Below are 144,179 nucleotides of genomic sequence, written 5' to 3' on the forward strand. Positions count from 1 at the left end.
AATATTCAGTCTTTTTCTTTAAATTGAAACTCTATTGTAGATGCTGTCAAAAATCATAACCACTTTCATTGACCATCGTGTAGACCTGTTATATCATGAAGATCCAATCATGAACACCTTTTTGACGAAGTTTGAAATGTTGGTCATACTGTAGAAATTGAGAATTGCCTTGCTCGAACAAACCGGATTACTGCTGACAAGTACATGTTGACAGTTAAGAATTGTTATCGTTTATTACATATTTTCTTGACGCTACAATCGATTGCAATTTAATGATGCTGTAGATTTTTTAGAAAATTATTAGCGTTTTTAAAGTGTTCAAATAGTTCAAAAACAGGTGGCTTATTATTTTAGTGCTTATTAAAAGAGATGAGTATACATGTATATAATACCGTAAACAATATACCCTGCTCAAAATCCTACTTCCACCTCCCCGCGGTGAGCAGGGGGCAACGGACAATGTCCGGCAAACGGAAGAGGTTGCAAAATACTTTATGAGGACAAACCTGCACTCTATTTTTACAGAAATCTAAGATGCAGATGCAAGTGCACCTTAGATACAGTATCGTGTTTTTAAATTGGCCTAAGCTCATTTTAATTCGCTTTAAATCACTTTAATTCTTTTTATTAATTTGAAAATATGTCATCAGACGCAGACTTTCAAAAGTATCAGATATATCATTTAATAAAATCGGTCTTAAGTCATTTTAACACGATTTAAATCAGTTTTAATTTTTACAAATTATAATAATACGTCTTAACTTGCCGATTTTAACGCATTTAGAAGCACAGTTTATATCGCCAAAATTTTGAGTCTATCTTGGCATTACAATGAGTTTAGCTTCGATCGAATACTGCAGGGACTTTTTTTTCATGAATAGCGGTAAACAAATAATTTAAAAATGAAATGTTTCCACAAAATTGCATTCAAGACGAGCAAATGCTAAATCGTAATCTGTAAAAAGTGAAGAAGTTTTTCCAGATCTGTGGAGGACCCTTAAATGGCATGGTCACGATTTCGGTCAAATGCTATTTTTATAATTAGCAATGCTTTAGAAATGTATTTCTAATAATCAAATGAGATTTGAGAGTCAGTGGTAGAGTTGCGACCCACAAGACTGAGATTTAAATCTGTCTGGTGAAGTGTTGACTCGTTTTAATGAGTTTGGAAACATTGACAATCCTTTTATTCATCCAATGATTTAGAAAAAAGATGTCATCAGACGTAGAATTGCAAGCGCTACTTAGATATCATGTTTTAAATTAGTCTGAGGCCATTTTAAAACAAATGAATTTGAAATTTTAAAAAAATTGAATTTTTTTCAATGAATTCGAGATGGAGTGACGGCGGACATTTTCTTTATCGTAGTGCACCAGAAAAACTAGATCTTTAAATAAAATGGAGAGAAAGATATACAGAGAAAAAACAAATCTTGGCTCCGGCGAGAATAGAACACACATCCTTTGCAGGTGTCATAACAGTAATCAGAATTTCCCTTTGAATTTAAGGCCTTTCTGCTCGGGACAGGAGCTGGATTTTTGTATGAGATGAAAAACAACGTGTAAGATGTCTGACTACGCAGCAATGTTAAGGCGTCCCGATGCTAAAATACATCTGGAAAACGATATTGTTTGAATCATCGCAAAAATACTTTGACCGGGAGTATTTCTTAAAATGTATGTTACATTCATTGACACCGATGTTAAATATTATATTTGATGCATTTTTGTGACGTCATATGTTGTTTGTAAGCACATGACGGGCGAATCCTAATATTGCAAATGATCTATTTAAATCGCATCGGCGCAGGTGATTAATGACATTACATCATACATATTTTGAAGAAAAATCCTTTGTTAATTCATATGCTCTGAAGTTCTTGCTTGGGAAAGAAATAGATATTTCGTGTATGGAAGATATTGTTAAAACATTCCACAAAATCATCAAAATAATGCACATTTTCACTAATCAAAAGCGATTTACAAAAGATTGGGTTAAATTCGTATGTTTCCCAAGCACGATTCACATTTGTACTTATATTTTCAACCAATTCTACGTAAAAGATTCTAAAATTGTGTTGATCTTTCACCTGCGCCAAGCTGGTTTTACATGCATTAAAATTTCTTTTTATACCCCCGCTCCGAAGGAGAGGGGGTATACTGTTTTACCCTTGTGTGTCTGTCTGTCTGTCTGTCCGTCCGTCCGTCTGTCCGTGTGTCTGTCCGTCGGTAACAAAAAATTCTGTCGCATTTATCTCGGCAACTATTTATCGCAGATGCTTGAAATTTTAACACAGTGTTTGTTAAGGCATGCCATAACGTGGGCTATATTTTTGTACCAATCGGACGTCAACTTCCTGTTAAATGACGACTTTGCTTATTTTTTAACCAAAATTTTCAAACAAATTTTCGTCAAAGATTTCTCAGCAACTGTTTATCGCAGATGCTTAAAATTTTTACACAGTATTTGTATAGGAATGCCATATCGTGGGATATATTTTTGTACCAATCAGACGTCAACTTCCTGTTAAATGACGACTTTGTTTATTTTTAGCCAAAATTTTCAAACAAATTTTCGTCAAAGAATTCTCAGCAACTGTTTATTGCAGATGCTTGAAATTTTTACACAGTATTTGTATAGGCATGCTATATCGTGGGATGTATTTTTGTACCAATCGGGTGTCAACTTCCTGTTAAATGACGACTTTGTTTATTTTTTGCCGAAATTTTCAAACAAATTTCCGTCAAAGAATTCTCAGCAACTATTTATCGCAGATGCTTGAAATTTTAACACACTATTTGTTTAGGCATGCCATATTGTGGGATATATTTCTGTTTCAATTGGATGTCAACTTCCTGTTAGATGACGACTTTGCTTATTTTTTAACCAAAATTTTCAAACAAATTTTTGTCAAAGATTTCTCAGCAACTATTTATCGCAGATGCTTGAAATTTTTACACAATATTTGTATAGGCATGCCATATCAAGGGATATATTTCTGTACCAATCGGGTGTCAACTTCCTGTTAAATGACGACTTTGTTTATTTTTAGCCAAAATTTTCAAACAAATTTTCGTCAAAGATTTCTCAGCAACTGTTTATCACAAATGCTTGAAATTTTAACACACTATTTGTTTTGGCATGCCATATTGTGGGATATATTTTTGTATCAATCGAACGTCAACTTCCTGTTAAATAATGACTTTGTTTATTTTTTGCCAAAAATTTCAAACAAATTTTCGTCAAAGATTTCTCAGCAGCTATTTATCGGAGATGCTTGAAATTTTTACACAGTGTATGATAAGGCATGCCATAGTGTGGGATATATTTTCTTACCAATCGGACGTCATCTTCCTGTTAAATGAGTACTTTGTTTATTTTTTGCCAAAATTTTCAAACAAATTTTCGTCAAAGATTTATCAGCAGCTATTTATCGGAGATGCTTGAAATTTTTACACAGTGTATGATAAGGCATGCCATAATCTGGGATATATTTTTGTACCAATCGGACGTCATCTTCCTGTTAAATGAGTACTTTGTTTATTTGAGCCAAAATTTTCAAACAAATTTTTCTCAGCAGCTATTTATCGCAGATGCTTGAAATTTTAACACACTATTTGTTTAGACATGCCATATTGTGGGATATATTTCTGTACCAATCGGATGCCAGCTTTCTGTTAAATGTCGACTTTGCTTATTTTGCATATTCACATCAGAGCGGGGGTATCACTAGTGAGCATTGGCTCACAGATATCTTGTTTCAGTTGTTTACACGTAGCAGGGAGAGTCTCAAAACCACTAGTTTATAAATAGTCTTTTACTGAAAACGAAGCTTTAAAACTGCCGATTATTTGATACTTGTTTTAATATAAATGAATTCTGTACGTCTAGCATTAACGGCAGCATCTATGTAAAGGAAACGTGCGGTTTTATACTGGTTTGATATAATTCACTTTTAACGTTAAGATAAATTTTCTGAGAACTATCGACAGGAATGCAGATCGTGACGTCATATCGTATGAAGTACAGACAAGTGACTTTCTTCATACCGCTGTAAAATCCATCGGGAAGCCTTAACATGCCCGCGTTTTCAGGTTTGGTAACAGTGCGAGGTCATTTGAAATACTGTTGCATGTTTGTGTCTGGAGGGGATGAAAAGGCCCCCAGCTTGATTTTCGTCCTGAATAAATCGAAAGAAGAATTTTGACTTGTGGATCTCCGATTCGGTTAACGACAATTAGGGAAAGTTCTAAAACAATGACTGATGCATTTTATACGTGTATTTCATTGTTGAGATTTTTTTTCATACCGTTTACTATTATGTTTGACTGTTTTAATTCAACAGAATTGATAAAATCTTTATAAATGTAGAAATAACGAAAGCAGTATCACGTAAATTTATTCGGTAAAAATTTGATGACAGTAATTTCCATAGTTCTAACATTCATAGCTAGTTCACACGCTATCGTAGATACAGACTAAACGAAAAACAAGAAATATACATACAACAGAAATATTACGCGGTTGCTAACATCCCTTGTACTGTGTAACTTTTAAGTCCCCGTACAGGCTATACTCGCCGCTTGATCTCAGGAATTTCTTCTTAATTGTTCAATACGCTGCATATTTGACAGACAATAAGAATGCGGTCCGAGGTACATTTACACAAAATTTCATTAGGATTGAGTGAAGAGTTTGGGAGTTAGAATTTTTTTCTACAGTACATGTCAAGCAAGCCAATTGAAACTCAAATGCCAAATAATTCATAAATCTGTCAATAATGAACGAATTGGTCTGATAATTAGTATAGTAATCTAGAATGGTAAAGTTTTTAAATTAATGGTCCAAGATCAAAGATCAAGTAAAATCGGGCCAGAAAAACTAAATGATTTTATGAATGGGAGGGGGGGGGGATCTTTTTGACTTCTATATTAAACGTAGAATATTAAATTCTAAATATCACATATTACACAATTTCTAAATAAAATACATACGTTAGAACAATGTATGAGCGTTGTTTTAAAGATGTAACTATTGATTTTTTGTCAACATGTTAACTTTATTTCAGTATGAATACATAGCTATGGATTTCAATACACAAATACGAGGAAAAGCGCTATTGATGTAACTTCTTTTACAAAATTAAAACGGAAAATGTTAGAATCCATCATTTTGAAGATAAAAAATCAGATCTAAGCACAAAAGGAGGGAAAAAGATTTTCGGCACTCGGGGCTTGAACCCGGGTCGCCTGGGCCATGTCCACGACTCTATCGACTGAGCTACTCGGACTCTCGCTTCAGAAATTTGACGCTTAATTTCTCGAGAATGCCTTTATCGAGTTTAAAACAAATTACATATTCTGAATCAGTAAAAGGGTCACTATGAGGTGTAAAAATTTCAAAGAAAAATATTAAAAAATAAAAAAGTCGAAAAATTCAATTTTTCAAATTTCCTTCCGGTGACGACCGGAAGTAACGGCGGAAATTTTCTTGAGTGTGTTGCACCAGAAAAACGGTAGATCTATTATCTCTGAAAAGTTCAGCCCTATATCTTTACTCGTTTTTCAGAAACGTCGCAGACAAAATTCGCTTTTAAAAATCGTTTATTGACGATAACTTTCGACCGGAAGTGAATTTTTAAAAATTGAGAAAAACCTATAAACTTCACATACGAACGCGTTAGTGTTGAAAATTTGATTGAAATCGATCCAGCCATCTCCGAGAAATCGTCTGCACAAAATCGGTAAGAAAAAAAAGAATAATAACAATAAGACTAGAGCAAAGCTCGTTGCAAAGCAACGAGTGGGTCTTCCGTTAATGTCAACAGTAAAGCTTGATGTTCCTGCAAGAAGCGAAAGCAACTTAAACTAAAATATAAAAAAAAAGATACGAATGATACTATGTACGAATTAACAAAAACCTTAACGATTCTAAGAACGACTTAACAAAAAAATAATTCCAAAGGTGTCAAAGTACTTAACAAAAATCGAATTATTTTTGGTACGAGTTTGAACTTTACGCTATTTTTGAAACCAAAAACGCAGAATCAAAATTTCCGAAAAATCAATTTTTAAACCCTGATATCTGTTATGCATCGTCTGATTTAAAAACGGATTTTAGTTTTGTACTCATAATGAAATATACCGTAGGTTACATATGTTTAATTTTTAATATTGAAAAACAATGAAAAACTAAAACAAGAGGCAAATGGGCCACATCGCTCACCTGAGGAACAATAGGTATGATAAAATCAGCTTAATGGAGTCACAATGCAAACTATCTGGACAATGTACAATAATACATGTAGATCCTGTATAAATAAAATCCACTTTCCCCATAAATATTCTTATGTTTATAATCATTAGTTCCTTTTCTAAAAGGATGATTTTATATTGATTTTATAGTCATATCGCATGTTGAGTATTGCAGTTCTCAAAAAGATCCTTAACAAAAGTTTATATATGGGATATAAACCTACATCAAACTCTGAACCTTCTTGTGAGGCCAAAGAACTGTCCTGGGGCCAAAGTCTTAACAATTATAAAGAATCATCTGTCTGATTAGTTTCTGATAAGAAGATTTTAAAATATTTACTCTATATATTCCTATGTTAAACTTTGACCCCCCCCCCACCCACTGTGGCCCAAACCTACCCCTGGGGTCATGATTTTCACAACTTTGTATCTACACTACCTGAAGATGCTTCCACATAAGTTTCAGCTTTCCTGGCTGATTAGTTTCTGAGAAAAAGATTTTTAAAGATTTTCTCTATATATTCCTATGTAAAAATCCATTCCCCTCTTGTGGCCCCACCATACCACCTGGGACTATGATTTGAACAAACTTGAATCTACACTACCTGAGGATGCTTCCACTTTACATATGTAATTTGAGCTTATCTGGCCTAATAGTTTTTGAGAAGAAGATTTTCAAAGATTTTCTCTATATATTCCTATGTAAAACTTGATCCCCCTCTTGTGGCCCCTCCCTACCCCCGGGGACCATGATTTGAACAAACTTGAATCTACACCACATGAGGATGCCTCCACACAAGTTTAAGCTTTTCAGCCCGAATAGTTTATGAGAAGAAGATTTTTGAAAAATACCAACAAATTTTCAATAATTCTCAATTATCTCCCCTTTAAAGAGGGCGTGGCACTTCATTTGAACAAACTTGAATCCCCTTCACCTAGTGGTGCTTATTGCCAAATTTGGTTGAAATCCGCCCAAGATGAAAATATGAAAAGTTTACAACAACGACAACGACAAATTGTGATCAGAAAAGCTCACTTGAGCCTTTGGCTCAGGTGAGCTAAAAACAAAATAAAGGAAACATAATTGCATACTTTTATTGAAAAACAAATTTTCACAGCTAACAATTGTAAATTACTTTAAACAGCCATAATTTTGTTTGTTGTAATTTCTTATCAAACACAAACCACAACAAGGCATGATGCTTTCTTAAAGTTCCATTACAGTAACTGTTCATGAATTATCCGATTTAATTTGAATTACTGGTAAATAGTCTGTAGAACACATTAAAGAATATGCATGTGGGTAGAGGTGACAGGTTAACCTCAAGAGCTGAAAAGAATCAACAGGTAAAAACCATGTGGCCACCAATATCTGAAATTTAAAAAATCAATAAGCTGTGTTAATACATGTACCGGTATTATATGCATAGTATTTCTGAAAAAAAAATACACTGACCATGCAGTGTAATTAGTGTGACATATCCCGATACATGACATTAGATGGCACAGGACAGTTTTTTTTATACATTTCATTGTAGCCTGGGGACGTGTGTCTTCGGAACCCTGTAACTAGAATTTCCTCAGTTCCCATTCAGCACAAATATCTTTAATTCACTCTTTATAAGGCCAATCACCAATTTCTGAATAAAATTACTAGTCAAAACCTGTAAAATTTTCTACATACTGGTTTTTATGAGATTTTGACCCTTCCATATTTTGCTATAATTTTTCATGATTTTTCAGCCTTTTTAGACCTCCCTCAGCCAATTCCCTGCAAAGGGTTGACCTTCCGTACCATGTGCATGTTGCACCATCACATGTCAGAAACTTACCGGTGTATAGTTTATAATGCCCCATCCACCTAATTTTCGTGTTATTTACCTTCCCGTCTGTAACTTGCATTTTCACTGTCTAAAGTCAACACAACAGTCATAGCCACAGGTTTTGCATTTTACTTTTGAATCTCATGTACCTAACATATGGGGCCTACATATTGAATATCAATTTCAACAAAAGATATCCCTCTAACTAATGATAATCATTAAAAATCATTTCATGAATTTTAGCAACACTCATAAGCCTTCAAGTACAGCAACTCTCAATTTTACAAAAATATTGATGGGTACTTTATCCGAAACTGTCCCTTGCTACCTTTAACTTACACTAACATTCTCTGAAAAGTCATCTTGTCTTAAACTTACAAAGCTTATGCTATTCTGAGAAAAAGTATACCTCATTTTGCCAATTCCATTAAGGATTAAGAAAAATATGGCCATTTAAGTGAACCCAGCATTTCCACTTTCCTCTATTTAACACAGATTCATAGGGCTCTCCATAAATAAAGCATCTTTAGAGGTCAACTGTTGTTCAACCTCCCTAAATAAGAAACCTTATTCAAAACTACATACATATACATGATATTATCATGACAAAAGCATCACATCACTTAGAAATACCCTTACATGTATACCCTCCCCCTATTTTTTGATTTTCCTAAGAAGCATTAGTTTGAACACTTTAACCTAATATTATGAAACTTGTGGCAATTCTCTTGAGTCATTTCTCACACATATTTGAAAACAACCATCACTGATATTGAAAATTGATCTTTTCTTGATAAATGGATGAAATGTAACATTTTTTTTCACAAAAAGACATGCCGCCATACATGTGATTTCTTGTTTTCATGAAACAGTAAGCTTATAATCATATTTAGTGAATATCTTATTTATTCTGGTTTTTAGTCTCCTTTAAACTTTACTAAAATAGTAAGACCTACAAGTGTGATGTCTGCTCTTAATTAAAATGAAATTCAAACACAACCGGGTACCTGGGGACGGATGAGAATTCCATGATAAATGTTCAAATTTTACATGTTTTCCTACATTTTTGATGCATATATACAATAAAAGGGTAAAAATATGTTGTTTCTTGATCATTTCGAGAGTAATTATTATAGCAGATGTTATTTCAAGGTCAAATGTACATTTACATGTCCAACATGTAATGGTAATGGAGGCAATTGGAAAGAGGGGGTGGCTTTTTGAATTCTGTAAATATATATATCTAAAATATCACTTTTGGATAGGAAGGAGCAAAAACTTGAGTTTTTTTACTCAAGTTGATAACTGCATTTGTCTACATGTTAATTTTATTTGAAAGAAAAATATGCTGTTTTAAAAAAATTGAGTTATATAAGTCAGGTTGCTTAATGTTACATGTATTTCATGAAATCAGACAGCAAAATTGCTGCAAATTTATAATTTAAATAATTCAATTGATCAAAACTCTTTTACAGTATTAATTCTTATCTCGGTAATTAACTTAAGCCTATTAATTGTCATCAGGATAGGAAATACCTACTTTCTATGCCAATTTACTCTAGTGGTGGTCATTCTACACATTGATTTACCGTTACTTCCCTTGTATATTATAGCTAATAAATCATGTAATGACATATATAACCAACAAAATCATCCATTTTCCCAAAATAGACAACTTTTGGTACAAAATCCACTCAAAATTACAGTTAAATGAGAAATCTGAAATACCATGTAGTCTTGAAACTTACTCTAACATTCTCTGAAAAGTCATCTTGTCTTAAACTTACAAAGCTTATGCTATTCTGAGAAAAAGTATACCTCATTCTGCCAATTCCATTAAGGATTAAGAAATATATGGCCATCTAAGTGAACCCAGCATTTCCACTTTCCTCTATTTAACACAGATTCATAGGGCTCTCCATAAATAAAGCATCTTAACCTAATCTTTTAGAGGTCATTTGTTGTTCAACCTCCCTAAATAAGAAACCTTATTCAAAACTACATACATATACATGATATTATCATGACAAAAGCATCACATCACTTAGAAATACCCTTACATGTATACCCTCCCCCTATTTTTTGATTTTCCTAAGAAGCATTTAAGTTTGAACACTTTAAACAAATATTATGAAATTTAAATGCTTCTATTCTGATCAATTGAATTTTTAAGCAACATGAAATTAAAACCATCGCAATTGATACTTTAGTAAAAATCATGAAATTTTAACACGGTGGAATTAAAACGACTTACAGTATTTCATCCGAACAGCCTCAACGTATAATTTTCTGCTACACCATTTTTTATTAAATGAATTCTACTGGGGTTTTTTTTTTTTTAGCGAGGATTTTTTTCTCTTTTCTTATAAATGACAGGTTTTAAAAAGAATATTGTGTTTAGTATGTATAAAATTCCATAAACAATTTTACAAAGCTTTGGATTTTAGTTGCACGATGAAAAAATGAGGGACTGCACGATAATACATGCTCATTTTGAAATTTAAAGCATTGTTGATTTCTTTTACTATAGAGATATGCACAAAATGATGTTGATCTGTGATGCTTTGCCAAGATTAAAAGCATGAGAGAGAGAGAGGGAGAGAGAGAGAGAGAAAGAGATCTGAGGCACATGTAGTAAAAATTATTACATACATTTGTCTTACTGTAAAAATTGTTTACAATGTAGATGTGTTCTGCATGTAAAGTTTACCTAAAATGAATCAATAAAATTCAATATATATAAATGATAAACTAATCTCAAAGAATTTACAATGGTTCTGTGAAATAATCAAATCTTGAGAAGAATGTTTTATAGATATCAGGGAACATTATAACCTAAAATCTGAACTTAAAGTTCTTTTCATATTGCACTTTGTTTTACATGCTCTTTCGCAGGCGATAATCATATATAACGGCAAAAGTTCTAATTTTAATTAGACTGAATATATATCATGTCAAATATATTTATTTAATTAAGCACAAGCCTGTCTGAGTTCTTTATATATAATTCATAAATTAAGTGGAGGTGATATGGTAAAGATCTGCTATATTCAAATATTTAAGGTAAAGTTATCATCATGCAAACATGCACTCTAATTACAACATTCTACTCTTGTGTGCCTTTGGACCCCACCCCTTTTAATTGCACTGTTTTACAGTGTGTGGTGTGTTGTTCAATACAAAATAAGACAAACATAATAATAAATAGAAATTCAAAAGAGTAGTGTGCAAAACATACACGTGAAAATACATTGGACAGATAATATCCCGAGATTTCTCAGACTCAAATGCCCGCTTTTATATTGTTACGCACGTCAAAAGCGGAGGTTAGAGTCAGAGGAATGTCGGATTAGATTGAAAAGTGCACAAACACTTTGAAAAGAAAAAGTCAATACGACATATCCTGTATTGAAACATACCTTTATAATCTGTCATACGTTAGTTGAGCTGAAATTTCCACTATCGCGGTCTTGCAGGCCATTCTTCTGACACACCGCTATCAGCTGTTGTTCGCGGTCAAAACATGGCGACTTGACATGGGGAATCGTACGATAATTATTTCGATTAAAACTAGTAAGACTAATAAAAACTAACAACGTAATTATCGATCGAAGTAAGGAAATCGTTTCGATAAACACTCTGATTAAATATATAAAAAACGAGTTCGGTTTTATGACCTGTACGAAATCTTTTCAGCGGGAGTTACTTTCAGTGGGAAGTTTGCACTATTTTTTAAACCAATAACGAGGAATCAACATTTCCGGAAAAATCAATATTTAAACCCCGATATCTCTGCAATGCAGTATCCGATTTTAAAACGAATTTAAGTTTTGTATTTAGCTTTGCAAACTATACAATATGCATATAATTTTATGTTTTTTTATAAAGTTTTATGATCAGTACGAATTGTTACAGTAGAAGTTACTTTCAGTGTGAATTTTGCACTATTTTTGAAACCAAGAACGCGGCATCAAAATTTCCGGGAAAATCAGTTTTTAAACCCCGATATCTCTGTAATGCATCCTCCGAATTTTAAACGGTTTTCAGCATAAGATTCAGCCTAAAAAGCTCTACAAAATACGTATACGTTTTTTGTTTGAGCAAAAAATCCAATTTTTTAAAAAATTTGATTCGCTTCCGGTTTCGACAGGAAGTGACGGATTTTTATTATAAAGCCTCATTACAGAGGTAAATCGACCAAATCATAACCATTGAAAATTTCAAGCCTCTACCTTAAAGTGTTTTTGAGAAAAGTCCCGGACAAAATGACTTTTTTAAAATTTTAAAAATGACGTAACGTCAAAACGGAAGTGACGTTGTCTTTAAAACTTTAACATCTTTGAGGGACGATAACTTGCTAAAATCTCTGGAAGTTTCATTAAAATCGGTTGAAAATATTTTGAGTTATGAAGCAAAAAAGGAGTCAGAAAAAAAAGAAAAAGTATAATAATAATAAAAAGAAACCGAAGAAAAACAAAAGGGTCTTCCGTTGGAAAACGGAAGACCCTAAAAAGTGAAAAAGAAACAATAGAATAATAGAAGGGTCTTCCGCTGAAGACGGAAGACCCTAACTAGAGCAAAGCTCGTTGCAAAGCAACGAGTGGGTCTTCCGTTAATGTCGGAAGTAAAGCTGGAAGTTCCTGTTAGAAGCAGAGCTCTTAAACCAACAACAAAAGTAACGCATATAAAAAGATGAAAAAATCGAATTATTCCTGGTACGACTTAACAAAATACGAATGATTTTAAGTACGACTTAACAAAAACATTTCCGATTTCAAGAACGACTTAACAAAAAAAATCCGAATGTGTTCAAGTACGACTTAACAATTATTTTTGGTACGAGTTAATTTTACTTTGAACATTACGCTATTTTTTAAACCAAGGAAGCGGAATGAAAATTTCCGGAAAAAACAATTTTTAAACCCCGATATCTCTGTTATGCATTGTCCGATTTTAAAACGGATTTCAGTGTTAGATTCAGCTCAATAAGTTCTACAAAACGCATATTCGTTTTTGATTTGATCAGAAAATTCATTTTTTCGAAAAATTTGTTTCACTTCCGGTTTCGACCAGAAGTGACAGATTTTCATTTCGAGCCTTATAACAGAGGTAAATCGACAAAATCATTACCATTGAAAATTTCAAGCCTCTATCTTAAAGCGTTTTTGAGAAACGCCGCGGACAAAATGACTTTTTGAAAATTTTAAAAATGACGTAACGTAAAAACGGAAGTGACGTTGTCAAGAAAACTTTAACATCTTTGAGGGATAATAGTTTCACATAATCTCTGAGAATTTCATCAAAATCGGTTGGAAACTTTTTGAGTTATAAAGCCGAGAAGGAGTCAGAAAAAAAAAGAAAAAGTATAATAATAATAACTAGAGCAAAGCTCGTTGCAAAGCAACGAGTGGGTCTTCCGTTAATGTCAAGAGTAAAGCTTGATGTTCCTGCAGGAAGCAGAGTGTTTAAATCAATAACAAGAGCAACTTAAACTAAAACATTAAAAATATCGAATAATTCTTGGTACGACTTAACAAAATACGAATGATACTTTGTACGAATTTACAAAAACCTTAACCATTCTAAGAACGACTTAACAAAAAAAATTCCGAGAGTATCAAAGTACTTAACAAAAATCGAATTATTTTTGGCACGAGTTATTTAACTTTGAACTTTACGCTATTTTTGAAACCAAAAACGCAGAATCAAAATTTCCGAAAAATAAATTTTTAAACCACGATATCTGTTATGCATCGTCCGATTTAAAAACGGATTTTAGTTTTGTACTCATCATAAAAATTACCAAAAGTTACATATGTTTAATTTTTACTATTGAAAAACATGAAAAACTAAAACAAGAGGCAAATGGGCCACATCGCCTACCTGAGGAACAATAGGTATGATAAAATTAGCTTAATGGAGTCCCAATACAAACTATCTGGACAATGTACAATAATACATGTAGATCCTGTATAAATAAAATCCATTTCCCCCTGGATACTCTTATGTTTATAATCATTTGTCCCTTTTGGATGATTTTATAGTCATATCACATGTTGAGTATTGCAGTTCTCAAAAAGATCCTTAACAATAGTTTATATATGGGATATAAACCTACATCAAACTCTTAACCTTCTTGTGAGAACAAAGAACTTAACAATTATAAAGAATCATCTGGCTAATTAGTTTCTGAGAAGAAGATTTTTAAATATTTACTCTATATATTCCTATGATAAACTTTGACCCCCCCCACCCATTGTGGCTCAAACCTACCCCCGGTATCATGATTTTCACAACTTTGTATCTACACTACCTGAGGATGCTTCCACATAAGTTTCAGCTTTCCTGGCTGATTAGTTTCTGAGAAAAAGATTTTTAAAGATTTTCTCTATATATTCCTATGTAAAAATCCATTCCCCCATTGTGACCCCACCATACCACCTGGGACTATGATTTGAACAAACTTGAATCAACACTACCTGAGGATGCCTCCACACAAGTTTAAGCTTTTCAGGCCGAATAGTTTTTTAGAAGAAGATTTTTGAAAAATGCCAACAAGTTTTCAATAATTCTCAATTATCTCCCCTTTAAAGAGGGCGTGGCCCTTCATTTCAACAAACTTGAATCCCCTTCACCTAGTGGTGCTTAGTGCCAAATTTGGTTGAAATCTGCCCAGTGGTTCTTGAGAAGAAGATGAAAATATGAAAAGTTTACAACAACGACAACGACAAATTGTGATCAGAAAAGCTCACTTAAGCCTTTGGCTCAGGTGAGCTAAAAACAAAATGAAGGAAACATAATTGCATACTTTTATTGAAAAACAATTTTTCATAGCTAACAATTGTAAATTACTTTAAACAGCCATAATTTTGTTTGTTATAATTTCTTATCAAACACAAACCACAACAAGGCATGATGCTTTCTTAAAGTTCCATTACAGTAACTGTTCATGAATTATCCGATTAATAATTTGAATTACTGGTAAATAGTCTGTAGAACACATTAAGGAATATGCATGTGGGTAGAGGTGACAGGTTAACCTCAAGAGCTCAAAAGAATCAACAGGTAAAAACCACGTGGCCACCAATAGCTGAAATTAAAAAAATCAATAAGCTGTTTTAATACATGTACCGGTACTAATAATAGCTGTGTTTACATTAACATATGCATAGTATTTCTGAAAAAAAAAATACACTGACCATGCAGTGTAATTAGTATGACATATCCCGATACGTGACATTAGATGGCACAGGACAGTTTTTTTTATACATTCCATTGTAGCCTGGGGACGTGTGTCTTCGGAACCCTGTAACTAGAATTTCCTCAGTTCCCATTCAGCACAAATACCTTTAATTCACTCTTTATAAGGCCAATCCCCAATTTCGGAAGAAAATTACTAGTCAAAACCTGTAAAATTTTCTACATATTGGTTTTTATGAGATTTTGACCCTTCCATATTTTGCTAATTTTCCATGATTTTTCAGCTTTTTATACCTCCCCCAGCCAATTCCCTGGAAAGGGTTGATCTTCCGTACCATGTGCATGTTGCTCCATCACATGTCAGAAACTTACCGGTGTATAGTTTATAATGCCCCATCCACCTACTTTTCGTGTTATTTACCCTCCCGTCTGTAACTTGCATTTTCACTGTCTAAAGTCAACACAACAGTCATAGCCGCAGGTTTCGCATTTTACTTCTGAATCTCATGTACCTAACATATAGGGCCTACATATTGAATATCAATTTCAACAAGAGACATCCCTCTAACTAATGATAATCATTAATCAAAGTACTGAAGAACTGACGGGAGTTGATTTTGTCGATGTTTATTTATATTAAAATCAATGATATGTTATTTTGCATGACAAGTACATGTATACGTAGTGTCTAATTTGAATTACGCATATTTTTATAATATGAATTTTTGAACTTTTTCGACTAGAATGTCGAGAAACCTCCACATGAATCATGTTAAATAATATTTGAAGATAAAATTAATTCAATCAAACTATGTATCACTGGTAAAAATATTTCTCGAAAATTGTATGGATCCAAGCAATATTGAACTCTAGTCTCGTTCAACCAAACGCTCGACTGACACCGTAAATCTCCGACAAGGGTTTACGGAGACAGCCGAGCGTCGAGTTGAACGAGACTATATTGAACTCTGGCGTAGGAATACATACGACTACAAATTTTTTTTTAATTGTTCGTACCATTTAAAATCTGACTATTTTTAAGGTATTTGTAAATAAGTTTCCTTGAAAAACAATGCTTTAGCATACATTACATCGAATTCATCAATTATTTTCAAGAACTAAGTCTTGTCCGGAGCAATGATTTGTGCTGAGGTCCAAACACTGTTTCACTTTCGGTTTGTCCGAGTGACTGCATAGGAGAGTTGATTAAAAATCAACTCCCAAAAATCATTTCATGAATTTTAGCAACACTCAATAAGCCTAATAGTACAGCAACTCTCAATTTTACAAAAATATTGACGGGTACTTTATCCGAAACTGTCCCTTGCTACCTTTTACTTACACTAACATTCTTTGAAAAGTCATCTTGTTTTAAACTTACAAAGCTTATGCTATTCCGAGAAAAAGTATACCTCATTTTGCCAATTCCATTAAGGATTAAGAAAAATATGGCCATTTAAGTGAACCCAGCATTTCCACTTTCCTCTATTTAACACAGATTCATAGGGCTCTCCATAAATAAAGTATCTTTACCTAATCTTATAGAGGTCAACTGTTGTTCAACCTCCCTAAATAAGAAACCTTATTAAAAACTACATACATATACATGATATTATCATGACAAAAGCATCACATCACTTAGAAATACCCTTACATGTATATACCCTCCTCCTATTTTTTGATTTTCCTAAGAAGCATTAGTTTGAACACTTTAACCAAATATTATGAAACTAATGGCAATTCCCTTGAGTCATTTCTCACAAATATTTGAAAACAACCATCACTGATATTGAAAATTGATCTTTTCTTGATAAATGGATGAAATGTAACATTTTTTTTCACAAAAAGACATGCTGCCATACATGTGATTTCTTGTTTTCATGAAACAGTAAGCTTATAATCATATTTAGTGAATTTCTTATTTATTCTGGTTTCTAGTCTCCTTTTAACTTCGCTAAAATAGTAACACCTACAAGAGTGATGTCTGCTCTTAATTAAAATGAAATTCAAACACAACCGGGTACCTGGGGACGGATGAGAATTCCATGATAAATGTTCAAATTTTACATGTTTTCCAACATTTTTGATGCATATATACAATAAAAGGGTAAAAATATGTTGTTTCTTGATCATTTCGAGAGTAATTATTATAGGAGATGTTATTTCAAGGTCAAATGTACATTTACATATCAAACATGTAATGGTAATGGAGACAATTTATTGGAAAGAGGGGGTGGCTTTTTGAATTCTGTAAATTAATATATCTAAAATATCACTTTTGGATAGGAAGGAGCAAAAACTTGAGTTTTTTGACATATTGTATATTTTGATAACTGTATTTGTCTACGTGTGAATTTTATTTGAAAGAAAAATATGCTGTTTTAAAAAAATTGAGTTATATAAGTAAAATTGCTTAATGTTATTTCATGAAATCAGACAGCAAAATTGCTGCAAATTTATAATTTAAATAATTCAATTGATCAAAACTCTTTTACAGTATTAATTCTTATCTCGGTAATTAACTTAAGCCTATTAATTGTCATCAGGGTATGAAATGCCTACTCTCTAAGCCAATTTACTCTAGTGGTGGTCATTCTACACATTTAAAAGGGAGTTACTTCCCTTGTATATTATAGCTAAAAAATCATGTAATAACATATATTACCAACAAAATCATCCATTTTCCAAAAAAAAAAACTACTTTTGGTGCAAAATCCACTAAAATTTACAGTTAAATGAGAAATCTGAAAATACCATGTAGTCTTGAAACTTACACTAACATTCTCTGAAAAGTCATCTTGTCTTAAACTTACAAAGCTTATGCTATTCCGAGAAAAAGTATACCTCATTTTGTCAAATCCATTAAGGATTAAGAAAAATATGGCCATTTAAGTGAACCCAGCATTTCCACTTTCCTCTATTTAACACAGATTCATAGGGCTCTCCATAAATAAAGCATCTTTACCTAATCTTTTAGAGGTCAACTGTTGTTCAACCTTCCTAAATAAGAAACCTTATTCAAAACTACATACATATACATGATATTATCATGACAAAAGCATCACATCACTTAGAAATACCCTTACATGTATACCATCCCCCAATTTTTTGATTTTCCTAAGAAGCATTAGTTTGAACACTTTAACCAAATATTATGAAATTTAAATGCTTCTATTCTGATCAATTGAATTTTTAAGCAGCGTGAAATTAAAACCATCGCAATTGGTATTTTAGTAAAAATTATGAAATTTTAACACAGTGGAATTAAAACGACTTACAGTATTTCATCCGAACAGCCTCAAAGTATAATTTTCTGCTATACCATTTTTTATTAAATGAATTCTACTGGGGTTTTTTTGCAAAGAAATTTAGCGAGGATTTTTTTCTCTTTTCTTATTAATGACAGGTTCTAAAAACAATATTATGTTTAGCATGTATAAAATTCCATAAACAATTTTACAAAGCTTTGGATTTTAGTTGCACAATGAAAAAATGAGGGATTGCACGATAATACATGCTCATTTTGAAATTTAAAGCATTGTTGATTTCTTTTACTAGATAGAGATATGCACAAAATGATGTTGCTCTGTGATGCTTTGCAAAGATTAAAAGCATGAGAGAGAGAGAGAGAGAGAGAGAGAGAGAGAGAGAGAGAGAGATCTGAGGCACATGTAGTAAACATTATTACATACATTTGTCTTACTGTAAAAATTGTTTACAATGTAGATGTGTTCTGCATGTAAAGTTTACCTAAAATGAATCGATAAAATTCAATATATATAAAAGATAAACTAATCTCAAAGAATTTACAATGGTTCTGCGAAATAATCAAATCTTGAGAAGAATGTTTTATAGATATCAGGGAACATTAACCTAAAATCTGAACTTAAAGTTCTTTTCCTCTTGCACTCTGTTTTACATCCTCTTTCACAGGCGATAATCATATATAACGGCGAGCCAGACAAAAGTTCTAATTTTAATTAGACTGAATATTTACCATGTCAAATATATTTATTTAATCAAGCACAAGCCTGTCTGAGTTCTTTAATTCATTAATTAAGTGGAGGTGATATGGTAAAGATCTGCTATATTCAAATATTTAGGGTAAAGTTATCATCATGCAAACATGCACTCTAATTACAACATTCTACTCTTGTGTGCCTTTGGACCCCCACCCTTTTTAATTGCACTGTTTTACAGTGTGTGGTGTGTTGTTCAATACAAAATAAGACATACATATACATAATATATAAATAGAAATTCAAAAGAGTGGTGAGCAAAACATACACATGAAAATACATTGGACAGATAATATCCCGAGATTTCTCTGACTCAAATACCCGCTTTTATATTGTTACGCACGCCAAAAGCGGAGGTTAGAGTCAGAGGAATGTCGGATTAGATTGAAAAGTGCACAAACACTTTGAAAAGAAAAAGTCAATACGACATATATCCTGTATTGAAACATACCTTTATAATCTGTCATACGTTAGTTGAGCTGAAATTTCCACTATCGCCGTCTTGCAGGCCTTTCTTCTAACAAACCGCTATCAGCTGTTGTTCGCAGTCAAAACATGGCGAGTTGACATGGTGAATCGTACGATAATTATTTCGATTAAAGCTAATAAGACTAATAAAAAACTAACAACGTAATTATCGACCGAATTAACGAAATTATTTCAATAAACACTCTGATTAACTATATAAAAAAGGAGTTCGGTTTTATGACCTGTACGAAATCTTTTCAGCAGGAGTTACTTTAAGTGTGAATTTTACACTATTTTTTAAACCAATAACGAGGAATCAACATTTCCGGAAAAATCAATATTTAAACCCCGATATCTCTGCAATGCAGTATCCAATTTAAAAACCAATTTAAGTTTTGTATTTAGCTTTGCAAACTATACACTATGCATATAATTTGATGTTTTTTAATAAAGTTTTATGATCAGTACGAATTGTTACAGTAGAAGTTACTTTCAGTGTGAATTTTGCACTATTTTTGAAGTCAAGAACGCGGCATCCAAATTTCCGGGAAAATTAGTTTTTAAACCCCGATATCTCTGTAATACATCCTCCGAATTTTAAACGGTTTTCAGCATTAGATTCAGCTTAAAAAGCTCTACAAAATACGTATACGTTTTTTGTTTGATCAAAAAATTCAATTTTTCGAAAAATTTGATTCGCTTCCAGTTTCGACCGGAAGTGACGGATTTTTATTATATAGCCTCATTACAGAGGTAAATCGACCAAATCATAACCATTGAAAATTTCAAGCCTCTATCTTAAAGAATTTTTGAGAAAACTCCCGGACAAAATGACTTTTTTAAAAATTAAAAAATGACGTAACGTCAAAACGGAAGTGACGTTGTCTTTAAAACTTTAACATCTTGGAGGGACGATAACTTGCTAAAATCTTCGGAAGTTTCATTGAAATCGGTTGAAAACTTTTTGAGTTATGAAGCAAAAAAGGAGTCAGAAAAAAAAGAAAAAGTATAATAACTAGACACGATCTCGTTGCGAGCAACGAGGAGGTCTTCCGTCTGATTTTTAGAAGGAAATATGACACCATCGACTTTGATTTTTGACAACAAAACATGATATGGAAAAAGGAGTGAAGTACTAATGCTTTAATGTATCGCTTTTTATAAGTTCTCTTACATTGCTGTTTTAAATACTTGCATTTCTTCCAATTAAGATGAAAAAGATTAATCATGTTTACCTCTGGTACCTAAAAACCCTAATTGGGTAACACAAGAGGAAATCATTATATTGTTAGGATATATAAACGTATTATACCTAATCTAGCTTTAATAACCATTCACAAAATGGCTCTCATTAAAGGGCTATAGATAAAAGATTTTAGAGCCCTTTGATCCCCTAAATTAAGGGGCCAGCCCCTTTTTCTTGATATCAAATGAAAGGTCATTTAATTCTGAACACATTTTGTAAACAGTGTTTAAAAATTTGTTACCGTTCTAGAGATATATGAGAAAGAAGGTTTTAGGGGCGGATCCCTTATCTCCTTACAGGGGCCGTTTGACGAAAATTTGAAGGTTACATAGTGTTAAAAACATCATTTTGTACAATCATCATCGGTAATGCATTTCAAAATATTTTTCCTTTCTGAGATATGGGTAATTAAATTTTTGGACTTTTGGCCCCTAAAAACCCTTAATTACGAATAAATGATAAAACCATTACATTGCTTAGATACATAACTGTGAGATAAACATATTTGCTTCTATAACCTTTCAAAAATTATCCCTCAGTAAAGGGCTACAAATTAAAGATTTTAGAGCCCTTTGGTCCCCTAATTTGAGGGGCCAGCCCTTTTTTCTTGATATTAAATGAAAGGTCATTTAAATCTGAACACATTTTATTCAACAAATATTTTGAAATTCGTTACCGTTCTGGAGATATGACAAAAGAAGGTTTTAGGGGCCGATCTCTTATCCCCTTTAAGGGGCCGTTTATCAAACGTTTAAAGGTTGCATATTGTTAAGAACATCATTTCAAACAACTTTTGTTCTGTACTGCATTTCAATTTTTTTTTCGGAGATATGGGAAATCAACATTTTAGACTTTTGGCCCCTAAAAACCCCTAATTACAAACACATGATAAAATCATTACATTGCTTGAATACATAACTATAAGATAAACACATTTGCTTCTATAACATTTCACAAAATATCTCTCAGTAAAGGGCTACAGATTAAAGACTTTAGAGCCCTTTGGTCCCCTTATTTAAGGGACCAGCCCCTTTTTCTTGATATAAAATGAAAGGCCATTTAATTCTAAACAAATGTTGTTCAACAAGTGTTTAGAAATTCGTCACCGTTCTAGAGATATATGGGAAAGAACATTTTAGGGGCGGATCCCTTAACTCCTTATAGGGGCTGTTAAACGAAATTTTGAAAATTGCATATGATTTAATACATCATTCTGAGCATTTTTTCTTATATACTGCATTTGAAAATATTTTTTCGTTCGGAGATAAATGTGATCAAAATTTTGGATTTTTGGCCCCTAAAAACCCCTAATTACGTAACACATGATAAAATCATTACATTGCTTGGATACATAACTGTAAAATCAACATATTTGCTTCTATAACTGTTCACAAAATATCCCTCAGGAAAGGGTTACAGATGAAAGACTTTAGAGCCCTTTGGTCCCCTAATTTGAGGGGCCAGCCCCTTTTTCTTGTTATCAAATTAAAGGTCATTTAACTCCAAACCCATTTTGTTCAACAATTGTTTAGAAATTCGTTACCGTTCTTGAGATATATGGGAAAGAACATTTTAGGGGCCGATCCCTTAACTCCTTATAGGGGCCGTTAAACAAAATTTTGAAAATTGCATATGATTTAATACATCATTCTGAGCATCTTTTCTTCTATACTGCATTTCAAAATATTTTTCCTTTCGGAGATAAATGTGATCAAAATTCGGGACTTTTGGCCCCTAAAAACCCCTAATTACGTAACACATGATAAAATCATTACATTGCTTGGATACATAACTATAAGATAAACATATTTGCTTCTATAACCGTTCACAAAATATCCCTCAGGAAAGGGCTACAGATGAAAGACTTTAGAGCCCTTTGGTCCCCTACTTTGAGGGGCCAGCCCCTTTTTCTTGATATCAAATGAAAGGTCTTGTAAATATAAACTTTTTTTGCATTACATGTGTTAACAAAATATTTTTCAGAAAAAAGATAAACTAAGAAAACCATGAAAAATTACGACGTTTTTTTAGTCTCAGTTTTCGGGACCAGGCGAGCTTTAATGCCGTTTGAGCATGACAAATATGAATGCCAAATAGCACATCTATAATTTCTTGTCTACAATCCCTGAAAGTTTGAAGTCAATATCTTTTACCGTTTAGGAGGAGATCCCTGGACAAGCCGACCCTCTGAAAATCGCTAAAACGTCATTATCTAAAGAACGGAAGTGATGTCATCAAAATAAAAAAATATATTTTTAGTTCAAATAAATATCTATCGGATCTGAAAGTTTCATGAAAATCGATTGAGCCATCTCCGAGAAATCGCCTGCACAAAAATGCGTAAGAAAAAAAAACAAGAATAACTAGAGCAAAGCTCGTTGCAAAGCAACGAGTGGGTCTTCCTTTAATGCCGGAAGTAAAGCTGGATGTTCCTGTAAGAAGCAGAGCTCTTAAACCAATGACAAGAGTAACCTAAATAAAAAGATGAAAAAAATTGAATTATTCCTGGTACGACTTAACAAAATACGAATGATTTTAAGTACGACTTACCAAAAACCTTTCCGAGTTCAAAAACGACTAAACAAAAAAAATCCGAATGTTTTCAAGTACGACTTAGCAATTATTTTTGGTACGAGTTAATTTTTACTTTGAACATAACGCTATTTTCTTAACCAAGAACGTGGAATCAAAATTTCCGGAAAACTCAATTTTTAAATCCCAATATTATTGTAATGCATCGTCCGATTTTAAAAAGGATTTCAGTTTAAAATTAAGCATAAAAAAAGCTTCTTTATTGCTTTATGATTAATATCAAATCATTGGTGAGAAAAGAGTTATTATAAAAAGACTAATAAGCCCTTCTGGCCCCTAATTTGAGGGGTCAGCCCGTTTTTCTTGATATCAATTAAAAGGTCCCGCTAATCTAAACATATTTCGTTCTACAAGTGTTCACAAATTGTAAAACGTTATCGAGATATCTAAACAACTGTGTTTTAGGGGCTGACCCTTTAACCCCTTATCGGGGTCACTAACAACAACATTTTTGGTATCATTTTGTTAAGAACATTATTTTAAACAACTTTTGTTCTACGTTGCTTTTCAAAATATGTCTCCTTTTTCAGATATTAATGATCAAAGTTTTCAACTTCTGGCCCCTTGAAACCTCTAATTACGTTACATATGACTTAGGTATGATACTGTATAGATAAACAGCTGTACAATGGGCATTTTTGCCTCTATAAATAATAACAAAATATTTTTCAGAAAAGAGTTATTATAAAAAGACTTTAGAGCCTCCTTGGCCCCTAAGATGAGAGGCCAGCCCCTTTTTCTTGATATCAAATTAAAGGTCTTGCAAATATAAACATATTTTGTTCAACAAGTGGTAACGAATTGTTAACCTTTCTCAAGATATCTGTAAAAATGTATTTTAGGGGCCGACCCTTAAACTCCTTACCGGGCCGGGGGCCACCAACAACAAAATTTTAGTTTTCGTATTGTTGAGAACATTATTTTAAACAACTTTTGTTCTACATTGCTTTTCAAAATATCTCTCCTTTTTCAGATATTATTGATCAAAATTTTCAACCTCTGGCCCCTTAAAACCCCTAATTACGTAACAGATGACTAAGGTATTTTACTGAATAGATAAACAGCTGTACAGTGAACATTTTTGCTTCTATAATTAATAACAAAATATTGTTCAGTAAAGAGTTATTGTAAGAAGACTTTAGAGCCATCTTGGCCCCTAATTTGAGGGGCCAGCCCCTTTTTCTTGATATCAAATTAAAGGTCTTGCAAAATTAAACAACTTTTGTATTACATGTGTTTACAAAATATTTATACATCAAAAGATATTACAGAAAATGTGCGAAAATTTAGTGAAAAAATTTGGTGCTAATTTTCAGGTTCATGCGAGCTTCGAGGCCTTTAGCAATTTTCATAATTGGAAGCATGGGGGTACATCTACATACATTCATCTACATTCCCTGAAAATTTCAAGCTTCTATCTTGATTACTTTCGGAGAAGATGCGTGGACAAAATGACCCTTAAAAATTTACAAAATCGTCAATATCTGAAACCGGAAGTGACGTCATCATTTAAAAATTTTATAATATGTAGCGCCGAGCATGCTTTATCTGTCCTGCAAATTTTGTGCGAATCGGTTGGATAGTTTTTGAGAAAAAGCGCTCCAAAAAAGTCAGAAAAAGAAAAAAAAGAATAACTAGAGCAAAGCTCGTTGCAAAGCAACGAGTGGGTCTTCCGTTAATGTCGGAAGTAAAGCTGGAAGTTCATGTAAGAAGCAGAGCTCTTAAACCAATAACAAGAGTAACTAAAATAAAAAGATGAAAAAAATCGAATTATTCCTGGTACGACTTAACAAAATCCGAATGATTTTAAGTACGACTTAACAAAAATCTTACTAATTTCAAGTACGACTTAACAAGTTTTTTTTGTACAAGTTAATTTTACTTTGAACATTACGCTATTTTTTAAACCAAGGACGCGGAATCAAAATTTCTGGAAATATCAATTTTTAAACCCCAATATCTCTAATGCATCGTCCGATTTTAAAACGGCTTTCAGTGTTAGATTAAGCTGAATAAGCTCTACAAAACAGATATTCATTTTTGACTTGATCAAAAAATCATCAATTTTTCGAAAAATTTGATTCACTTCCGGTTTTGACCGGAAGTGACAGATTTTCATTTTGAGCCTTATTACAGAGGTAAAACGACAAAATCATAACCATTGAAAATTTCAAGCCTCTATCTTAAAGCGTTTTTAGAAACGCTGCGGACAAAATGACTTTCTAAAATTTTTTGTTTAAATGACGTAACGTAAAAACGGAAAGGTCGTTTTCAAAGAAACTTTAGGATCTTAGAGGCATAATAGTTGCACATAATCTCTCAAAGTTTCATCTCAATCGGTTATAAACTTTTTGAGTTATAAAGCCGAAAAGGAGTCAGATACAAAAGATGTCACCTTTGACCTTCCAAACTGTGCTTGTTGCACCATCAAATGTCAGAAACTTAGCAATGTAAAGTTTATTATATTTCTGTTAATATTTCCTATGTAAAATTACAATGAATAAACATGCTATTCCATCTAACTGTGAAATAGTTTCTATGCTATCTGTCCATAGTGAATAGTCAACGAAAGTATTCACCAGCAGCATACAATTTCCCTTTTTTAAACTCGGAACACCTCTGGTATAATCCGATCACAGCATTAAATTCAAAGTCCGATAATTCTAATTTGTTTATCATCAAGAAATTCTGCATCGCCAACAAATAAAGTTTTCTTCAGGATAATAATTAAGATATCTATAGCTATTTACTGACAGAAAGACAGACTAAGACTGTTGTGTTGTGTGAGGATGACAGACAGTTTATTGTCCCCCTCAACAGCAACTATTTCACTTGGCTTCGCCCCATGAAATAGTGGCTGTCTTGGAGGACAATAAACTTGCTATCATCCTCATACCCAGTGAATAGGTATATAATGTTCCATCCACATAAATTTCGAGTTATATAACCTCCCATTTGTAACCTGCAATTTCACAGTGTAAAGTCAACACAACAGTCTTAGCCGCAAGTTTCACCATTCAATTCGCATGTACTTATTAAACATTAGGGGTTTTCATATTGCATACCAATTCCAACAAGGGAGATCCCTCTAATGATGATCATTAAAATTCATTTTATGAATCTTAGCAACACTCATAAGCCTTCAATTGTGCAGCATCTCTTAAGGTGGCTCAAAACACTTTGAAATATTTTCTCAAATCAGCAGAAAATTACTTGATTATGATAGATATCATAATTGATAAGAAGTGTTTAAGTCAAATAGGCAAAAAATATGCAAATTTGGATGAACAATTACATTTTCAAAAATTTAATTCAATAAACAGTAACAAAAGCTCCAGGCGGACTAAAACTCAAACGCTTTAGAAACCCAATACTTTAACCATTAAGCTATGACGGTATACAACCCAATCAAACGATATTAAGAGTTCAACAAAACATTTAAATCGCCATCTTGTGAAGTAGTGTCTTAAAAAGTATAAGTCTAGGTGTAGTGATGTACCTTAATTTTACAAAAATATTAACGGGTACTTTATCCGAATGGTCCCTTGCTACCTTTAACTTAGTACATTTTATGAACAGATGTCTTTGTCTTAGAATAAGAAAGCTAATGCAATTCTGAGAAAAAAGTATACCACATATTGACAATTCCATTGAGGTTTAATAAACATATGGCCATTTAAGTGAACCCACCATTTCCAATTTCTTTTACTCAACACAGATTTACAGGGTTCTCCTTAGTAAAACATCTTTACCTGACCTTTTAGAGGTCAATTGTTGTTCAACCACCTTTAATAAGAAACCTTATTCAATACAACATACATCTACATGATATAATCTTGATAAAAGCATCACATAACTTAGAAATGCCCTTACATGTATACCCACCCCCTATCTTTTGATTTTCATAAAAAGTCATGGTTTGAAATCTTTCACCTAATTTTCTGAAACTTGTGGCAATTTCTATGAGTCATTTCTCACACATATTTGAAAACAATCATCAATGATACTAAAATTTGATCTTTTTATGTTTCTTGAATGATTTGTAGCATTTTAATAATTAAATAGACAAGTATTCCTGCATGTGATTTCTTTTTTCCATGAAAAAAAGTAAGTTAACAATCATATTTATTAAATATCTAATCTATTCTGGTTTCTAGTCTCTTTTTAACCATGATAAAACAGTAAGATCAACAAGTTCAACATCTGCCTTATATAAAATTAAATTCAAACACACCCGGGTAGCTGGAGGCGGCGGAGAATTCCATTAAAAATGTTCAAATTTGACATGTTTTTTTCTACTTTTTTTATGCATATATACCTTAAAAGGATGAAAATAGATTGTTTCTTGCTCATTTCAAAAGTAATTATCATTGCTGGTGTTATTCAAAAGTCAAATGTACATTTACATATCCTACATGTAATCTTATGGAGAAAATTGGAAAGAGTTTGGGTGATTTTTCAACTATGTAAACACATCTAAATATCTTTATAAAATAAAAAATGAAGGAAACATAATTGCATACTTTTATTGAAAAACAAATTTTCACAACAATTATATTTCTTTAAACAGCCTTAATTTTGTTTTTCATAATTTCTTATCAAACATGAACAAACCACAATAGGACATGATGCTTTCTTAAAGTTCCATTATTGTTCATGCATTATCCGATTTAATTTGAATTACCGGTAGATAGTCTGTAGAACACAAGGAATATGCATGTGGGTAGAGGTGACAGGTTAACCTCAAGAGCTGAAACCACAAGAATCAACAGGTAAAAGCCATGTGGTAACAAGAGTCTGCTTTAAGCTGAAATAAAAAAAAAATAAATTAGCTGTGTTAACATACATGTACTTGTAATAGCTGTGTTTACATTAACATATACATAATATTTTTGGAAAAAATACACTGACCATGCAGTGTTATAAGTATGACATATCCAAATATATGACATTAACATTTAGCCAGTACAAAAACAAAAATGTGCATATCAAGTCATAATATCATAACATTAAAATAATTTCTTGGGTATAGACATATCAGATTGAGAGAGAGCGAGAGCAGGAGTGAGCGAGAGAGTTTGTTTTACTTGAAAAGCGACAGCAATATTTCAATTCATAAACTACAAAGGAATATTACCAATCCAAACAGTGTCAAAGTATAAGCTTCTGCTACGTGTATACCATGTTTTGTCAATTCTACTGGGGTTTATTGCGAATAAAATTTAGCGAGGGTTTTTTTTTCTTACGAATTACATGTTTTAAAAACAATACTATGTATAATGCGCATAAAAATGAGGGATTAATAATACATGCTCATTTTAAAATTCAATGCACTTTGGATTTCTTTTACAAGATCGAGATATTTTTGTCATAAAATTAAGATGCCCTCTGACAGTTTCATGAGTCTTTGCCAAGATTAAAAGAGAGAGACAGAGAGAGACAGAGAGAGATCTGAGGCACATGCAGTAAAAATTATTTACATACTATGTAGATGTGATATGCATGTAAAGCTTACCTAAAATGAATCAATATGTATAAAAGATAATCTAATCTCTCAAATTACAATGATTCTGTGAAATACTTATATCTTGAGAAGACTGTTTAATAGATATCATGGAACATTGACCTAAATTCTGAGCTTGATATAATATGAAATTTGAGACTTTTCATCTCGCACTCTGTTTTACATGCCTGTTACACAAGCAATAACCATATAGAGAGCGAGACAAAAGGTCTAATTTTAATTAGATTGAATATTTACTTTGTCAAATATATTTATTTAATTAAACACAAGCCTGAGTTTTTTAATTTATAAAATTCAGTGAAGGCGATATTGTAAAGATCTGCTATATTTAAATATTTGGGTAAAGTTATCATCATGCATACATGCACTCTAATTACAACATTCTATTCTTGTGTACCTTAGGACTCCCACCGCTTTTAATTTTAAATTCTTCATGCAATTTACTACTGATATCCTTTCTTCACTTGCCTCGGATAGTCTTTTAAACACCATCACCAGTCCCGTAAATTCATGTGGTCCACTTTGTTTACATGTAAAAATGGCGACTCTCGATCTCGATGTAAATTCAACATACTTGATTTCCCGAGGTCGGTAGCGTGTTTCGGAGAAAGTCTGAGGCAAATAAAGAGGCGATATCAGTAGTAAATTGCATGAAGAATTTAATGGTACTAATTGTTTTCACAGAATTTGCGTATAAATAAGGTAAATCAGTCCAAAACTAGCGCACGTTTTTCTGCGCAATAAATATACATGTACAATTTTTTCAATGGGTGGCCCTGTAGTAATCTCAGCGAGATTCGTCGAGACTGAAAATTTTTTGACGGACGTCTCTTCCGAATCTCAGACCAGTGCCACACAAAGTGATTCGGGAAAATTTGCACCAACTTCGGCCGGTTGTTATGTTAGAAATACGCTGAATTAAATCATCTGCTCGCTTCAACTTTTTACTTTGAACATCCCTTTAACTCCCTATCAACATAAAATGTTAGGTTCCTACCGTTAAAAGATTTATATCCCACAAAATATGAACTTGTTTATTTTTCAATCCATTTCCACACTCATTCACATCTCCAATGCTGAAGAGTTCCAGTCAAGGTCACAAATAGCCTGTTTCAGAATATGTCGTACTCAAAGGTTTCAACCTTATCATTTTATGAATATTTCATTATAAAATTAAAAGGTTTAGTTATAAATACCGGATATTTCCTTTTTATATATTATAAAATCCATATTTTATTTTTTTGGCAAATAACTTGACATCTAAATGCATTTATAAAGTTTTTGTTTGCCCTTTTATAGTTTTCTATGTAAAACTACGAATACGACATATTTTGAAACAGTCTATTTGTGACCTTGACTGGAACTCTTCAGCATTGGAGATGTGAATGAGTGTGGAAATGAATTGAAAAATAAACAAGTTCATATTTTGTGGGATATAAATCTTTTAACGGTAGGAACCTAACATTTTATGTTGATAGGGAGTTAAAGGGATGTTCAAAGTAAAAAGTTGAAGCGAGCAGATGATTTAATTCAGCGTATTTCTAACATAACAACCGGCCGAAGTTGGTGCAAATTTTCCCGAATCACTTTGTGTGGCACTGGTCTGAGATTCGGAAGAGACGTCCGTCAAAAAATTTTCAGTCTCGACGAATCTCGCTGAGATTAGCCCTGTAGCTCTCCGGTCTGTCATTATTTTTTCCCGGAGAGCTACAGTTCTGCAGCTACCGTGAAAATACACTGGACAGATAATATTCCGAGATTCCGCTGACTCTAACGCCCGCTTTTATATTGTGACGTACTTCAAAAGCGGAGGTTAGAGTCAGAGGAATCTCGGATTAGATTGAAAAGACTAAGTGCAAATACTCTGAAAAGAAAAAGTAAATACGACATATCCTGTATTGAAACATACCTTTATAATCTGTCATACGTTAGTTGAGCTGAAATTTCCACTATCGACGTCTTGCAGGCCTTGCTTTTTTTTAAAATGTAGACACACCGCTATCAGCTGTTTGTTCGCAGTCAAAACATGGCGAGTTGAAATGGGGAATCGTACGATGATTATTTCGATTAAAACTAATAAGACTAATAAAAACTAACAACGTAATTATCGATCGAAATAACTAAATTGTATCGATAAACACTTTAATTAACTATTAAAAAACAGAGTCCGGTTTTATGACCTGCACGAATTATTTTCAGCAGGAGTTACTTTCAGTGTGAATTTTACACTATTTTTTAAACCAAGAACACGGAATCAAAATTTCCGGAAAAATCAATATTTAAACCCCGATATCTCTGCAATGCATCATCCGATTTGAAAAAGAATTTCAGTTTTGTATTAAGCTTTGCAAACTCTACAATATGCATATAATTTTGTGTTTTATATATAGTTTAATTATCAGTACGAATTGTTTTCAGTAGAAATTACTTTCAGTGTGAAATATGCACTATTTTTAAAACCAAAAACACGGAATCAAAATTTCCGGAAAGATCAATTTTTAAACCCCGATATCTCTGAAATGCATCATCCGATTTGAAAACGAATTTTAGTTTTGCATTTAGCTTTGCAAACTCTACAACATGCATATAATTTTATTATTCGCTCAAAAAAAATGAAAATTCCGAAAAATTAGAATCACTTCCGGTTTCGACCGGAAGTTACAAAATATTTTTTTTTGTAAATTTGCCATAAGTAAATCCGCAGATTTACAATCACAGAGAATTTCAAGTCTTTATAAACAACCGTTTACGAGAAAAGTCCTGGACAAAATCACTTTTTGAAATTTTTAAAAATGACGTAACTAGAAAACGGAAGTGACTTAATGACTGAAAGTTTAAAATCTTCAAGGGACAACTATTTAACATAATCTCTGAAAATTTCTTGCAAATCGGTTGAATAGTTTTTGAGATATACAGCAAAAAAGAAGTCAGAAGGAAAAACAAGAAGAATAATAATAATAAAAAAAAACAATAGAATAACAAGAGGGTCTTCCGTTGAAAACGGAAGACCCTAATAATAGGGAAAAAGAAACAAAGCAATAACAATAAGGTCTTCCGTTGGAAACGGAAGACCTTAAATAAACAATAGAATAACAAGAGGGTCTTCCGTTGAAAACGGAAGACCCTAACTAGACACGATCTCGTTGCGAGCAACGAGGAGGTCTTCCGTCCGATTTTTAGAACGGAATATGACATCATCGGCTTTGATTTTCGACAACAAAATATGTTATGGAAAAAGGATTGAAGTACTAAGACTTTATTGTATCGCTGTTTATAAGTTCTCTGACATTGTTTTTTTAAAAATATTTGCATTTCTTCCAATTAAGATAGAAAAGATTAAACTTGTTTACCTCTGGTCCCCAAAAACCTTAATTGGGTAACGCAAGAGAAATCATTATATTGTTTAGATATATAAACGTATTATACCAAATCTAGCTTTATTAACCTTTCACAAAATGGCTCTCATTAAAGGGCTATAGATAGAAGATTTTATAGCTTTGATCCCCTAATTTAAGGGGCCAGTCCCTCTTTCTTGGAATCAAATGAAAGGACATTTAATTCTGAATACATTTTGTCAACAAGTGTTTAGAAATTCGTTACCGTTCTGGAGATATATGAGAAAGAAGGTTTTAGGGGCCGATCCCTTATCTCCTTATAGGGGCCGTTTGACGAAATTTTGAAGGTTGCATACTGTTAAGAACATAATTTTGAACAACTTTTCTTCTGTACTGCATTTCAAAATATTTTTCCTTTCTGAGATATAGGTGATCAAAATTTTGGACTTTTGGCCCCTAAAAACCCCTAATTACAAATCACATGATAAAATCATTACATTGCTTGAATACATAACTGTAAGATAAACACATTTGCTTCTATAACCTTTCACAAAATATCTCTCGGTAAAGGGCTACAAATAAAAGACTTTGGAGCCCTTTTGTCCCCTTATTTGAGGGGTCAGCCCCTTTTTCTTGATATCAAATGAAAGGTCATTTAATTCTGAACACATTTTGTCCAACAAGTTTTTAGAAATTTCTTACCGTTCTGGAGATATATGAGAAAGAAGGTTTTAGGGGCCGATCCCTTATCTCCTTATAGGGGCCGTTTGACGAAATTTTGAAGGTTGCATACTGTTAAGAACATAATTTTGAACAACTTTTCTTCTGTACTGCATTTCAAAGTATTTTTCCTTTCTGAGATATGTGATCAAAATTTTGGACTTTTGGCCCCTAAAAACCCCTAATAACAAAACACATGAAAAAATCATTACATTGCTTGAATACATAACTGTAAGATAAACACATTTGCTTCTATAACCTTCACAAAATATCTCTCGGTAAAGGGCTACAGATGAAAGACTTTGGAGCCCTTTGGTCCCCTTACTTGAGGGGCCAGCCCCTTTTTCGTGATATCAAATGAAAGGTCATTTAATTCTGAACACATTTTGTTCAACAAGTTTTTAGAAATTTCTTACCGTTCTGGAGATATATGAGAGAGAAGGTTTTAAAGGCCAATCCCTTATCTCCTTATAGGGGCCGTTTGGCGAAATTTTGAAGGTTGCATATTGTTAAGAACATAATTTTAAACATCTTTTTTTCTGTACTGCATTACAAAATATTTCTCCTTTCTGAGATATTGGTGATCAAAATTTTGGACTTTTGGCCCCTATAAACCCTTAATTACGTAACACATTATAAAATAATTACATTGCTTAGATATTTAACTGTGAGATAAACATATTTGCTTCGATAACATTTCACAAAATATCTCCCAGTAAACGGCTACAGATGAAAGACTTTAGGGCCCTTTTGTCCCCCAATTTGAGAAACCAGCCCCTTTTTCTTGATATCAAATGAAAGGTCTTTTAAATATAATTTTTTTTTACCTTACATGTTTTAACAAAATATTTTTCAGAAGAGAGATAAACAAAGAAAACCATGAAAAATTATGACTTTTTTTAGTCTCAATTTTCGGGACCAGGCGAGCTTTAACGCCTTTTGAGCAAGACAAATATGAATGCCAAATGGCACATCTACAATCTATTGTCTACAATCCCTGAAAGTTTGAACTTAATATCTTTTACCGTTTAGGAGGAGGTCCCGGGACAAGCCAACCCTCTAAAAATCGCTAAAACGTCAATATCTTAAGAACGGAAATGACGTCATCAGAATAAAAAAATGTATATTAAGTTTTAATCAATATCTATTAGATCTGAAAGTTTCATGAAAATCGGCCGAGCCGTTTTTGAGAAATCGCGGGCACAAAATTTGTAAGAAAAAAAAAGAAAAATAATAATAATAGGGAAAAAGAAACCGTACGAAAACAATAAGGTCTTCCGTTGGAAAACGGAAGACCTTAATAATAAAAAGAAACCGAAGAAAAACAAAAGGGTCTTCCGTTGGAAAACGGAAGACCCTAAAAAGAAACCGAAGAATAACAAGAGGGTCTTCCGTTGAAAACGGAAGACCCTAATAAAAAGAAACCGAAGAATAACAAGAGGGTCTTCCGTTGGAAACGGAAGACCCTAATAACTAGAGCAAAGCTCGTTGCAAAGCAACGAGTGGGTCTTCCGTTAATGTCCAAAGTAAAGCTAGAAGTACCGGTTAAAAGCAGAGTTCTTAAACCAATAACAAGAGTAACTAAATATGAGAAAAAAATTCGAATAATTCTTGGTACGACTTAGCAAAATCCGAATGATTTTAAGTACGACTTAATTAAAACCTTTTCGATTTCAAGAACGTCTCAACAAAAAAATCCGAATGTGTTCAAGTATGGCTTAACAATTATTTGTGGTACAAGTTAATTTTACATTTGACTTTGTGCTATTTTTTAAACCAAGAACGCGAAATCAAAATTTTCTCGAAAAATCAAATTTTAAACCCCAATTTCTCTGTAGTGTATCGTCCGATTTTAAAACGAATTTCTACGTTAGATTAAGCTTATAAAGTTCTTTGTTATTTGCTAAATGATTAATATCAAATTATCGCTTACAAAGAATTATTATAAAAAGACTTAGAAGCCCTTTTAGCTCCTAATTTGAAGGGCCAGCCCTTTTTTTTCTTGATATCAAATAAAAGGTCTTGCTAATATAAACATATTTTGTTCTTCAAGTGTTCACGAATTGTAAACTGTTCTCGAGATATCTAAACAACTGTGTTTTAGGGGCCGACCCTTTAACCCCTTACCGGGGCCACTAACAACAAAATTTTTGGTATCATTTTGTTAAGAACATTATTTTGAACAATTTTTGTTCTAAATTGCTTATCAAAATAGTTCTCCTTTTTTAGATATAAATGATAAAAGGTTTTAACTTCTGGCCCCTTGAAACCCCTAATTACGTAACATATGACGTAGGTATGGTACTGTAAAGATAAACAGCTGTACAGTAAACATTTTTGCTTCTATGATTAATAACAAAATATTGTTCAGTGAAGAGTTATTGTAAGAAGACTTTACAGCCTTCTTGGTCCCAAATTTGAGGGGCCAGCCCCTTTTTCTGATAATCAAATTAAAGGTCTTGCAAATATAAACATATTTTGTTCAACAAGTGTTTACAAAGTGTTAACCGTTCTCGAGATATCTGTACAAATGTGTTTTAGGGGCCGACCCTTTAACTCCTAAATGGGACCATCAACAAAAAAAATTAAGGTGGCATATTGTACAGAACATCATTTTGAGCAACTTTTGTTTTACATTGCTTTTCAAAATATTTCTCCTTTTTCCAATATAAATGATCAAAGTTTCGAACTTCTGGCCCCTTGAAACCCCTAATTACGTAACACATAACTTAGGTATGGTACTGTATAGATAAACAGCTCTACAATGAACATTTTTGCTTCTATAATTGATAACAAACTATTGTTCAGTAAAGAGGTATTATAAGAAGTCTTAAGAGCCCTCTTGGCCCCTAATTTGAGGAAACAGCCCCTTTTTCTTGATATCAAGTTATAGGTCTTGCAAATATAAACATCTTTTGCATTACATGTTTTAACAAAATATGTATACATAAAAAGTTAATACAAAAATGTTCTAAAATTTTGTGGAAAATTTTAGTGCTAATTTTCAGGTTCGGGCGAGCTTCAAGGTCTTAAGCAATTTTCATTAACGGAAGCAAGGGGGTACATCTACAAACATTCATCTACAATCCCTGTAAATTTCAAGCTTCTGTCTTAATTAGTTTTGGAGGAGATGCGTGGACAATATGACCCTTAAAAATTTATAAAATCGTCAATATCTTAAACCGGAAGTGACGTCATCAGTTAAAATATAATAATATGTAGCGCCGTTGATGCTCTATAAGTCCTGAACATTTCGTGGAAATCGGTTGAATAGTTTATGAGATATAAGCCACCAAAAAAGTCAGAGGAAGAATAATAATAATGAAAAAGAATCCGAAGAAAAACAATAGGGTCTTCCGTTGGAAACGGAAGACCCTAAAAAGAAACCGAAGAATAACAAGAGGGTCTTCCGTTGAAAACGGAAGACCCTAAAAAGAAACAATAGAATAACAAGAGGGTCTTCCGTTTCCAACGGAAGAAACCGAAAAAAAACAAGAGGGTCTTCCGTTGAAAACGGAAGACCCTAATTACTTACTGTTTTTTCCATTTTAAAAAGCATGTTAGCAATATTTCTTAAAGATTGTATTTTCTTAACTATTTTTCACCTACAGATCTTGAGAAAATAAGATAAAATAGCCACATCAAAAATTTGAAATGTACGCCAAATTTGAGTCACCAGCTTCAAAAAATGCATGAAAATGGTTTTCCTCTTGTATCATATACAGCTATAAATGCCAAGTAAATAGTATAGGTAAATGATATTGAAGGTACTGATTAAAAAAACCACTTCAAATGACATCACATTTACAATATTGTCTTACTTTAAATGTGTCTCTTTCAATGGAAACCAAGGTAGTGAAAGTAAATTTGATTATTAGTAATGATAAACTTAACTATCTGTCACTTGCGAAAATTTCCTAAAAATCAGAGGTGCATTAACTCCACTGTAATATTTTGGTTTTTTAACAGTTAATTGATGTCAAAAGCCAAAGAATGATCCTTATCGCAAAAAAAATGACTCGGTTTTAGACAATTACGTGTTCTTTATAAAGAAACAAGACCAAATAAGACTTATGCACTTACGCTCTGTCTTATTATACATTTACGAATGCAACGCTTGATTTTATTGCGGAAACACCACAGGCAGATTATAAGAGATACTATTAGAAATATCCTTTGCTGTGCTCTAGTGATGACAAAACAAGTTCCGTATTCAGTAAGGTTTTCATTTGATTGTTTGTTTTCAGAAGTTTTTATGCCGTAGGTTGTTGTTGCGATGTTGGGCGGTTTATGGGCTAAATATATACTTCTAAATTAAAGAATTAAAAAACAATGTTAAACAACTGTGTGTGTTTAGCTCAAATATTTCTATTTCAAAATATATCTAAGCATTACACAAACAATGCAGTTACATTCTAACAAACGTAATTTCATTCAAAATAAGAATTTACATTTTCAGTTATTTAATCATTATCAAATATAAGCTATGCAATAAACCTTGTCACACGGTTCCATTCTATAGACCAGGTTTAACAAAACATTAAAATTGCCATCTTGTGACGTAGTGTTTTAAAAAGTACAAGTCTCGTTGAAGTGAAGTACCTTAAGAGCACTTTTGAGGCAAAATAAATATACTGCAATTTTTTAGGCTGAATTTAAAGCTATACCCGCTTTCCCGTGGATCTACAGTTCTGCAGCTACTAGTACTAAATTTAAATGACTGTTCTTGTAAATATCTGTATATTGTACACAATAATCGCTCACTAAAAGAATACAAAAAAAATTCTGCCCTGAACATGCGGTCCAGGCCCCCTATAAATGTTGCGAGTTGTCGTAAAAACAAGGCACTTTTCAGAGATAATGATGTTTAGATTGTTTAAAGAACTTAAAATCAATGTATTTTGTTTATATTTACCAGGATCATCACATGCGTGGTTTGCAAACTCCTTCATGTCTCGAAAAAGGCGGTGACATGTATCACATTCACAGAGCGTGGCTCTGTTTTGCGCATTTGTCGCCATGTTGAATTCTGACTGCACTACCTCTCGCACGTGGACATAGAGAGAACAGTTCGAGAACAGTGTATTTTTGCACTCCTTTGACTTTGCACATGTGCGGGGTGTTCCGAACAGTCAATGGAGCGCAGCCAATGTTCACATTGAATATTAGTGGTAAACTTTGGCTTTGTATCATGTTACTTCCAAATGTGTGTAACTCATCTGTGTATGGAGGCGTTTTTGATCAAATCTCATAGCATACCATAGCATAGCAAGCATACACTATCAATAAGCCCTTAATCAATTTCTCATAGCATAGCATACAAATCTCATAGCATAGCATTGCATTGAAATCTCATAGCATATCATTAAAATCGCATACCATAGCATAACATTGAAAAGATATGCATGAAATGACTGTAGTGTTTGTCTTTGGTTGCTGAAGCTTTAGACCGATCGATAAACTGATTAGAACTGGATTGTGTACTAGATTTTATCTTTTCAGCTTCGATCTATAGAGCTGTGAGTTACAATCAATTCCCGTAAGAAATATAGGGAGTCATAATTGGATGTAAATATTGAATTTAAGGTGAAAAAATAATTTGTATACATGTAATTGGAGAGACAGATCTGTGCATTAGTTGTTGAATCATTTAATATTAAATGTTCAATTCAGTTAATGGTTGTTGAGTGGATCTTTTATTTGTACAAATAATCTGGACAGTACTGATTTAGATAAAAAGTAGAACTTGAACTCATGATATAGCATGATATAGCATAGAGCATGACATGTTTAAGAGTCCCTAGGTGATTTATATATCTCATTAGCATGTACTTTAGCATCAGAGGAAAATATAAAGTTTAGAGAATATTATAAGTAATATATAGATAATATTAATTATTATATTAATTTGATTAAGATTGGTGATTTAATGTTTTTCATTTAATGATAAGTTGAACATTACTCTAGTGTTACTTTTCGGGATACGCACTTTTAAATTATTCAACGAGTATTTGACAGTGACTTGACTTAAAACTCCGATACCTCGAAGGTTATCCATATGAATAATAAGCATTCTTATGTTCAACTGCTGACTAGGTATTATCAATAAGATATTAATACTCTACAAGATTAAACTTTAATTATGGATCTTAATAACGCTGTGGGAAATTGATTCCTATTATATGCAAACAACTAATTGGCATTTTTTTTTGACTGCGAAGCCAATACAATTTTTACAAAACAAATTAAACATAATTCAATAATAATGAAAAAGTGCACAATTGTAAAAATGGTAAGATTGAAAACAAACGGTTTCATTTTTCACTAGATTACATTCATATGGTTTTGCTTTTAAGTTTTTGTCCTCATTGGTTAAAGATAATTTGGTTAAATAAAAAGAGGCAATGTCTATAAATAGTCACTCATAATGGATATTCAAACAATAAAAAGCTTTTTTGGCTACTTATGTTGGTATGAACGAGGCTATCATCTCAGAAAAGAACTTATTATCGCGGGATATAGAATGTTTTTGCTAACAATAAATACTTTTATAGCTCAATTAGAATATTAAAAAAAAATGATTATATTTACATCCATATCTGAATTATTCAATTAATACTTATTTAAAGGTGAATACAAGTATATGTTATCATTTTTGCCGCTTAGACAGATGAAATAGCAAATTCCATACATATGAAGGTTAATTTTTGATCGATCAGTAACAATCCAAATGAAGTTAACATCGGAAGTATGAAAAAGACAATAATGAATTATGTTAACATTACCTATCAGGGCTATTTAAATTAGAATTAGAATATAGTAAGCTCAACAATGAATTCGAAAGTTAAAGGAGTGAATTTATTTATTCGCAAATTTAGACAAAAATCATCATAATTTATCATAAAGATATTTCAATGATATATACATGTTATTTCAATAAAGTATACTTTCAATGAAATATACCGTAAACCAACTTTTATTCGCGAGCGTGAAATATTCGCGAGAATCGCTACAGCCTCCTCGTCGCAAGTGTATCTTGCCATGAACTAGTCTTTGTCGTATGGGTTTCATATACAGTAAAGCGTGTTCGAAAAAAAATAGCCGTGAATCTTTTTATCTTCGGTAAATGGCAGAATAAAGTTGTTGCGAATAATAGTTGGTTTAATTTAACACCATTGTTCATTTCGCATGCGTTTATGACGTGACAAAAAAGGGTCATTTCCGCTGTTTCCTAAAACATGTAAAATCATTTAAGGTCAGACGACACGTTCCTCGAGAATCTTTTTTGTATCTCCTCGTAATAAAGAGTTGCAATAAAAAATATAAGTTTTATAATTACTTTAAAAATTATCAAAATTTACGTGGATTTGATTAATGTCTACATGGTCGAGTGGTTAGAACCGTGGCCGCTTACTGCCAGTAGCGTAAAGGTTTTAGAGGTCGTGAGTGCAAAGCCCCGCCCCGGTGGAGATTTAGTTCTAATATAGTGAATTTCGCTGTGCTGTAATGTATTTTTTTTTATATCAGCAATTCAAGTGTATTTTCAAGAAGAGGATATATAAGAAATTGCATACTCTAGTATTTTGCAGAAATGCCTGGTAAGGTACCCTAAATTTTGCAAGAAAGCTTGTCACAGTAGTAGTAAACCATTAACAAATTCCTGGAAAAGTTATCTAAAATTGAGGAACGTGTCGTCTGACCTTAAATCTCTTTTCAGATTCAACAGAAGGAAGTATAGTGCGATATATTATTCAATAACCTGTTTCACATAAATAAAAGTCCATATTGTCATGCAGTAAAAATTTAAAATCGATACATGTATATTTTCAGATAATTTCTATATACTTGTATAATTAACCTGCATGATGCAAACAAATTTCATTAATCAAAACTTTCGGGAAAGATATAGAACAAAATATGCAATATCAATATACATCAATGAACTTATGCAAAATATTCTACAATTGTTTATGGATAAAAAAGTTGATAAGATGTAGAATATTAATTCAAATACATAAATGACGGTTGTTAGAAAAGTTAGCTGACAAAGTAAATTACGGAAAAAATACTGTGTTGTTTGACTGATGACATATTTTTTATTAAAAGACTATCGATTAAAATGAAGTATGCAAAAATATCACACGATTTTAAGAACTTTTAAGAATAAACAGCGATTTTTACTTTGCATGAATTAGGTTTACGGAGCACCATTTTATATATTTCATTACGTCAGGTGACGTCAAACAACTGAAAGGCAAACCCGCACTCTTTTACAAAGTCAATACCTTTTAGTTCCACACGCTATTCATGTCATTAAACCCATTTATGAAATGCATTTTTAAGTTTTTGTATAATGTCTTGTTGCATAACATAGTCAAATCTCTGTTTCAGCAGTTTTGAGTTTAGAGGAAATAAAACGAAATCCATAGGTGCAAAATTCGAGTTTGGGTTCTCAAGAAATCAGTTCCTTCACCTTTAAACCTCTGATTCCAATTGTGAACCTTTGGTTTTACAAAAATAAACACATGTTGGTCATCTCCGGTAGCATCTAAAAACCTGTTGGTCACCATCAGAGATTTTCCTGCTTGCACACAACATTTTATGATTGCTCAGCGCTCCAAGATGACAATCGACATTAATGTTTTTGACTCAATTTTCAAGCGTTGGTTGTTCATATTCGGCAAAAAAAAACCCAGTAAAAAATGTCTTCAATTGAATTGAAAATTTCACAAACCGACTTTCACGAGTTATTTTGACGTCATATGAAATATCGTGCATTTTTTGGGCTTAAACGGTACCTTTTTAATAAGGAAAAATGCGTACGATTTTTTTAAAAAAGTCAAAAACTGACATGCTTCGTGGAACATATCTTATAACAATGATTAAGCTGTATATTTTTATGGTGCATTTAACAACTAAATCTTTACTTTTTTTTTAAAAAAATACGTCTAGTTAAATTCTTAAAAGTTTCGCTGAAATCATGCAAATATTCTGCTTACAGTTAGACTTGTCCGCAAACTTTTCTAACAACCCTAATAGATATTTTAATACATCACTTAAAAAAAATTTTTATTGTTAAAAAGTCAAAAACCTGATAAAGCATGCACAAATCATAAAATCATGACATTAACAATACAAAATAAAAAAAAATTAAAACAAAAAAGCAAAACGATTTCATATATCAAATGGATAATTATGATTCTTATGTACACGATAAAGATAATAACAGATAGAGGGGCTCTCACATAGTCCTGGACTTAGACTTAACAAACAAAAATACTCATTTTATTCCAATTAATTTGATGGGGTTTCTTTATAACGCATATTTTACGTAAATGTAAAGCGTTTTGTTGCATAGCTAATCACACACTGTTGTTATAAATAAAATTCAGTAAACCTGGCGATGACGCTACACTACTATAAAGTCGTACAATGTTACTGCAGTAAGCAGTATACTCAGATTACCATTCAGTAGTAACACTTCTTCCTGTTGTCTCGAACCGTTGAAAAACCACTCCTTATAATTATCAAAATCCGAACAAAAGCCTCTTATATGTCATGAAAAAGATATAAAATTGAAAAAAATAAATAAATCGTATATCAGAGAGCGCTGTTCTAATTTTCACGTTATGGACAGCATGTTCATTCGCGCTTTACTTTCGTTGTAAATAATGATCTTTTTTCTTATTAACAATTTTAAGCTATCGCATAAATCGAGATTAGTACAAGTTAATGATATACTGTTTTTGTAAAGAGTTTCTTCCAGTCTTTCCTAAATCTAAGAAAAATTTTAAATACCGCGCTGCTAAAGATAACAGCCTGTCCTAACATCATTGTTCGCATACAATGCTTAATATGAAAAAAACGAACAAAAACAAAAACCAATGAACCTAATGGGATGACCTAAAAATTTGCAGCCAAATATAAGTATAAATACTACATTACTTGTCTGTGGTTTTGGAAATTTTTTTATGGATACAATGTTAGTTTCGTAAATGTAACTATAAACAGAATATATGCATGTAAGATGCAACACCGCGCCGACATAAGATGTTTAAATATAGTCAATAAAAATTTATGATGATATTTGAATTTGATAATTATCGAAGCCACAGTTGTAAGTTTTGTCTATCTATTTGCAGACCATATTCTATTGAAGTAGCAATGTGTATCTATGTAAAGTCCTTGGATTTTATTGTATTCCTCAGGACTATATAATTTCCTAGTGACCAAAATAACATCACAATGTTGAAAAAAAATCTAAGATAAAAATTAACTTGTGACAAAACATGGACACAGATAAAATGTTTAAAAATTTACAAATTTCAAAATATAATACGCAAATTTTATCGTTATTAACAAGCGCATTTGTTGTTGCAAAACCTCATGTTGCTCCAAGTCTCGAGATACGTCAGTTTTTGTAGAGGAACAAGAGCACCATTGCACCGAGTGTTGATATCAGCCAAGTATTGATACTTAATTGTTGGCGCGGTGAGTTGGAAGGTTTATGTACCGAAGCAACTAGATCATCTGCAATTTACACGTTTAAAAGAATTACAAAATTAAAATACTTTCTGGTTGAAATTTCAAAATATGAAATAATTACCTTAATTATTACAGAACATCGAAATATTAATAAATTCTATGAACTTAATATTCATAATAATTCAGCCAAAAAACAGGTCTCTTCTAATATAGCCAATATTGGAATTTCGATAACAAGTATTAGTCTACTTTAATGTTTTATTGGAAATATTACAATAAGCGAGACATGTACATTCATCTAGTTTTTCAATATAACAATAACAATATCCTCCCCATAAAATGAAAAATTTCATAATTTCTCCTTTAAAACACCCCTCCGTCTTGTCTGGTTGACACGGCTAAACTTAAAAGCATTTTATATGACAATAAAGTGACCGGATACAGAATAGAAAAATACCCTAAGACGTTCTGAGCGATTTCCGTGCAAGAATTTCCCATAAGAAGTTTCTGAATGAAATTACGAGTAGTTATCTTTCTTGTGATTTTTTTTCTAGATAAAAAAGAGATAGTGTGGAAAGAGAAAATTTTTATCTCTTTCCTTTCCATCGAATTATGTTGATGTGTGATATATATATATATATATATATATATATATATATATATATATATATATATATATATATATATATATATATATATATATATAAAACCTTTTGATTGCAGACAGCTGATAAAAACATCCTTTCCTGAGGAACATTTAGAGTAATGTTCCCATGTGCATTCCTTAAATCTTCTTTCAGATACATCACAATTCAGAATTTCCTCCGTGTAAAAACGTTTCCTGTCCACAGCCTTAGATGAATTCCTGAAATAATGGAAACGCAGCAAAAGTCGATTTAATATTTTTTTCCGAATCATTATTTTCACCGTACTTTGCAACAGATCATTTATATCTTAGGTATTTCACAAAAAAGTTAACGTCACAAAAGTTCACAATGTTTACTTATACAGGTAATAACTTATGTCGTTGAATTGGTAACAATATTAAATGCTACCATTCAGTGAACTGAATTTTAACTGAAATGGTTGGACAAGTGATTTAATGGCTACGTTTATTCAGTTATGTTTTATTTCCTTTTTAGTCACCTTTTAGTTGGCTGAATAAAAGAGTTTATTCTTTGGATGTCACTTGTGTTGACCAACATTTGTGCGTTGGACATGCAATTACAACTAAACCTCGAGTACAAATCACAAAAAGGGACACACATTACGAATAAACACAAAATTGGAATCTAAGCAATGGATCTGACATTTTCAAGGTATACATATACGGTGTCTGATTTCCAGTAAACCTGTTTTCTTAGAATCAATTCATCATCTTTGAAGGAATTAAAACTGTGTTATTACATATAAACCGACTTGTTAGATGAAATACAAATGATATTTACTGTCAGTTTAAAACATAACTTAATAATAAAAAAAAACCTTACCAAAGCAGACCTAATGATTGACACACGGTATCATAGAATGGAATAATCCGATCATCAAAACACACTGTTCCCCATCTTTCCAATTTGTAAACCAACAACCGACCTTCATAATCTGACGCCTCTCCAACAAGTCGGAAATCGTATTCTTTATATTAAGTAAATAAACATTACTGTTAAATCTAAACAAGTGTTAAGTGAAAACGTGAGTTTAGCTAACAATAATGATTCACGGAACATTATCAGAATAGTTTGTAGGGAATTGTTGATATCTAAGGTCCTTATAATAATAACTAGCGTCACTAGCGGTTTTCTTTTAATTACTCATGTTAAAAACCATGACTAGGAATTCTGGGAAATATTCATAAGTGCTCTTTCCAATTCATATAGTTGTCATGTTACTATGTATGCTTATTATTCAAGCTTTATTCAACCCATTCTACGCATAAAAATAAAATTTAGCCAACTTTTTATTTGGGCATCAGACTAGAATGTAGCAATTAATGTGACTACAGCGCACCTAACGATTGATGCAGTGACAACTTTTTGTACGTGTACTTTTCCAACAGAGCTCGGAATTCATTTTCTTGAATTGTGACCCAAGAAATCGCATGTAGTGATTACCTTTTTTATCTCGTTGACTACAACATGGTGGCATATGTTTTGTTGATTGCGTTTGAATGAAAAATATAAAAAATGTTTTATATAAAGACATTTGGTTTTGGTCCTTTGCAAAAAATGTAAACTTTATCGTTCCTCATTTTATATAGACTTAAAAGACCAAACATACATGTAGACAGACATCTAAGTTAAAGATTTTTAACCATTTTAAAAAATAATTTGGTAAAATCGTTTCTTTCATTTTACCTTGTTGTGATATATTGACGTGTTTTCAGATAGCTTAGAAACATTCAGACAAAAAGTAGTGAAGGATATATAATAAATGTATGAGCTTTTGACCTGTTGAAAGTATAAGTTTGTGTAAATGCACTTTGATCCGAAATAACACATCACCATAAATTCCTTATATTTCGCGAGTACTTTATTCTGCGATCCAGCTGTATTGTATCAAATCGCGAGAATATAAAATCGTGAATTTTGAATTCTTCTCTTTATTTCTGATTGTTTTCAACTTTCAGAAAATAATGGCGAGATTTAAAAATCCACGAAGGATCCTTCTGGGGATTATAAGTGGATATTAATTCCTCGCGTTTAATTAGGAATTTACAGTCATACCATTAAGCGGTTTTTGATTGTTTCAGGAAGTCAGATTGAGTCATTAGTACTCATCTTGCTGACAGTGCTAATCACAGTTCTCATGAAAAACATTCATATGTGGTATAAATGTTTTTGGGGTTTTTTTTCTTTTTTTTTTTTTTTTTTTTACACTTTTTAATAATCTTATTGTAAGGAGAAACTATTACTTTTGAAAAGTAAATGCAGTAAAAGAAAATCACATTTTTGAGTTTAATAGTATGGTTTTCAGGAAAACTAAAAATTTGTTACGAGTACAGAAAAGGTCTTCTGTTATACTTCATCTTGTTCGGAATGAAAAGTTTTAATGCATTGCTCCTTATACAAGCTCAAACCACCATAAAAACCAAACATAAGAGAAAAAAAATTAAATATGTTTTTCTTCAGACCGGAACATATAACAGTAAACCATTTCAAAACAGTGCTAACCGACTTTTGGTGTTATCCTATTCATAAAAACTCAGATTTCATTTCCTTAACGTCAAAGCAATTTATAATGGCTCTTGCAAATTTAAAGTGGGAACAATCGAAAAATAAAACCCTTTCCCCTCTCTGAGATTTCCTGGTATATTCCTACAAAGTTCACGTAGTTTTAACGGCATAAACCTGTCGATTTTTAGCAGCCCTAATTACTGAAGATACTTAAGATATCAAGAACATTAACATTGCTCTTGTTTATGTAATGGAAGTACCATTCCACCATCGTTCAACTTTGTGAATGCATCTTTTTGGTATAACAAACAAAAAATGTGAATAACATATTAATCAAAGTACACGACTGATAATGTTCATATTCTAAAATGTCATTATACAAGCTCTACGCAATACAGTGTATGTATAATATGGAATACGTTTGTCTCAAAACAATAAACAATGTCAGAAAAAATGGGAATGCAGGCTTTTACCTTCAGGTGGCAAACAGAAGATAAAAACTTCTGATTGACAAATGTATCGTTGTTTCTTGCATTTGTCAACGCTTCTCTCAGACCCATTGCATAGTATACGCAATTTATACGCTCCATCAATGAATGGTTCATTCGCAAAAACCATTGATGTATTCCTAAATATTTCAAAACAAAGAGTATCATAATGAAAATCGGCTGGGTTTTCTAATCCAATTTTTAATTGATAAGACTTAAAAAAATATATATAAAATTGTACTTTGTTGTTATATTACAAATGTCGCTTTTGTTTTTCATTAAACCTCACCAAGGTAGGTCAAGAGATCGACACACCACGGCAGATAGTTTATCATCCAACTCATTAAAACACACTGATCTCCATCTTCCAAATTTGTACACCTGTAAACGACCTTCATTGTCAGTCACTCCTCCAATTAGTTGGACTGCGTTTTCTGAATAAACAGTGATTAACAAGATGCATTTAAGACTGTTGTTAAATCTAATCCATTCAGTGTTTATAAAATAAAACTAAGAGTTGGTAACTATAAAGTATTTATCACGAACTCTTTCCAGTGTGTAACGGCTATGGACGGATGACATCTAATATTGTTATAAATAATGACAATAAAAAACCCCAATCTATATAACTTTAAGTTTAGAAAAACATACTATATTTGTTTGAATGAATGAACAGTCCCACAATAAACTCAGCGTAGTTAACCGCGTATAGGTTTAGTGCTTAAGTGGCACTTTAGGTAACAGCCACAAAATGCCTTGTTGTTGCCGGAGATAAAACGTGTAGAAATAGATCGGACATATATTTAAGACTCCAAAGTCCGATGGTCACGCCAAAGTCCGATGGTTTCCCAAAGTCCGATGGTTTCGCCAAAGTCCGATGGTCTGCGCCAAAGTCCGATGGGTTGTTGGAGATAGGGACGCCAAAGCCCGATGGTTACGCTAGGGCCCGACGGTCTATCTCCTATAGACACGTCACGCCAAAGTCCGACAGTCGAACACGCCAAAGTCCGATGTTCCGCCGTTTGTTTACGCGCAACGCTACTCCGATGTTGCGCGAAAAAAAGATTACGTCTATAACGTCACGTCAGGAGAACGTTATTGGTAACGTCGATAATAAACAATTCAAATCCAAGAATCCTAAGATGGATGCGGCAGGCCTTCGAGATGAGGGATATTTTTTGAGAAAGTGAGGAAAAAAGCGAGAGACAAATGTTATTTTCATATTTTGTTTAGTCTGTTGTAAGTTCATACTACAAGGACCCGTACGAACGAAGATTTCAAAGTCCACCAGACACGCACAACAAAAGACGGTACTCGAACTCCTTATGGGAAATGAAAGAGGTAGGATCAATACTCGTATACTTTTTCGTTGGAATTCGATAATAACAAAGATGGAAACGTTCTTTCAGTGCATTAACTCTGGTTAATTTTTTATCTAAAGGGGCATGGTCACGATTTTGGTCAAATTCTATTTTCATGGCTTTATTATTTACAATGCTTTAGAAATGCATTTCTAATAATCAAATAAAATTTGAGAGTCATTCGTAGAGTTATAAGCAAGATACTGGGCTTACATAATTTTGTCATGTAAACAAGACTCGTGGCCTTGTTTTTGTTTACATAGGTTCAATATACCAGTAAAAATCTTTATCCAGCTTATTTGTCTATCTTTTTATTTATTTTAAGCATAAATAAACAGTTCCTAAAGTTTAACACATTCGTTTTAGGTTTAAAACTGAAATTGTTACTTCAATGTTCAAAATGTAAACAAACGCTTATTTTACATAATGTAGATTTTCATGCTCTGTAACTCTCTTATAACTCAACAAATAACACTCACATTTCGGTTGACTTTTTAAAATGCCTTTCTGAAGCATTGTAAATGTTCCAAGAAACCGGCTCCGTTAAGGACACTGGAAAAATTCGACCCGAGCGTGGGCGACTTTGTTGATTTTAAACAAAATTCTGCCATTTCCGCCGGAACAAATGTGTTTCTGTCTGGTTACTGGAGAAAGGGACGGATGATGAAAATTGACACAGATGATTCCAAGGGGAAGGTCTCTACGGTGGAAGATTGTGAAAACGGAAAAGTGCACCGTCTCTCGAAATATATTTTGCGCCCCAATTTGCTTTGAAACGGGGGGCGGAAAGTAAACTATATAAATAATGACTATGGCCTCAGTGTTTTTGTTTTTAATTTCTAATTCGGTTTAATTTCGAACTTACGTAAGTCGTTTCGTTTAAACATTGATTGTATAAAAGCGGATCGTGAAAAGTTTCGCGCTTTTTTGTGAACCATTGGACTTTGGCGTGACACACCATCGGACTTTGGGGAATGACGTCAAGCATCGGACTTTGGAGTGACACACCATCGGACATTGGCGAATGACGTCAACCGTCGGACTTTGGCGAGTCACACCATTGGACTTTGGCGTAGACCATCGGACTTTGGCGTGACCGTCGGACTTTGGAGTGCCAACACAGTTTGGAGTCCTACATATATATTAATTGGAGTACAGGTAGTGTTATGCGGCTATGTTGCTGCAATTTCTAAATACCGATCTCGATCTATAATACTAACCTTTATCCAAAAACCGCCATCTTAGTCGATTTTAAGGAGTCTCGGGGGAGAATGTTTCAAACATACGATTTTTTAATTTTTTTTTTACAGTGAAATGTCAACTTATGAGTAAACTATGTGCAAAATATAAAGTAAATTGACCAAATAGTTTATCTGTTTGTCGCGCTCAAATTTTGGTCGTATGTCCGATTCATCACCGACATTTTATATAGGATTATACAGGTATATGAGGGTTTTAAAATTTTCAATTTCATATTTAAAAAATTAAAAACATACGATTTTCTTTCAATTTTCAGCGATGGAAGGTTAACGTATAAGTAAACTTTTTACCAAATTAAAACGAAATTGACCGGATGGTTTTTAGGCTATCCGTTCTCATATTTTGCTCCAATAAACGTGCCGTGCCAGCCATTTTACATTATAGAATTGTATAAAACAAAAGGATGTTTACGAATCAAATTTAATTTTATTTGTATTAGAAGAAAAAATATATTCCCACTCACACAGAACGTAGAAGGGTCGCGTATATGATTTTATTTTGCAAATTATAGTTTTGATTTTAATTATTGATGCAGTAATAGAAAACGCACGACGTTAATTTTGGTCAATTGTTACATCAGAGTCTCAACTGACGTCATCCTAAGACGTTGACCCCGACGACAAGAACGTCGATTTTGAAGAAGCGGCGAAAAAAATAAAATACTTCTGACATTATTCTAACGATTCATTTCACTTAAAATAATTTTTTGATAAGTCATTTTTCTGAAATAAAAACGTTACATGATAACCTGTATCATTGAACATTTTAATTTAAATTTGTGTTTTACAACAGTAATGCGCAATACCCCGCGCAGAGGGTGCAAAACTTTAAACCCGCTACCGACCTTAAATGATACATTATGTGCAGTTTTTTTCAATAATGTTTTCTATAATAACAATAAGTTAAAAATATGTTTTAGAGTTATGAAATAACTAACCTTCGCAACGTTTTAATTTTACGGAACTTTTTTGAAAATATGTATCTTATTAATTTTATACCAAAAATACGCCCAATGTGATCCTTAAAAGGCCGGAGTAATTCTATTTTCGATTGATTAGGGTTTTTTAAGGGGTAAATTATATCAATATTTCAGAGAATTCTGAACATAAAATAAAATACAAGTGGTTAAATTCTCTTTAAGACATAACACGCTATTATCTTAATATTCATAGAAGTAAAAAATAACAAATACCATAGCAAAATCTTTTGAACAAATATTAGGAATATTGAACTGCGTTTCGCTTTTCTTTACAACAAAAAAGAATGATGAATCTGATCTTATTGTTACTTTAATGTTGTCTAAAAAATCTGTTCATGACGTCATATATATTTTATCAAATTTATGTTCAGTAAAATTTATGAGTAATAAATTTCGTTCAAGCGTTTAAAAAAAAAGTTCGTTTGCCCGACTGCTAGGGAGCAACTAATCGAAATATCTGCAGTAGTGTACTACAGCAGCAGTAGAAGTTTCTATCTGGTGGAGAGAAATGTATGGGACAAGAAGGAAGACGATAACAGCAGCAATACTGAGAAATGAAGAAGTCTGCTACCCCAGAGAGGGGATGATCCCAGTTTTTAAATTCAACGCCTGCATCAGCAAAGATAAGCAGAAAAATAAAAACGAAAATTAATCTATTTTTTTTTTTCGCATTTAAGACTGAAAACCATTCATTTTACGCTGGGTTTTTTTAAAATCTCTAAAAATCTGACTAGAAGCATTACGAAATTAATTATTAAAACGAACCGTCGAAAACCGAGTTTGATCATTTTCTTTTTTTTGTAGAAAATTATTGGTTTCTCTTTTTTATGTTCCAGGCATTTTTTGTGATCGTTGCAATAAGAATAAATAATTTTCTCACCGTCAGGTGGCAAGCAGTTAATAGATACGTCCTTGCTATGGTCACAGTCGTGTGATCCCCAACCATTGTGTTTGCACTCCGTAATACTTGTCTCAGATCCAAAACAGTTTACATTATCCAACCAGATGGGACCTGACCCTTCTCCATATACAGCATTTCCATAAGCCTCAGATGTTTTCCTTAAAATTTAAAATCCATGACCATTATAATCATTTGTTCATGATAATTTGTGTGCAAAGATATAGTTTAATATTTAAAAAAAAGTTATTTGATCTTAAGATTTTTTTGTGTAATTGAGACATTTATCGCCTCATGTTATTAAAATGGCTTTTTCTATTACGCAAAGCAATCATTTGAAAAGTTCATGGATTTTGAAACATAAATTACATTTGTAGACAAGGCTGGGAAATTTAAAAAAAAATGTAAATCTAATCATTGAACTAAATTTTTTAAAAGACGATGCCATAGTCATTGCAAATTGTCGACTACAAACACGCAATAAAAAATTTGTGTGTAGTACATCTCTCTAAAAAACAAGGATTTTAAGACAATATATTGGTTATCATTTTACCAGGGTAAACCTAGAGATCGACACACCACGACAGAAAGATTGTTATTCAAATCATCGTCACAGACCGTCCCCCATCTTCCAAATTTGTACACCTCTAATCGGCCTTCATATTGAGTCGGTTCTCCAACAAGTCGAACAAGAATCTCTAGATATACAAAAAATATAATAATAAATGGCTTGACTGCTTGGTTTTTTTTTTTGTCATAGTACAGTTGTGTTTGTTAAATACACATTAAAAGTAAATTGTTGTAAACTTTATTGTTATAAATAATATTTTTACATTATTGTGCACGCATAGAATTGCTTCGTATTGTTGTTCAAAATTACTGAGCTTTTTAAATACACAATAACGGTAACTTGCTGTAAACCCCATTGTTATAAATAAAACCAATTTTGTTCACACAGATCTAGAATTGCTTTGTATTGTCTTTCAAAATTAATGAGCTTTTTAATCTGATTTTTTAGAAATTGATAATATGGTAGTCTAATCAAGACCAATCATTCATGAACATCGGAGGCTTTTTTGAAGTTCTAGTTTTTATTAAATTATTAAAACAAAACGTCGAAACGTCGAGTTTTATTATTTCTATTTTTATGGAAATTTATTGGTTTTCTTTTTTATGTTCCAGACATTTTTTGTCATCGTTGAAATCAGAACGAATAATTTTCTCACCGTTAGATGGCAAGCAGTTGATAGATACGTCCTTGCTATGCCGACAGTAGCGTAATCCCCAACCCATGTGTTTGCACTCCTTAATACTTGTCTCAGATCCAGAACAGATCACATTATTCAACCAGATGGGACCTGACCCTTCTCCGTATGCAGCATTTCCATAAGCCTCAGATGTTTTCCTTAAAATTTAAAATCCATGACCATTATAATCATTTGTTCATAATAATTTGTGTGCAAAGATATAGTTTAATATTTAAAAAAAAGTTATTTGATCTTAAGATTTTTTTGTGTAATTGGGGCATTTATCGCCTCATGTTATTAGAATGGCTTTTTCTATTACGCAAAGCAATCATTTGAAAAGTTCATGGATTTTGAAACATAAAGAACAAGGGACGTTATTGGCCGAAATTTGCCGTGTTTCAAATATGCACAGCACCAAACATTTTAAAAAGCCTTGAATTTATCAAATCCAATGGTATATAACTTATATATGTGACTTTAACATATATATCATGAAATTTATATTGAAAACTGTTCAATTTTTAGCAAGACGTCGAAATTTTAAACGCGACGCCATGCATATTTACGGGAGAAGTAACTCTACCTGTGTTGTAAAACATACCGGTATCTGTGCATGAGTTTCGGGCTTGTGAACCGCAAATAACAAGTTTAAATTTGCATGCGTTTCATTTCAATTTCATCGAACTTTTGAAATTATAAGTGTTTAAATACAAAATTGTATATATTTTCGCCTATATGACTTACATGTATATACTGCTGATGCATTATGCAACATTGCATCTTTTCTAATCAAGAAAATTTCTGTTGATTTGAGACACTATTTCAAGGTGTAGTGAGTCAGTTACACTACACTGTAAATACAAGTACCTTACGGCTTCCATTGGTTATTCACTAAAGTACAGAAATCAAAAACTGTCATTATATTTCTGATAACAAGTCTTGATTTTAAATGCATGAACAATGAACTCGAAGAAGGTAGGGGGAAAAGGGGAGGGGGGGGGGTCTTCGACTCTCTGAAAGTTTGATCTGCTTTGTTGGATTCTATTACAATGTGCATTACTTTAAACGATAACATATTAGTGAATTACAAATGAAATATTCTCTCTCTCTCTCTCTCTCTCTCTCTCTCTCTCTCTCTCTCTCTCTCTCTCTCTCTCAGTTTCTTGAATTAAATGATGTTTGAACAAAATATTTAAAGTGTCCGTTAGAGATAAAGTCAAAAATTTTAAGACAAGATCACGGAAGAAACTTTATTTAAATGTTTAAATTGTCTGATAAAATGAAGTGGAAATTTTTAAGACAAGATCATGGAAGTAGCTCTATGTAAGTGTTTAAAAAGTCTGATAAACCTTAAGACTAGATCATGGAAGGAACTTTATTTAAACCTTTAAAGTGTCTTATAAAGATTAAGTCAAAAACTTTAAGACAAAATCACGGAAGGAACTTTATATACCGATCCACTGATTCTACGATTCCTTCTATAAAAACTAATATACCACATGCACAGTGTAGGAAACGAAGTGTACAGTTATGGGCAGCGCTGTTTGTCGAGGCAAATAAACAAATAGAAGAGGTAGCTTTGCGAACAGTCGAAGATTTTAATCAAACGAATTGATAAAGGGATCTAAAAAAAAAACTTCCTTAACAATACGTTATGGTAATAAACTTGCACAAATATAAACAGTTGTATTCATTTCATTCATTCACATGATTTTTAATGAACATTTTGACAATCAATATCCAAGGTCACATTCCAAAATTGAAATGATTATTTTGTAGAAAATACAATCATTAATATATTACGACTGAATAGGGGACATGTGGAGGTAGATGTATACTTTAAGAGAATAATCTTATAATTTGATACCATTGCACATAAAATTAGAAAAAATCCTCAGAATATCATGAGTTGTCATTATTTCATACTGTACGGCGTAACGCAATTTTAAGCATATATTTAGAATTTTACTGTATGCGTAGTTCTATAATTAAGCATTGGTTTGTAATGGTAAGTAAACTCAAGAATGACCATTGTATGAATGAACTCACCACTTCAAAAAATTTCAATGATGAAAACAAATATTTTTGCTGCAGTATTTCGTAATTAATAGTTTTTTAATCGACATTGCACATCTTTTTACAGAGCTACCATATGTACACGAGTGCTATTTTGAAAACAACTTTATATGTTTTGGATTAATAAGATTTAAAAACGGAGTCCTAGCACAAGTATTTGGATTCAAGTGTTTATATTGACAAGTGGAACTAGAAACTTTATCTATAACATAGGCGTCGGAACCGGGGGGGGGGGGTGGGCTAGGGGGGGCTTAGCCCCTCCCCCTCTTTTTTTGCAAAGTTATATGCAACCATTAGTTTCATAGCATCATAGAGGGTTCAACCCCCCCCCCCCCCCCACTTTTTCTGGCAGGGAAGGTAATTGTTCCTAAATTTACCTTGAAAGATTGAGAAGTTGGAGTCATAGGCATATTACCCCCCCCCCCCCCCCCCCCACGGATTAGGAATTCCATGATTTGGGGAAACAAATTTTTGGTAGGTAAGTTAAGTTTTAGTATACTCCCCCCCCCCCCCCCCACGGATTAGGATTTTCATGATTTTGAGAATGTTTTTTTTTTCAATAATTCTGAGGATTAGTCTAGCCCCCCCCCCCACTTTTAATTTGCTTCCGACGCCAGTGTATAATATACATACAGTATACGCAATTGATAAACCTTTAATATATAAACTAGACTTAGACCCGTGCACGGGTTGACATTGCATGTGATATCGGATATTAACGTATTGTTGGCATGTACATAACCAAGCTTAAAGCCTACAATAATACTATTAATTTCAAACACTCTACCTAGTAAGAATAATCTAACTGTGTCTCGGGAGAGGCCATCACCACAGTTAAAACGCCTCCCATCTACCTGTAATGTAGCAACAAATTGCAGAATCGCTCCAAAACGATTTTTTGAGAAAATTAATGAAGCTGCATTAAAAATTACAGTCAAATTATTCATAACGAACCATTTTGAGGCTGTAAATACCTTTCATCTAAAACTGTATTTATATTAATGAAGAATTCAACACTTTTTCACAAACGTATTTTGCTTGCTTTGAATCTCTACACCATGTTGACACTCGGACCTCTCGGGATTTTTCATATTAAATGCACTGAGTTAGAATTATCTCCCGTATTTCCTTTGATGAACAGAATACTATGAATTCCTAATGAAACGCGACGAATTAATATCAGCATAAGATCGCGAGAAACTCGTCTCGCGAATTCTAAAATCTCGCTTTTAATATTCCGACAGAAATATGTAAACTACATGAAACTATGATAACATTTAGGCATTCACTATTTTATGTTCTCGCAATTTGATGGAGAATCGTTGAATCGCGGAATTAAGTACTTGCGTTAAATAAGGAATCTACATATAAAAAAGCTTCAATGAAAATTTACACGTATCTGTAATATCGTTTGAGTTTCTCCATGCAAATGTGATATTGTGGAAAATAAAGTAAAGAGCCTCCCATGATTTAGCATGAATGTAATGCGCATGCGCAAGATTGTAAAATCCAAAAAAATCCAGACGATTTCCGGGTTTTTAAAAGGACTTTTCGTTGATTATTAATTAGCGAAACTTGATTGGAAAGATATAAAAACAAATTGGTAAACTTCAAGTACCAATGATGTTTAAAATATATTAAACAAAAGACAATTCTCTTCCGAATTCTCGGTATTAAGCCCAAAAACTCGAGTCTCTTATTTTAATATAGTAGTATAGATAACTAGATGACATCCCACGCAAGCGCGGGAATTAATAATACAAATTAATGGGCTTTGTGTTTTTGTATACATTTGTGTCCGATTTTTTTCTTAATTGTTTCTTTACCCTTTTTAAAAAAAAAACGAGTCTTACAAAACGTAATTTCAGTCAACAAAAATAATATAGCTCATTGTAATGTTCGAAGCTACGCATACAGATGTATATCTGCAAATCAGACCTACCCGTACATACTTATAAGAGCTACGCGTATAGTGAGCAAAATCGAGGCATGGTAAACCCCCCCCCCCCCCCCCCGAAAAACCTTCAAATTTAAAGAATGCATGGCTTCCTTCATATATGTAGGTTTTTTTCTGAAAGATATCGCATTGGGGAAATATTTTCAAAACAAGAAACAACATGTTTTGTGAAAGAAATGAGAAACACTTCTCTTGAAATTTTGATTCGATTTCTTATTGAATGTTTGCACTGTTTTGATCCAATAAAAATATTTTCCGAAGATATATTTTAAGATTGAAATGACGAGCATAAAGATTAACTTTTTCTAGTTAACAATTAACCATATAAAAATCGCGATACTGTCCCTCCAGATATTAGTTATTTCCCGTCTATAATGTACATTGTACGATCAAAATATTGTTCGCAGCGCTATTTGTTCTCTCGCTTCGACAAACATCACTACCTAAAATTGTACACTTATGTTCCTACAATGTGACATGTGAATGTACATCACAAACATGCATTATAGAAAAAAAACAATAACAGAAAATATAAAACTACGTTTTTCTCTTTGAGAAAGTACAATTGTTTTCATCCGCCCTTTGAGTTGATTTCGTTGAAAAGAGTTCGTGAGAAAATATTACGGGAGACAATATATGTTCTACCGTTATAATTCTACGCGCTATTTAAATTGATCAGACTACTGCGTATACGATCTTATAGTTACAAAGTGACTTAAACATGATTCAAAAAAGAAATTATTAGTGTTTTGATTAAGCCTTTCAATATGTCGGCGATATCCACCGGAACAATTGTAAGAGGGTCAATCAAAAAATGCGAAGACAATGTGGCTGTCTATCATATATTTTTTATGAAAGTCATACTTAATAGTCTACTAAATTTAGTATTGATATGACGTTAAGTAACATAGCTATGACAAAAGTCTTCGTATTCTTTGATTGACCCTCGTATAGCTTTAAGCGTTGTTTGTCTTGTAATTTGCTGTTGTTGTTGTTTTCTATTTTTTCCCCTTTAGTTTCTCTTTAATTAGTAAATTAATACATAGTCAAGTTTGTGAAAAAGAACTACATGTAAATAAAACCAAAAAATATTGTTCTTGAGTCCTCCATATTTTTTTTTACATATATATGTACACACTGGGTGTCACACATCTTTGAGCCGTGTCTCACCGTCCGTGTTCGTAAGCTGTACTGTGTGCATGATTTAAGAATCAGTGGAACAATATTTAGGGCTAAAAAGTAACTTGTCAATTTTAAATGCATTCTACTAATCAGCTTCTCACTCAGCGTCGATAGCGTTGTTGACGTCGATAACAATAGATAAAAATGTTATTGGCATCAGTAAGATATCATTTTTTGTATTCATTTTCTTAAAAATTCATATTGTTCACACGTACCAACCAACACCATTTTAAGTGTAAGAATAAATGATGAAATCATGAACCGGCACGTAAACTATAAAAGTGGTTGTCGCATGTGAAAGTGTCTAATTTTAACGAAAACTACTCATAAAACATCAAATTGTACCGCATTTAAACGAGCATTCCATGTTTAGCGCACATTAGTGACGTCATAATGAAAAATGACGTCATTTTAGTGCCTGTAGGATTTCGCTAATAACATAAATAGTACAATGCACAACTTCAATAACGCAGACAAAGACGTTGAAAGAATCGTAAATTTTGCGGCCAAATAATGCCAATACTGTATCTTGTTCTTACATTTGTAGACAAGGCTGGGAAATTTAAAAAAAAATGTAAATCTAATCATTGAATTAATTTTTTTAAAGACGTTGCCATAGTCATTGCAAATTGTCGACTACAAACACGCAAAAAAAATTTGTTTGTAGTACATCTCTCTAAAAAACAAGGATTTTAAGACAATATATTGGTTATCATTTTACCAGGGTAAACCTAGAGAACGACACACCACGACAGAAAGATTGTTATTCAAATCATCGTCACAGACCGTCCCCCATCTTCCAAATTTGTACACGACCATTATAATAATTCGTTCATAATAATTTGTGTGCGAAGAAATAGTTTATTATTTCAAATAACTATTTGATCTTAAAAGTTTTGTGTAATTGACTTTTTTTTGTAGGAACATTGGTGAAATTTCAAAATGAAAGTAAAAAAAAAAAGGAATGGAAGGAACGTGTATTACTGCTTACTCTGAATTCTATTGATAAAATTATTTTGGATTTATGATGCAAATTCGGATGATTATATAACAGATATATTTTGTCTGTAAAATGGGTAGCTCTCTACTCTATGAAACTTATGTCATCATAGCATCCCTCGTGTTGATACATTAATCGCTTTTTGGTTATTAGAATGGCATTTTCTATTATTCAAATCCATCATTTAAAAAAATCATGGATTTTAAAACATATATTACATTTGTAGAGAAGGCTTGGAATTTTCTTTTTAAAAATATGAATCTAATCATTGAATTAAATTTTTTAAAAGATGTTGTTGTAATCATTGTAAATCGTATTACATGCAAAAACGCATTTTTAAGTTTGTTTGCAATACATCTCTCTATAAACAACGATTTTAAGCATACAAATTGGTTGTAATCTTACCAGGGTAAACCTAAAGAACGACACACCACAACAGAAAGACTGTTATTCAAAATATCGTCACAGACCGTCCCCCATCTTCCAAATTTGTACACCTCTAATCGACCTTCATATTGAGTCGGTCCTCCAACAAGTCGAACAAGACCTTCTAGATATACAAAAAATATAATAATGAATGGCTTGACTGTTGTTTTATTATAGTACAATTGTGTTTGTTAAATACACATTAAAGGCAAATTGTTGTGAACTTTATTGTTACAAAAAAAAAACAATTTTACATTATTTTGGTTCCACAGAATTGTCTTTCAAAATTATTGAGCTTTTTAATCCGATTTTATAGTAATTTATAATATGGTAGTCTAATCAATTAATTAGCCATGACAATCTGAGGCTTTTTTAAATTCCAGTTTTTATTTTTTTTTATTTTGTTAGTCATATTATTAAATGGCCTGACTGCTTTTTTTTTGTCATAGTACAGTTTTGTTTGTTAAATACACATTAAAAGTAAATTGTTGTAAACTTTATATTTGGATTAATAAATATACAGATTGGCTTGTTAGTACGCTACAGTCCCGGAACAGCGCGTGCGCTCCTGTCTCCGAGCAGCGCATACGCAATAGTAATTTGAAGTGCGTGCGCCACAGAGAGCCAGGGGATATTATATGTACATATTTCAAATTAAAATCTGTGATTGAGGAAATAGATTATTTAATTCACTCTTTGACTTGCTCAGGAAGAGCAGCCGAATCCCATATCGAACTCAGAAACGTTACAGTATACAGTATCTATAATAATCGTCTTATGTTGTCTTTATATTAATGTTGATATCCTCTAATATTTTATGATAATGGAATTGTAAATACACTGTCATTAAGATGTCAGATTTTAAAAAGATTTCAAAAAATAAATAAAAAAATAAACCAGTTTAATCTTTATATAATCATTTTTTAAACCATTTTGTTTTCCGTCATTTTAATTTTTTTCTTTCAATTCTGTAAATAAGGAATATCTTCTGACCGTTGGGTGGCAAACAGTTGATTGATACGTCCTTTCCATGATCACAATCACTGACTCCCCAACCTCTGTGTCTACATTCCGTTAAGTTTGCCTCAGATCCACTACAGTTAACAGTATCCATCCAGATAGGACCTGACCCTTCTCCAAATATAGCACCTCCGTAAGCCTTAGATGTATTCCTAGCCATATTAAGATAACAATAAATACAATTTGACTTTATAACTTTTTATTTCATTTGGGTAAAAATCAGAGTTAAGAATTTGAATAGGGATAAATATTATGCTTTGTGGATAATTGGGTATGTAAGATGAGTTTTAGATATTCCAATCATTTGTCTACTCGTACCAAGATAGGCCTAGAGATCGACACACGACCACAGCCAAGTTATCATTCAAATCAGCATCACATACAGTTCCCCATCTTCCTTGTTTGTACACTTCTAATCGACCTTCCAATTCGTTTTCTCCTCCATAAAGTCGGACAGCGGTAACTAAAAAAGTATAAATATCAAAATCGATACCGCTGGTTTTTTTTTAAAAGAAAGTACAAGTCTTCTTAGATATATTGTAGGGTTGTTAATAGGCTGATAATATTTCTTTATTCGTATTACCGTAATCTAGATTGTTTAAATCAATTTTGTCAATATATATATATATATATATATATATATATATATATATATATATATATATATATATATATATATATATATATATATATATATATATTTATTATTTATGATTAACCGTGTTTCGTCTAAAACCAACAGACAAACGTACACAAAACAAGCATGGGTAAACAAATTTATCACGTGACTACTAATACCCAGACGAACTGCTACCTAGTAAAGTGATAGCTTTTAACCGATGACATGGTTAACTAGACTTTAAACGATTTTAAACTTTAACCCGTCAAACGGAAGTAGCAAATTCGATGATAAAATAAATATTTCATACTTAGAAAATCAGTCAGACTCTTGCGGTTATGAATCTAAACATATGCATGTAGGCATATGTGTGGATCGAGAATGATACGAATGATATTTTCTTACATTATTCTATTACATAAACATTGTGTATGACATCAACATTAAAAATAATAACTCGTACGTAGATTAAAAAAAAATTCTCAGTAATAGCTGAGTCGAGTAGGGATGTTTCAATGTTTATTTATAGCTGATGATCCATAAGGAAATCATTTGTATTCTGTTGAACTCTGCTCCGGGTATTTGAAGATGCTCTGCACTCTGAATCACATTATTTTCTTATATGTAGCTGCGGTATTTCAATCTTTCATATCTGGAACCTTTAAATCATTTTCATGATAAAAATGACTTTCATTATTTAAACAAAAACCCAGATGTATTTAATATGGAAACATTAATACTTTGCTTTACATTTTTTCATCATTCATACATTAGACTTTAAATCTGTCAATTGTAACGCTGCTATATTTAAATGAAAATGGCTTACTGGTCAAATTTGGTCGGTATGAAGGTTAAGGGGTTAACTTTATTTGGTGCTTTATGCAGGTATGAAGGTAGCTTATAACAAAATTATGACCCGCTAATGCAGGTAATTTTTATTATTTGTAATGCTAGCTAGCCAAAATAAAGCACTGTAGAAAGCATTTTATTGATTATATTTACATCTAAATTTTGATATCATTTTAAACAAAAGCTCGTCTTTAACAAATCTATTTCTTAATTGAGTTAAATAAATCTAAACAAAAATATCTCACCTCTTGTTGGCAAGCAGTTGATGGATACATCGTGATCATGGGTACACTGTTTACTACCATTGATTGATTCTAATCCAATCAGCATACAAGACGTAATTCGCGACTCACTTCCGTTACACTTAATACCTTGCCAAACGACAGGACCAGAGCCTTGACCGTACAGCGCCCCGCCATAGGCCTCAGGTGTATTCCTGATTATTTAAAGACCGAGGAATATATATATATATCTATATATCTTTAGGCTTTTAAAATTAAAAATTCATTGAAACAAAAAAATTTGTTCCAATTTAGAAACGAATCTTTTTTCTTGACAAAAGTAACATATGTGTATGAATGTATTGTGCGTTTCATCCCGTGGTTTCATCAATATTCGCTGAATACAAATGGATTTTGTTGTTGATTTACAAAATTAAGCGTTCATTGAAAGAATAATTTTCAATAACACATTGTATTGGTATGAACATTATCCACGATTTTACGTATTTATTTCATTCATGAAAGCTGATTTCCACTTTTATTGATGAAATCACAATCAATTTTGTATTTTTTATATTATAATGAATTTATGAATGCTTTAAAAATATATATATATCTGTTAATCTTACGAAGGTAACCCCAATGATCGACAAGCCACAACAGCGAGTTTATCGTTTAAATGATTATCACAGATGGTTCCCCATTCTCCCCATCCTCTCTGTGTTAATATTTCCAGTCGACCTTCATATCTGTTGGAACCCCCTACAAGCCGAAGAGTTTCTGAAAAAAAAAATTGCAAATAGCTCGGCTAGATCAATTTATTGATAGTTGTCAGTTCTATGCATCTCACGTGTGTTTTCTTTATAAAAGATGTCTTACATTAGAGTATGTATTATTACGGGATCAATATGCAATCAACTTTGATCAAATAGTTTCACAAATTTAGGAATAAAAAAATAATCATGTATTTGAAAAAATAGAAATTTCATGAAAACTTTGGCCGTATAACAAATACATTAAACGATAGGAAATACACATTACATTAATATTAAATTAGTTGATTGAGAGATAATCTAGCTTAAGCTGTCAATTTAATCAGCACTCGACAATATATATATATATATATATATATATATATATATATATATATATATATATATATATATATATATATATATATATATATATATATATATATATATATGACGTAGTTCGTCACAGTCAGTTTTTGTTTATTATAGAGCTGTTCAGTTTTTTTGGAGATCTAGCGTAGATAAAGTATCCAGAGACTAATAGAATCATTCATTATTACGAGTGTGGGATAGTGAAATTCTACCGAGGGGACAAGATTCACGGTCTAGGACGAGGCTTTGCCGAGTCCTAGACCATGAATCTTGGCCCCGAGGTGGAATTTCATTATCCCACACGAGTATATAATGAATGATTATTTTTCTCGCATTATATTACCTTAAAAAATGATGTTTGACAACTTTCTGTTATGACGTTCAAAAGATTACTTTCGGTATATCCCTCCGCGTGCTTCAAATAGTGCAAGTCAAAATGAGGGCATACGACAGTTTTTTAATTAAAAATATGATCAATTGTAATTAATTAAGCAACACAATTACTTAATGGATAATTTCAATGCACCATATTAACATTTCCATTCAGCAGACAACATTTGTTTACGTTTTAAAACGGCGTAGTAATACACAGTGTAAGACAGAAAAATCTCACACTGCTGTCTCACACCGGACAAACCGATCTCACACCGGTGATAATGCGAGAAAAAACGAACCTGATAGATAAAGTGATGAATCAAAACGAAAAGGATAGCAAAACATCATCAAGGTTCGAACAATATTGTCCGATATCGAATATCAACCATTTCAAAGCAAAAATTAAATTCTTATTAACATTTCATTTTTTTTTTACATTATTTACTTGTTTGATTTATCTTTACAAAATCGATGGTTTTTATCGTTTATGCAGTTAATTATAGAATTTTAGCTACAAATATAAGCAAATAATTGTTATATAAAAATTCATTTTTTACTTTAATTTAACTTTGATCATATTCTTATAATGCCAAGAAAAAATAATAATAAAAGAAGAAATTTAAAATGATCTAAAACTGTGTTTAAAGTTATCTTGCATTATATATATATAATTGTTGTGTTCATAAGTGTTTTATTTTTTTTTGTTCTTGTTTTTTTTTTTGTTAGTGCATGCTCCGGACCAAATATAGAAACTGCGTCAAGCTATTTTAAGTGACTATATTTTGTGGCGGAAAGTTTTCAAGAAGAAAATGAGCAATTTTCATAACTTTTTTTTTTACTTTAATGAGACATTAAGGGTATGTCCATTTGTATGAAAAGTTTTGGAAAGTTTGCATTAGTATTGTTTGTTTTATTTGCGTTATGTTTTGATTACTCATAATATTTCAAACTAAATATTTGTTTGATTTCTTCAAATAACCACTTTCAATGAAAATTCTAAGCAATAATTTCAGGAAAATTATTTTTCCTTTTAGGACCCCGTATTACCAAAAAATGGCAAATGGCATAGATCACAAATAAATTAAATGAACATACTAGGTTCCCATTTTTATATCCTAGATGTTTTTGGATGATTGACATCAGTGGTATTTCAAGTGTCAACCTCCTTAAGTCATTTAATATCTTTTACATATAAAACAAAGAGCATTTGACCTCGTAGAAAATCTTAAATCTTAAATGTACATCTTGAAATGGCAAAGATGAGATATCCGTAGAGTGATACTGGCAAATCGCCTGAGAAAAACAGGAAGAAATATGACACACTGGCTTGAACCTCCGTCCTGGTTTTCAGATGACGTAAAAACAAGTTAGGTAAGAGAGAGATAGAGAGAGAGAGAGAGAGAGAGAGAAAACGTATGAAGTTTGACAAGGATATTGCAGATCTATATATGAATTCTGTTGAAGCGCTCGATCTAAAAATCTAAAATGTAATAAATCCTCAATGCTATTAAAATGAGAAATCACTAAGCGTTGTTGCTTTATGCTTTCGAAATAATACTTTATCTATCCTACTGAATTTATAGGAAAATTATTTTTGGAGGGGATGGGTGGTAGAAAGGGCATGGTTTCGACAATTTTTTAATTATCTCCTTTTTCATATTATGTTTATCTAGCTCGATCAATATGTGCCTGCACATGTGAAATCTAGTACAAGCTAAACAACTACACATTAGTATGGCACTCTAGATTTCTGTAACTATTTTTTCATTTAACACAAAAAGTATTATATCAGAGGAAAAACTATATAGTGATCTGTATTATGATTATGTATTAAACCTGCGAAGACTCATTTGAGATCCGAGATTCGGAATACGAGAGTTAAAATACGAGATTTGATACTTAAAATTCAATATCTAAATGTATAAAAGAGACAAGACTTTGAACCATGCGTGCACGTGTTGACATTACATATGATATCGGACATTTAGGAAAATGATATATATTCAATAATTTAATGTATTGTCTAAATATCTAATATATATTCGAATTTAATGTCTTCTACCTAAGTGTTAGTAAAATAACGATTTTTCAACGTCAGGCAGGAACGTTAAATCAGCGTTGTATTATGGTTGGATATGAAAGTAGAAGCAACGTTGAAAATGTAACGTTGTTTCAACGTCAAAAGTCGACGTTGATTCAACATAGTATGGATGTTGAAATATTGTGGAAAATACGTTGATCTGACGTTGAAATTGAGTAGAAATCTAGTTAAATTTAATTGTAGAATATTGCTGATAAACATATTTATTCATTAGTTCGTGCTTTCAATACCTTTGTACTATGACCTTTTTAAGGAAATGATAAATGTTTTAAAACTCGCATTATTTTTTTAAAATGGAATCAGTGTTCAAATAAGATGGAAATACATAATAATGTTAAAGTTAACATGTACACCACTTTTCTAAGAATTACCCATTTAATACGCTAATTAAAGCATTTGTTTAATAAACTCTGACAAAAACCTAAAGCAAATCTCAATTAGAAATCTAATGAAGAATTTGGTTAAATAGTTTCATCTAAAAAGTTGTTTCAACGTTGAAAAGTGACTGATGCTTTCAATATTGAAAATAATTTTGATATTCAACGTGGGATTAACGTTTTAATATGGTTTTGATGTCAACGTAAAAATTTAAACGCCGATTCAACGTTGATTATTGGTTGATCAACGTTGCGTTCCAACTAGGCTACAATATATTGAGAGTAAATTCAATGAGTATCATCAGTATAGATCTTTTAATAATGAGGATAATAAAGGAATTGACAGGAAGCTGCATTAATTCGTGAAACTGAAAAGATTTTATCGATTTGTTTACAAACACTTTTTGTTTTGTTTTTACTTTTTACAAAATAAATGTTTTGGGACAACATTAATTATGTTAGCCCCTGTGGAACAAATATATTGCCTTCTGTTTCGCGTCCGGTAATATGTTGGCCATTGGGGACTAACATTATCAAGAATGTCCATAACCTCAGTCAACATTTATATATTAGTGGTTAATTTTATGATTTGTTGTATACCTTCCCATTCTCATAATGTGTTACTTAATCGTTTTTAGATGTTTTCGCTAGATTTTGAAATTGCTGTCTGATACTTTAATATGAAAGCTTCAGAATATGTAAATAACTTAAACAGAGAGGATTCCACATCCGCATAAGTATTGATTGTTTACTTCAATTGAAAATTAACTTAATTTTATCACAGTTCTACATTAAAGAGTTGCTTTATATGATTACATTTAAAACTGAAAGACGTGATACTTGATTATCTTCATATCCATACGAGTAAAAAGTTACAATCACCCTATAGTCTGTCCCCAGATATTTATGCTGCATATTTGGACGATTTATTAAAAAAATGCATATATCTGTGAAAGAAGTGCAATTGAAATCGATGAAAAGGAAAAATTCCAAGATAACTTCATTCATACATTATCATTTATTCCTCGTAAAAATTCACGGGAACAAAAACAGATTTCCTACGGAGATATATAATGGGGGTTGCTGAAATCCTTTTCAATTCGGGAGTCACCCGGAATACCTCGCACATTTTTTCAACGTTATCATCAAGGCTTAATTATGGCTGATGCAATGCAAAATTCCCGTAGACTTTCTATTTTTAGCCGCGTATTGAAACCTGACAACTTAGAGGGGGCGTTTCAAAAGGGAAATCTTTGGATGTTTTCAGACTATTAAATGAACATCGTCTGAATCAAGAGGTATTTCTAAATATCGAATAATTTAGGAAAATATGCGGCAAAAATGTCTTGGGACAGACAATAGTAAATTCTTTTGAACAAATAGTAAATAATATTGATTCACCTTAAACTTTTGTTTACAACGAAAAAGAGTGATGATTCTGGTGGTATTATTAATTTTATGATGTCTATCTATTTAAGTCGTCATCTACATTTTATCAAATTAATGATAAATTAAGGAGAAATAAATTGCGTTAAAACTTTAAATAAAAAGTTCATTGCCACACTGCTAGGGAGCATCTAATCGAAATATCTGCAGTAGAGTACTACAGAAGCAGTATAGGTTTCTATCTGGTGGAGAGAAATGTATGGGACAAGAAAGAAGACGATTAACAGCAGCAGTAGTGAGAAATGTGGAAGTCTGCTATCCCAGCGAGGGAATGATCCCAGTTTTTAAATTCAACGCCTGCATCAGCAGAGATGAGCAGAAAAATAAAAACGAAAATCAATCAATTTCTTTTGGCATTTAAGATTAAAAACCATCTATTTTTACGCTGGCTTTTTAAAATTCTCTATGAAATCGGACAAAAAGTATTACGAAATTAAATTATTGAAACGAACCGTCGAAAACCGAGTTTGATCATTTCTATTTTGATACAAAAATTTTGGTTTATATTTTTTATGTTGTTCGATTTTTGTGATCGTTGAAATAAGAACAAATACTATTCTCACCGTATGGCAAGCAGTTGATTGATACGTCCTCGCTATGGCCACAGTCGTGTGATCCCCAACCGATGTGAATGCACTCCGTAATACTTGTCTCAGATCCAGAACAGTTTACATTATCCAACAAGATGGGACCTGACCCTTCTCCGTATTTAGCATTTCCATAAGCCTCAGATGTTTTCCTTAAAATATAAAATCCACGACCATTATAATCATTCGTTCATAATAATTTGTGTGCGGAGAAATAGTTTATTATTTCAACTAATAATTTGATCTTAAAATTGTTGTGTAATTGAAATTATTTTTAGTGGGAACATTGGTGAAATTCAAAATGAAAGAATAAAAAAAATGAATAGAATGAACGTGTATAACTGCTTACTCTGAATTTCATTAATAAAGTTATTTTGAGTTCATGATACCAATTCGGATGATAAAATAACAGATATATTTTGTCTGTAAAATGGGTAGCTCTCTACTCTACGAAACTTCTGTCATAGCACCACTCGTGTTGATACATTTATCGCTTTTTGGTTATTAGAATGGCTTTTTCTATTATTCAAATCCATCATTTAAAAAATTCATGGATTTTAAAACATAAATTACATTTGTAGAGAAGGCTTTGAATTTTCTTTTTAAAAATATTAATCTTATCCTTGAATTAAATTTTTTAAAAGCTGTTGTCGTAATCATTGCAAATTGTATAACATGCAAAAACGCATTTATTAGTTTGTTTGCAATACATCTCTCTATAAACAACGATTTTAAGCATAAAAATTGGTTGCAATCTTACCAGGGTAAACCTAAAGATCGACACACCACAACAGAAAGACTGTTATTCAAAATATCGTCACAGACCGTCCCCCATCTTCCAGATTTGTACACCTCTAATCGACCTTCATATTGAGTCGGTCCTCCAACAAGTCGAACAAGACCTTCTAGATAAACAGTAAATGTAATAATGAATTACTTGACTGTTGTTTTATTATAATACAGTTGTGTTTGTTAAATACACATTAAAGGTTAATTGTTGTGAACTTTATTGTTATAAATGAAAACAATAATTATTTTACATTATTTTGGTTACACAGAATTGCTTCGTATTGTCTTTCAAATTTATTGAGCTTTTTAATCCGATTTTTTAGTAATTTATAATACGGTAGTCTAATCAATTAATTATCCATGAAAATTTGAGGCTTTTTTAAATTCGTCTTTTTTAAAAATTTTTGTTAAACATTTTAACAAGTCGGCATTTCGATATGACATGACAACTAAAGAACATAATTTGTCTCCATTTAAAAACTATTGATTTGTTAATCTAAACCTAAAGATCGACAAATCACCACAGAAAGTTAACTATTTAAAGGACTTTGACAGACTGTCCCTCATCTTCTAAAGTTTGCTAAAAAAAGGTGAACAAAGAGTGCATTTCACCGCCGGACTGAATGAAATTCAGAATTTTACGTCTACTCATGGGCAATGCATTTTTTAAAAAAATATATCAATTATTTTATGTTATAGAAAGGATACGTAACGGTAGGTCACATTTAAATAAGTGTGGACACCTATTAGTGAAACAACAATGTATCAACATCAGGCTGCAACGTTAAATCAGAGTTTAAATATGGTTGCATATGAAAGTGGAGCAACATTGAAAATTTAACTTTGTTTCAACGTCATACATGTATCAGCGTTGATTCAGCGTAGAAATCATGTTGATATCTAGTTGAAAATATGTTGATGTGACAAGAAAATCTAATTTCATTTAATTGTTACAACTTGCTTAAAAATATATTTGTTCATTAGTCCGTGCTTTCCCTACTTCAGAATTAAATGTATACAGTATCTCTAAAAATCGTCTCAGGTAGTCTTTATATTAATGTTAACAATGTGTTTGGACAACATTGATTATGTTAGCCACTGTCGGACGAGTATTTTGCCGTCTGTTTCGCGTCCAGTAATGTGTCGACCATCGGGGGCTAATATTATCAAGAATGTCCCCAACTTCAGTCAAGATTTTTATATAAGTGAGGTCTTTTATGATTTGTCTTATACCTTCCCTTTCTGATAATTAGTTACTATACCATTATTAGATGTTTTCGCTAGATTTTGAAAATGCAGTCTAATACTTAACGAGGCCGGGTCTAATTTGTTCTGCCCTGGATTTTTGAATGAAAATTACTGTACATGAATTTCTACTGATAAATTTATTATTTTAAGACATTTACCACACCGTTTGTTTAAGGGGTCATCTCAAAGTTTGTTAATTTTTAAGAAAGGACCCTATGGGATTTTGTTAAAAATGTATAAATTTTGCATATTTTTTTACATTTTATTGAAACTTCTGCCTTAGGGATTTCTTTTGCTGTTCTACATATAAAAGTTATTGCTAAAAGGCATCAAATTGTCAAATAAAAAAAAACCTATTTACCTCCTGGTTTGTTCCAGGGGTCTTATCAAAGTTGTTTTTTGTATGCCCAATTTCCTAGATTTGTCAGATAATGGCTATTTTTTATTCGACAAAGGCGGAAATAGTGATCTTTATAGTATTTGTAAAACATTCAGACACATTAAAGTAATAAAAAAAATATTACATCACATATTAAGGGTCATTAATATAAAATACATGGTAACTGTCTTGAAATATATGAATTGAGCTATATTTAGGCGGGTTAAGAAACGTGAGAGAGGGCTAGGCTTGCTGAACCCTCTTCACGTTTTCGACCGGAGCCCAAATATAGCTCTTACTTCGAGACATTTATATTTATTCCACAATTTATTATCAATTTTACGCATCAAACAAGCTTTTTTCAACAAATTTCGCAGAATATCTGGAGTTAAAACTATCACGCCATGGCGTCAACCAAGCAAAAAGATGACGTCACAATACAAATTAAACGCTGCGCAAAAGCGTGCGTACTCGATCTGTACTCGGCTATATGAATTTTTTTTTAATTTTGTAAATAACCTTAAATGACAGGAATCGATATCCGCATTAGTATGGATTGTTTACTTTAAATGAAAAATAACTTAATTTTATTAAAGATCTACATTAAGGAGTTGCTTCATATGGTTACATTTAAAACTGAAAGAAATGATACTTTATAATCTTCGTATCCATAGGAGTAAAAAGTTACAATCACCCTATAGTCTGTCGCAAGATATCTATGCTGCACATTTGAACGATTTTTAATAAAAATACCTATACCTGTGAAAGAAGTGCAATTGAAATCGATGAAAAGGAAAATTTCCAAGATAACTTTATTCATTCAGTATCATTTTTCCCTCGTAAAAATTCACGGGAACAAAAAACAGATTTCCTACGGAGATATATAATGGGAGTTGTTAACATCTTTTTACCATTCGGGAGTCATCCGGAATACCTCGCACAATTTTTCAACGTTATCATCCGGGCTTTATTATAGCTGATGCAATGCAAAATCCCCGTAGACTTTCTATTTTTAGCAGCGTAATAATACCTGACAACTTAGAGGGGGCGTTTCAAAAGGGAAATCTTTGGATGTTTTTATACTTTTGAATGAACATCGTCTGAATTAAGAGGTATTTATAAATATCGAATAATTCTAGAAAATATGCGACCAAAAATACCTTGGGACAAACTATATTAAATTCTTTTGAACAACTATTTAAGAATATTGATTCACCTTAAACTTTTGTTTACAATGGAAACAAGTGATGATTCTGATCGTATTATTAATTTTATGTTGTCTAAAAAATCTATTTAAGACGGCATCTACATTTTATCAAATTAATGTTAAATTTAGGAGTAATAAATTGCGTTAAAACATTAAACAAAAAATTCGTTGCCAGACTGCTAGGGAGCATCTAATCGAAATATCTGCAGTATTGTACTACAGAAGCAGTATAGGTTTCTATCTGGTGGAGAGAAAAGAATGGGACAAGAAAAAAGACGATAACAGCAGCAGTAGCGAGAAATGTGCAAGTCTGCTACCCCAGCGAGGGGATGATCCCAGTTTTTAAATTCAACGCCTGCATCAACAGAGATGAGCGGAAAAATAAAAACGAAAATCAATCTATTTCTTTTGGCATTTAAGATTAAAAACCATCTATTTTTACGCTGGCTTTTTAAAATTCTCTATGAAATCGGACAAAAAGTATTACGAAATTAAATTATTGAAACCGAGTTTGATCATTCTATTTTGATAAAAAATTATTGGTTAATATTTTTATATTTTGCTGACATTTTTTGTGATTGTTCAAATAAGATCAAATAATTTTCTCACCGAAAGGTGGCAAGCATTTGATTGATACGTCCTCGTTATGGTGACAGTTGTGTGATCCCCAACCATTGTGAATGCACTCCGTAATACTTGTCTCAGATCCAGAACAGTTTACATTATCCAACCAGATGGGACCTGACCCTTCTCCGTATTTAGCATTTCCATAAGCCACAGATGTTTTCCTTAAAATATAAAATCCATGACCATTATAATCATTTGTTCATAATAATATGTGTGCAGAGAAATAGTAATTATTTCAACTAATTTTTTTATCTTAAAATTTTTGTGTAATTGAAATTTTTTTTGTAGGAACATTGGTGAAATTCAAAATGAAAGAATAAAACAAAATGAATATAATGAACGTATTACTGCTTACTCTGAATTTTATTAATAAAGTTATTTTGAGTTCATGATGCAAATTCGGATGATTAAATAACAGATATATTTTGTCTGTAAAATGGGTAGCTTTCTACTCTACGAAACTTATGTCATCATTATGTCATCATAGCATCACTCGTGTTGAGATATTTATCGCTTTTTGGTTTTTAGAATGGCTTTTTCTATTATTCAAATCCATCATTTAAAAAATTCATGGATTTTAAAACATAAATTACATTTGTAGAGAAGGCTTTGAATTTTCTTTTTATAAATATGAATCTAATCATTGAATTAAATTTTTTAAAAGCTGTTGTCGTAATCATTGCAAATTGTATAACATGCAAAAACGCATTTATTAGTTTGTTTGAGATACATCTCTCTATAAACAACGATTTTAAGCCAAAAATTGGTTGCAATCTTACCAGGATAAACCTAAAGATCGACACACCACGACAGAAAGTTTATTATTTAAACCATCGTCACAGACTGTCCCCCATCTTCCAGATTTGTACACCTCTAATCGACCTTCATATTGAGTCGGTCCTTCAACAAGTCGAACAAGACCTTCTAGATAAACAGTAAATGTAATAATGAATTACTTGACTGTTGTTTTATTATAGTACAGTTGTGTTTGTTAAATACACGTTAAAGGTACATTGTTGTGAACTTTATTGTTATAAATAAAAACAATTTTACATTATTTTGGTTACACAGAATTGCTTTTGAATTGTCTTTCAAAATTATTGAGCTTTTTACATCATTTTGGTTACACAGAATTGCTTTTGAATTGTCTTTCAAAATTATTGAGCTTTTTAATCCGATTTTATAGTAATTTATAATATGGTTGTCTAATCAATTAATTATCCACGAAAATTTGAGGCTTTTTTAAATTCCAGTGTTTCTTCTCTTTTTTTAAAATTTTGTTAGACATACCTGTATTAACAAGTCGGCATTTTTATATGACATGACAACTAAAGAACATAATTTGTTCTCAATTTAAAAACTATTGATTTGTTAATCTAAACCTAAAGATCGACAAATCACCACAGAAAGTTAACTATTTAAAACACTTTGACAGACTGTCCCTCATCTTCTAAAGTTTGCTAAAAAAAAAGGTGAACAAAGAGTGCATTTCACCGCCGGACTGAATGAAATTCAGAATTTTACGTCTACTTATGGGCAATGCTTTTTAAAAAATATATCAATTATTTTATGTTATAGAAAGAATACTTAACGATAGATCACATTTAAGTAAGTGTGGACACCTATTAGTGAAACAACAATGTTTCAACATCAGGCTGCAACGTTAAATCAGAGTTGAAATATGGTTGCATATGAAAGTGGAGCAACATTGAAAAATTAACTTTGTTTCAACGTCATATCAGCGTTGATTCAACGTAGAAATCATGTTGAAATCTAGTTGAAAATATGTTGATGTGACAAGAAAATCTAGTTACATTTAATTGTTACAACTTGCTTATAAATATATTTGTTCATTAGTTCGTGCCTTTCCTGCTTCAGAATTAAATGTATACAGTATCTCTAATAATCGTCTTAGGTAGTCTTTATATTAACGTCCGTCAGTGAACATATAAGGAACTGTGCAAGGAATAAAAATCCTAATTTTACCGTTTTTCCATTTTACAAGTTTCTGAGGGATACCACAGAAAAAGAACGCGAGGCAAAAGAAGAACTGTTTATCAACAAATATAGACCCGTTTTAAATGCCTAATAATTATATAATGTATCAGATAAAAACTGTTTCCCGTAATTATTTTATATATTTCTATTATTTGTATGGAGAATTTTATTTTCCCGTAGGCTAATTAATGTATATCTTTATATTATGACGTCATAATCAATTCGGCTACATACCGTAACATAATACTAGCGTTTTATGACGTCACAATAAGAAATATGTATTCGTATGTATGTGTATTTGTGTAACTTAGCAACATGTTTTCAAACTCCTGATGATTTAAAATGAAACTAGTTGAGTTTATTTCGGTGTTGTGATTTTTTTCATATATATATATATATATATATATATATATATATATATATATATATATATATATATATATATATATATATATATATATATATATACATACATATATATATATATATATATATATATATATATATATATACATATATATATATATATATATATATATATATATATATATATATATATATATATATATATATATATATATATATATATATATATATTTATATATATATATATGACGTAGTTCGTCACAGTCAGTTTTTGTTTATTATAGAGCTGTTCAGTTTTTTGCAGATCTAGAGTAGACAAAGTATCCAGAGACAAAACGAACTTGATACCTGTAGATAAAGTGACGAATCAAAACGAAAAGGATAGCAAAACATCATAAAGGTTCGAACAATATTGTCCGAAATCGAATATTGACCTTTATAAAGCAACAATTAAATTTTTATTAACATTTCATTTTTGCTTTACATTATTTGGCTATTATTTTGCTTGTTTGATTTTTCTTTACAAAATCGATGATTTTTATTTTTTATGCAACTGAGTTAACTATAGCAAATAATTGTTATTTTAAATTTATTTTGTACTCTAATTTAACTTTGATCATATTCTTGTAATGCCAAGAGAAAAAAAAATAATAGAAGAAATTTAAAATGATCTAAAACTGTTTTTAAAATCTTGCATTATAAACACAATTGTTGTGATCATACGTGTTTTTTTTTTGTTAGTGCATGCTCCGGACTAAAAATAGAAACTGCATCAAGCTATTTTCTTCCCTAAAAGATGTGTACATCTGAATTAAGCTTATTATGTGGGGTAGTTTTTCAGTTTTGTAGCATTGTAGTAAAAACATCATGTACAATAGACTTTGGCTTCAACATAGTTTGACGTCCTGGTAAAGATACATTTGATAAAGCGTGTAAAAGTTACATTTCTTAATGCTAAATTTCAAACATTTAACTAAACATATATGTATGTCAAAAACTACAAAAGTCTATGCCAACTATTAACTTATATCTCAGCAAAAATATAATATGCCTAATAAACACGAAGATATCAGCTGCGGTTGCATTGCTGGTAATGTTGTTTACTATTAATGCTTTTATCGTGATTCTTTTTTAAATTTTCTGAATTTGATGGGATGATTATTTTAAGAGGTGACCGCAACTGGTAATTGTTAGCAATAACTAATTGGAACAAGTTAATGCAAATGTATGTACATGTTCGTATTCTAAATGTTCTTTATATTATTAACAAATGAAAGAATGCATCAAGCTTTGCCTATTTAACAATCATTTCGTAATTTTTATCATATTTTTCTTACTGTTTTTAATGTGTCCTTTTCTCTTTAAACGACTTTGTATATAGACACAATTTTGATTCAATATACGATGAATAATCCACCAGAGACTCATTTTGCTAAAAAGTCAAACTTTTCTGAATGCAAACTAAAGGAATGAATGAAACAACAAAAACAGTTGTTTTTGAAATATATAGTATAGTATATATAGACCAAATTTTGATTTAATATACGATGTATAATGAACTAAAGATTTATATTGACATGACATACCTAAAAAGTATTCCTTTTCTGAGTACACACAAAAGGAATTATATATAATCATAGCGAGCGCAGCTGTCCGGCGCGCAGCGCCGGCGCAAAGCGAGCTCTACCGGCAAGGCGTGTGTGAATAGAAAATTCGGACTATTTGCACATTCATTCAACGGATTTTTTTTGGCGTCCCAGTAGTTCCCTGAAATTATGGTTTCCAATTTCACACTCTCACGAGAACAAGATAAAAGACTATGTACATGCATTGTAAAAACGTAAATCCCATAACATAAGACTAACGGAGTTATTGTCCTTTCGAGTGACGTCACAATGTATTTCTTACACATTGATCCGACAGAATTTTTCGGCGTCAGTAAATTTCGACCCACAATGCAATTCCTCAATGTCGGTCGATCTCACTAGACTGGATACCATCTCGCGAGAATCAAAGTAAAACTTTTGAGAAATAGATAAATTATGTAATTTCAAGAACATAATGCATTTAAGTAAGCAGAACAGTATATTTCGCGTAGTTTTTTTTTCAGGGTGTTTACAAAGGGACAGACGACACTTGACCGGCGTGAACTTTGACGTCACAATAAGGGAAAATTACTCTAAGTAATTATTGTAAATCTGCTAAAATATAAATACAAAAATCGTCTCAAAATCTTGCAGAGCTAACGAATGGGGACATTTCTTCAACGATAGGAAACAGCTGTAACTAGCTTACATTTGGATGAATGCTCACATTTATTTTATTCACTATATTTACGGTAATTTCAAGGAATGTTTTTTTTAAAAGGGGGCGTGGCAACATCATTGAAAAAAACTTCGCAAGCCAAAAGAAAAAGAAATTCTCAAAATCAGGAAATTTCCAATCCGGGTGAAGAATTTGGAGTGCGTAGTACGCCTTTATAGTCCTTTAGCTGCTCAATAGTGTCTTTATTTTTATTTCCATTTATTACATGCTCCCGGCCGGGGGATCCATTTTCCTTATATGATCAGCATTTTTTTTAATATGTAAATTTGATTTTTTTTAAAACGTGGGAGGGGGGACTCTGTGATAAGTCAATTTTGTTTATGTAAGTTTAAGAAAAATGTCTGCTGCAAGAAAAGAGGAAATAAACTGCAATGTACATTATGTTAAAATCTTTATTATTCAACAACATTTTATCCGAGATAAATCTTATATATAAATAGATAACAAAATCTTATGAATAATGAATAATGAAAATTTACTGGAAAAAAATAAGCATGTTTATTTTAGTCTGCATTCAAATTTATTTACTTTATGTCGCTACTTTTATTTTTATTGTTTTATTATAATTCATTATTTTATCACATGCTGCGCTCGCCCCAACGGTCGCACCGTAATACATATTAGTAAAGGAAACAATCAAGACAGTTGTTTCTTATATGTTTATAAATACAAAAAGGTTTCTTTCTGCTGCCATTATTACGTTCCATTTTGAAACATGTACATGTTATATCAAATTTGTTATTTAGTTTTTTCTCTCCGATATGCTTTATTATTATGGCACCAAAAGGGATTTTCAAACAAAAAAGTATGAATATATTTTGACAATGTCTTGTGTTAAATGTTTCAAAAAACGCGCACTACCGGATTATGTTTTAATTAAAGACGTTCGATCATCTTTGTTTAGGTTATTATTATAAGTCTCTTTTTATCTAAACTTTTGCATCATATATTGATTCTATTTTTATATTTATATTTTACAATGCCAAATAAACCATATTAAATTAGATTGTTGAAGGAAAATTATACATTTATAGAGTTTAGTAAGTGACTATATTTTGTGGCGGAAAGTTTTCAAGAAGAAAATGAGCAATTTTCATAACTCAATAGTTTGAGAGTACTGTTACTTTTTCCTCCTTATTTTCAGCGTATACCAAACTTGCAAATAGTTTGTGTATTAAAGTATGTATTTATGTTGTTCTGAAGGAAATTTTTGAACAATATTTGAATATTTTATTGATATAATTGGTACATTTAGTTTATATTTCATAGAAGTCAAGAAAGTATTAGCTCCAATTTTTGCACAAAATTAGCTTATTTCATGTCTTATATCAATATTTGGAGATGTAACTCCTACTTTTTTACTTTTATCAGACATTAGGGTATGTCCATTTGTATGCAAAGTTTTGGAAAGTTTGCATTAGTATTGTTTGTTTTATTTGCGTTATGATTTGATTACTCATAATAGTTCAAACTAAATATTTGTTTGATTTCTTCAAATAACCACTTTCAATGAAAATTCTAAGCAATAATTTCAGGAAAATTATCTTTCCTTTTAGGACCCTGTATTTCCAAAAAATGGCAAGTGACATAGATCACAAAATAATTAAATGAACATACTAGGTCCCCATTTTTATATCCAAGATGTTTTTAGATGATTGACATTACTGGTATGTCAAGTGTCAACCTCCTTAAGTCATTTAATATCTTTTACATATAAAACGAAAAGCAGTTTATCTCGTAGAAAATCTTAAATTTACATCTTGAAATGGCAAAGATGAGATATCGATATCCGTAGAGTTAAACTGGCAAATCGCCTGAGAAAAATAGGAAGAAAATATGACACACTGGCTTGAACATCCGTCCTGGTTTTCAGATGACATGAAAACAAGTTAGGTTAGAGAGAGAGAGAGAGAGAGAGAGAGAGAGAGAGAGAGAGAGAGAGAGAGAGTAGAAAAAAACGTATGAAGTTTGACAAGGATATTGCAGATCTATATATGAATTCTGTTGAAGCGCTCGATCTAAAAATCTAAAATGTAATAAATCCTCAATGCTATTAAAATGAGAAATCACTAAGTTTTGTTGCTTTCGAAATAATGCTTTATCTATCTAACTGAATTTATAGGAAAATTATTTTTGGAGGGAATGGGTGGTAGAAAGGGCATGGTTTCGACAATTTTTTAATTATCTCCTTTTTCATATTATGTATATTTATATTATGTTTATCTAGCTCGATCAATCTGTGCCTGCAAATTTTAAATCTAGTACAAGCTAAACGACTACACATAAGTTTGGCATTCTAGATTTCTGTAACTATTTTTTCATGTAACAAAAAAAGTATTATATCAGAGGAAAAACTAAAAAATTATCTGTATTACGTTTATGTATTAAACCTGAGAAGACTCATTTGAGATCCGAGATTCGAGTTGAAATACGAGATTCGATACTTAAAATTCAATATCTAAATGTATAAAAGAGACAAGACTTTGAACCATGCGTGCACGTGTTGACATTACATATGATATCGGAATATAGGAAAATGATACACACCGTATTTTTGACATTTACATTACCAAGCTTAAAGCCTACAATAATGCTATTAATTTCAATACATTCTGCCTAGTTACATAGTTACATTTCTTAATCATAGATTTCAGCAAAAAAATTCTTTTCTCAGTTTTTACATTCTATCAATTTTAGAAAATCATTGTGAAAAAAATACTCACCCCTTTGATAGAGATAAGCTTCAATTTCAATGAAAAAGCAAAACGCGATTAACACCTCACATGCTCTTAATTCTCTGCGCATTTTTATGATTTGATTGCTATGGTAAAATACGCTTTTATGAGTTAACTTTGGGGTTTTTGGTGGTTTTATTTCGATATCTGTAAGTCTCTTTTTTCCGGAAAAAAATTAAGTTGATCCTATCTCCTCGAAAAATATGTTAACGTTGGATCAGATTTTATGATAAAGCTGACATAAACGTTGAAGCTTGTCAGGCAGAACTGTTATTGTGAGAAATAATTAACATTTCTACTTACATCAAACACATGTATATGCATAACACATACATTCTTTAGTTTTAATAAAGATTAAAAACAATAATATTATGTAATAACTGAAACAATATATGAAGATTATATCACGTATGGCATTTATGCATCAACATTTAAAAAGGGAATGAATAGCATCGGTAAAGTTTAAGTTGATTCTCTAGATGCATGATCTTAACAAATACTGTTTATAAATTATGAGATTCATTTTAATGATTCTTCAATGTTTTTTGAGTTGGCCCCTATTTTTTTATATTTCGTTCTTTTTTAAAAAGTAAACAAAGTATAATGCGTTCTCATTTGAACTATGTGATTAGCTTTTAATTGATATAACATGAACATGTTTTAAAACGAAACGTAATAAAACTAGTAGAAAGAAACCTTTTTGTATTGATTATAAACATATAAGAAACAACTGCTTTTATTTCTTTTCTCTTTTGACGACTGTATATATAGACCAAATTTTGATATAATATACGATGTATAACCAACCAAAGATTTATTTTGACATGACAACTAAAAAGTCTTCCTTTTCAAAGGACACACAAAAGGAATTATATATAGTTATAGTAAAGGAAACAATAAAGACAGTTGTTTCTTACATGTTTATCAATACAAACAGGTTTCAAACTGCTGCTATTATTATGTTCCGTTTTGAAACATGTACATATAATATCAAACAAAGGCTAAATTTTAATTGGATTTTTTATCTTCGATATGCTCTATTAATATGGCACCGAAAGTGATTTTAAGTATAGTATTACTGATACTATCTTGTGTTTAATGTTTCAAAACACGCGGACTACCGGTTTTTTTTTTTGCATTAAGTCAATCAATATCTTTCATATATAAACAAAAAGCATTTTACCGTCCTAAAAATCTTTGATATACATATTTAAGTGGACCAGATGAGATTTCTAGCGAGGTAAATTGCCAAATCGCCTTACAAAACAGAAAAAAATTGTGATTTTGTAGATTGTGTTTTGCACATTGGCTTGAACTTCCGTCCTTGTTTTCAGGAGAAAAATGTGTTAGTGTTTTTAGTTCTTTTTTTTATTGTAAGAATGAGAGAGAAAGGGAGAGAGAGAGAGATAGAGAAAACAAAACTCAAAAAATCGTATAAAGTTTGATTAGGATATTGCAGATCTTATTGAATTCATTTGAAGCGCTCGATTGAAAACCTAATAGAGCCTTTAGTCTATAAAAAGATCACTTTGCGCTGTTGCTTTTCAGCTTTCGAAGTAACGCTTTATATATATTACTGAACTTATGGAAGATATTTTTTTGGAGGGAACGGGTGATAGGAAGGGCATGATTTCGGCAATATTTGAATATATCCTTTTTCATGTTCTGTTTACCTACCTCGACCAATCTTTGCATGCATAAACTATAACAGGCACGTAGCATCGGAGGGGGGAGAGGGAGGAAAAGGGGGCCTGCAGCAAAAAATTTTCTTTTATTTACAAGCTACAAATTGAATTGACATGGAGTTGCCCCCCCCCCCCCCCGTCCCACTTTTATAGGACGATGTAAAAAAAATTAATTGGAAATAAGGAAGTAAACAAGCAAAATTGAAGTAAAAGGTATACCCCCCCCCCTCCCCCAAGGATTGGGGTCTTCAGTATTTTTGAAAGTAACCTTTTCCCTATTTTTTTTTTTATTTTTTGCTTGTTAAGATATTTTGGATGAGTCTGCCCTCCCCCCCCCCCACTTCAAAAACGATGCTACGTGCTTGTATAAAGTTATCTATTTTATAAATATGTATACTTAGTAAAACCTTAGAGGACTCATTCAGGATTCGAGATTCGGAAAACGAGAGACGAAATACGAGATTTGAGACTTGAAATTTAATATCTTTAAGTAGCAATCAAATCATTCGAATGAATCAGGTATTTACCTGTTCTAAATTAAAAACAATCCTTATAGTCTCTGACTAACAATTGTATACTGTTGCCCAGGTCTGGCATATATATGGAAAAAAAGAGCTTTAGTGATGTAGTTGTTAATTCAAGGGTTTAGCTGGCATTTAAAAGTCAACCTTGTTGTACCCCTGTTCCGGTGTAATGAAGAATAATGACCCCCGTAAAATATTAACCGGGGTCATTTTTCGACGTAAAATAAAGACCCCCGGTCATTATTCTACATAGAAAATTGACCCCGGTCATTATTTTACGAGGGTCATTATTCTTCACTACACCGGAACAGGGGTACAATGCCTGAAGAATAAGTGTCATGTTCATAAAAATGAGCACATTCTACAAGAAGAAAAGTGACCCCTGTAGAATAATGACCCCCTTATACATTAAAGTTTTTCAGTATATATTTTTTTATTTTATTATTTGTGAAATGGTCTTTACAATATTGTAATTTTTATTGCAGTTTGCAGAAAGTAACAGAAATTATTATCCATAATCAAATAAACTTAAAGCTGCTTGGTCTGGTTTTATATTAATTTTTATGCACGCTTTTAAACGATGGTTATGCTAAGTATATGTGTAATGATAGATATTGCAGCAGTTTTCCCAGTCAATTAAGCCAACTTTCAATGAAGGAAAATACTTACAAAATTTGCTAACAAAAAAACCGACATAAATGGGGACCGCGTAATTTCGCCTCAGGTTAAATTTTACCCCTGACGACGAGACGGGTATGGTTGTATTACGATTTTGACATCGCTTTAAATAAAGGTCGAAATAATCAGACAATCTACAAATAAACATGTGTACGTTTTACTCGCTAATTTTCTAAGGTTTGCTTTATTTACAATCGATAAATAGCATGTGAGTGTACAGCCCCAATCATTCGGGGGAAGAAAAAACCAAACGATTTCCTTTTCTAAACATTCTCGTGATGCACTTTGGTTTGTTTTTTCGTTTGCCCAAAAGGAAATTATTTTTATTTACATTGTATATTTTTAACTTTGAAAGGAGATTGATTCTGCTGGTATAAATAGAAGAAAGTCCATAACTTTCTATGATAAATGGTTTGTATGGGAAAAAAAATGATACTGTAATAACAAACAAAAAAAAAAACAAAAAAAAAAACCACACAAGCAGTTTAAAGTGAAAGAAGGGGCATATCTTAGAAAAAAAAATCCTTCCGTTATTCTGTAACAAGATACTGACGTATTACATCGGGGTATGGTTGTCATCTTAACGATTACATTTACATGTATTTATGGTGTTCCGATAGGGTTACATCGACCTTCGCACTTTCTTTTATATTTTTAGGGTGAAATTGCGAAGATGCGACGGAGAAATAGCGAAAGTGCGAAGATGCTATGGCTAAAGTGCGAAAGCGAAGGAGCGATACTACTATTGCCCCTTCGCCTTTGCACTCTCGCCTTCGCATTTTCGCACTTTCGCCTTCGCCTTTTTTGATTGCATCATAGGAATTATGGCCTGTGGGTCATTATTCTCCGTAAGAGTTGTAGAAAAATGATCGTGTAGAATAACGACTATATACTATTATCATTATTATTGTCTTTAGGGTGGATGCAGGGGTGGTACTGGTGCTGGGCCGGGGGATTGCCTGTTTGATACTAAATTGTTCGAATAACTAACTTGAGTACGCTTTTCCGATCACCTGTTATTGCTTATCATCGTTATTTTCGTCTGTCATTTAATTTTTCAAATTAAGAAATGAAAGATATGGTCATGTTTAGTTAATTAAAGTACATTGATTAAAAAATGTTTCCCTAACATTAAATCAAGGTAACACAAGAAAAAGACGTACCTTAGAGAAATAGATAGTTAAAACAGGCACAAATCTAGGAGAAAAAAATGAAACTGTTTGGGGGGGGGGGGGGAGGAATGACATATGTTTACATTGTCAAACCATGACTGAAAAGGTATGATATCATTCTGAATTAATATGAAACATGCCCTTATTGTATGCAGAAAAAAACCAGAAAGAAAAAATGGATGGGGGAGGGGTATCTGAGGGATAATTATATTTGCCGGGGGGGGGGGGCTCTAGGCCTATTATCGGTCAATTTGATGAGTGAATATAAAAACTTTGAATTCCCTCACTCCTTAAATCCACGATTGCATGCATCATCCCATTTTGATTTTTCTTAGAACAATTTTTTTTTGTTACAACAGGTTTACTAAAAAGAATATATGTTAGACAAATATAATGCTTGATATAATATAATTATACAGTCAATATAAACGTCACAAATTCCAAAACTTCGAATTTAGAATTGAACAAAGAAACAAAATACTTTATAGATGATTCTGTGTGAGTTTAAAATCGATCTCTATTGTATTCAAAATAAAATGTACTTGCAAACTTTAGTATATAACAGTGATATCACAAAGCAAAGTAACAATGACACTAAAAGGGCTTTACATGTAGCACTGACTTTGACTCCTATTGAATACAACCGCGGTACTTACATGTATAAACGACATCTGAATCTAGCAATTAATATCGGCATATTCTGACTTAACATTAAAGGGGCATGGTCACGATTTTGGTCAAAAATTATTTTTTCGATTTTAATGTTTACAATGCTGCAGTAATGCATTTTTAATAGGCAACCAAAATTTGAGTGTATTTTGATGAGTTATAAGCGAGTTACAAAGCTTACAATTCGCTTCGCTATGTAAACAAAGCGTTTGTTTACATTTTGAATGTTGAAGTGAAAATTCCAGTTTTAGACCTAAAACAAATGTATTAATCGTTAGGAACTGTTTATTTATGCTTTAAATGAATAATAAGATAAACAAACCAGCTTTAAAAAAAATTGACCAAAATCACAACCATGCCTCTTTAAACTCTCCTTTGATTTAGCAAAAACATGCAAGTGTTCCAGGCATTTATACTCAATCTAGAATATCTAGAAAAAAACCAGCGGTTATTTTATTAATATTCTTGAAAAAGTGAACTCTTAACTGAGAGTTAATAAAGTATATCATCTATTGAGATATGTTTGCTGATAAGTAAAAAATGTAGTCATCGTCAACCTGTTGCATACAGAAAATCCGGAAGGGAAGTCCTTTACAATTTTGTATGATCTGTCAGGTGAAAAGCATTCGGTCTAATACATGCATTAATGTTTAATAATTTAAACAATATTCATTATGTGAAATATTACATGTAAATAGCATAATATATTATCATACTTTCATGTTAAATACAGAAATTTGATTGGTTTACACGCAGATGATAATCCGTTCTATTACCCTCAACGTAAGCAACTCACTTAGCAACGGGTAACACAACGAATTGTTACATGCGCGTAAATTATGCGTGTACGGTTCGCCGTAGAATCCACGTTATTTCTATATAAAAGCAATATAAAAATTCTCTAAAATTAAGACATTCAGTATAATAAAATAAATAGTGCCTGTCTGGGAGGATAACAGTTGAAATTGACACCCCTCGAAAACCATTGTCAACTTCCGCTTCGCGTCGGTTCACAATGGTTTCCTCGGGATGTCAACTTCAACTGTTACCCTCCCAAACAGGCACTATTTATATAATGTCATTTGTGAATCACTGCAAAATTGCATCCTCCAATAACTTTTTTCAGCGATGCGTTAATCGTTACCTTTTGATTAGAGTCAAGTTTCTTGCACATGTTGTTTGTATATTTAGGAAACAAGTTTTTCCTATTGGGGAAACTTTGATATAAGAATTTGAACAAAGCAAACCAGTTTGCGACCTTTCGTGTTTGTTGGAATACACTAATTGGTCTGTGCAATTTTGTTTTTCTCAAGTTTAAACTTTTGGATGTTTTTAAGCGAGGTCAAAATTTGAAGGGGCCAGTTTTCAACGTGTGGGGGTCGTAGATGTACAGGTCTGAAATGGTTTTCTACTGTAGAAAAAGAACCCTACTTGTCATAGAATACTGACCCTGGGTCACTTTTCGTCGTATATCGAATCAGTATTAATTAAAACTACGAAAAAATGTTGATATAATAGGCGTTTTCTTTTATTCCTACAAATGCATTAAATCAGTTAAACAGTAGTCATATGCAGACACATTAATTAAATATCAGTATGTAATGTAATCAGCTTCAGCTCACAATAAGGTCCAAATATTAAACTGCCAAATATAAATACAATGAAGCATGATCTCAAGAGTTATTATGCACAAAAATCCATCATGTTAGGTCATATTTTTAATTAAAATCTAATGATGGTCTTGAACTAAATAATCTCTAATTGACTTTTCTACAGAAAAAATAAGAAAGAAATAATTATTACATTCATTCGTCAGACGACCTTTAAAAAATTCACAATATCGAAAGGAAAATTTTCAATGGACAAGCCGACGTAGGTAATAACACTTAGTAACTTTATTATCGCCGAAACAGATAAAATAAACCGGCATATTTAGAATGTACATGTAGCGATAAACTCAAAGTGTTTTTGACAGTATTTTAAACTGCCACGTTTAATTACAAACAAATTCTACAGTAGATTTTTTGGAAGTTAAAAACATGACATAAATTTCATACAGAACTAAGATTTTCTCACATGCGTCTGACGTTCAACATTTTTCCTTTCACAACAAAATTATTCCCAGGAATATAATAACACTATTATAAAACAGGGAAATATTTTATTATAATACATAAGAAATATTTTTAACGTCAGGCACATGTGGATATTCTTTCTGTCGATAATTGTTAACATACATACATTAAAATAGGCGTATGGGAAGAAAAGAAGTAACTTCGTTATAAAAGTCTGTGCTCAAAGGCGCTATAAAAGCTCCGCGAATGTAAATGAGCGAAAATACAGCGTGACGTCATTTTCTCACAATGCCCACTGCGCATGAGCATTGTCGGTAACTAAGAATTAAGTTTGCACTTACGACTGTAACAAACGTAAGACAACGTTACTATCTTACGACAGCTTTTGTAAATAGCACCATAAACGTAAACGTACGTTTGTCGTAAGTTCAAAGTGTAATCGTAGACGTACGATTTTTTGTGAATAGATCCCCTGCAGCTACAAAACACAATAAAACACATTCTGATTATTGGCGATGAAAGAGTAGACTGGATATTGTTCATGAATTATACTTACATTGACGAATTTACTCCATTGTTAGGCATAATAACCATGCTGAAGTTATCAGGCACTGACAGCAACCATTACGCCAGTAGAAATTAACGGCAAATAAGGAAAATCATCAAAGCACTGAGAGTACTCGAACAAAATATATATTTTACTTTAATATGGGCTTAACTTAATTAATATCAAGATGAATAATGCATCAATAGCTTGTATAAGCATTGACTATTTTGGATGCAGTAAAGATCGTGTTATCAAAATCAAGGATGATATAAACCCCTAACATGGGCCCGAACCTTTTATCAACTCTTTTAGAAGCAATTTCTTCTTATTATAATCGATCAGTGTTCATTATCTACATATATTAAGATTTGCTATATTCATGTGCTCTTCACACATTTGCTCTAAAAGAATAAAGTCTATTCATGATCACAAATACAACACTACAACAAATGTTTAGAATATTGATGTTCAATTATTACGTAGACGGAAACAAAACTAACGGAACATGATTTTTTAACAACACCCCCCCCCCCCCCGAAAGAAAACAAAACTAACGTTAAATGATTTTTACCCCCCCCCCCCCCCCCAAATGTAAATAAGAAGTATTCGTACCCCTACATTAACCGTCTCCATAGTCTTTTCCGATAGAAGTATTAGCATTTATTTTCTTCAATGGAAAATAGGTGACTTTATTTTACGAGAAAATATTTGAATTACTGTAAATTGTATGCAAAACAAAATTAAGTCGGGATCGGTTGGGGTCACCCTTTTCAACTTATTGGGATCGGGTTCGTCCTTTCAAATCGTCACGCTGTGCTGAAAACATCCAAAAAAGGTGGGCAATGTATTTTCCAAAACATTGTGCTCATTTTATGCATCCGTCAAAATCCCACCATCCCTTCCCTGACAGTTATGTACTCCTTTTTTCTGCTGTTGTTGTCTTTTTGTATTTCAGGTCATTAATGAGGACGAAGATGTTCAATTTGAAGAATTTTAAAAAGACAGTTTAATTAATCATCGTTACATATACCAGTGTATCGTTGGCGCGCACCAAATCAACAGATGCCTATGTATTGTTGTGCTGACCTATTGAAAAAAATAGTGACAATTGATTTGTGCAAGTAGAGTTGCTGAACTTTTGAACCAGTGAATTGTGTAAAGTTGTACTTGTCTTATTATATAATTTTCACTTAACAATAATTCAACATATTATTAAATAAGTTTAAAGTACTTAAATATATGACGATCCGCGGTATATAAACCCAGGGTAGTCAATTTCAAACTATTAATATTGATGATGTGTTGATTGTTGATAAATATTTGTTGTGACTTTTGTTATAGTGGGTTTGTTTAAATGTTGTCAATGGCATCCCACATATCATTTATGCCATGGCCAATACTCGGCAAACAAATCTTTAAACATAATGTTTTTTGGGGTAATTTTTCTCTATGTAAATAAATACATGTATCATTTTTTGATTGACAATGCATACACCAATAAATATTGCTTATATTATTACAACAATTATTCTTTCATGATTAGTATTCGTTTATTATCACACAATATCCTCATTGTGTATAAATTTGTCTTCTTTATTTGTGGGGGTCATTTTTCTTTATGTTTAACATGAAGTAAAATAACCGCTGGGTCTTTTTTCTTCAGAAAAATCAATTTATTCTTCAGCAAGGGGGTCATTATTCTACGTCGAAAAATAACTCCCGGTCATTATTCTACGGGGGTCATTATTCTTCATTACTTCAGCATTAAAGACATGCCGCAGAAGCACCCGTCAAAAGCAGAAGCACTTAAAAGAGAGTAACTGCATAAGAGAGTTGATTAAAATCAACTCCCAAAAAAGAGAAAAGAACAATATCCAATTTTTTCAAGATAATATATATCCCTATATTGAAATTATACCAGTTACTAGCAGATCATTCATTTGATCCCCTTTATGTGTTATATATAAGAAAAAGCTCTGGTTTGACTTTTTTCATTCTAAAACATATGCATCCATTTTCTATTATCTTATCCAAATTTATAAAAAAAACCAGAAAACCTTTTTTTATGAAAAATTAAAAACTATTGTAATTTATCATATACTGTATGTAGAACCTGTATGTAAAACCTTCAATAGTTCATGATAAAGAGAGATAACTCATGCTGTTTGAAGCAGTATTTGTTACAAACCTTAACAACAAAGTGTTCCTCTGAACTAAAAAGCAGCGCTTCACTATGTTTTGTAAGATGAGTTGACATTGTGTATAACTAAATATTATTTTCATATGCATTTAATATTTTTGATTTTATAAAGTTTTGGTTTTTTAATCACCTTGTCTAATTTTCTTCATATCATGATTACACACATTGTCAATTTTGGGGAAATCTAGTAGCGCTTAATCTCTTTAACTTTGTTTCATGGACTCTCTTGATATTGACTTTGCTGAAAATCAAAACTGATTAAAAACAATATATGGTAAAATTAATTGCGGAGGGATATTACACCTTAAAAAGTAACATTTTACATAAGTTTTATTTTCTTCCACGAACATGTACGATGCACATGCAATAAATATACATCGATATTCTAAACATTTGTAATAATTTTGTGATCATGAAAATACTGTTTAGAGCAAATATGTGAAGAGTACCCGATTATAGTAATCTTAAATAGGTAATAAACATCGATCAAATATAAGTGATTATTTCTAAAAGATTTAATAAGGGGTTAAGGGCTCACTTTGAAGGTTTATATCCCCCTTGATTTTAATCACATGAACTTTCTTAATAGGAAGTTTCTTAATATTGATAACAAGGGTCTGAGGGCTTCTATTATAACTAAATGTGTCAATTTAGCTCACTAGAACTTTGTCTTTTTTATTAAACTATTCACAACGATATTGTGGTGAATTGTGGGCCGTTTTCTCCCTTTTTTTGTAGTGTATATCAAACAAATTTCAAGGCAGTGTGGGAGACCCATAGGGCTATTATTTCCTAGTCCGAAATTTGGGCTGTACGAGTTCCACCAGGCAATTTCGAGGGGTTTATATCTCCCTTAATCTTGATCACACGATCTTCACTGCCTTCGAAGTTGTCAATGCTCCCACGAACTATTGATGTATTTATCACCTTGATGTTAATTAAAGTATGCCGATGATAAAATAAAATACATTTTCTGTTTGAGTACTCTCAGTACTTTGACGATTTCCCTTATTAAATGGCTGCTGTAAGAGTCTACTCTTTTATTGCCAATAAACAAAAAATATTGTTTTATAGTGTCTTGTATATACACATGAGATATACAGGTAAATGTAACTCGTTTTAAAATATAACAACCATACCCCTATACAATACGTCAGTATCTTGTTATGAAGAAAGGACTTTTAATTTCTAAGATTTACCCCTTCTTTCACTTTAATTCTATTTGAATATTAAATATAATTTTTGTTACTTTCTTTAAACTGCAGTAAAAGTTACAATGTTGTTAAGATTATTTCACAAATAATAAAAAATTATACTAAAAACTTTAGTCTATAAGAGGGTAATTGTTCTACAGGGGTCACTTTTCTTCATGTAGAGTGTGCTCATTTTTATGAAATGACACTTATTCTTTAGACAAAAGGGGCCATTTTTCGACGTAGAATAATGACCGGGGGGGGGGGGGGTCACTTTTCTGCGTAGAATAATGACCGGGGGTCACTTTTCTAGGTAAAATAATGACCGGGGGTCATTATTCTACGTCAAAAATGACCCCCTGTCATATTTCTTCGGGGTCATTATTCTACGTTACACCGGCGATGCGACGAGCGTCTGAATTTAGCGAACTGCTAACAAAAACGAGCTCTATATTTGTACTGAAAAAAAAAGCCGCTATTATTTTTATCTTTGACAAAAATAAAACGGAAAACATTAAAATCCATTATTTTAAAGATAAAATCGTAAAACAAAATACAATTAAGAGAAAAAAATAATATTTGGCACGGGGACGAAACGCTGCTCGCCTAGGCACAAGTCTAACACTCTAACGACTGAGCTACTCGGACTCTCGCTTCAGGACTTTGGAGTCCGAATTCTCATACACGAAAGTTTTGAAAGCGTGTCTGTCGAGTAAAAGCATAAAAACATTCAAGTCCCAAAAAAATTAGGTTTTTCATTTCCTTCCAGTGACAACCAGAAGTGTCGGCGGACGTTCGGATGTGCGAGAGACACTGCGGCTGAAGACTCTCTGCCATCCCTGAAAACTTAAAAGTTTAATCTTTCAGAATTTTTTAGAAAATAAGCCACAAACAAAATCATACAATTTTTAATTTCTCGGGACCGGAAGTGACTATCACAAAAATTGATCTACCGGGTTCTTACATATTATTTCTAGAGTAACTTCTGAAAGTTTCATAAAAATCGGCTAAGGCATATTTGAGAAAACATTAAAGAAAAAAAAATAATAACAGAGGAAAAGAAACAAAACAATAAAAATAATGTCTTCGATTTCAACGGAAGACCTTAGTTAGACATAAGACAAAAGAACGCAGCCAATATAGTTAATTTGTTGATAGATGTAGAAATATGAGATAGTAACCAAAATAAACAACTCAGAGTGAAAAGTCTAAAAAAAAAAAAAAAAAGAAGAAGAAAAGAAGCAGTTCTATTTGTTGTATTTTTTTTTTACATTAAGACAAAATGGCATAACAATTTAACTTACGGATGAGCTTGAAACAAGTATTCCTTTCAAAGGAATGATCGGCAATAATGATATATTGATAGCTAGAAGCAATCAACATGATAAGATTGATGTAAAATAATTTAAAATTAAAGTACTGAATTTTTTTTTAGAAAATATAGAATATGTTGAATCTGTACACCATAATTTCATCATTATTAACCGTCAACAAATTTAATTTTGAAATAAATTTGAGGAAAAACGTTCGTAGACTCCTTGTTTAGTTTTATATTTTTAATGTAATAATTAAATGTTAATGTATCTTCTTCTTCTTCAGAATATACTAGGTAGGGCTCTTCAAAGAGCATTAACACGTAAACAAAGAAAGAGTTGTATTAAAATAATTTAATGCGACTGAAAAACATTGAATGCCATCATGACTTGCTATTGAGGTCGCATTATAACGTAACCTTGTTTATAAATCAAGCCGTCTTCCTAGCTACTATTATGCAACATCAATAGATCAAGGTCAGTTCATGGAACATCTTCTTATGATTTAGGTCAGTTCATCGAGGTCAACTGCATTACTGAATGAATCTTTCGATCGAAATTTTTACGCGTGAGACAAAATGTGCATTCTTGAAATAACAGGTCGAACTGTATTTTATATATGTTTGCATCTCTTAGGGTAAATGAATTGAAATAAAACTGAGTAAAATGTTATATAAGTACTAAACCAAACTTCAAGTTTTTATAAGAACTACTTAAGCAAGCGGAATGTGTGCGCACTGGAAGCATTTGCCAGATGCCTCATATGGACACAACCGTACAAAAGTAATTAAGGGATACAGCATATTCAAAGAAACATAAAAGTAATTCCTGCCGACAGTGCTTTTTACTGTGACATAATAACATTTTTAAATACATACAAATTCGGTATTTCACTGTTCAAATTGTAATAAAGTTGAATAATTATACATTTACAAGACAACGTAATCAGTTAATAAAAGTCATACTCCATTACACAAATAACTTATTTATTAAGTAATTGACGTTTAAATTACAGCTCAGGACCAGCCTGGGAATGGGGATAGCTTGGAAATTGCGGGTTGTAAATGTTTCTGAACAAATCTTATCTGCTCTTAAAACGCTACTTACATCCTTAAATTCCGATAAAACTCCTGAAATACTCTCCAAACCGAATTTTCTTCTGCGGCAACATCAACTTATGACCAGACCAGTCAGTTTGATAGCTAATGTTAAACTCAATTTCATTGGTTAATTATTCCTGATGGTCCAATCAGAATCAGTCTTTCTCGAAGACGTCAGAATGGCTGGCTCCGTTAGAAGTCAATGTGGTTACCGAATAAAAGTTCAGTATGTGGAGTATTTATGTAATTTTATCGGAGTTTTTGTATATAAGTAGCGTGCGTTTCATTTAAGATTTTCAAAGGTTAGTGCGAATGTTTCTCGACTTGTTGCAATACTGCTGTTGTCATAGACAAAATCCCATCGTGAACCCTGGACCGGTAAATTTCCGTATAAAAATAAACTTATGACTTCGAGAGAATAATGACGTATATCTCCGCTATTTTAAGACCCATCAACTTGAAATTCGGCATAAGTGTATCTCATACATTACTCTACTGAAAAATAAATGCATATTGCAAGTGTTGTAAAAATAATTGATTAATTAGGATTTTGAAGCGAGCTGGTTGTTTTTAATCTGGGTCAGAGTTCAACCCCTTTCTTTATTTATGGTTACATTGAAATTAATGTTAAAACGGGCTTGGTCCCTGTGGGGTAGTCATGTACCTCTATGAAACTTTTTGTACTTTTTGTCTTCCTTGTATGTAAAAGTGTTAAAGCTAATCATGTCTCAAATAAGAATTTTTTTTATCTAAATAGTAAATCATTTTGTTCGGCTAGTTATCTACGTAGTGTTTTGTAGATGTATGTATATAGATTAGATGTAGAATATACTTAAATTCATTGGTTTCACTGTTTGAGTATACATTTTTTAGGTCTGTTGCAAGGATAACTTCCTATTTATTTTTCAATCGCTGTAATTTTTCTTATTACATAAAGTATTTTCGCACATCATTCAATAGATTTGTTTCACAATTCTGATATATCTAAATGATAATAAGAAAAATCTAATTATCCTATGTATTGTGTCGTCTTTCTTAGTACATGTAAGAAAAGTTTAGATTTAGAACAAATATTTGACAATTATTCAACATGCTCATCTGCTACTGAGCATTGGGTACCTGTAAAGTGTGAAACGAAATCAAATCGAAACAAAACCAAGCTATTCGAAACAGCCGAAACCAATCAAAACAAAACGAAACCTAACGAAACGAAATCAAAATTCGTAACGAAACGAACAAAACGGACTTAACAATTCCAAGCTCAACTTAAATTTAATTATGATTACATAACAGTGAGAGAAAAAAATTAAGCAATTCTTCTGATGTGAGGAACTGGTTATATCTGGTACTATCCAGTATGCTCTAAATCTTTAGTTATGATGATCGTATGAAATATGAATAACTGAAACTTAAGATCAGATAATAAACTAATATATTATAGATTATAGAAAGTCAGTATTTTCTAGCTTTTACAGTGCTGAATTCAGTTAGTCCATTTATCATTTACGCCACGTACACTTGAATTTAATATGTTATATGCCCTATTAAAAAAACAAAAAAACATGTGATTGGAAATTGTATCAGGCCTAACAAAAAACATGCTTGTTTACGGTTACCCGACCGACCCTAAATTTAATCGCCGACCCTAATTGTTTTTTTCCATCGTTAGAAATCCGGAGGTCACACGTGGGTACGTTTCACTTTATAATCATTTTAATCGGCCAAGGGTTTGAAATCGAAATCGAAAGTGAAAAAAATGGCGTCGATATCTACGTCCACATGTTCTCTGCAGTTCGAAGAATACACACACATAGAGCAAATGAAGTTGATATCGGCATTGCCGAATAACATGACATTCATGTAGGTGTTCGATCGATATCATGGGGGGGGGGGAATGAAAAGGTTCCCGATTTTGAAGTACGAGGCAAACAACATGGATGGTCAGATAGTTTTGACCACAGGTGTCGGCGATTTTATGAATTTCTTGCAAAACATGCAAAAAACATGCAAAATTCTGCCAGTGAGCTTCGTGAACGTCGCAAGCGAATCAACAGGATAGCAACGAGTTTTCTAGATTTTCTTTATTTCGCTATCTAACCGATATTGAACACCAGACATCAACCCTGGTGTGTAATCTTATCAATTCCCTGCATTTATTTCCCTAAAATTATCCTCAAAATCATTTTAAATCCATTTTTGCACATCTCGATCATGGCCATGTTTGATGCTTATGGTGTGCAATATCATGTTTTAAAAAAAAATAATGGGTGTCTGTTTTCTATAAAATAGAAATAAAAGCATATCGAGCCATTTTCAAGGAACATTCTGCATAAAATAGTATAGTCTGTTGCACTATTGATACTATTACTAAGTCAGGCGCGATCGAAAATTAATCCTCAGAAGGATCTCTACTAAGCATGTAAATTGTTGCAACAGCAGACAAAAACTATTTTTGTTTTTGTATTGTCACATTTATTTCTAGAACATATTTCATCCACCAATTAATGAAGATAAAGATTAAAATCAATTAACCCCTAGATTTTATATTTGTTTACAAGTACCTAGATTTTATAAAATAGACTATAAATATTAATACGAGGCACGATTTTTACTTCGAAACTGAAAGGGTCAAATAAAACCACGTGGTCTAAAATTTAAATGACAATAGCATTCGCAGGGGTGCATATGGCAAACAAAAGTAAGCATGACACAATGGCAAAACAGTTTTGTATTATCAGTTTATGTGACGTTTGTAAAGTTGTGTTAAAATAAAAAAAAATAAATAAAAAAATAATCCTACCTACCGACCCTATTTTTGTTCAGCATGTAACAGTAAACAAACATTGTTTGGCCTCACTGTATGCCTAAATACACAATTTACAGTATTCAAAATACATTTTCCTTTTATAGTGAATAATTATATACCAAACAAATCAACGAAACTTTTCCTTTACTTGTGTTTCGTTTCGTTCCGATATTTGGTTTCGTTGTGGCTTAATTGTTTTCTTTTCGTTTGGTTTGGTTTGGTTTTGTTCGTTTTTGTCTATCGCGATTTCGATTTCGTTTCCTTTACAGGCGCTCTTTGAATTTTTAATGACCAAATAAATGTGTTAATTGTAAACTTTTGTAAAGACAATTTTAGACTAGTATTGAGAAACAAGGCGGACATGTTCTAAAATCGTTGAAACAGGTTTACAGTTTAAAAAAATGTCTATGAAAAACGAATAATTCAGCTTTATTCAAACTTTTAATTTCATAAAATTTTACGATTCTTAATACTTTGATTTGCAAATTTCTAAAACTGCATGCATTGTCAGGAACATTTCTGAATTTATTAGACGGTACATTATAGGACTTGCAGCATAACGCATTTACACGCATCGGAAATATTTAGTAATTTACAAGACAATGAATTTAAAACATCTAAAAATACACAAATTATGAAGTCATGCTTATATTTGCCAAACCCGATGATAGCAAAAGATTTTAAATTGAGCACGGTGAAATGTATGATCCTGCATCGTAAAAACTTGAATCATCAATAAAACCAAGAAAAATAATTGTTACAGAATTTTTAATACACAGTTTCGTTAAACTTTGTTATGGTTTAACATTTAACATAATGTTTCAATAAGTAAATTTTCTAATACCCAATGATATTAAATTGAGTGCATCCTTGGATTTTGGTAGAGCATTTGTTCACTGATTCAAGCCTTCTAAGTTATTAATATATTTTCCGCACTAAGATGTGATACCCATATGATTTCCGTAGAGTATACTAGATATATTATGAGTGCCATCCCTACCCAAATTGATAAATCTTTTCAGTACTGCTCTCTAAGGAATCTTTTCTTAACAATTAATTATTCAATTTACAATTGTTATTTCCATACTTAAGTCGACTCGATATATCCTAGTGAACTTGAAAAAAAGGATACCACTGAGTCTTTGTCATCTGTTTCATATTTGGATTTTTTACTGAAATGGACATAGATGGCAACCTAACAACAAAACTTTATGATAAACGCGATGACTAAAATATTATATATATATATATATATATATATATATATATATATATATATATATATATATATATATATATATATATATATATATATATATATATATATATATATATATATTTGTTTATATATATCTCATACGTGTGGTGTATATTACCCGTGTGATAAACCTTTGCAATATCAAACGGGTGATGCTTTATCAAATACTTCCGGTCCGAACTATTTTTGACACAACCTTCGCTTCAACGCTTCAGTGACCTATTTTCGAAGATTTGCTAGTACTTTCAACATAACTATATCTACTACAAAAATTAATATCAAAACGATTTTGTCAAAGATGTAAATTACAAATATGAAGGAGAACACATAACTGCGTAGCACAGGCGTCGGAACCGGGGGGCTATTGTGAGGGGGGGGGGGTTGCAAAGTTATTCATAACCGTAACCACAAGACCATTTTTTCTTGTTTGTCAAGTTTTTTGATAAGTTTAGCCCACTTCCAAATTTCAATTTGCTTTGTGAAGTTTATAAAACTGAAAATTACGTTAACTATGAAGGTGTTTATCCTGACGACGCGATGAAAACAGAGCGGTCTGGTTGTGTGGTTGTGTTTATATACAAGAACCTACCGAAATAATGTTTCATAAGACTTTAATTCCACCACCAGTAAGCATCCTTATTCCCTATTTTCAATTTCGAATCATAAGGCTAGCATAGTGTTTGTTTTATTTTAACATCAACAACTGTTCCTCGTTCGAGTCAATTCAAACTAACGAGCATTCGCAACTTTGTGTATGTTAACAAACTTGATTATTCAAGTCTTTTAATCGGAATTTCCATCTAAGAAAAATTATTTAGAGCTAAAAAATTATTTTGAGGTTTATTTCAGTGAAAGTTTACATTAAAACAGTTAGATTTATCTCAGGAATGACGTACTAAATTGTATTGCGCAAGGTCACAATAGCTGCATAACACAACGGTGCATCATCGTTTTTAATCTTTGAAAAAAAAAACAATTTAGATTACACAAGGGACTGTCTCAAAAGCTTCACAATACATGTATAAATTGTATGAGATAAATAGAACATCTGTAATTGTGTGATTTTATATTTGGTTTATCCAACTCGTTGAAATAGTTATATTCGCTTGGCAAGCCTCGCGAATATATATACCATTTCAACTCGTTGGCTAAAGCAAATATAAAATTACACGATATAAATATCCTCTCTCTCTCTCTCTCTCTCTCTCTCTCTCTCTATATATATATATGAAAATACAATGTATCTCCATATTAGAGCGAATTGCATACTTCCATTTTGTAAGGGGGGTAGAATACACTGATGATTCAATCTATAGCCGTCCGGTCTGTCAATTCAATTTCTCGGAAAACCAAATATCATTACCTACAGATTCATGTTTTACCATGCATGTGCATCTACCAATCCTTCAAAATAGATACATTAAACTAAATCATTTTTGAAATTGTAAACAATTGATTAATGACCGGTGGCGTACGTGTAAAATTACCCTCAACCTTCCTTTACATGCATCTTAAATCGAGACACAAAATGAAGAACAGTTATTTACCATTTCAATCATCTATCGATAGTCATTCTTTCCAACTCTTATTTTCTTACGCTTTTTTACAACTTTTTTAGTTGTAGTATGGTGAATTGACTTCAAACTTGCTGAATAGCTTTATAAAGAGTAACCACAGATTTTACACATAAAACGACATCATTTTAAAATGTGAGTACCAGAAGAGAACCATCGTATCAAGCCACGGTCCGGATAAATGATCGTACATATTGGCTGTGGTTTGCGAGGACTGTAGAAATCACGTACATGTATTTCAACGACCTTGTCAGCAAATACTAGTTCAATCTTTCACTGTGTCGCATGCTGACTGACGTTTTTCATACTTATTGTTAGACCATAATTTATCACCTTATTGTCTACGGACTTTGGGGGGGAGGGGCGGGGGGGGGGTCCCGATAACGAAAAATATCACACGGCGGGTGTGACCGGTTAGCAGAGGATGCTCACTCCTCCTAGACACCTGATCCTACCTCTATCTTTTTGGAGGTCCGTGATGCTCTGCTTTGAAATTGTATTTCGTTTTATGGATTTTTGAGATGGTTGACGGTTTGTTTTTGTCATTTTTCATTATGCAATACTTTCAAAATGATTGGTGTTTGTTTTATTAAAAAAATGAATGTTATGCTTTCGACCGGTTACATTTCCTTGTCGCCAATGAAAATAAACATCTATTTTCTATAATACCCAATCAAAACAATTCATATGGGTATTGCATATATTAAATTTCTTGATTTTTATTGATAAAAATTGTAAATTTATACATGTAGATGCTTTATTGCTCAATATTATTGCAAGCTGTGCTTTGAATTTTAAGAAAATCACAATATTTTTTATTTATCTGTATAAAATATTCATTTCACAAAACACAAGATCGTGAAAATTATTCATAACTAGCGCAGGGGATTGCAATGAAAGAGATCTGTGATTTCCAGGAAAATCAAAAATATATCTTCTGTATAAAATATTTATTTCATAAAGTGCAAGGCCGTGTAAATCAATAAAAATCTGAGGCAGGAGAATACTTTGAAAAAAATCACTGAGGTAGAATTTAAACCAAAAACATTTGTTTCTATATAAAATATTTAATTCACAAAGTACCAGTGCGTGCAAATCAGTCAAAACAAGCGGAGGGGATTACAATAAAAGAATTCTTTGATAAATTTAAAAGAATTCTCTGTATTTCAATTTAACCAAAAATATGTCTTCTTTAATAAAACAATTATTTCATAATGTACCAGTCCATGTAAATAAGTTAAAACTATGATAATCATTAAGTTAAATAAGTTCCAATTAAAAGCATAACAGACACATTTTTTAATGAATGTAATATTTCGACATCCTAGCTTAGCATCTTTATCATCATAATATGTCAATTTTTGTATATATGTAATCCAATTAACAGATTGCTAAAATCACCATTAAATTGTCATTTTAAACAATAGACCAAATATTTGATTACTAAATAAACACTAATCCCATAACTTTTTTATGTCTCGTTGACTTCCACGGAGCGGGAACTGGCCAGTCTGGGGCAAATGAAGGTTCATCATCCTCATCCTCATCACCGGCCCTTTGTTCCTCTCTTTTACGACTAGCTTCTTCTTCTTCTTCTTCTTCTTCTTCTTCTTCTTCTTCTTCATAATCTTGACTAGAGGTCCCTGGTAGAAAATTCTGTTATAAAATGGTTACCAAAAAAGAAAAATTACTTTCAAAATCTGAAATAGACACATTATTTTAATTATCTGAAATGTCTACCGGTACGTCTATATGGCGTTTTAAGTCTACATTATGGGTTTTTCTAAAGTTCCTAATATAGAAAATAGAATTATGTCAATTCGTGCGGTAATTCCATGTCCGAATGAATGATACGGAACTGTTTAAAACTTGGAAATATCTTTAAGAAAAAAAATCCCCTATTCTACTACTGCAAAATTTAGTATCTTGATCATAACGTGGTTTATCTAGAAGGTTTTTCCAAATGCAAAATGAAGTTATTGAAAATATCTTCAATAATAGTCTCTGCGGTCTGATTTTTGTCCCCCCGTTTGATGACTCTTACATAAGGTAGTCCATACATATGCTGAGTCGTACTAATATAAAGTCTAAAGTGTGATTTGTACGCTTCTTACTGTGTTCAACGTTTCATCAAAGCTATCAAATTAAAATAAGTTTATATATAAAATGAGTTCGGACGTATAACAACCGAATACACACATGAAAAATAATCGCGATAAATCTGAATTATATCTTAATAAAATGACACTGATTTAAGCAAAAAACTAATATTTTCAGTAAAGATTAGCAATTATCAGTCGCAACAGTTAGTCCTTGTACATGTATATAACAATATTATCGGAAAGCACGGAAAAAAAAATCAGCAAATATCAGTTAAAAACGGAACTTAAAGAAATCCTCAGTAACAACAGTAAAATATCAGTAATGATCAGTTAGACATAACAGTACAATATCAGTAAATATCGAAAATAATTAGTAAAAATGGTTCTTCCGGTACGTTTTTAGAGTCAGTAGTGCAAAATCGAATTGAACAAATAGGTAAAAACATATCACATGTATCAAGTGTTTTATTCAATATAATCATTTTGATACTAGGTATCATCCTGCAATAGAAAGAGCATGGACTTAACTATGGGTGATTGTTTGTGTTGTTATTTTCGATTTACTCCAATTTTGTAATAAATATTCAATATACATGATTTTTTTTCTAATTTATCATTTCAAAATCCTTTTAACTTGACTAGAGAGTTAAGTTGGTTCTAATATCAAACGCATATATTTGAGGTCATGTCATAAATCAAAATTTAAATCCATATAAATAATAGTTAAACAAACATAATATTACGACGTTTTGATTCAGAACCATCTTTACTCGGGCCGGTTTTAAGCAATGTCTTTAAAAGCTAATGTATGAAAGCTGATGCATAAAAAAAATAATTTCTTCCAGTGCAAAAATACCCATTTAATACAATGTTTGAGTGCATAAGTTGCACATTATTATAATATCGTATTTTTCCCAAAAATATTATCAGTCGATTGCTGTAACATGACTTTGCTATATATTATTTTATAAACCTTACTATACTAAATAAAGATCATTGATAAACCTTACTACATGTATACTAATTTTCCTGGGTTTGGCATGTGCGATATTGTGACATCAAAATTACAAAATCACTGTCTATATGTTATAAAGCAAATATTTTACTGTCAAATCATTCATAACAAACCATTTTTAGACTGTAAATACCTTTCATCTAAACATTTAATTCATATTTATGAAGAATTCAACACTTTTCAACAATATTTTTTACACGCTTCGTTATTTACACACCATGTTGACATTCGGAACTCTTGGGATTTTTCATAATAAATGCACTGAGTTAGAGTTATCTCCCGTATTTTCTTTGATGAACAGAATACGGTAAATTGCAAATTTTCAATAAAAATTTACACGTAATTAAGGTCTTCCGTTTCCAACGGAAGAACTTATTGTTTTCGTTCTGTTTCTTTTTCCCTATTATTAAGGTCTTCCGTTTACAGCGGAAGACCTTATAGTTTTCGTACTGTTTCTTCTTATTTTTTTTCCCAAATTTTGTGTACGCGATTTCTTGAAAACCTTTCGACCGATATCAATCATTTTTTCACAGATTATTGGGTGTGATCTAAACTTCATACATTTTTCATTTTTTGTGTCGTCACTTCCGGTACCAATTTATCGGCTGTTTTGTAATTTTTTACGACTTAATTTGTGCAGAGCTGATCTCGGAAACTATCAGAGATATGACTATGAAATTTTCAGGATAGGAAGTCTTTAGTTTGAAGTTGTGCACTATTATGTTGTTTTACGCCAGTAGCGCCATTTCTTAGAGCTCGCCTAGGCACGAAAATTGGGTACGAATTTTCATTCAAAATTTTCATACAGTTTGATCTGTATTTTCTTATCAGTTGACATTTTGTTAAGACACATATAACAAAAATAGTAGATTATCAAAAGTTCTTTCCAAGAATATCAAGAAAAAGGGGCTGGCCCCTTTCTTTAGGGGCCAAGCGACTCGTAAACTCTATTACAAATAATTTAAAAATGATAAAGATTTTGTTATGCACTATAGAAGCAAAATCGCAACAATATCTATTAGAAAAAAATCATTGCCACGCCCATTTATTACGTAATTAGGGATTTTAAGGGGCCAAAGTACTTAATTTTTGACGCAATATATCTAGAGAAGTAGACATATTTTGTAAGACATCATAGAAGAAAAAATGTTTGCATTAATGGTTTAAATTGATTCCACTTATCAAAACACCAGTGTCTGTACCCAAAAAGGATCTACCGGACTGGCACCTAAAATATTCAATCATTTGTATCTCAAAAATGAACAACAATTTTAGATGGGTGTAAGAACAAAAAATGTTAGAATTCTAAAGACCTTTTCAAAGAAATCATGAAAAAGGGGCTGGCCCCTTTACTTAGGGACCATGACACCCGTAAACTCAATTACAAATAACTTAAAAAAGATAAAGATATTGTAATGCATTATAGAAGGAAAGTTGTTGATCATAACAATATCAGAAAAAATCATTGCCACACCCATTTATGACGTAATGAGGAATTTTTAGGGGCCAAAGTACTTAAATTTTGACGCAATATATCTTAAAAAGGAGACATATTTTTTTAAGAATTGTAGAAGAAAAAATGTTTGCATTGATGATTCTAATCGATTTCATTAATCAAAGCACCAATGGCTGTCCCCATTAAGGATCTAGAGGGCTGGCCTTTAAAATATTCAATCATTTGTATCTTAAAAATGAACAACAATTTTAGATGGTTGTAATACCAAAAAAATGTTCGTGGGACCTTTTGAATGACCCAGGAAAAAGGGCTGGCCCTTTAAATTAGGGACCAAGAGACTCGTAAAGTTTCTTACACATACCTTAAAAAGATCAAGATTTTGTAAAGCATTATAAAAGCAAAGTTGTTGATCGTAACAACATTAGTTTGTAGAACTTATTGCCACACCCATTGATGACGTAATTAGGAATTTTAGGGGACTAAAATCTTAATTCTTAAATGTGCTGTATGTGAAAAAGCAAAACAAGTTCCCTCGTCAAGCATTTGGAAGGATATTGACAATCGTATACATTATCTGAAAGGGAGGGGTCGAGTGCAAATTCTGAAATTTCATTGATATTTTAATGGTATCATATAAAAATTGAACGGAAGACCTACTCGTTACTCGTAACGAGATCGTATCTAGTTATTATTATTATTTTTCTTTTTTTTTCTTACAAATTGAAATGGAAATGGCTTGACCGATTTTCATGAAACCTTCAGATCTGATAGATGATGATCTAAACCTTATAGGTAATTATACTGATTCTGATGGCAATTTTTCATTATTGTTATTCTTCATCTAGACGTTTTTTAAACCTTAATAACTTTTTTGTTTGTCATCCGATTTCATTCAAATTTTCAGGTTGTATTGTAAATTAGATTTAGTTTTTAAGTCACAAAAAGGTGAGAAATCGTAACTTACTGCTTCGAGTTATTCCCCTATTTATTTTTTTTAGGGGCAATCATTTCCGGATAAAGGCTACGAAATGGTCCGTTGCATATAATCCAAAGTTAGAAATCTTTAAAATTGACACTTTGAATGTTGTCCTCTGATTTTTTATTTTAGTTTTTTTTTTTAATTGTACCACTTGAACTATAAAATTGAAGTCTATGTTTTAAAAATTGCTAATTTTTACTCATAATTATGCTTCGTAACTTTTTAGTTTGAAATATTTTCCAAATGCATATAGAACAAAAGTTGTGCATAAATTGAAGGGCTTTCATTTGAGACCAGTAAAAAGGGGCTGGCCCCTGAAATAAGGGATCTAGTTGCCCGGAAAGTCTTTGCTGTATAACTAGAAAACGATACATGCTATGATAATGATGTCGCTGGAAAAATTGTTCTTCGTTATCTTATCTTAGTATTGTTTGGATATTGCGTAATATGAGAGTTAAAAGCTTCACATGAAGACATGCATACCCGCTTTCATTTTGCTGATAGGGAATAGCTCCCTGTGCGTAATAGTGTTTTAAAGTAGCAGTCAATACTTTTCTTGTTTAAATATATCTCCAACTTATCACAGACATGCCTTTATCTGTTTTTCAAGAGATTTAAGTCTTCAATACTCTGCAGTCTGGGGGTTACAGTAATACATAGAAAATAAATTTTCTAAAGCCCTAATTAGTCAGAAGTTAAAGTAGTGTGAAAATAACCTCCTATCAATATCTGTAAGACCCTGACAAGTGTAAGGAGAAGGGGTGGTTTTATTAAGACTGATTGACTTGAAGCTGTAACGGAAGATCTCCTCGTTGCTTGCAACGATCTCGGCTCTAGTTGTTTTATCATTTCTTACGTTATCAATGCAAATGTGCTATTGTGGAAAGATAAACTAAAGAGGCACCCGTAATTTAGCTTGAATGTGATGCACATGTGCAAGATTGTAAAATCAAAAAATCCAGATGATTTCCGGATTTTTGTAAGGAATTTTCGTTGATAATTAATTAGCGAAGCTTGATTGAGAAAAAATAAAAACAAATTGGTAATCTTTAGGTACCAATGATGTTAGAAATACATTAAACAAAACAGAGTACTCTTCCGATTTCTCGGTAGTAAAGGCAAAAAATTCGAGTCTTTTTTTTGTATAGTAGTATAGACGGGGTATTTTAGACAAAAACGTTTGATATCGAAATAATGCATTTATTATGTTTGAAAGAAATAATTTATTAATTGTTAAACGTATTACGAAGTACGATCATACAGTGACGAGGTCCGGTCGGTGTAACTAATTAGTTAATCAATAGACATACATTTGAAAACTTAATTGATGACATCCTTTGAGACCACTCTTTTTAATACTGGGATTCTGATCACGCATCAGATACATCATATAAAAAATTCTAAACAAAGCAATTCCTCTCACGTGATATATATGATAATGATCATACTTACATTCGTTTAAGGCCACTTCCATAAACAGCAAGGCCGGCAACATGCAGTTCGAATTCTTCAAGAAAGTAATTGCTTGTATTCTTGCTTGTCTCGAACTTTCACGAAACCAACAGTCTAGATGTACAACATACACCATGAATAACAAGTTTATCGGGTCACTTCAGGAAGATCGAGCAAAGCCTCTCTGGGAATTCGAGAAGGAATCTGTTGGTTTGGTCATGCATTTTTGTTTCTCTCAATGTGAGAGAGACCAGCGATGTGTCGGGATCGAAATTTGCACGATACGACCAGACTTGTCACGGTGCAGGGGATGTTGTGAGTGGTACGTGGTTGACAAAGATGGAGGTCTCCCAAGGAATGCTACCGATGGCTGCAAATATTTTGAACTGGTATGTGATCTTCATTATGTTTAAAATAGATATACCTGTAAAAAATAATTCCTATATGTTTTATATTGTAACGAACATGTAAATTAGATGTCGTAAAATGGTCGCGAAACTGTTTTTTCCATTAAATTCAAACATAAAATGAAATCTATGTTAAAATTCCTATACCTTTTTTTAGAGGAAAAAAACGCAGCACCAAACTGCAGTAGGTTATTTTATATTCAAATTATTTACTTTCCTTTTCTTCTTTTGGGGATTACTTTTAAACGTAAATTATAAACAACGCAGATATTATTTTTTGTCATGTTTGCTATAAAAATGACTGGAATTAAAAATAAAGGGCACATATTGCATATTATATTACATATCCTTTAATATCGGGTAAGCGGCGCTAATCGATTTCTAAAGAAACTATTATCAATAAAGTATACTGAATAAGTAGTATATTTGAAATAATAACAAGAGTGATCAACAACAACTGAGGTAATGATATGGTACATTTATACGTAGCACGAACAACAATTGGTCATGCATGTAGATACACATGCAGTTTCTTGTCATAATCTAATCAGTTAACAATTATTAGAAAAGATTTCTTGATGCAAAATACATGATAGATTAAATTCATTATATTTCAAATTAAATTTTTCATTCAACTGTCAAAAAAATTATAGTATTATTTAATACATTTAAGAATGCCTTTTATTTGATAAAAAATTTTAACAATAAATCTTGCATCTATCTTGAAAGCCACATTGGTTTTACTGCTGTTCTTTGTTATAAGTAATTCATGAGTATATAAATCCAGTAGGGTAGGTCGGGTCGGTATTATTTAGACTCTCATTGTTTGTAATGTTGGAATATATGTATCAAACATTTGCGTTCATTCACAGAGCAAAGATAGCATGGAATCAAGAGGAAGCAGAGGTAAGTTTAAGACCCGACACAATCTCATTGCAAACAACAAGTCAAATTTTCAGAGTGTATAAATAATACCCTGATTTGGAAATGATGTATTCGACAATATAATTAATATCAACTCAGACTTCCATCTCCTCTGCTTCGAAAAAGTAACACAATGATAAAAATATTTGAACTAAATATCATGAAAGTTAATTCAATAGCTAAATAATGTATACGAATAAATCATGGGGTAGAAGATTACATATAGACTTACAGGTTGATCAATTTAAGGTCAGTATAAAGTCGGTTATAATATGTATACATGCGTATATTTTGAAAATTAGCCAATAAAAATAGAAATTACATTATTGGAATTTTATGCCTGAATATAGCTATCTTCAAAATATAACTATCTTTAATTATCATATACAGTGTCCGCAAACTTATCAGCAGTAGCAAGTACCACATGGTGGCCGATCAAAAACAACATCGTTTCCAATGTTCTTGATGGGATCCCCGACTGCAATAGAAGTAATGTATACAGTTCAGCTAGTGAACCAAACCCATGGCTAGAAGTAACACTGCCCGGGGCAATAACGATTTGGAAAATAGTAATCTACAATGGTGATATATTTAGTAAGTATTGTTAAATTTGGATCCACATAGAACAGAATTTCATTTTGTTACGAAAAAATCTCAAAAATCATAATTTTTATTAGAAAATTGATTTATGCACATAAGCAAAAATAAATATCAAATGATATTCATCAGAATAGAATGAGAGAAGTTTTATTTAATTATTTTTCAAAACATATATTCTTATTGGTACAGTACGATTTAATCAATAATTATCTATATGTATAGACAGATAATTACATATCTTTATCCTTTCACTTTTGCAGGTTTTGCTTTTGTCAACGTAAACGTTGCGTACAGTAAAAACGGCGTCACCGACATCTGTGGCTTTTATCCGGGTGTATTATCACGTGACAGTGATCAAGTTACGTTCTACTGCCCACCGGAAGCTCATGCTACTACAGTAAAACTGCAAATTCAGTCCAAGCCAGGACAACTCGATTTTCTCTATTTGTGTGAAATTGAAATCTACCGGAAAAGTTAAATCCTACCCAATCCAATTCGATCAAAACCGGTTTTTTTCTTATTCTGAGCCTATATATAGATTAATTCTTTTCATTTACACTATTTTTTGTCATTTTTGGTCATCACTAGAAGCGAAACAAAATATAACTCTTTTAAGATTTGAAGATTTTTAGTGTATTTTAAAGTTTCAATATAGGCAAACTATATATGCTAGAAATTTGTATAAGTTTCAAAACAAATATATATATATATATATATATATATATATATATATATATATATATATATATATATATATATATATATATATATATATATATATATATATTACAAATATTGACTGGGGTTGAGGGTAACATTGATTATATTAACCCCCGAGGGACGAAATATTGCCTGACGCGAAGTGGTTACAGATGTTGTTCCTGTTTTACTTTACAGTAATTCGCAGATCCTTATAACCTTTATGATAGCAAAACGTCGCATTGCGCGTCCGTTGTTACTTGCCTTGACTGATTGCCTATTATGACGTCACCTTGCTTTGGAATCACGAAGTGTTATTTACGTCACCGTTTACGAATAAAAAATTAAAAAGCGATAACTTGAAATAGAGGGAATATTCTCTGGGTATTATTCCTAGCCGGTCAATATTTTCCGGACGAGCTTATATTACAATTATTAACTATTCGTCTATATAGAGTTATATAGTGAGAATATACTACTGAATATAACAAAATGTTACTCAGGTGGACAATTCTACAATTCATCAACAGTTAAACATGTCGAATTACATTTAAGTGACAAATTTATGACCTTTTCTTTTTCATAAAGACCTATCATGAATTTTTGAGTTATTTATCATGAACATATTATACTTTTTTCTTAGTCCGAATAGATATCTTCCAAACTTTTGAACAAAAAACGAAAGTTCTATTCTTATCTCAGTAGCGTGTTCCTGTTTATACCATGTTGTATTGTGCACGTAGTATACTTAAATAGTAGTCAGGGTTTGATACAATGTACATACTGCACATTCCTGACTACTTTTTAGCCATATTGCATGCAAAACGCAACACTGTTGTTTTATTATATTGACCGCATTGCTTATACATGTACACGTAGTAGCTTTGACGTTTAAATGTTCAGAGCAAGACTTTACTCTTTCAAATAGCTCAATTGATTTGATTTATCTTTTATCAGAAATTTGCTGTACAATCCCAAATATTCGACAGACGTTTAGTTTCTTTCCAAAAAGAGAGACAGGATTGACCTTACCGAGAGAGCTCAAGTTGTTTAGCAGACGACACTTCATTCATATTTTTTCGTGCACATTCTTCATCAGGCGTATTAAAATGTTTAATCAATTTCTTCAAAAGTTTATTAGAAACTTTAATTTAAAAATTCCTGCCGATTATGAGGCATTTTAGAAAGATAATTAATATCAATTCCTAATTACAATTGTATTTATCTACATTATAATATAAAAACCACCTTATACATAACGGCTGATGGGGGAGGGGGTGGTGTAACGATAGCAAGAGTTAGGAAACCGCTGTTGACACTTGTAAGATGTTTGGTAAAATTAGTTGCCAGGCTATATTCGGCATAGTATGCTTACGCCATGTAAACCCTTTGTAAAACATGCGAAAATAGATGAGTATTGAATATATAGAAACAAATTGACAGGAGGCATAAAAATATGAACTAGCAGCCCTCATACATACGTTTTATCTGTGTCACGCTGTGAAACTTTGCACAGAGAAATATATTGTACTTAGTTAAACAAAACTAAAAATAAAGTTGATAAAAAATAGTGAAAGTATTTTAAAGTAAAATAAATGTAATGAAAACTTCTTATTGATTTTAAACTTATTTACAAAAATGGAAAAAAAATTGATAGATAATAATTGAACAAATAAGGAAAGTCATATCATTCAGTATTGTGTTCAATATCGCTATTTGGTACCAGTATCATCTTGCTTAAGACAGAGCAATAATTTACATTATGTGTGTATTTTTGTGTTGTTATTTTCAATATACTCTAAATATTAATAAATATTCAATTTTTGATCCTGTATGCGTTTTACTTTCACCTATTCCTTTAAACTCGGCGAGATTCGTCGAGATTGAACATTTTTGACGGACGTCTTTTTCGTATCTCAGACCAGTGCCACACAAAGTGGTTCGGGTAAATTTGACATCGACTTCGGCGAGTTTGTACGATAGAATACGCTTAATTAAATAAACTGCCATTTTCCTCGGTTTACTTGTAACATTCTTTTAACTCTATATCAACATAAAATGTTAGTTTCCCACCGTTAACAAGTTTAAATTCTACAAAAAATGAACTTGTTTATTTTTCAATTCATTTCCACATTTTTGAACCTCTAATATTGAAGAGTTCCAGTCAAGGTCAAATATAGCCTGTTAATTTTCCCGAATCACTTTGTTTGGCACTGGTCTGGGATTCGGAAAAGACGTCCGTCAAAAACTTTCAATATCGACAAATCTCGCTGAGTTTATGATTTCTCCTACGGCACGAAGAGTGATGCGATTGTAGCGTACGTTTTGCTGCCATATGATATCCATGATCATAGGTTAAGCGCATTAGCTTCAAAGAGGCAAAGGCTCGGGGATAGGAAACACAACTTGTTGGATAAAAATCATATACCATCGCAATTCCATAGAGATCCTATATTTGTTTAGTTTACCTTAAGGAATACAAGGTCGTCTTTCAGTTGATTTGGCTTAGACAGAACTCTTTGAAAGTTTACCAGAATACCTTTTAGAACAAATGCGCCAAAATTACATCAAAGGGGAGGGGGCAGTTAAGAACATATCAAGATGTGAGATTTTGTACTAGTAAACAATATTACAGAGACAACAGAAAAAAGAGGGAAACTTTCAAAGAACTGGATTGGCCTTTATCTTGTTAAAAAGGTTCTTGAGAAGGACTTAAATATGTATGAACGGCAGTTGACTTAAATTATACCTGACCGGAATTAGATCCTCCATTCAATCAACAAAGCACCCTGAAAAGAGAGAATAACATGACCCTAAAAAAAAGCAAGCGTTTTGAAGTTGATGTTGAAAAAGACACCAATGGATCCCCCAATCATATTGAAAAGAGCTTTGGGGGGGGGGGGGGATTGTTAAAGACAAAGATGTCACCTTTAATAAAAATGCACGCGCTCTGAGGCTAAAGAAAATATTGACCCCAAATTTTCCTGTCAAGGTGGTGAAAATCCGTCAGATACTTTCTGATGTGAAAAACAAGTGACAACATTAAAGTTGGGCACTATGAAGGGATCACGTTTGTGGACTTGTGATTAATGACAGAGAAAGAAATCTGTCATGTTTGATGTTCAAATAAGAAACATCAAATGGCAATGGAAAAAGAACATCACAGCAGAACCATGAAAGGTTGTAAACATAAAATGAGAAGGGAGCTGTTTGTTCCACGCATTTTGTTTCAATTTCTTTTGGATTCAATCGTATTACAAAAGCGATAAAGAAATACTAGCCTTAGACTCTTTCACGTAGGAAAATAGCATTTTGTTTGCAAAGGTAGAAAGCCCAACAATTAAAAGGTATCTTTCAGTGGAGGATTGATACCCTAAAAGTGTCATTTGAATATGAATTATAATGTCAAGTTACTTTTTGTTTAATACAATAAAATGACAATATTGCATAGGCTATTTTACATATAACAAGAAATGATACTGAAAGTCGTAAACGTATTATAAAGGTTTTAATATTCTACAACGGTCACTTTTTCACTTTGAGTGGGCTCATTTTTATACAGATAGGGCTTATTATTCATGCAAAAGGGTCATCATTCTAGGCTGACAAATGACCTCTCGGGTAATCTTCTCGGGTAAACGTTTTGTTTTTTCGGTGTATTTCCTGGTTATTTACTTCAGTTTATTACAATGTTATAAGATATATACACAGTGTTGTGTGTATTTTCTGAGCCTTGTATATTAGTTCTGAGTGTTCATTGGACCTCAGACATAAAAAACGAGTTTGATCTGCCCATAAACACAAAGAAGATGACAATTTTCAGTCCATTATACACATTACGTTTTAGTGTGAACTTCAAATTAGGAAAAAGACAAAAAAGAAAATCGTTAATTGATCAAGAAATCAACTGAAGAGTGTATATATGTATAAAGCTGTCAGTTAAATGTTAAAAATAAACGTCAGAAGGCACAACAGAATACAATTACAGAGAATTAAATCCAAGTAATGAAGGATTCCGTTTTTATTGGAGGATTCTCAACGATAGCAACAGTAAATATGAACCAACATACATATACAAACAAGACGGATATAATGAGGACTAGGCTTTTGTTTTTGCAAACTCAGATTCCATAAAGTGCAGTTGTTTATTACAGCAAATCGATTAATCAATATTGAATTTTAAAAAATATGATAAAACAAATGTTGAATTTAAAGGTAAAGTCGAATATAAAAATAATTTTTAACAGTAAAATCTCCATTGTTATAACTGCCCGAATAGATCTAATCTTCGAAATTGCGTTGCGGTGTTTTAGAAAACCAGAACAAGTCCCAAAATAAAAAAAAATGGACAAAAATGTCGATCGACCTCCTTTTCGCTGCTTCAAAAGTAAGTATACACCCCGTTTACATCAGAGAATGCAGCCCGCATGGTGAGGTATGTTTGGTGTATATAGAGAAGTAAGGTGATTTTTAGCCGGGCTCAGCTGAAAGCAGAGTTCTGGCTATAGGCAGGAAAATCGCCAATGTTACTATAAATAGCAGAACTTCAAAAGTAAACAAAAAACCAAATATCGTCAAAGTAAAAGCTACCGCTATACCAAATAGTTACACAGAGAGCCACGTTTTGTCAAAAGTGTTGGCATTTTGTTTCTTTTTTTTCAATTTCGAGAGAATTGTCTTTTTTAGTTTTCCTATTAGTAACGTGTTTTGAAAACAAGACTATGCATTTTGGACACATACAATGTGCATGAATTTCCATGAACTACTTTGCCGCGCATTGAAGAAATGAGGATTGAATATATAACGCTTGCTGCAAAATTTTGAGAGAGAGAGAGAGAGAGAGAGAGATTTTCAGTCTTCACTACACAATATGCATAATTAAAGACCCGCCAAAATAGCCCGGCTTTCATTACTTCAATACTTTGTTTGATTGCTTTTATCCTAATCTTTACAAAGTTTGAACGCCTACCTAAAAACAAAAACCAAGGTATGCGCCTTTATTCTAAATGAAAAATTGTCATCTTTTTATTACTGTGCATTGACAATGAATAATTTTATTACTGTGCATTGACAATGAATAATTGAACTATGTTTGTTGTGTGTTTAAATGTGTATAAACCGCATGCTCCACATAAAATTCAAGATCGGTATTTGCAAATTCCACAGCAACAAACTGCTATAAAGTTTTCACACTTGAAATATTTTTTTGCATCCTCATGTATAGTTTAATTCATGACATCATCAATAGCATTTCAAACCAGTTTTTATTACAGAAGGTATAAATAAATGTGTTGAAAACAGTACACAATGCAGTAAAATTATATTTAGTAATATTGCTTGTGTTTTGATCAATTTATAAATGTATTTAGTGAATTGGTAAAACAAAACATGACAATTGTATCATTATCAACAAAAAAAAAATCAAAATGAACAAAAACACACTAAACAAAACTGTAACACGTCAGACATACATTCATGATCAAATATAACCAAAACACACTTTAGTAACACCTGCTATAAAAACATCAAAATATCATCATTGTTACAACTACAGTATTTAGTAAATCAATTCTAGCAATATATTTTTTTTTAAATGGGACGTTGCCATTGCACTAATCAAAGTACTGAAGTACTGACGGGAGTTGATTTTATCGATTATCATTGATTTTAAAATCAACTTATCTTGCATGGCAATTAGTTTCTAGTCTGTATTTGAATTACGCGCTTTTTTATTCTATGAATTTTTAAACTTTTCCGACAATAATTTCGAGAAACCCCATATGAATCAAGTTGTGTAATATTTAAAGATAGATTTCAAACTATGTATCCGTAATCGAAACAATTCTAAAAATCGTATGGATCCAAGGACTATTGATATCGAATTCTAGTCTCGTTCAACCAGACGCTCGGCTGTCTCCGTTAATATCCGACAAGCAAGAGAGCCTTTCTGCTTGTCTGAGATTTACGGAGACAGCCGAGCGTCTGGATGAACGAGACTTTATTAAACTCTGGCGTAGGAACACATGAGACTACAAAAATATCTAAATTGTTCGTATTATATAAAATCTGACTATTTTCAAAGTGTTTATAGATAAGTTTTCTTGAAAAACAATGCTTCAGCATACATTACATCGATTTTTTTTTATTATTTTCAAGAATTATGTCTTGTCAGCGGTGATGATTTGTGCTGAGGCCCAAACACTGTTTCACTTTCGGTTTGATAGAGTAACTGCATTGGAGTGTTGATTAAAATCAACCAAAAATGGTATTGTAGAATCTTCATTGTTCATCTATTTTATTATGTTGTTGGTTTAGGTTTTTTGTGGTAATTATTAGAAAATTTTGGTTTGGATTTCATAGATATCACTTACATAAGGGTATAAGTGCCAACAAACAATGCAATTCATACCTGGTCATCATTCACCATTTAAAAAAAATAGTATCATTATCTATAGCCATTTTAAATGCCCCCCCCCCCCCTGCCAATAAAAAAAAATCAAATGAGTCCATAGAAGCATAATCCTTTGTATGAGGTAAACACATTTTCAGTTTGTTGGCACACAGTTTACATGTTATACTGGATTTTCTTCACATATACTCAGCCACAAAAAGATGATCTTTTGTGCTTACATATATACCCCAAGGAGTTTATATCACAGTTGCTAATGTAGCGGAGAAAATGTCCGTCCTTATTTCACTATGTCACTAACTTTCCTTCTCTAAGCTAGAGTAATTCTATGTAATCGCGCTATCTGGATTGGCTTGATCTATGGTAGCCTGGAACTATCACAGTTTTGGGAAAATATAAATTGGTTTAACCTGAATTAAAACTAATAGATTTTATGGTTTTTGTTTTATTATAATAATTTTTTAAATGATAATTACAAACGAATAATCCTGAATTTTATTTTCACAATGGGGACACTTACATTGTGAAAATGTATCCCCTCCTCAATACTCGAACAGAAGTACAGTTCTGGGGTCCAATGGTCACAGAAAACACATTTGCCCTACTTCACATATACTTGTATACTTTTAAGCTCTATTGGCTTCCAATCACGACACATAAAGCAGTTATCTTCATCTGCAATGTTTCAATGCTGTCGCCATTACTTGTTTCTGGCCATTCATTCTCTGACAGAACTTAAATGGTTGTTCTGCTGGAAAAATAAATATTGAGTTGTTGGAATTTTTAGAGTCTTTTGCTTCTTCATTAAGACAGTGAGGCTCAGTTGAAGAGGCGGTGTGGGGATGGCTTGAAGATGGGCGAATATCATAATGCTGGTTGTAAACCAGGGACGGTGCAATATCCGAGTCTGCAGTCATGTCTTTGTTAATTGGATGTATCCCGGTTTTTCTAAAAGCAGATGTCAGATTTTTAGGTGCCCAGACCCTCATATATGGTCTAGCTAGCAGTCAGTTCAGCTATATGGTGGTTATTATTTGAATCCTAGGGTTCTTCTGCATGTTCATGCATGTTCAGCTGGCGTCTTTGTTGTTCACTCCTCTCATAAGACCAAACACGCCGACATCCAGATGTTAAGTCAAATGAATGTTGTGCGTGTAATGTGTGTGGGGTTAAACAAAGCGTATGATGTTGTGCCTTTTTGCCCATACGGTCAAAGTGAGGTTAACATGAGATTTATTCCCATCATACAGAACAACTGTTGGCTGCTCAGAAGACCACAGTGACTTGATGTGCTTGATGAAGAATTTGAAATTTGTCAAGTAGTTCTGACCTGACTGTTGGACAATCCGCAACTTTGTTACGGCTGCCCGAAGCTTTACATGTACTTACATTGTATATCAGAAACCGATTCTATCTTAACTATCGAATAAATACTCTAACCGGGCGAATTTCTTTAGATTTTTATTGCATAATATAAAGCGATATCTAACACTTTATTTGATGCACTTTTGTGACCTTATTTGTTCTTCTTAAGTACGTGACATGTGTATCTTAATACGGTAAACGATCTATATAAATCGCATCGGCGGAGTTCGTTTATCTGAAAAATTGTCAAAACATTTCGCATCATCATCAAAATTAGGCACATTTTTGCCTTTTAAGGTAAACATTTATTCAGAATCAAAAAAACAACGAATTTTGATGAACAACCATTTTTTGTGTGTTGAATGTTTCTTGAAAATTTAAGAAATCTTTTATAAATTTTACACTATGAATGAGATTTTCTTAATTGTGAAAATAATAAAAATTGCTAAAATATTTAAAAAAAAAACAGTTTATGAATGGCAATTACACGAAAAAGATACAAAGCATTAAGTTTTTATTTACAATTTCTATGAATAATACTGTCCTAATTTTTTCTATCAGTTTTCAAATCCCTACCCATTTTTGATTCAATTTAACAAAAAACTGAATAATGGTAATACGCAAATATTTAAAGTATTAAACTAAGTTAATATACCTTATTCTGCTGGCATATAATTTATATGAGGTCAATGATCAAAATTTTGAGATATGGTGTGTTTTATCGTTTTTAAGCATTTTTAAATAATTTTGTTGTGTGTCCCTAACAACTACCTAAATGAAAAACCAACAGAAAGTACGCACAATAATGTTTACTAGCATATACAAGATTATTACTGGCACAGTGTCTTTTAGGCGTACATTGCTATTTAGGTTCCCTGATTTTTTGTCGTTGTACAGTCATTCTGTCTCTCAAGGTGTCTCCTCTCTGACAAGGTAATTTTAACCACACCCAGCGTAACTTGTCACAAAAATAAGGTTTGAACTGGTGCACGACATAAATGTTTTGACTGAAATATCATCGCTTCCGGTTTTGAAATGAAATGTAGATCTTTCGAGCTTTTGTTAGATATGGACATGTACTACATTTACGTTTGGCGCATTTTTTAATGATAGTTGGTTCCTTTTTACTGTACATCTAAGAGAAGGGCTTTGTCGTTTACTTTTAATGATCTGTGAAGCCTCTCATATTTTCCTCATGTTTAGATTCTCCTCTGGTATAGGGAGGTTATTTCTATGGGTTATGCATAGTAACGTACGGTATAACATTATTGAGAGTTTAATTTTTACTGAAAGTTGATGCATTTTTTTTTATCGGATTTTGCTTTGTTAATTCCGTTTTCAATCAATTGTATGGGATAATTTCTATTAAGTATAGTAAAATTTGTTTAATATGTTAGATGAAGGTCTAATATCTCTGCATCGGAGATAATTGTACATCCAATGCAACGCCTTGCTAAATTGTATTGAACATTATTCCTGTTGTGTCTAGGGTGGCATGAGTCAAATATTTGAGAATTAAACAACTTTTTCTAGTGAACATGGCGTTATGAATAGCAATTGCTCTACTGGCATATTCCATGATGCGCGCTTTCGTTTTATTTAGGCACATTTTTATTATACAATAATAAATGACATTTGTAGTTGATTAAAATTAAATATGAATAAAACTAAAATTTCTTGTTTTTTATTTCAAACTTAAGATAATTTATAATTAATTAATTTATAACATCACTTATTTACACAGAGAAAAATTACCTCCAAAACATATTATGTTTAAAGATTTATTTGGCGAATATTGGCCGTGGCATAAATGAAATATGGGATGCCATTGACATCTGGGCAAACCCACTCAAACAAAAGTCACAAAAAATATTCATCAACGATCAACACATCATCAATATTATAGTTTGAAATTGACCACCCCGGATTTACCGCGGATGGTCACATATTTAAGTACTTTAAACTTATTTAATAATATGTTGAATTGTTGTTAAATGAAAATTATATAATAAGACAAGTACAACTTTACACAATATATATATATATATATATATATATATATATATATATATATATATATATATATATATATATATATATATATATATATATATATATATATATATATAAACATTTGATAGATGGCGTGTTTATCTTTATTCCAAAAATATCACTCTTAAAACTTTTTAACGGTGTTCGGTGTAGTTCCTGCATGCTTAGAAAATTCTTTAAAAGTCTATAAGGCCATCATCATTTTGAAGTCATTAATCAATATTTGCATTTCCATTGTTCTTTCCCACTGGAGCTGCAATTATTTCTCTATAATCGCAATTGCTCTGTCAGTATACTATGACGTCATAAAGGTGTAACGTTATATATACTTGTCCATGACGTTATAGATTTAAACCACTATACGATACATCATATGTTTTTCTCCAACTCGATTAAAATTGACGTATTTACATGTAATATTAAAACATGTTTTTGATAACATTTTAAAGGAATTACTGTTATAACTTATCATTGATTCTGTTAACAAATCTATGCGAATTAAAAAGATACATTACAGTCTGAATGTTTACTTTTGATGTAATAGCTAAATGTCAAGGTCTAGGCTAATACAGGGTATTTGCGAGTGGTAAAATGCAAATATAAGTAATAAACAACGATTATTTAGTGAACATGGCGTTATGAATAGCAACTGCTCTGCTGGCATATTTTCCATAATGCGCTAGCGCGCATCATGGAATATGCCAACAGAGCAATTGCTATTCATAACGCCATGTTCACTAAATAACGTTGTTTATTTCTTAATTATGCTTATATATTTGTAATCAGTAGAAACAATATATAACTAAATCGATTCTCTTAAATGTACCTACTTGGCTAAATCAGATTCAGTATCGTAGATATAATTTGCTTTGTAAATGTTACTAATCAAATGGAACAACATATTTGAATTTTAGATATTTTCAAATCCAGAAAAAGTTCTGATGGAAATATATTTTTTTTAAGGAATAAGGAATCATTCTTTAAGTATTATGAGATGATGATTTTGGTTGGGGCGTGATCAAATCAAATAAAGCCCGAAGGTCTTTATGATAGATTTGATCACGCACGACTGAAATTATCACCTTATTTATAATGTTCAAAGAATGATTCCCTTTTACTTATATTAATATAATTCTAAGCCATCGTACGATTAAATATTCCAATATCAATAAGCAAACCCATCTGGTGTCTCAATTTGGCGTCATTTGAAGTTATGGGTTATATTGTACAAAATTGATACGTAGTGTTATCACAGGCAAAGACACTGGAAAATGTAAATATTTGTAGATAAAACATAAAAGTAAACTTTGTAAAACTTTCGTTGCAAAATCTCTGAACAGAGTTAACCTCAACAGTTTTAAATAAGCTCTTTTCAGCTTGTGGTTGTTAATGAATGATGTTTGCTGTATCAAAAGATGCTTATTTCTTAAACTGATGTATGATTTTAATGATATCTGTCTGTTTTTTATTATTTGCTAAATATAATGGACTTATTCCATTGCTATTCAAAAGATTTGCGTCAGCGCCCCTGCTAAGTAAAAGCTTTACAATTTCGGCATTTCCCTTTTCACATGCTATATGGAGAGAACTGTCACCGCCTTTAGAGCGGACATTCACGTCGTCGGTTTCTTGTAGTAACAGTTTGACGGAATTGATATCTCCCCTAAGACACGATAACTGTAAAGGGCTTAAGTTTTTTTCAATATCTTTAACGGTAGCGCCATAATTCGGTGATTGTTTTTCAGTTATATTAAAACATGCATTGGATAAACACCATAGGTTACTCTTTACGACGTTTCCATCAAGATGGGATTTAGACAGGGATTCGAGATCGCATTCATGAGTTGATTTTTGATATTGATATTTATTTTTTGATATTCCCTCATCCTCTTCCTTATCATCATCGTCATCATAATTATCAGCTTCCTCGTCTGGAAGGATTGGTATGTTATCAGAATACTTGTTGTCGGTGAGCCAATCTAATGAAATTAAAGAATAGAGCATGCTATTAATAAAACGTAAGCAATTTTTTACACTAATATCGATTTTCTTAATTGTTTTAAAGGTGCATGGTCCATTTTTTGCTATTAAAGCTATACACGCTATAATTTTGGTCAATTTTGAATGACAGTGAAAACGCATGTGTTTGTCTACTTATAAAAGTTATCCTTAATCCGTAAATTACAATGGTGAATTCCATCTCGTTACAAAGGTATTGATTTTTAATTGTTTATTTTCCTGCCAGGAAAATATACCTTTTCATGAATATTGATGAAGGAAGAGCAAACCGACCTCATTGCGCATGTCCGCGGAGAACTAGGTGGTCGTTATTGTTTGCCTAATTAAATATCCAACTTGATTTTGAATATGCTTAACAGCTGTTAATTTGAAATACATAGATGTATAATGAGTAAAATACGTTTGTCATTCACGATACCCTTACTTCTGCATTAACACTTATAGGATCTATAAATAGCACATGGGGGAAAAACACAGGTCTACGTCATTTTTTTAAAGGAAGTATTCATATCTACTCACAGGCTTGTATTTTTTTCTTTTGTTTGTACTCGTATATCGGACAAAATTATGCTTTACTGAAAATATCCTTTCCTTTGTGAAACTATCACAATTATGAAGATGTTGACCCTTCACCAGTTTTGGTATGATAGACTAAATTTAGCTGTCGATATCACGTGATAGATTGATATTCACGAGGAGGCTTTACTTTCATGGCAGGAAAATAAATATTTTTTATTGTTTGATATTTGATATATTTGTTACGTGATCGAATTGAGCATTATAATTAACAGCATAAAGGTAACTTTTATTAGTAATCAAACACATACATTTTCCCCTTCATTCAAAATTGACGCAAATTATAGCGTGTATAGCTTTAAAGTATCAAATAATTTTCCATATAAACCAATCTTTAAAATTTACAGACTTTCGCCTATTTACACCAGCAGAAGCGATCTCCTTTCAAACTCACAAATATTCAAAGTAAATGAAAATAATTCCTTAATAGGCATACAAAATAAAAACAAAATGCATCGCGGGAATTTTTCGGTAGAACCAGTTTGGTTGCGTCCTTGAATGTTTGGGGTAATAAAACCTGGATGTTATGCATAACCTTCAGAAATAAAAGTGATGAAACATGTAATTTTGATCTGCCAGAACAGTACCCTTATCAAGTGTATTAAAAGCGATGTCAAAGTCGTAATCAAATATTCCCCGCTTCGACATCAGGGGACGAATTATAATAAAAGGCGAAATTACCCTATGTCGATTGTGCATCATATGGCCTAATTGACCGGGAAAACTACTGTAATGTCTACTATCATACACATGATACTTAGCATAAACACCTTTAAAAGCGTACACAAAATTTAATATGAAATTGGACCAAGCAGCTTTAGCTTTAATACAATAATGTTTGGAAGCAAGGTGATCAAATAAATAAAAAGAATCTTACATTTCATACGACAATAAAAGAACATGAAGGCGGAAAACAATAAAACCAGAGCACAAGAAGGAAATATAAAAGACAGCAACGAAGGAGTCTCTTCCTCTGCAACAGTTTTTTTAAATATTGCTTCTCCAGTCTGCACCATGGTACTTGTTGTTAATCTTTTTGAATGAGGAATCGTTTGTAAGCTTCTAAATGAAAATAATTAAAAACACATGTTATAAGAAATATATCATTTTAATGAATATTATTTTGCCATGATAAACTTCAAGAAAAATACTAAATAACATGAAGTTATGAGTGCAACAAAATGATGTCTAAATAATGTAATAAAAAATGAGTTTCTAGCAACAACTGTTATGATTATTATTATTATCAGAGTGGCTTTGGTAAGGGTTTTCTGATAGCGTCGCGTTCAAGCCTGTCAGTTATGCATAAACAGTTCCCGCTCCTTAACAACAAGCTTTCATATTGGTAGATTCAGCTTACAACTAGTTTGCTACTGTCGCAGACTAATACTTATTATACATGCAAGGATTAGCCACACTGTTTGGCTTGTCAAGATTTTTTTTATACGTCAACTTTCAATTTGCTTCCGACGCCTCTGACTTGTCACTATCAGAGAATGAAATATTCATTGGGTTACTTTTGACCGTCGGAATTGGGAGTATTTTTTGAAAGTGTATACTTGTGACAAAGCATATATACGGCACATATAGCTGTAGCACTACGAAGAAAATTTGGGTTAGACTCTATAGAGCCACAGTGCAAGTATCTGGATACACGCTATTTCCGAAAAACTGGCAATTTACGACGCACGAAAGAAAAACGCTAGTTTTGAACAGAGTGACATAAAGTATATTCTTTTTTTGAAAAGTGGACGGGAAAAGCCTACATCCGGTTCTGTCCGCAAGCCCGCGTGTTTTGATTCTGGGAAAACGTGTGAATGCCGGTGTAATGAAGAAAAATGACCCCCGTAGAATAATGACCGGGGGTCATTTTTTTACGTAGAATAATGACCCCCGGTCATTATTCTACGCAGAAAAATGACCCCCCGGTCATTATTCTACGTAGAAAAATGACCCCTTTGCCTGAAGAATAAGTGTCATTTTCATAAAAATGAGCACACTCCACATGAAGAAAAGTGACCCCTGTAGAATAATGACCCCCCTTGTAGATTAAAGTTTTTCAGTGTTTTTTTTTTATTATTTGTGAAGTATTCTTTACACTATTGTAATTTTTACTCCTGCAGTTTACAGAGAGTAACAGAAATTATAATTCATATTCAAATAAACTTAAAGTGAAAGAAGGGTTATATCTTAGAAAATAAAAATCCTTCCGTTATAACAAGGTATTGACGTATTGCATCGGGGTATGGTTGTCATCTTAAAGGGGCATGGTCACTATTTTGATCAAAAATTATTTTCCCGATTTTAATGTTCACAATGCTTCAGTAAGGCTTTTTATTAGGCAACCAAAATTTGAGTGTCATTCGTTGAGTTATATGCAAGTTACAGAGCTTGCAATTTTTTGCTATGTAAACAAAGATTTTGTTTACATTTTGAATGTTGAAGTGAAAATTCCAATTTTAGACCTAATGAATGTATTAAACGTAAGAAACTGTTTATTTATGCTTAAAATGAATAAGAATATCAACAAATCAACTTGAAAAAGATTGTTACTGGTATATTGAACCTATGTAAACAACAACAGGGCAGGAGCCTTGTTTACAAGATAAATAATTGCATGCCCTGTATCTTGCTTATAACATTACAACTGATCCTTAAATTTCATTTGATCAGTAGAAATGCTTTCCTAAAGCATTGTAAATAATGACAACAGAAAAATAGAATTTAACCAAAATCGTGACCATTCCCCTTTAACAATTACATTTACATATATATATATGGTGTTCCGATAGGGCCACTTCGACCATAGGACGAAGATGCGAAGTTTCAAAGGCGATGGAGCAAAAGATGCGACGACGAAGCGCAAAGATGTGATGCCTAAAGTGCAAAGGTGCGAAGGCAAAAGAGCGATATTACTATCGCTCCTTCCCCACTTCGCACTCTGGCCTTCCCATCTTCGCACTTTCGCCTTCGCCTTTTTTTTATTGCATTCAGCAAGTCTTGGTCGATTACATAGAACTTAATGCAGGCACCATACTCGCCACGGTTTTCCGATTAATCAATGCTATTATTGGTGCGCATGCGCTAGGCCATCGTGCTTACTATGAATGCTTATAAATGTTTTAATGTGTACATGTGACATATATATGTTTACTAGTGCTGGCCATGCCTAATCATTATATACACCACATAAAATGTAATGTCCGCCATAATGTGTACCTATGCACTTCCACACTCCTGTCGCTTACCAGCCGTCTGTTTACCGTGGACCAAACACAGTATCATTCTAATTTCATTATGCGACACTCCTTGCTCATGCATGTAATCTAGAGGGGGAGAGGGGGTCCGCCCCCCCCCCCCCCTGGAAAATTCAATATGAATAATTTCGCGCAGTAAAAGAGAAGAGGAGGTCTGGACCCCATCCCTCTGGATAATTTAATCTTATTAATTTTATAAAATAAAATTTCCAAAATATGCCTCGGAACCCCTTAAACGATAGAGAGCTCCGCAATTATAAAACATAGGTAATCACAGATTACAAAGCTCACCGAGACGAGGCATCACCTTTATGAGGCATCACCTCTAAGAGACCACCTTTATCATATTATATATAAAAATCATCCTTTATAATCTTTGATATTCATGGATTCTGGTTTGACACAGTAAGGTATATCATCTGTTAAAAAATTGTATGATAATCATATCATATGTTTATCATTGCAATAATATAAAATTAAAATTGCATCCTATCATACTTACAATATATATAATATAATACCATAAAATACTTTTAAAAATTGTGAGATATGATATTGTAACGTATGATATGACATTATATTGTGTTATACATTATTGTATTGATCAAATAATACAATATCATAAAACATAATACAATATAGTATTTAATGAAACAATATCATATTGCAATAAAACATCATAACATTGAAACAAATGATATTATATTGTATAATATAGTATGATATTGTATTGTATGATACTGTATCATATTTGATATAACATTGTTTCATTTCAAATGATACAATATCATGGGATAAAGTATAATATTACATAATACAATTATATTATACATATTATACATATACATACATATTATAGTAGTGGTGAGCGGCCAATAATGACAATCGTCAAAGTACTGAGACTACTCGTACAGAAAATATATTTTACGTTATCATTAGGCCTCTTAATTCCACAATTCTATACAATAATGCACGTATATATCACAAAACAACTAACACTTACCCGCTGTCAAATCAGTTTTTCAATTTTTACATCCGAGGTTTAAATTACGTGGGTCACATTGTTTATCTACGTCAGCGCACTCCTATGACAGCATGGAAAATTGAGTTTCGGATAAAATTGAAATCGTTTTTAAAGAAAATAATGAAACAGAAAACGTCGTTAATCAATTTAATCTTACATTGTATGTCAGAATTTTTACATAGTGGTATTTAGTCATATTAGCCCCCACCGGTTTACACCGGAGGGGACGATAGCTTTCCTCTGCGTCTGTCAGTCCGTCTGTCCGTCTGTTTGTCCGTCCGTCCGTCTGTCTATCCCATTTCAGTTTTCCACACGTTTTGTCTTTATGCGTTTGAGGAATAATATGAAATTTGCTGTACAGCTTCAAAATGTCAACCTTTTTCCGCATGTTTAGAGCGCCAAATAAATTCAAGCATTAAGTTACATGTGCATTATTCTTATATATTTAAAAAATTCAAAATGTTATCTTTCTACTGATATACTGGCACTGTACCAGTTATTGGCTATAATTTTACGTTTTCTTTTCGTGTTTCCTTATTTCTTTTTATACTTTAAATTGAGAACTCATTATTTATCCATCGGTTAGATTACATCATCATTTAGAACCTAAAACATATTGTTTTATGTGCTTTTTAGCAAGCTCCGAATTTGCCTAGGTTTTATGATTTACTGTACCAGTTATCGGCTTCGTGATAATATCATAGTAAAATCCTTGTACATGTTGATTTTATATTCTGCAAAGTGTTAATTGAATTATGTCCCTTGCATGGTCAGCCTATAGGTCGTAGGGGTTATTATACATAAATTAAACTCATAAAATTATTCTTTTATCATCATACGGTAATACACACAATCGTACGCTAATCAATGCATAATTATACAATCAGGCGTTCAACTGCGCCATGAATCTCTCGGAATTTAGTGAGTTCCTTTTCTTTATAAATGTTATATGTATTGATATGATAGGTCAAATCAAAGAAGGGATATAATTACGTATAACAAAGAGGTCATATTCTATTTTTAACTTATTACGTCACTTCCCCCACAGCTGAAAGGGTAAAGATGTAAATCAGCGGTAAACAATGATCGTTAAAGCTCATGTTTAAAACATATTGAAGACAGTTTTCAAGCAAACTTACTTTTCTTTTAATTATTAGAAACAGATGACTGAATTAAAAAATCTCGGATATTCGCGTGTTATAGACCCAAACCCTCAGTTTAGCCGATAACTGGTCTTAGCCGATAACTGGTACAGTACCAGTATAGATATATATGTAACATGTTTTTACAATTTATTTTTATAGGGGTCAGTTTTGCTTTCCCCTCATCTGAAAACGTCCTTATAACGTTACATATAAAACTGTGTTTTGCACCCGTAAGGGAACACGTATTATAACGTTGATATGTCTTTATCTTACAAAATTGCTGCGTTAGCATTTATGTTCAGTCAGTAGAGTTTTATTTTGACCCTCAAACATTAAATAAATTAATAGCATGCTATGTGCATGTTTCATTTCTCACCTTATGACGTTCGGTATTTGATTGTGTATTGTGACGTGTTATTTTACATTGTGATGCATTAGCACTGTGACAATTTGACGTCATGTCAACAAAGCCGCTCCGATCATGAGTTCATAACTTTTAGTTCCAATAATAGAATAGAGAGAATATGATAGACTAATTTTATGTGTATTTAATTATGTGTATTAAAATGAGTATCCGGATATGGACTTTTGAGCCGCTCTATCAATTCAACAAAATGTCATATAAAATGATTACATATTTGCGTATAATTCAAATAGACAATTGTGTAAAGTTTGACCGGGAGGGGGGGGGTAGTTATTTTTTTTTTTTAATTTGTGTGTCATCAGTATCAAATGCGCAGTACCATTGGTTATGTTTAATTCATTAGCAAAAAGTAGAATTAGTAAGTGGAAAGCCAGTTTTGAATTTTGAACTGCATAGTCGTGTTCGAAAGGTCTATCTTTGTATTTGACACATCCTACTTAAATGACAATTTCTCGGCCATTTTTTCACGAAATTAAACATTGTGTACACCAAAATGTTTGGAATATTCTCCTCTTTGCATCAAATCATTAAAAGGTGGCATATACAAATATTTTATTTCCTTAAAGGTAGCTAAACAAACACAGTTTCGTATAAAATCCAGGGGGTTTTTCTCTGGGGAAAAGCATGATGGGTAGGGATTTTCGTGCTATTTTATGCGGTATACATGAAAATTATTTTTTTTAATTCTCAATTGCATAATATAGTGGATATCTGTAGAATACGTGAAAAAAGTATGTAGAAAAATTTAAAAAAATAATTTTGTGAGACTAAAATAAAGAGAGGTAACTCCAAAAACATTCGGATTTAACACATGCAGAATTTCATGAATTTTTTAGCGGGTGATATAGCTCTTTAAAAAGCTGGCGAATGTACCCTGAAAATACTATCAAACGATGCCTAAGGACTTGTTCTTAAAAATGTACAGAAATTAAAATTGCTTATTTGGTTGCATTCTGTTTTTAGGGGGAGCCTAAAATGCATGGGTGTACTGCATTTAGAGGCAACCTTTTGTCTATTTTCCGCATGTTTTGAGTGCCAAATAATTTCTTGCATTAAGTTACATGTGCAAAATTCTTAAATATTTAAAAAATTCACAATTTTATCTTTTTATTGATATATAGATATATATGTAACATGTTTTTACAATTTATTTTTATAGGGGTCAGTTTTGCTTTCCCCTCATCTGAAAACGTCCTTATAACGTTACATATAAAACTGTGTTTTGCACTCAAACGAAAAAATTATGTAGTCAGTAATAATATCGTGCATCACATGGACCATTCCTTTTATTGTTTCAAACAAACAAATAAGTTCTGTAAAATAGTGTCAAGCATTGTGTTGTAAATTAAACCGACAGAGTTTTTTTTTTTTTTTATTACAATCGGGTTCGTTATCGGGTTGGTCTGTTGATTCGGGGTACGGAAGTCGGTAAGGGTAATATTCTGCATAACAGTGCATTGTTTTCACAAATATCTACAAACCGGTAGGGGACGTGTATTGCTTATGCAATACTCTCAGAATGCTTGGTTTTCTTAGAAATGGTAAAATATTCTTTAAAACCGCTTTTGATTATGTCAAAGAACGTAGATATGTTTAATCTAAAGTCGCTTCAAAAACAATTACATTTCCAATTTTTCCGACTTAACATTTTCTACTTTTGAAACTGCAACGCCAATAGAGAGCTCTGACTTAGATCTCATAATTTAAACCCGGTTTGTAAAAGTTGAGAAACTGATTTGACAGCGGGTAAGTGTTGGTTGTTTTGTGATATATAAGTGGATTATTGTTTAGAATGTGGAATTGAGAGGTCTGCTGCTAAAATTCAAGGAAACTGGGGCCGAAATATGGATCGAAGGGAAAACCGTCTTCTGTTCCGGCATTTACAGGTTTTCCTGAATCAAAACATGAGGGCTTGCGAAGAGAAGTGAATGTAGGCTATGCCTGTCCACTTCTCAAAAGAGATTAACATAACGTACTGGTACATCTATTAGTATTCTTCTGCTCATACACGTAAATGTACGAAAGCCGAGAAGGATCATTCGAGATTCGAGATTCAAAATACGAGATTCGAAATACGAGATTCAAGATTCGAAATTCGAGATTCAATATCCAAATTAACCAATCAAATCAAGGATCTGAAAATATGTATCATAGCGACATCAAATTGTTATAAATAAAGATCATCCGTACATGCTCTTATATACAAATAAATGCTATTTTCACTTCTCCCTACCTAACTAAATAATTTTTTGTATTTACTTTTACACAGAATATCTAAGTAGACTAGAAATAATGTGCTTCGCGGATCTAAGTGATTTTGTTTGCCCTGGTGCATTTCCACCTGATGCGTTTGAGTCCTGGGGTATTTCACCACCAATAATAGTTTAAACCCCGGGTTTATTCACCCCTTTTGTGTAAGAATGCAGTTATGGTAGAGAACTTCATAAGCGTAGCTATTTTTTTTTCTGTAGGGGGGTCCTAGGCCAATTTTAAATAATTTTACTATGTAAATTTGATAAGCTCCAATTTTCCCGAGGAGGGGGTCCAAATCCCCTGACCCCTTCCTTTCTAAATCCGCGTATGAAGATTAGTACATGTATCTAAATAATCTAAATATAAATAATCAGTCCGGTTTCACCAATAAATATAAGCATTACTTATCGTTTTTATGTATGCATACAGTCATACAATAGTACTATAATTATAAACAAATCATTGAGATATTATCTCATCATACGGAATTATTATATAATTAATACAATATTTCCCCTTTTCCTCAGTAAACAACTTATTATGAGTCTTACTTTTGGAATTGTTTTCAATATAGAAGGATTTCTTGTGCAGAGAACAGTAAAACTTTTTGAAAATTTGATTGTGCATGAATATTTCAAAATTAATTGTTGTATTTTGTTATAATTCATTCATTGATATATCAACAAGAAAGAATAAAAGGTATAGACAAGCTTATGTATCACAGCCAAGTTAAGTTTCTCTGTAGTTTCCTACCCCCCCCCCCCCCTACCCCCCCCCCCCCTGCACCAAAATTGACAATAATTACATATAAATCATACAAATGTTTATTTTGTATGTAAGTAAATCTCTAAAGATGTAAATAAGCACTGCAAACAAAGATGTGTGTATCTAATATACTACTACATTACACTTAGCCAGATAAAAGTAATCAGGGTGAAGCTACAAGGGGCGAGTGGTGCAAATTTACCAATTTGTCGCCATACACACAGAACACCAAATAAAGAAACTGTGAGTGGTGTGTGGAATGCATAAAAGATGGCGGCAAATTATCTAAAAAAAATCAGTAAAAAAAACAACAAATAGGCTGTTATTTATTACCAATCTTGCAAAAACAGGTTTTATAGTTTTATATTAATTTGCCGATCCAAATAAAAAAAAGCCTGGAAAACGAAGAGAAAACAAAGTGGGGACAGAATAGCTGACAAATTGATTAGGACTATCTAGCCGCCCCCATCCCCCCGGCCCTTGAAATGTATATACTGAAAACAGATTATTGAGTACAACATCCGCACACAATTTAAAGAAAATTTCATGTTTTTTTTATCATTTTCGCTAGCTAATGTAAGACATCACAAATATCCCAAACCCCCTCACGGAAAAGGAAATGCTAGGTGATGAGAGAGAGAGAGAGAGAGAGAGAGAGAGAGAGAGAGAGAGAGAGAGAGAGTCGATGTAAATCACAGTGCGCTAACACCGTAAAAATAAAGCTTGCTAGTTGGTCTGCCCTACCCTAACTACCTCCTCTCTTTTCTCCTTTTAGAGGCCTAATTATTGTCTATACAATGTACATGTATATGCTTGTATCAAATCAAATCAATTTCAAAATCTAAATCAAAATTGAATTTGACACTACAAAACTCTCTCTCTCTCTCTCTCTCTCTCTCTCTCTCTCTCTCTCTCTCTCTCTCTCTCTCTCTCTCTCTCTCTCTCTCTCATATCGACAATGGCATTGCCATACCCTACAATACACTATTCCTATGTGGATTGTTGTCGTTGAGGTTGTAAATCATTATATCTTCTATGGTTTAAAACTTTACCATAACCTATATTTTGACATGTCGATTATTTCATTGAATTTCGTGTCATAGCTAAAACCACACTCAGTTTTAAGTATTTAGATTAAACAGATCTTTTTTCGCGAGACGATTTTTACACAGTTGGGGCGAATACACTTCGGGTTAAAATTGTTCGGCGGCAAAAACATACAGGGCAAACAAAACTACATAGATTCGCAAAGCCAACAGTGTTATCACTAATTTAATTGTTTATACTGTGTGGGGTTAATTCATCAATGTTAATTTAACCATTTTATAACCACTATATAAGAGCTATAAAGACATTTATTTGTAGGAAAGAGCATGTACGAATGATCTTTATTTAGAACAGTTTGATGTTGCTAGGATACAGGTTTCAGATCCATGATTTGATTGGTTAATTTAGATATTGAATCTCGAATTTCGAATCTTGAATCTCGTATATCGAATCTCGTATTTTGAATCTCGAATCTCGAATGATCCTTTTCGGCTTTCGTATAAATGTCGCTTAACTTGCCCCAAACTTTCCTCAAATAAACAATCTTTAATTTATAGTCTAACCGACCTCGAAAAGCGGATCAAGATTCGTCATGTTAATATGTAAACACGCAACAGTATGGGACTAATGATGGCGTTAGACATCTGCAGCAAAATTTATGAGATTATTTTGGTATAGATTATTTACACAGAATGTTGTAGATTAATTTTGGTTTGATAAGTAGAAAAAGACGAATCGGAAACATGCCTAGCGAAGATGGCTCCACTTCCGTCTTAAGTTCCTTCATCGTACAGTTCGTTTCTTGACTGTCGATTGCCGATCAAATGTGTAGAAATCGAGAAATTCTTCTCTATTACTTCGAATGGTACATGTAAGTAATTAGGTAGGTAATTATGCATGTACATGTACATTATAATTTATATACATGAAATGAACGTTGAATACAGAAAACTTTACATTTTGTTTAACGCCATCGTCGCAAAGCAAGGGAATCACGCACGATCCTATCCCATGTGTAGCACCCCTGCGAATGATATTGTTATTTAAATTTAGACCACGTGGTTTTATTTGCACCTTTCAGTTTTGCAGTAAAGCCCGTTCCTCGTGATATAATCTATTTCCTAGAATCTAGATGCTTGAAGTCAAATATAAATCTAGACGGTTATAGATTTTAAACTTTATCTTCATTAATTGGTGGATAAAATATGAGTTCTTAAAATAATGTGACAATAGAAAATGTAGGTTTTTTTTCTGCTGTTGCAACAATTGCGACCTCACCCCCCCCCCCCCCCCTTTGGGATTAATTTTCGATTAACGCCTGACGTGGTAATAACACCAATCGTAAAACGGACTATACTATTTAAGGCAGAATGTTCCTTGAAAATGGCTCGATATACTTAATTTTTTAAGGTGTCGAGCTAATGCTCGGCAGTCTTCTAGCGATCGTCTGGATTTGCAATTGTCCATATTTTTCTTCTGAACCTCTTTCTAAATGCGGATAAAAAATGAGTTCCTTTAAGTAATAAAAGTATTACAAGATTTTTATTCAATTTATTTAACTGATTTGTGTACCAAAAAACCCAACTTTGCACCCCTGATTTTTGACAACCCATTACATTAGTAAAGATTTGCTTTATTAAGAAATGGCGGATGAATAAAATAAGATGTAAAAATTTCGCTAAATGTTATTTAAATTTATCGCTTACATATTATCTAGACCGTGCCCGATGAAAACTAAATTTAATATGTAAATTTATTTGTTATCGGGGCGGTCTCCAAAATGAATGTCAGCGGTAAACGTATCTTGTGATTTTGTTGCAATAAGTAAACATGATAATGCAGCTGGTTTTGTCGAGCATAATATAGATCAGATCAACGCACGTGGTGTGGATTTGTTCGTGAACCATACCATTGGTAAACTTGTTTCAATCGGAAATTTAAATAAATAAACTGTGTTGTCACCACATTTTAAAATTATAAACCTGTGAAAATTCTTCAGAGAATATTTAAAGCAGAAAAAATTATTGTATTATTTTAACATTGAAATTTCTTCGATTTTTTGTAACCATGATGAGTAATTGTATTACAAATACATCACTGTGCATTACTTATTTTATAAGGGAAAAAAATGAATTTTTTTTAAGTAGCACAAAACATTTTTCATTTACTTTTTTATTCTAATATTATTTGATATACGACTTTTAGAACAGAAATTATTCATTTACTTTTTTATTCCATATTATTTGATATGCAACTATTAGTACAGATATTCTAATTAACGATATCAATATAAAAGAAAATGTTAGATCGACGCTTTTGTGGCCGTTTCGGCCATTGATTTAAAAAAACCAGACACAATTTCTTTTATTAAAGAGCATGATACTGCGCACCAAAAGCATCAAACATGGTTATGATTTTATTGAGCAACCATATTTATATTTTCAACCAAGTGTAGAGAAGTGAACAGGAACCGTAACTCTATTCTGGATATCATCGTTTGGTTTAAATAACCGCTGGATGATGCAATAAGACCTATAACTTCATAGATTTTCATGTTTTAACATAAATCAAAGTAGGAGGTAATATGAAAAACGATCAGTACTTGCGTACTTTAAGAATATAAGCACTTATAATTCCGCTCGAAATTTTTACAGGAACTGAGCAAATCTCGGGGAAGTCTCGTGAACTTTCATTCGAGCATCTCTGGATTAACCACGTACTTAGCAACGATAAAGAAAACAATACGAACACATTCGCAAGGATGTGTAGGAGGAGGAGAGAAGGTTATGGGTACTGTTACTGCCAATACTACAATTAGTCATTTCTATGTTTGTTATAACCGCCAATACTGCAGTTAGTCATAATTATCTATGCTGTAATCTCATCAGTTTTTGTCCCCCGCCGCAACGCGGAGCGGGGACATAGAAATGCCGGGCGTCCGTCCGTGGGTCCGTGTGTCCGTGTTTCCGTCCGTCACACTTTTTTGTAAGCGCTCTCATGCCTACAAATTTTGACGGATTTTCATTAAATTTATACCAAATGTTTATACCACTATTACCTTGGTCAAGTTCGAAAATCAGGATTGGTTGATATTTTTTGTTGGAGTTATGGGACTTTGTGACGGATTTATCATACTTTTTTGTAAGTGCTCTCATGCCTACAAAGTTTGACGTATTTTCATTAGATTTATACTAAATGTTTATACCACTAATACTTTGGTCAAGTTCTTTAAGATTGTAGTATTTTGGATATATTTTCGACAGGAAATATAGGAAAAAAATGGGTGGTGGGGGGTAAAAAAATGTTCCTCCCAACCTCCCCACACATTTAATTCTAGAACAGCCCTGAATGTTTGAAAATATTCCCATAAACTAGTATACTGCTTGACCGGCGGGGGACCCAGGAATTCTATTCTTGTTTAGCTCAACATTTTTGTGTGTAGAGCCCGTGAATTTATATTGTGAGGCGGGATCACGACTAAGATCACATTGTACTGAATTTTCATTGAAGGAAACTACTTAATTGGTGAGTGTTATAACGTGTATATTGTTAAAATGTTTTCCAGTACATATATACATTGTGCGGTAAAATTATATCATCTGATAGTACATTTGATAATTCTGATAAATTTCATGCTTTAGTGTAGGTATAAAGTTACCATTTATGCATAAATGCATCGATATTTCAATAGCATTATCAATGATACAGTATTAAAGCTATGAGGGTAGTTTTGTGTAATTATGAAGCCTGTGTGCAACTTCGCTGGATTATGTTAGGTTTATAATTGATATATTACGGGAGGTTATTCCATTTGCAACATGTATAATATCATTGTAGTTGTTTACATTGTTTACATTTTGTTTACATTTGTCGGTCACCAAACTTTTCAAAGGCGTTTCAGATATATATAACTAGACGCATATCTTATTATGATTAATTGAATTAGGTTAATATTATACTGATATATATGATAGTCATACATTTAGAGAGAGAGAGAGATAGAGAGAGAGAGAGAGAGAGAGAGACAGAGACAGACAGACAGACAGACAGACAGACACAGAGAGAGAGACAGACAGAGAAAGAGAGGTTTTGCATATATTAAAACAGTAAATCAAATGTTCAGAAGTATTCATAAACACTGGCATTAAGTATATAATAGTGAATCGTAAATAACTCCGTTTAAGAAAACGAGCTGAGCAATCATTCAGTTTTCATACCGGCGGCATGCTTTGTATATGCTTGACAAATTTGACTGAATTCATCGTGACGCTATCGGAAACACCTCACCAAAGCCGAACTGATACTTTAACAAAATTAATCTTAAAAATTACAAAAATGGGGTGTATTTACGAGTAAATACAATACAATTGTCTTTTTCTCAGAACGTAAAATCTTTACAGAATTTTAAAGAGTCCAACTGTTACATAGATTCTTTATAACTGTCCTACTTAAATTGCAGGTCACGGTTATTTAATAGGGGTAGTACCTCCACACCGAGGACGAAAATCGTTGGTGTTTTTTTTAATTGTCGGAATCATTGATGGCTTCTAAAGCCTAAAGAAGTACATGTCGTATGTTTGCCAATGACAGAGTCAACTCACTCGCAGAATGACTTTCACATTATAATTTTATCGGCCGACCATTAGACAGCTGTCCAGAAATGTATTAATGCGGACAAAAGGAATTTTTAACTTATTCTGCAACACTCTGGAAAGCAGACTATATCTCTAGAATTGGACTTTGAATTTCTTCTCTGAGGATGTTTCTACTTAGGTACATGTATATGGAAAAGTACGTAATCTTCGTTTAATATATGTTTGAGTCACTGGAATGTCTGGTGACCTAAAAGCGATCCCGGGTAAGGAGAAAATTGGTCTAATCCAAACTAATAGCTAATTGGGAGTCCTCAAAACTTTTTTTCGTAAGAAAATCTATCAGGTACATGTATGTATTATGATAAGTATATTTTTATCAACAACTATTTAACAGCTGAGGCGATTGGTAAGAGTAATACGTGAGATTTTAAGAAATAAACATCAAGTTATAAAGTTAACAAGGATACTAAATTTACCTGTTACACGATAATTCAGCAAGAAAGCATCCATTTCCAATCGATGTACAACTTGGATCTGTATATATATATAAACGTTAGCGCTTGAAATCTTCAAAAGTTTTTAAAAAAATCATGTATAAATGATAATAAAATCAATAAGCAGATAAATTACCATTTAACACCCGATCAGAAAATATATACAATAGGGCCCTACTGCCCCTTGTTAAAAAACGCATTTCTTATGTCTTTTTTAGGGTGTTCCGTTTCTGACGGTAGACCCTCTTGTTATTAGGGTCTTCCGTTTCCAACAGAAGACCTTCTTGTTATTATTTCTAATAATAGATTTAATAAAAGAATATTTTCAACATATCTTACGAATTATGGGTTTAAAGGGGCCAAAAGATCAAAACGTTGATCATTAATATCTCTATAAAAGAGAACTTTTTTGAAAAGCAATATGGTCCCTCGAACTAGTGATTAAGAGGGCTGTAAAGTCTTTTTATAATAACACTTTACTAAACCATAATTTGTTATTAATCATGAAGCAAAAATGTTTATTGTACAGCTGTTTATCTATACAGTACCATACCTAACTCATATGTTACGTGATAAGGGGTTTTAAGGGGCCAGAAGTCCAAAACTTGCATTGTTAATATCAAGAAAAGGAGAAATAATTTTGAAAGCATTGTAAGACAAAAAATAGAATAATGGTTTTTTTTAAATACTATCTTAAACATTTTTGTCGGTTGCCCCGTAAAGAAGTTTAAGAATCGACCCTTAAAACAAAGTTGTTCAGATAACTCAAGAAATGTTAACAATCCGTGAACACTTGTTGAACCAAATATTTCTGGGAGTAAAAACGAACAATTTAGATATTTTTGTAGTCTTATGTGTTCCTTAGCCAGAGTTTAATAATGTCTCGTTCAACCAGACGCTCGGCTGTCTCCGTAAATCCGACAAGCAGAGAACCTCTCTTGCCTGTTGGAGATTAACGGAGACAGCCGAGCGTCTGGTTGAACGAGACTAGAGTTCGATATCAATAGTGTCTGGATCCATACGATTCTTTGAATTGTTTCGATTATTAATACATAGTTTAAAATATATGTATCTTTAAATATTACACAACATGATTTATATAGGGTTTCTCGAAATTCTTGTCGGAAAAGTCTAAAAATTCATATAATAAAAAAGCATAATTCAAATACAGACTAAAAACTAATTGCCATGCAAGATATGTTGATTTTAAAATGAATGACAATCGATAAAATCAATTCCCGTCAGTACTTCAGTGCTTTGATTATATTTGCAAGACAAAGAGCACACGGTGGGTGTAACCATTCAGCAGAGGATGCTTACCTCTTAGGCATCTGATCCTACCTCCAATGTAATGGAGGGCCATGTTGGCTCAAGGTTTGTATTTTGACCATAACAAACAAGCCAAATCATCAACGTTTTCCTTTTCCCTATTATGACATTTTACCGATTTTGACATTTACCTCGATTAAGCAAAAGATGCTTACTCCTCCTAGGTACCTGGTCCTATATCTATCTTTTTAGAGGTTTGTGTTGCTCTGCTTTGAATTTGTATTTCGTTAATTGAGTTTTGAGATGGTTCACAGTTTTTATTATCAATTTTTCATTGATATAAAAAAGGAGTTGGTCCCTCAAACTAGGGGCCATGGTGGCTACAAAATCTTTTCAAAATAACTGTTTCTTGAGCGATAATTTGTTATTTATCATAAAAGCAAAAATAATAGCTTATAAAGCTTAATTTAAAACTAAATTCTTTTTTAAAATCGGGTGATGCATTACAAAGATAAGGGTTTTTAATCAATTTTACCAAAAAATTTTGATACCGCATTCTTGGTTAGGAAAAAAATGTAATGTTCAAAGTTTAGTTAACTCATACCTGAAATAGTTCGGTTTTGCTAAATCGTACTTGTACACATTCGGATTTTTATTTGCTTAGTGTTCTCGTTTTAAGAACTCAGCTTTTTAGAGGAACTTCCAGCTTTTCTTTCGACATTATCGTAAGACCCATACGTTACTTTGCAACGAGCTTTTCTCTAGTTTCTTATTATTATTATTATTATTATTATTATTATTATTATTATTATTATTATTATTATTAGGGTTTTCCGTTTCCAACAGAAGACCTTCTTGTTATTCTACGGTTTCTTTTTTTTCTTTGGGGGGGGGGGGGGGTATTTCCGTTTCCAACGGAAGACCCTCTTGTTTTTCTTCGGTTGCTTATCTCATAAACTTTATTACTATTTTCGACGAAATTTTCAGGACTTGTTTGGCATCGTAAATACTCGAGGTTATAAAAATTTTCGCTTATGACGTCTGGTTTTTGATATTGACAATTTTGTAAACTTGAAAGGGTCATTTTCTCAACGCAACTCCTCCGAAACCATTTAAGATAGAAACTTGAAATTCGCAGGGATTTTATACGAATGTCTGTAGATGCACCTAATGCTTCAAAATATAAGAATTGGAAAAGGCCTTGAAGCTCGCCTGAACCAGAAAAATTAGCACCAATTTTTTCACGAAATATTAAAAAAAAAATTCTGTAATATCGTTTGATGTATAAATATTTTGTTAAAACATGTAACGCAAAAGTTGTTTCAATTTTCATGGGCTTTCATTTCATATTAAAAAAAGCGCCTGGTCCCTCAAATGAGGGGCCAAGAGGGCTTTAATTTTTTTTGTAATAACTCTTTACTGAACAATAATTTGTGTTTATCTGTAGAAGCAAAAATGTTCATTATATAGCTGTTTATCTATACAATACCATACCTAGGTAATATGTTACGTAGTTAGGGGTTTCAAGGGGCCAGAAGAACAAAACATTCACTACTGGCTCTAAAAACCCCTGTCCGTATGAAAACCCCCTGGCTTTCCCTGTCACTCCCTCTGTTTTCACTGTCACCCCTGTATATCCCCTGTACAGAGCCCCTGTATACCCCGTCATCCCCTGTGCGCCCCTGTACACATACCCTGTGTGCCACTTTAAGCCCCTGTCCCCCTATATGCCTCTGTCATCCCATGTAAGCCACTTATATCCCTGTGTATGCCCCTGACATCCCCTTTACGGTTTTTGATTTTTTTTTCAATATTAATTTCTTAATTTAACTATTTAAATCAAATGTGATATATTTTGAGATATAAGTCAATTTTTGCACTCAACAGCGCCGAATCACAAGACACACTGTTATTGTAATGTTTGAAATCACATGTTTTAGTTAATATTTATTGATACTTAAATAATCATGCTAACAACTAAAGACTTGAGATTCACCGGGTGGTAAAACTCAGGTAAGGGCGTGGATTATTTTATATTAGGTGTGAAAGCCCTCAGGACATGTTGTCCATCGCTACTCCCTTATGTTTGAAAAACAGACATAAAAATACAACACTATTTATAACTTTCATTATACCGTAATAGACAAAACGTTACAATTTGTTGCGATGACCTCTTCCCCCTTTTCCACCGTTCAAATTTTGGTGGAATGCTGATATATTTTTAAATCAGGATTACACACGTGCACTGCATGGTGAACGTCCCCTTTACTTGAAAACTCTTGCTCTCTGTTGTTATTGCATCCCATATAACATTTTCATCAATTATGAATGTAAATGCTGACACCTTAAACATGCATCGGTTAATCTTTTTTGTGAAATATCATGATATTGCTTGCTCCAATTGTCTGTACTGTTTCGGAGAATGCAACTTTTTAACCTTAGATTTGCCTGACGTCATATGCCTGGCGTCATGACGTCAGGCAATGATTTTTGGTAATAAACAATACAATAGAAACTAAGATCGAGCGTGGCACATGGTGTTTAATTTTGTATATATCTAAACATAGACGTGCGCACTAAAACCAATAAATCAGCCAGACTGTAGAATTTATAAGCAGCCATGTTACGAAAGAGTACACCTTTCTTCTTTTTTTAAAAACCCCTGTTCTTGGTTACACCTTTATTAACTCCCAGTGAATAGCAAAATAAAGCTTCAATAGCTTATATAAATTTGTTTGAGAAATTATTTTAGTATATTTGTTTTATATGTTTCTGACCGGCTTATTTGACTCTTGAATTGAATTTAAACTGATGATTTATTCTCATAATCAATTTCATTAACATAAATTTCTAAAATCTAATTTTCATATCCCTTTTTTCTGCAAAGTGGAAGATATCAAAGATAATTTAATTAACTGCCAGTGAACAGAAATCTGCAGCCAAGGTCAGAACATGTAAATGTGTTTTCTAAACATGTAGGAGGTTATATAAACATTGAGAAATTAAAAAAAACTGATTAATCATGAGATAGATAGATAGATAGATAGATAGATAGATAGATACATAGATAGATAGATAGATTGATAGATAGATAGATAGATAGATAGATATATAGATAGATAGATACATAGATAGATAGATAGATAGATAGATAGATAGATAGATAGATAGATAGATAGATAGATAGCATTGACTTGAATTAAATTTACTAATTATATAGTTTACCCGGGCATTAATTTCCTAATACATCATTACCAAATCTTTATCATTCCGCGGCCCTGGTCAGAACATACACAACGTACATGTAAATGTCAAGAAAAAGGGGCTGGCTCCTTAAAATTAGGGGCCAAAATTCTTTTTATAATAACTAAAGGTAATAACTGAAAAATAATTTGTTATTAATCATAGAAGCGTTTGTTCATTGTACAGCTGTTTATCTATACAGTACGATACCTACATCATATATCTCGTAAATATAGGTTTCAAGGGGACAAAAGTCCGAAACTCTGATCATTAATGTCTAAGAAGGAGATATATTTTGAAAAACAATTGAGAACTAAATTTTTTTTTAGAATATTATTCTAAACGATATGAGATCTAAATGTTTTTGATGGTGGCCCCGGTAAAGAGTTTAAGGGTCAGCCCCTAAAACATAGTTCTTCAAATATTTCTAGAATGGTCAAAATTTTTGAACACTCGTTGAACAAAATATATTTATATTTGCAAGACCTCTTATTTGACATTAAGAAAAAGGGAATGCCCCTAAAATTATGCTTCAGGAGAGCTCTTAATTTTTTTTTAATAACTCTCTCCTGAGTGATTATTTATTATCAATCACAAAAGCAAAAACACGGCTTTAAAACGTAAAAAGTTTTAAAATTGTATGATGCATTACATAGATATAAGAGTTGAAAAATTGATTTTTCTGGAAATGAGTTAAGAAACTAAAGTTCAAAGTTGAATTAACTCGTACATTTGATAAATGTTTAGTCGTTCTTTGAACATATTCAGATTTTATTGTTAAAGACCGAGGAAATAAGCACTGCCTTTAAATTTACCTGGTCATTGTAACTCTGTCAATCAACTAAATTAAGGCCCCAGATTGGGTGTTAGAAAATGATTGACTTTCGTTTATTCGTTCTTGTGTATACTATGTCTAGCATTCGCGACGACGATAGAATTAAGTCTCCCAGACGAAGTTCTTCTTCTTCTTCTTCTTGTCTTCTGTATATAACGGAAGACCTTATAGTTTTCGTAGTGTTTCTTATTATTAAAGTCTTCCGTTGGAAGTTTTCGTACGATTTCTTCGTATTTTTTTTTCCACAAATTTTGTGCACGCAAATTCTTAAAAACTATTCAACCGATTTTAACCATTTTTTCAAAGAAAATGGGACTTGATATACACTTAAAACATTCATGAGATTTTTCCTGTCGTCACTTCTGGTACCGATTTAACTATTTTGTGCAGAGCTGATCTCAGAATCTATCAAAGATGTGACTATGATATTACTAGGATAGGTAGTCTATAGTTTAAAGTTTAAAGTTTATATTTCTTGGAGCTCGCGTAGGCACGAAAATGGGTACGAATTTTCATACGTTTTGATCTGTATCTTTTTATCAGATATTTTGTTACAACATATATAACAAAAGTGGTAGAGAATCAAACGTTCTTTCAAATGAAATCAAGAAAAAAGGGCTGGCCCCTTCTGTTAGGGGACACTCGTAAACCCTATAACGAATAACGTAAAAAATGATAAAGATTTTGTAATGCATTCTAGAAGCAAAGTTGTTGATCGTAACAATATCTATCAGAAAAACTTATTGCCACGCCCATTTATTACGTAATTAGGGATTTAAGGGTCCAAAGTACTTAAACCCCAGGCAGGAGTATAAAAGAAAATTTTGAAAATCACTTATTTCTTGACATGTTGACCAGAGCAGAAAAATTTTAATAAGTTTTATCATGTTCAATTTTTTTGATATAATAAAATTGTGCATGGTTGTACCTCTCCATCTTATACATCTATTCATTAAAAGTAAAGCTTTGAAAAATTATTTTAATACCAAAATTCATACTATTTTTATCTAAAATGATAATATTTCAAATTTTCATTGCTCTGCATAAGGAAGTTTGACCCTAGGTCAAACGGAATCCTAATTACCACATCAGAAATGTCAACAAATAGAACCATGTGAACAGAGAAACAAGTGAAATAAGTGACTTACTTTATTGATATACCTTGCAGCAATGCTATATTATGTTAATAATCCAAATGTTTCACTAAAGAGTTAAATGATGAAGTGTTTACTGAAAAAATAATTTAATTGTAATTTATATTGCACATTTATTTTGTCAACGAATCAAGCCCAATTGTGTCCCATGTAAGATCGACCAGGGGGGTTAGGGTATAAATCCCTCACTTGAGATAAAACACATTCTGGCATTATTTCTCTCTGTGTCCATACAATTTGTTCTACTTCTTCATCACAATTAAAATGTGCAGCTTTTTTTGCTTGATATTTGGGATGGTTCCATGCATATCTACGTGAAATCACAGTCCAAAACTTTTTATACTTTGTTTTCCTAATAGCAGAATTCCTAGTATGGGGTGGTGCACCATTTCCGAGCCACTCCTGTCGGTTTGAGGTCACGCATGGGTGGCAAAAACAATATCTACATTCCTGGTCATTGATATCTGGTATTGCATCATCACCTTCATGTACAGGATCACCACTTGCTGCTTGCTGCTCGTTGATGTCAGGATTGTTATCACTGGAAGCACTTACATTCTGACCAGCTCTTATCTCTTCATCTGTATTGCCGTCTTTCCAGTTGTTAAAAACAACACACGAGTCAAAACCCCATTCACTGTGTGAAAATAGAGCTCTGATTGAATGAAATTTAACTTCTGTTATGTTCAAACAAACTTGCCTTCTTGGTTGTGACATTTACATGGTAAAGCAAAGAACAAAGAAAAAAATAGAGTGTTACATTCACTGATGATTTCCAGTAGAATGGCCGGACTGATTCAAAGACAGACTATTCACTACACCAGGGGTACCAGACTAATTTTTAAATATAAAGCAACTAGTTGTTTTTACTAACAAAAGAAAGAATAAAAAATTTATTCAACAGAATGAAAAAATGATATATTGTTCAATGGTAATAATTACGTATTAATTATACATATCAAAATTTAGTGCCACTACTATACCCCTGACCAAAGACAATAATCTCTTCCAACAAACCATGCGGTGAAGTTTGGCGGGAAAGTTTCTCACTGGTCAATAAGAAACAATCCCATGCAGTAACATATTAGGGGGGGCGCAGTTTGTCATATGTTTTGGTTTTTGTATCTTTAATGCTTTAGGTTTTATTGAGGAAAAATAGCTATGAATTATCAATAAAAAAAAGTCATATAACAATCAAAATATCTATCAGAAAAACTCAATTTAGTTATTATACCCAAAGAAAACAAAACTTATTTATAACCCTGGAGTACCCCACACTTGCCAAAGGCTCTGCAGACTCAGCAGGTGGGAAACACACATACATATCAAACTCATCAGTTGTAAAATAAGAAGTACGTAAAATGGATGGAGAAAGTACAAAGAGAATTCGTGATGAAAATAGAGAACAACATGGAATAAGAAAAGAAGATCAGATTGCAGAGAGAAAATGAAAGCACGGAATAAAAAACTTAAACTTCAGGAAAAAAAAACCTTGTTACATGATGTATTCGATTTTATGTTAAATTAGAAGTTCATAAAGTATCAGTTTACATCAAAATGGATAAAATCAAACTATGCATGGCTGAGAAAGTGTCTTCTGTGACGAACGAACAAGTGCTGAATGCATTATTTGACTTTTACTTGTAATTGAATGGACTGGTTAATGATGCAAGTGATGAGAGAAATTTTAACTTTCAACCATATTTACCATGTGATAA

The 144,179-nt window shown here is 32.2% G+C and overlaps 1 protein-coding gene and 2 long non-coding RNA genes across 5 annotated transcripts; all 3 read right to left on the reverse strand.

The window, feature by feature from the left end:
• Window positions 1-7,334: 7,334 nt before the first annotated feature.
• On the reverse strand, window positions 7,335-12,151 carry LOC136272296 (uncharacterized). The gene is made up of 2 exons (XR_010710260.1): window positions 11,498-12,151; window positions 7,335-7,627 (listed from the first exon to the last, which is right to left on the reverse strand). It is a non-coding gene; the product is annotated as an uncharacterized lncRNA (long non-coding RNA).
• Window positions 12,152-28,113: 15,962 nt separating this feature from the next.
• Window positions 28,114-31,308, reverse strand: LOC136272295 (uncharacterized). The gene is made up of 2 exons (XR_010710259.1): window positions 31,037-31,308; window positions 28,114-28,410 (listed from the first exon to the last, which is right to left on the reverse strand). It is a non-coding gene; the product is annotated as an uncharacterized lncRNA (long non-coding RNA).
• An 8,716-nt stretch (window positions 31,309-40,024) lies between these two features.
• On the reverse strand, window positions 40,025-80,243 carry LOC105344182 (deleted in malignant brain tumors 1 protein). 3 transcript variants are annotated; one of them, XM_066073389.1, is made up of 18 exons: window positions 80,096-80,243; window positions 73,463-73,607; window positions 72,666-72,844; window positions 69,194-69,338; window positions 68,410-68,585; window positions 63,053-63,203; window positions 62,448-62,638; window positions 61,053-61,197; window positions 60,708-60,886; window positions 59,694-59,838; window positions 53,053-53,231; window positions 52,380-52,524; window positions 51,809-51,987; window positions 47,618-47,762; window positions 47,314-47,468; window positions 45,158-45,302; window positions 44,378-44,532; window positions 40,025-43,712 (listed from the first exon to the last, which is right to left on the reverse strand). In XM_066073389.1, exons 1-18 carry the CDS (start codon window positions 80,175-80,177, stop codon window positions 43,594-43,596), a joined length of 2,760 nt encoding a protein of 919 aa, XP_065929461.1. In that variant the 5' UTR covers window positions 80,178-80,243; the 3' UTR covers window positions 40,025-43,593. The 3 variants fall into 3 exon arrangements, with proteins under 3 accessions (XP_065929461.1, XP_065929463.1, XP_065929462.1); XM_066073391.1 differs by lacking the exons at window positions 51,809-51,987; window positions 52,380-52,524; XM_066073390.1 differs by lacking the exons at window positions 72,666-72,844; window positions 73,463-73,607 and having other exon boundaries at window positions 80,096-80,239.
• Window positions 80,244-144,179: the final 63,936 nt, after the last annotated feature.

Source organism: Magallana gigas, chromosome 10, assembly GCF_963853765.1.
Source record: "Magallana gigas chromosome 10, xbMagGiga1.1, whole genome shotgun sequence".
In the NCBI taxonomy this organism is placed as follows: domain Eukaryota; kingdom Metazoa; phylum Mollusca; class Bivalvia; order Ostreida; family Ostreidae; genus Magallana; species Magallana gigas.

Bases quoted from the DNA above. Each gene is read 5' to 3' on its own strand.
- LOC105344182 (XM_066073389.1), bottom strand. From the start codon at position 80,177: ATGCGCAGAGAATTAAGAGCATGTGAGGTGTTAATCGCGTTTTGCTTT. The intron at 45,303-47,313 runs GTAAAAGCCTGC...CTTAATATAAAG, and splicing joins CTTCTGTTTGCCACCTGAAG to AATACGATTTCCGACTTGTT. The intron at 44,533-45,157 runs GTAAGGTTTTTT...CCATTATTTCAG, and splicing joins CAATCATTAGGTCTGCTTTG to GAATTCATCTAAGGCTGTGG.